This window comes from Ochlerotatus camptorhynchus, unplaced genomic scaffold (genome assembly GCF_037179485.1).
Source record: "Ochlerotatus camptorhynchus isolate MF236.1 unplaced genomic scaffold, CSIRO-AGI_Acam_v1.1 ptg000094l, whole genome shotgun sequence".
NCBI classification, from domain to species: Eukaryota; Metazoa; Arthropoda; class Insecta; order Diptera; family Culicidae; genus Ochlerotatus; species Ochlerotatus camptorhynchus.
Window position 1 is genome coordinate 6642400 of NW_027040584.1, and position 127780 is coordinate 6770179.

Genomic DNA, 127780 nt, shown 5'->3' on the forward strand with positions numbered 1-127780 from the left:
ATCAAATTTTCAGGGATTGAGAAATAACTATTAAACTTCATTTTACCATTTTACTCGTATTTTATTTACAGTCCATACGCAAATGCCCGCACCTTGGCCTAAACCCCGGCCATAAGATTCTGCACAACCTGTGAATCAACCGTTTTTTGCATGTAAACCCATACTTTCTTCAGTTCCTCGACTGTCTTCACTACCTTAGGTCGTTTAAGAAGGTGCTGCTTCATAATCGCCCAGTACTTCTCGATGGGGCGGAGCTCCGGAGTGTTGGGAGGGTTGAACATTTTCGGCACGAAATTGACCTTATTGTCCGCATAAAAACTTCAGCACGTCCTTGGAGTAGTGGCATGAGGCCAAATCCGGCCAGAAGATTGTTGGGACGTTGTGGGCCTTCAGGAGAGGAAGCAGCCGCTTCTGGAGGCACTCTTTTATGTACACCTGTCCGTTCATCGTGTCCTGGGTCACGAAAGGTGCAATCCGCTTCCCGCACGTGCAGATGGCTTGCCAAACCAGGAATTTCTTCGCAAATTTGGACATCTTCTGAGTGCGGACATGCTCCGGAACGCTGAACTTATCCTTGGCCGTGAAAAACAGGTTGCCGGGGATCTGTTTGAAGTCGGCCTTCACATATGTTTCGTCATCCATGATGCAGCATTCAACTTTCGTCAGCATGTTGAGGTACAACTTCCTGGCACGGGTTTTGGCGGACTTGTTCTGCTTCTCGTCGCGATTAGGGGCCTTTTGTACCTTGAACGTTCGAAGCCCAGCCTTAGTTTTGGCCTTCTGGACAAAACTTCGGCTTAGGTGCAGCTTCTTAGCCACATCCCTAACGGAGGCGTTCGGATTTCGGTTGAAGGCCCCAACTACGCGGTTGTGATTTTTGGTGTTGTACGGAATACTTTTTCCTTCACTTCTGGACTTCCGATCGGTGGTCAACCGTTCCTCGAACCGCTTAATCACTCGCGACACCTTGGAATTCGCGATTCCCAACGTTTTAGCGATGGAACGATGCGAGAGATCCTTGTTCTCGTGATGAATGCGCAAGATTTTATCACGCACGAGCTGTTCTTTTGACTCCATTTCCGCGAGTTTTGATCACAGGACTTTAAAACTTGCAGGATGTAAATAATGCACTATGAACTAAATCCACCCAAATTTTCATTAAATTCTACCCAACGGTTAAAAAGTTAGAGCAATTTCATAGTGTGGCAATTTCATCGTGGACACCCTTTAGTATTCTGAGAGAGAGCTCCCAGAAACGGGTCTGGAGGGGTGTTACTCCTGCCAGAACCTCGAGACTCATGTTATGCGTTGAGTGCATACAGCCTAGAGCAATACGCAGACAACGATATTGAATTCGTTCCTATTTTATTAGGTGACTTTTTCTTGCCGAGAGAAAGCAGAAAGAGCCGTACTCTAGAACAGAGAGAATAGTTGTTTTATAAAGCGTTATGAGGTCTCCCGGATGAGCACCCCACCATGTACCGCAAATTGAACGGAGAAAGTTGATCCTCTGCTGACATTTTTGCTTCAAATACGTAATATGGGCATTCCAAGTGCACTTTGAATGAAACCAGACCCCAAGGTACGTGAAAGACAATGATTGGGTAATGTTTCTGCCCAAAAGATTAAGCTGCATTTGGGCTGGGTACCGCTTTCGAGTAAACACTACCAGTTCAGTTTTCTGCGGCGAGAATTCGATCCCTAGATTCATAGCCCAAGAAAACAAGTTATCTAAGGAATTTTGCAATGGTCCTTGCAAGTCCACGGCATGTGGACCTCTTACGGAAACCACACCGTCATCTGCAAGTTGTCTTAGCATTGTTCATTGTTCGTGCATTGTTCTGCCAAACAGTTGTCGATATCTTTGACATAAAAGTTATAAAGAAGAGGGCTGAGACATGAGCCTTGGGGCAGGCCCATGTAACTAATTCTGGAAGTTGTCAGTTTTCCAAGAGAAAAGTTCATTTGCTTTTCTGACAACAAATTGTACAAGAAATTATTTAAAATTCCGGAAAGTCCACATCTGTGCAGATTGTCTGACAGAATTTCAATGGAAACTGAATCAAAAGCCCCCTTAATGTCCAAGAATACTGAAGCCAATTGCTCCTTGTGCGCAAAGGCCAATTGAATATCTGTGGAAAGCAGCGCTAGACAATCGTTTGTTCCTTTGCTCTTGCGGAACCCAAACTGTGTATTTGATAGCAAGTTATTTGTTTCGACCCAGTGATCGAGTCTCCGAAGGATCATTTTCTCCAACAATTTCCTAATGCACGAAAGCATAGCAATCGGACGGTATGAGTTATGGTCAGACGCTGATTTGCCAGGTTTTTTAATGGCTATTACTTTGACCTGTCTCCATTCAGGCGGTACAATGTTGTTTTCTAGCAAGGAACGGTGATAATTTTGACCACCATTGCAACAGTTGGACATTTGTGTAATTTTCGATAGTGACCTACTAAAAATTAATAAAGTGTTTATTTGAGCAGATTCGTAGAAAAATTACCAATCGGTTGGCTTGTTTAGAATTAAAATCCATCCGCTATTGACAGAGTTATGAGTGGTCGAAACCTGACCAGTTTTCGCAACGTGGTCGATTCTGGTTTTTTTTTAATTGCACCCCCAATATGTTGCCGAAAAACGTAATCTGACGTAAAAAAAAAATCCCAAGTAAAGTCTAACGGACTTAGTTCCTTTAGCAAATTGTAAACCTACCTACATACATACACCTACGGAATTTTCAGTCAGTGCTTCCCATACAACCTGTTGCTAGCAAACCATGCTGAGAAAAGGGTCATTTTTTGTCCAACAATGCAAATAATAGCACTTGATTAGGCAGTAGCTCTGCTCTTTCTTCCTGCATCCTCAAGGAGCCAATTTTGACAAAAATGTATTCCACTGGAAGGGGACCTGACCCATCAAAATGTGAGCAATATATTTCTACAACGGATCAGGACCCAAATTCAATCCACAAAATCAAATGGAATTTCAATATGGAGAAGTCAATCTGAAGTGAGTTTGAATATGGTTCGGTAGTACCTGGCATGGAAAGGGAACCATATATGTTTCGTACCGTAATTACATCAATTTTGAAGATGTAGGTAGTTTGTTTATTGTCAATTTGAAGAGAATCATAACGACAATAAAATCACACACACACACACACACACACACACACACACACACACACACACACACACACACACACACACACACACACACACACACACACACACACACACACACACACACACACACACACACACACACACACACACACACACACACTTTTTGAACAATCTACTCTACGGAAGAAAACGGATCTATCTTTCTAAATCGTGAAATTAATCCATTCTATGAAGGAAAAGAGAATTTACGATTCACACTTTCACGCCCATGGTTACTTTGGAGCACCTTTTTTGCCACTAACTTTTATAAATCACAACCAATTTTTTTAAAATATTATAACATAGTCTGTACTAGTTCTTCTATTATCTAAAATCTAGGCCAATATCTCAAGACACTCCAGAGATACTGGTTTTTAAAATTGATTATGCCAAAACGGGAAATGGTTAATATATATAATGGTCACATTACAGCCTATATCACGTTATATATATATAGACTGTCTTGCAATGAGCAGTCAAACATAGGATTTCCAGTGAAAACTAGATGTATGAGTGCTCATTGCAAGACAGCGTATATCACGTGATATACGCTGTAATGTAAACGGGGTATAAATGATAACATTTCAGCAGATTGTAAACTTCAACCTGACATGTGCAAAGTTATTGTCAAACAAAATGTTATTACAACAAATTTGCACATGTGTGGCTCACATTTGCACCTAATCCCAAAAAACAGAGGGCCACATAAAATCGGAGGGTGACTACCAACGGCAATAAAACGCGGTTGATAGAGCTTCCAATTTCGACTTGTAATAGACTCTTCCGCCCGTTCTTGTCTTACAAAATCTGTTAAATCCAAAAAGGAAGGCATGGGACAAGTCTTTCAACTTCAATAAAACTGAGATTAGGTGAAGGCAAACGGCTTTGCATTTTCCGACTGAATGTGAAAACTTTCCCGCTAAACTCACCTTTCACAGTGGGTGGAGAATCAAATTCTGATCCTTATGAAGCTAAAATGTCTGCTCAAAACGGTTTGGGTGAATGAAGACAAAGTGTCATTTTCCATCCTTTTGAACTTTTTGTTTTGGTATTTTTATAATAAGGTTTTCGTCGACCCAATTACCTAATCCGAACAGTTGAAATTACATCTGATAGGATTGTGTTTTAAAATAACAAGAAAACAGTATATAATTAAATCTTTTGCAAACAAAATATCAGACACCGATGGACGAACACAAATCGCTAATAGGAAAAAGTCAATTTTCGATTATTGACTACCTGAATCCCGACAACGGACTGGTTAGATACAGAATCCGTTGGAAAATGAACTTCTGATCTCAAGCTGGAGAAAAAAATGCTGAGGTCAAAGTAATTGTAATTGTAATTGTTGTAATTGGTCAGTGCATAGGAAGTGCCAGTGCATAGGTATCGTGTCCGTCCAGGTTCTGGTACATTAACTTATATCAATGCATGGTAATTATACTTTACAACTCACCTTTTATAAATGTCGATAATGCTGAAACTATATGAATGTTAGTGATCATTATTAGGTGTGTGCTGCAATGGAGTAGTAATTGAAGGAAATGGGGTTCTCATGTGGCTTATAGGTAATTTTAAAATAGGTAAATCATGCAAGCACACACCTTTTACAATTCTTATCCTACTTACCAGTTCCGTCCAATATAAATTGATGCGTATTGTGAATGTCGTGTAGTTCTTACGTTAGCACAAAACATAAAAAAATAAGATAAATTGGCGGTTTCCAAATAGCCTAATCCTTTCTGACTGCTTACTCTCTTATGTTTTCTCGCTTTTTTTCCTTCTTCCTATTGAAAATCTGGTTGTGTTCCCAATTGTTCACAGGTAGGTAATATTGGAGTGTACCCCATTAGGCATAAATACGCTAGGCATACGGACGTTAGGCATACGGACGTTAGGCATAATGGACGTTAGGCATAAAATACCTTGCTGCTGTGCAACTCTAGAAACCTGCTTAACCTGTAAACCTGTAAACAATGCTTAAATTAGGCTTAGCGTTGAATAAAAAATGATACAAGTTAAACAAACATAGTTTATTTAATAAGCACAGTTTGGAATCCATTATTTATCATATCATAAGTGACGTATCTACATATTTACTTAAATCCATGATTAGTAGCGATAGTGGTTAAGTAATCTTACAATAAAAACTCAGCTTAGTTTTGAACTATATCTTGAAATAAATTGTATCTAGAAATAAAAAAAATCACACATTTGTTGTAATATATTCTTACACACATATTGCAAAAGTCAAAGAAGAAAAAGTTTTCCTCAAAGAACAGCTCATGAAATAAAGAATGGTGAATTCTGTGATTTTTCATTCAATAACAAAAAAACAGCCAAGGTTGAATAAAATATGATGCCAAAGAACAGCTCATGAAATCAAGAATGGTTAATTCTGTGGTTTTTCATTCAATAACAAAAAAACATACCTGCTGCTTCCAGGATTTCCTGCCATACTTTTCGATACAACGATTCTGATTTTGTTGTCATCAGAATGAAAACTAGCGGAACCGTCTGCTGATGTGAGGGAGCGATACTTCCATGAACAGTGACGAGTTGCCGAAACAAACAAGGAACTGTGGCAAACGTACCATCTGTAACCCAATACTTTGCCTGTCCAAGACGTCGTTCATGAGTTCCAAAAATTAAGGTTCTTTCATTATTGTCACCGAAGTCAGCAATCAATAGACGGTCTCCATTATCATCCTTCTGGAATTCATCCGGTAGATTATGCCTAACGTCCATTATGCCTAACGTCCTTTATGCCCAACGTCCATTATGCCTATCGTACATTATGCCTAACGTACGTATGCCTAACGTACGTATGCCTAACGTCCGTATGCCTAACGACCGTATGCCTAACGACCGTATGCCTAACGTCGTGCACCCGTAATATTGGTACATGAGGGGAAGAAAGAAATAGAACAAGTTAAGTGTGAGCCGCATACGTTGGTTAGTCGTTTGGGTCATGGTGTTGTGTTCCCTATTTTATTTGCCTCTATTCAGCTCTCAGATCGCCCCCTCCCCCCAAACTATTGTGGATGAGAAAAAGAACCCATATTTGGTAACCTCTCGTGAGCTACAATGCATAAGATATGAATAACAAACAAATCTAGAACGGGGCTTAAACATATAACATTTTCTAAGACTGATCATGATTAATATAGTATGAATAATGTTGCCGTTACGTAGCTCTAGCATCTCCTGATTTCCTCTATAAATTTATCAATTTCGACCAATTTGGCGCTAGTATCGATAAATTATCTGCTGAAAATTGTCACTTGGCGCTACCAGCACTTAGTGTCTAGTGTAAGTTTTGCAACGCCAGCGCCATCATGTTGTCAGGGTTTTAAGTGGGGAAGTCGCCGTTAGTGGCGCTTAAGTCGAATAAGAATCTTTACATAAGTTTTTAGATAAATTTTCGAGCTTCAACGTCTGTTCTCTGTGGCTATCTTATATCGAGCTCTTTTCAATAATTGCAACATGTGAATAATGCAGAACAAGTTTAAAATTGTAGAGCCAAATTGGTTTTGAAGGAAGGTCAGCAGCTCAGCCGCTCTGAACCCTATGAAAATTATGCTTTCCCAATATGGTACATTCTCTCACTATAAACCTGTCATTTCTAGCCTATCTAAGCTATTTAATAAATGGAAACCATACCATGGGTTACGCTCCTCCTAAACGGGCCCTCCGCATCCTATCTCTGTCTTATCTCAAATGCCAATGGTTTTAATGTATCAATATATACATTGGAAATGTCCTTCAATCAAATAAACCCATGCCCCACTAACTTGGCCAGGCTTCAGAATCGTCCAGTGGGCAGTGCACTCTACACTCCAAGTTCCCTTTCTTTCAAATTTACCCCAAATTTTATATTTTACCCCTTTGAGTGTTGATTAATCACAATGAAACATTGTGACAGAGCACGGACTTGAGGTCACTAGAGGATTAAATAATCTAGGTCCTATTTAGGATTACATCTGAAAAATCCAAATTTGAACAAACAAAAAAAAAATGCTTAGGTCAAAGTAACATCGTAAAATCATAGACAGAAAGTAATAAACAAAACCATTGATTTTCCATATAAACTTGTGTGCTACATCAGTTTCTAACAAAATAACACTATTCTTCATCAGCAACAGCAGCAGCGAACGCTCGAAGGGTGTCGTCAGATCGTCGGCATAGGCAGCAAAGAGCAGTGGTACGTACCGAAGAAAACAGTTAATTTTACCCACACCCACAAACAGAACAATGAACTGCAGTTAGCTAACCCAATCCCACCAATATACCAATTAGCTAAATAAAAACCCTTGTTTCTCGCCAAAGTAATGCATAAAAGGGGCACTCCACCAATCACCAGCTAGTGAGGGTGATGAATAACATCCGAAGTAACAAAGCTGTATCCAAGTCCACAGCCATGGCCTTGTTAGACGTTCAGAAAGCGTTTGATAATGTCTGGCACAATGGGCTTGTATACAAGCTTTGTAACTTCAACTTTCCATTACATCTGGTTAAAATCACCCGTAGCTACCTTCAGTAAAGGTCGTTTAAGGTATCGTTGAATGGTTGTCTTTCCGACACGCTTTCCATCCCAGCAGGAGTCCCGCAAGGCAGTCTGCTGGGCCCCTTGCTTTACAGCATTTACACTTCCGACATTCCTCCTCTTGGAGACGGTTGCGTGTTTTTCCTGTTCGCAGATGATACCGCAATAGCCGTCAAAGGAAGGATGCCTCGCGAAATAACGAACAAACTTCAACGATGCCTTAACGCCTTTGCTGATTACGCCACCACGTGGAAAATCAAAATCAATGCTTCCAAAACACAAACAATCATGTTCCTCCATCGGCAATCTCCCAAACTAAAACCGGCTCCCTCTTGTACTGTAATCATGGATGGCACAAGGGTTGAGTGGTCCGCCGAAGTAACCTATCTCGGGATGTTGTTTGACGAAAAGCTTCTATTCCGCTCGCATGTGGAGAAAACCGTAGTCAAGTGTTCCGCCTTGGTTAGGTGTCTGTATCCGCTGATTTGCCGCAGATCCCACCTCTCAAGGGTGAACAAACTGGCCGTCTACAAACAAATCGTAGCACCTGCGATACTCTACGCAACTCCGGTGTGGGAATCATGTGCACAGACTCACAGGAACAAAATTCAGGTCGCTCAGAATAGAGTGCTGAGGATGGTACTTGATCGTCCTTTCGACACTAGAATAACAAATTTACACGAAGAGGCAGGCATTGCCAAAATAGATTCAAGAATTAACGAAATTAAAACTAAATTTGCTCAAAAATGTAATTTATCAGAACATGCTTTGATAAGCAATTTGTATATAGTAGATTAGGTGTATATAGTAGCTGTAGGTTAGTTGTAGTTGTAAATAGTAGTTATAAGTAGTCTCCTTTTTCCAATTCAAATCAAACTAATCCCACTAAGGTGGTCATACTTTAAAAACATGCCTGATAGGACTAGGAACTGTAAATAATAATTAAAATCTCAAATGCACTAAAGTTGAAAAGACGCATCTGTGTCACTTGAAAATTCATACATGTAAACCACACAAACACAAGAAATAAAGATCATTTAAAGTAAAAAAAGTCCAAATTAATTCATTCAATTCACACTACACAATAGCTCTACTCTGGTGCCGTACGCTGCACATCTTGTCCGCAAAGCTCCTCGTGATGTAGTAATAAGCTGACCCTGACACCCAGCTCGAAGGGTCTCTTACTACTGAATTTGCCGGGACAAATGAACAGTTATCTGAAAGGTAAGTTAATATTGGCATTTGAACTTAGCTACACATTAAAATTAGACAATCAATTCCTATATGAAAAGCAATTAAAAGACTATTCCTACACTGCTACGCCTACTATTCGCATGACATACACATAGCTGGACTGGACGTGGCAATCCAACGATAGATATAGCTGTTATACACGTAATTAAACTTTAATTATCTGCTTTCAGCCATGAAGCTATTTGCTCACTGGACATTACGGTCAATTAATGACTAACTGATGGTTACTATCATCCTGGTGCTGGGAATAAACCTACCACGTTATGCAGGGATTAAGAGAATCACTATTATTCCAATTGCTTCCTACGTGAAAATATGAACATGTTAGATAGAGGACATATCCAATAATTTCTTCCAGGTTATTACGCCCCAACTGGAACATTATGCCTACCATCACAATGCCCAGCGAAGTCGATAAAAAAAATTAAGGCCAGAACTATGGTAAACTGGACCGTAAATCGAGCCCGCCGCCTTCGCCATAATTTACCCTATCTTAGCTAACCAGGTTGTCGAAAGGAGGCCCCATCTTATGATTAATATCATTATGCTGGATATATTAATAGAACAAGTTGAGTATCGCCATAGTGGTAACTTTGAAAATGATTATTAAATAGAGCACAGTTTACGCAGCGAAAGAAAACTGTGGAAGTTAAAAGTCCTTGCTGCAATAAACTCCAGCTATTGGGATAATTATCCCTACCAAACTCATTTCAAACTCTGACAGTATTCTATCCCCGCGGTCATTTTTGTTCGCATCTCCGGTCGACCAGTTTAACAATGACTAAACTTTAATAATGTCACAGGAAAGCAACTGCGACTAGTAGTTACGTATCAAACACTCTGTGATTAATACAGAATTTATCACAGTGTGTGACTATCATCAACGTCCTGGCAGAGCTGTGATGATGGCGACGGATGGTCAATTGTCAAACATCAGTGATGTTAGGACTCTAGTTTTTCATGCGCAAGACTGTAGATGTACCTATAATCAAATTAGTAGGTACATCGCCTTTGAAAACTCCATTCATCGAACGTTTCACAGCTTATCAAAATCAAATTACACGCAGAGATTTGCCCCTCTCTTCATAGATACCACGGATCCGTTTTAATCTTGCAAATTTATAGGGAGCCATATAAAAGTAATCAGGTATAAATTGCTCTTGTATGATGCTCCAAGAGGCAAACTCATTTTATCTTACGTGTAATTGAATTACTTTGTGAATTGTCGCTGTTCTTGCATCCTCCCGATTGTATCTCCTTCGGTACTGTTCAGGCAAATAATTGAATAAAGCATATTCGACCGAGTAGTTTGTGAAACTCGGTAAGGGAGCAATTTGTTTTCGGTTGATAGAGGCAGTTGGAAAAAAATTAACACTAGGCAATCGGTAAATTTGAAATCACTTATGTACGTTTTAGTTTCTACTCGCATGTTGACAGTCACCGTCTTTTGTTTTTCATTCTTCAGGTTATGTTACTCATATAAACATATAAAGAGACAAATTTATATTCCTTAGAGAGCATTAGAAGGAAGAAAAATAGAATTTCCACAATCCCTGAGGAATGGATCACATCATTCGAGCAGTTTGACATAATGTTTTTTACCACTCAAACTTGGCCGTGGAACAATATTTTGACAGAAATTCTAGAAGAGAAAATATTCACTTATATTTTTGTTTTCGTTCGAACCGTATTTTCCATACAAAAAAAAGTTTTTTGTATGGAAAATACGGTTTGAAAGAAAACAAGAATATGTGGGATTGTCTTGTTTATACTTAGCTAGAAAAATCTGGAATTTATTGCTTCACTTTCCTAAAATCACGGGTAGAAGGTCGTCTCAAAACTGTTGTCTGAAGATCACGCACTACGATATTTTAAATGATTCTGAAACTTGAGAAAACAAAATTAAGAATCTGATCAACTGACGCGATTGGTCAAGCCGGCAATGGATCGAGTGATGTGCGTTGTTCGAGTATCGGGGACACTCTCAAGTCCCTGAAGGTTGAAGCTAGACGGATTGGACTTTCCGTCAACGCATCTAAGACAAAATACATGAAAGCAAGAGGTTCTAGGGAAGACTATTGTAGCCTTCCACCCCGAGTTCAGATTGACGCTGATGAAATCGAGGTGGTCGATGAACATTTAGGCTCACTGGTGACCGCCGAAAATGATACCAGCAGAGAAATTCAAAGACGCATTATGGCAGGGAATCGTGGCTACTTTGGACTCCAGAGGACGCTCCGGTCGAATAAAATTCGCCGCCGCACGAAGTTGACTATCTACAAGACACTGATTAGACCGGTGGTCCTCTACGACCACGAGATCTGGGCTATGCTCGTGGAGGACCAACGCGCCCTTGGTGTTTTCAAACGGTGGAGTACAGATGAATGACGGAACGTGGAGGAGGCAAATGAACCACGGAATGCACCAGCTGCTGGGAGAACCATCCATCCATCGTAAAAATTGGGCGGCTACGGTGGGCTGGGCACGTCGTTAGAATGCCACACGACGTGCCAGTGAAAATGGTTCTCGAAAGCGACTCAACAGGAACAAGAAGAAGAGGCTCGCAGCGGGCAAGATGGATCGACCAAGTCGAAGGCGACCTGCGGACCCTTCGCAGACTACGAGGCTGGCGAAGTGTGGCCATGGATCGAGTAGCGTGGAGACGACTTCTTCGGACAGCAGAGGACAACAAGGCCTTAGCGGGGGAGGTAGCTCATCGATTCTTCCGGTTCGCCTCCTAGCATCGTGCTATAAGGTATCAGGCGATAACCAGGGTAGTTGATCGATAGCTCGATGACGTCATTTCGTTGGCGTCTGCTATGGGAAATTCTCATAGCAGGCGTTGACGATGGGACGTTGTCGAGTTGTTGAATAGCAACTATCGTGCTAACTCACCGATTACCTGTCGATCTGCCAAATTTGGAAAGACGTCTGCATTGAATTGTCTCATATAATAATATTCCGCCCACTATAGCACACGAAATTGCGAGTAGTTGAGTGGAATGGAGATAAGTTAAGCATTGGGTACAGGACCAAGTCTCCCCTGGGTGGTGCCAGAAGATGAGCGCAATAGAATCATCAAGTTGCCATAAGGCACGGAATGAGACTATTGCATGGCTGGGTAGTCAAAGTCTTCCATTCGTTAGTCATTTCAGGTGGATTAGAACAGGTTTAGGTTTAGGGTGGGCGTTGGCCAGATTTGGATTTTTCAGATATAATCCTAAATAGGACCTAGATTATTTAATACACTAGTAACCTCAACTTCTGTCACAATGTTTCATTGTGACTAATCAACACTCAATGGGTAAAATATCAAATTTGCGGTAAATTTGAAAAAAAGGGAACTTGGAGTGTAGAGTGCACTGCCCACTGGACGATTCTGAAGCCTGACCAAGTGAGTGGGTTACGGGTTTATTTGATTGTACGTCATTTCCAAGTTATATATAGATACATTCATACCATTGGCATTTTGTATTTGAGATAAGACAGAGACAGGATGCGGAGGGCCCGCTTAGGGGGAGCGTAACCCATGTTATGGCTTCCATTTATTAAATAGTTCAGATAGGCTGGAAATGATAGGTTCATGGTGAGAAAATGTACCATATGGTGCCCGTTCACTGATCAAAATTAGATTCAAATCGTCAGGCCCTGCCCTGGAATAAGGGAATTGACGATGATTTGTCAAGTTTCATTTTGCATTTGCATATAATTGTAAGTTTAGGTTTGCTTTTGTAATTGTAAGATAGATAGTTTGCCTCAATTGAAACATTGAGTTAAACATGACGAATCATACCTCTAAAATAGTAGTAGTTACAGTGCCGCATTATCTAACTTTTGTTTTGTTTGTTTACATATAACTAATACTAATACCTCCTTGTTTTCTCTCTAATTTGTCTACTATGTCCCACCATCACGATGAGAGATGAGCTACCGTACATGGTACACGCACATATACACTCCCAAAATAGTATGCCGCAAGTAAGTATATCACAGAGGCAACTAAAGATCCTGAAACAAAAACCGAAAACGCTTTACGGCAGATTGGTTTACAGTGGTCGACCAGGGTGTGTGCGGATAAATTACAAAATTACAATTAGGGTAGATGTACCAGTTATGGCTGTGCGTTCCTGTTGTGGTGTGTTCCAATCATGGCCTATGGAAATCCTATATGCCATGATTGGAACACATCATAATAGGAGCGTATAGCCATAACTGGTACATCTACCCTACATCATTATTCCATACATCAGCTTGAATTACGTTGATCGATATTACATTTTTTTTGCTGTGCACTACACCACCGGAGCCAGCAAAGTTCAACAATCCATCGTTGCTTATGCCTTTGTTGTCGTTTGGAACCAGTTTTGCGAGGTAGGTGACGATTGTGCGTATTTCTCGCGTAAATTTTGAAAAGGGCCTAGCCTGAACAATACGTAAAGAGCAAATTGAAACATTGTACGTCGCGTGAATGTGGAACTTAATGAAGGCCTAAGTACTTTTTCGTAGTTTTTAGTTTTCGGATTTGAAAGATCGTCGGTTACAGTGGCCTGCTTACTGAGCAGAAAAACGCGGTCCCAGGTTCTTACATATCAAAGAGATTTATAGTAAAATCGCTTGTGTATCGTGTATTTTGCGAAACTCGTTGTTGTCGTTGGTTCCGGGTTTGAATGGATACAAAAATTTGAGCAACGGTATTATGTGATATGAGGGGCTCGGTGGCCTTAGGGCAACCGTTTTTGCTTACTGAGCAGAACATCATGAGTCTAATCTCAGGCCCATCCACAATCAAGATTCGTCAATCGTTTTATTTGTTAATATGACTACATGGTAATAACAGCAACTCGGTGATTAAAAAGGTGCTCGTCTGCCTAGTGGCAAACGTTTTTGCTTACTGAGCAGAAGACCGTGGGTTTAGTCCCAAGCTCCTTCGCGTTATATGATCGTTAGGACATTAATTCAGCTTATCGTTTACCAAAACGAACCCTGCTGCAAACCCAACCCTCTTATCCAACATCCCAGTGATTCCTCGTGGAAGTGCAGAGGTGTTCTCGGCTTCCATCAAAGCGAGTGTCATGTCAACACAATCCTTCCCATTCCTTTCTTGACCTGTGTTCGGGCGCGGCCGGCGCTGGTATTGCCTAATTCAAGATCACCAGTTTTTACACATTGAGGATGATTGCTAGTCCCAAGCATCGTCTATTGGTTCTCTGTGTAATTACAGCTGATCTGGCAATAACAGAGTAGCAACCGTGGGCGGTCAATCAAGCTCAAGCTCAAGCTCAAGCAGAGGACAACAAGGCCTTAGCCTGATTGGTAAATAAGTTAGGAAATCTACATTGTCTGAATCCTGGAAAACAACAATCTAGATCGTAACGCGCAGGTTACATGTTATGTAGTTTTGTAGCCGTTTTTTTCACGGCCGTATGTATTATCGATCAACGTAATTCAAGCTGATGTATGAACCCAACCAAAAGATGGTGTTAGTTTGCGTTTTGCTGAAGTTTTGTTCGCAATAGCTCATGTGCTCTTACCTGTTGTTGGTCGTGATTTGCTCGATTTGTTCCGCTATTTGACAGCTCAATTGGTTCCCACGATTGTATCCGCCAGACTATTAGCGAATTCGTTTATTATCGGGGTTGGAACCAGTTCCAACCCAGTGCGAAACCGAACTTTTTGTCAGTGCGAACCTCAACCTAAGCTAGGTTTTAAAAACAAATGAGCAAACTGACGTTCGTCAGAAAACAAGCAGTCCCAATCTTGATACCCGATCCAGGTTGGAACTTTTTTTTTTTTTTTTTTCTTTATTTAAGAGATTTTTAGCCTTAGGCTAGTTCATCTCTATTGCCAGGTTGGAACTGAATAATAAACGAATTCACTATATGAATATAACGACAATACTTCGCAGTACCCAGGAAAATACTATCCGACGCAGCGCTTGAAATCGGTTTCAATTCGCGTTTCCCGACTGTCGCAACCGCCGAAATTCGCGTCAAATGTTTTTCGTTTCGCTCACGAACCGAACATATAAAGTCTTTTCATCCATTTAATTCCACTACCTTATTTGCTTATCCTTGACAGATACGCGTATTTCGTCTACAATGTGCAGACTTCGACTAGTCGAGTATTAGTACAAGACACTGAAGAAGTCTGCACATTGCAGACGAAATACGCGTATCTGTCAAGGATAAGCAAAAAAGGTAGTGGAATTAAATGGAAATTACTAATCTTTCTCTCTCTCTCTCTCTCTTTATACAGGTATTCCACTAAGACGCCCACATTCATCAGGATTCTTTTCATCCACTAATCCGACATCCGACACGATCAGGACCAAAATGTTCTTCGAAGAAAAAGGAGAAAAGCAAGTGGAATGTAATTTAACCTTTATTTTCAATGAACTGAAAAACGCATCCTCACCGCACGAGAACTCTTACTTGTATGATTATTTTCCTCTTCCTAGTATCCTTTCTGTTTCCGCTCAAACTCTCCACAACTCCTAACAAAACTATCGTCTACACTGAAATTATACATTTATCGCGTCACCTTTTATATAGACCAATCTACATTGATCGATTCTCTTCATCGACTCTCTCTTTCGCTGCATTCATATTTCAGACTAATTTTTCTTCATAGTCTGTTAAAAGAAAGTATTGTTAAGCGTATTGGTGGATAAGAACAGCTGAACATGTTTTTGGAGTCTGGTTTTTAACGAAAGAGAGAGTCGATCAATGTAGATTGGTCTATTTGAAAAGTGACGCGAGATTTGTCGTTTCTTTTAGGGAAGGTCCATTAATTATGTCACGCAAATTTGGCCCCCTCCCCCCTTTGTCACATTTTTTGTATGCACCTTAAATTTTTTTGTATGGCTCGTCACAGTTTCCAAAACCCCCACTCCCCCCTAAAAGTGTGACATAATTAATGGACGATCCCTTAGTGTAACAAACATATTTCATCAAAAGTAGGGCAAGATGGGTCATCTACTAGATTTATTTATTGTTTGATTATTGTCAACATCATCAATAGCCTCAATGCTGAATTGAAAAAAGCAAACCATCATTATGATTGCATTGAATCTATTGATTTTGACGAACAAATAATTTAATAAATGTACTAGCTGACCCATCTTGCCCCAAATTACCCTAATATCTAATAAAAGTTTGGGGTTTTAAGGTGCAAGTATGTATACAAATTTATATACGTATTGCAATTGATCCAGAAAATTGGACTTTTTTACAAAAGTGAGCTGTACGTTGTGCATGATGGTATATTAAGACCGTATCTTTTCAATCCTATATTAAATACACGAAAAGTATGCCATACCAACGACCGAAATGCACGCCGGCAATTGCTTTACTTCGGTGCAATTTCCTTCATCGTTTCTTCCAGATAGTTGGCAATCAACGGATACACCACATCGTATTGGGATACGTTCTTCTGCCGAACAACAGTGCGATATTTCTGCAAAGCACCCGTTATTAATTCCAACCGATCGCGCTCGGACGAGTGGGATTCCAGCCATTGAATCAGCTTCTCATTGGACCAACCGGCGGTAGCGTGAGGACTGGCTAGCTCTGGTCCAGCGAAACCAAACAAGATGAATAGCACAATATAAGGCGGCACAACTCCTCCCGTTCCAGATGTATGCTGCACCAATTCCTCGGCCGAAACTGTTAGAAGTGACGATATTGCTCTCAGTAGTCGAAAACTTTTGCCCAATACTGCTAAATCCGGGACGATAGGCTTCAGTGCCAGCTCCAAGTGATGACAGTCGGCCTTGAGTCTCTGCCGACCGGTATTGGAAATTGGTCTCAGTATTGATACATTCTGCACAAAGAGTTCAATACATCGGGCAGCCAAGTGCTGGCCGCTTTCTTCAATGATAGGTTTGTCTGCAAATGGTGCAATATGCGAGTTCCACGACCGCACAAGAAAATCTTGTAGCTCCTTCATATAGAACGACGGACCAGCTGTCGAAATTGTAGCTGTATTTAAACCAGGCTCGCGGTGCATGCTCAGCAGAATTATATTTACAGCCGAGTGAATCGAGGCAATAAGTTGTTGCATTATTGCAAGGGTGATGGTGCGACCATCGTTGAGGCTCTTTTTCAACTTGGCCGCCGCTTCGGTGTTGGAAAATTTGGTCCCTAAATTTTGAATCAGCCGGCATATGGCCTCATGGTGGTAGTGCACAATATTCGCCAGTGTAATATTTTGTGATTGCGAAGCATTCGGATTGTCTGCAATATTCAAAAAAAAATTGGATACAAAGTCGCTTGTGAATAATTATAACGACTTACCTAACACCTGCTGTGTATCGCCACCTAGTTTCACATTCCGTTCGATTCTGTTCCACAAGTCCTGATTGGATACACAAATCACTTCCGTCACCTGCCGTGTCAATCGGTCGTCAACAACAGCCGCATTCAACTCCGTAGAAGCTACACGCACAACACTATCGATGACCTCTTGATTGGGGAAATCTATGTCGATTAGCACGGCTTTCAAATTGTTAGCACATTTTTCCAAATACCCTGCTTCCAATGCGATGAAGGTTTCGTCTCCAAAAACGAAAGCATTGTCGATTTTCTTTTCCAAGGCACGTGCTACGGAAAGCAACTTAGGAAGTCCCTGTTGAAGCGCCTGGTAAACATGTGGTTGGGCACCGATGAAAGATTCGATCAGTTGCTTTTCCAACTTATTCCAAAAGTCGTTGGTTATCATTTTGGCCATTGTGAGACAATCCTCCGCCAGAGGTAAGCCCAACAAACAACGTTGAAGAAATGCAATCTGTTGGCAGTAGCTGTAGAACTCATCCAGGAAAAGCCATTCTAATGCTTGCCACAACTTGGTTCGGAAATGAGTGGAACTGGTCAGTACGGGAGCCTTTCCGGGGCCTTTGGATTGAACGCGATCTAATTTTTCCCTGTTATTACTAACAACTGTATCCTGCACGCGCAATTTGCCCACATCTGATGCCGCATAGCATTCTTTAATGGAATCTAAAAAGTTACAAGAAAGAAAAAGAACCATAATTGTTATTCTCGTCCAGTTAGCTCCAAGTAAATGGTTTACCTCTAATATAGCGCTGATAAGTTTCAGAAATATTATCCAGACATTTTGCTAGTGTTTTCAGATTTAGAAAAATTCTCAAACAGTTCTTCGTTTCATCTTCCTTTGCATTTTGTATGCTTTGAAATAAATCCCTATTTGCAACCTGTAAAAAACGAATATTGATAAATTCTCAACTGTTCAACCAATTTACATTTTAGGTACTATTAGTAATAACCTTTATAAGGCGTGTCTTAACGGAGCTCATCGTGGAAATTTCCTCTTTCAGAAACTCTATTTGACTCAGATCAACATCCTCCATTACGCTTTCAAGTTCAAAAACAATCCGTGCTTGCTCCGGTAGCTCCGTAGCTTTATCCAGTGCTTTATAAATTTGAAGAAACCGTCCACTCTGCCGGAGCACATGGGAAGCCTCATGCAGTCGTCCAAGAATTTTAGTTTGCGTTTCCAGTTGCTCAAACGGTACGTTAATTTGCTTTTTCAACCTATCGGCGCTGTGCTGAAGCGAATCGATGTGACCAGAAATGGAACTGATGGCAGTGTTGAGCCGGCCTGCATGGTTCGCCTGTGACAACAGAGCTCCGTACTGGCCGCGAACCTGCGTTTGCAGGTGTGAGGAAACCTGCTCCAATCCATCCGACAATTTTGCAATTTGCTCCGTGATGGTCATAGTGGTGGAAAGATCCGTTTTCGCATCCTGTCTATCCTCCAAGAAAATGCGGAAAAATTCTGGAAAACAACAATAACATCACCACTGTATTAATATTTAAATTTAACTCACCATCATTCTGCAGGTCATCACAAATATCAGTTTCGATGTTTTCCATGATTCGGAGATGCTATTGTTAGTTGAATGATCTGTAAATTGCAAATATTGATGATAAAACACAAATTTTACAAAATTTAATGCCACGAAAAGAAAATAACACATACTGAACTGATGATTGGTAATGATGACGTTCGATTTTTTTCAGTTCTCTTCGTTCTCTTTAATCAATGCATTCACAACAGAAACAAAGATAAGCCATTGTTGAACTGTTGCACCTTCCATCGTATTGGACACTGTTCACGGTAACCGCAAAAACCCCAATAATGACTACAAAGTAAGCATTTTCGAGGGAAACTGGGACTACCCATTAAATTAGGAAAAATTTACCCATTTATGAGTAATTACAACTACAAAAACAAGTAGTAAGTATTCATTTTTGAATAACAAATACTCATAAATGGATAATATTTTTACTCATTAGTCTCCGTCGAAAATGCTTACTTTGTAGTCATTATTGGATATTTAGCGGCTACCGTGTTGGACAGAGTTTTGTTTGTTTTCACGCCAGTTCAAACTCCCAAATTTGGGTAAAGTCCACCCAGAACGGTAAAAACTGAACCTAACCAAAAATTGGTACACTTGGTTGGGAGAGACAAGTTGACAAATATAGACTACACTGACATGAATCCGATCGACGTTGTTCATTTGGCAACTTGTCACTCCCAACATAATTTACCCATTTTTGGGTTAGTTCAGTTTTTACCGATCCGCGTGGATTCGACCCAAATAAGGGTTGTTTTGAAATAGCGTGTTGAATGATTTTATAAGCATGTGTGCTTTTGACACTCTTTCAGCTCTGTCTGACTGTCAAATTGTGTTGTTGCATCATGTCGCTGTACGGACGTATTTTTCGTCGCTGGAATCATTTTGTAACGCTAAAACAGTACGAAAATGTTCAAGTGGCCAAAGGAAACCCGCAAAACCTGGTACAGAAAGTTACACCAGCATTAGGGGGGAAATTATTCGTGGCCTGGCACCCGGAACCAAAGTTTCCCTACAAGTATTCGAAGCCAATAGAAAGAACCCCAGTAGAGTCTGGTCCGTCACTAGTTCGCGATGAGCTGGTCCTTACCGGAGCCAAAAATCTGAAGGCCAAACATCCAGATATGGTGCGTCAGGAGCTTTCTAAGGTTACATTTACGACCAAGCACCGTTGGTTCCCCCGGGCACGTGATAAGAAAGCAAAGAAGACCCCCATGGATCGCGAGTATCTGTAGGTGTTTAGTTTTTATTATTTAGAATAAAGCACACAAATAGTGAATAAAGTTTTTCATTTTCCCTGACTCTTCCTTACTGATGCTAAGAGCTTCCATCAAAACAATAAAGCAAGCCCTTATCCCAGGATAATTATCTACCATGTTCATTCTGCTCTTCGCTTCTTCACCAACGAACCCAATAGATCCGAAATGGTTGGCATTGTGGCCTGGTCGAATGTTGTCTTGGCAGATGACGATGGTTGAACTTCTGTCGTTTCTTTAGCACTGTTCTTCAAATCCCGATGATGCGGAAAGGTAGGCATGAGCTTTGGATCGCACGGAAGTGGGGCTTCCTTAAAGTAACTGCTTTGAAGACACTCTTCGGCTGTAGCACGCTTCTTCGGGTCGTACATGAATAGAAAATTGAGCAACCGAAGTCCAGCTGAAGAAAGCCAGGCAAACTTCGGTTTAAGATTGTTGTACGGCTGAGATTTGAGTGTAAAATTCTGAACAGCTGGTAGAGATGAAAAGTCGGGCCAAATGGTTTCCGAAGGAGTTCCCAGCAAATCAATTATGAGCTCAATCTGAGAAATTTCGCTTAGTCCAGGCATGAGAGGCTTATGAGCAAGTAATTCTCCCAAAATGCATCCGGTTGCCCACATGTCTACTGCAGTTGTTTGTACCTTCGATCCAAACAGTAGCTCAGGAGGACGATACCAAAGAGTTACCAAACCAGGAGTCATTGGTTTATCTGAATCGCTCATATACCGAGCCAAACCAAAGTCTGCAATCTTCAAACAGCCTTTGTCTGTTAGTAGTAAATTTGAAACTTTTAAATCTCTATGGATAATGTAGTTTGCATGGAGGTACTTGAGTCCTTTCAGCAGCTGAATGACAATGCATTTGACTTGAGACTCGGAAAAAGGCGTCTCCATGTTATCCAAGAGAGAAGCCAAATCCTGCTCGCAAAATTCCATTACCAGAAATATGCTTTCCAAACTGTTGCCTACAACAACTTCCTTAAGTTTGACCACATTTTCGTGATTACAATTTTTCAAAATTTGAATCTCGCGCAATCCACTCACAGGGAATCCATCTTTGAACATTTCCTGGTCGATTCGTACCTTTTTGAGCGCTACAATCTCATTACACTTCGTATCCCTAGCACGAACTGGAAGAAAAGATTAGTTAATACATGGTTGTTGTTTTTGTTGTTGTTTGTATCTCTCACAAACGATTCCGTAAGTTCCTTCACCGACTCGGTTACATTTCTGGAAAGCCGAAACATACCGGCATCTGCCGAACTAAAATGGCATCCCTTTATTAAAATATCACTTGAAAACTATTCAAACTAAATTTTACGTACGACATCTTTAGTTGGAATTTCTATCAACTTTTTGGTGCGGAATGACATCAACGCTCCCTTCCGAACGATCGGTCCGACCGGGTCATTGCCGCCAACTCCTGTAATTCCTTTATCATGTTTACCATCATCTTCGGCTTTACGTTTTTCTGCAAAGCAAAGCATAACTATGATTAAAAATTGCCCTTAACGATGACGCTTCGCTCGAACAAACCTTTCGTCATTTTGCACTGAATTTTCTGCTATAATCGCAAAAACTGAACTGCAAATGAAATTATTTACTCCAGTCTAACAATGAAGGCGTGTGATTATTGTGATGACGATGAACGATGATGATGATGATGATGTTGCACGGAGATGAAAAACTACCCAAAATTAAGTAATTTGTAAATCGCGTACACAGCAAAAAAAAATGTGATATCGATCAACGTAATTCAAGCTGATGTATGAAATAATGATGTAATAGCAAAAAGCAGATACAATTTTACATCAATAGATGTAATTTTGTTCGAAAATTGATGTAAATCGTACAACGTAATATTACACAACCGGCGGAATAACCTCTGTGCAGCTGTTTGGATGTAATATTCAACAACTTTTTTTCTGTGCACAGAAAAAAAAGTTGTTGAATATTACATCCATACTGCTGCAACCAGACTTGGACACCGCTCGGTGCGGCTCGGTGGCAACCTACTCATGTATGCACAGCACTGGGTTTCTTCGATAAAGCACCCGGTGTCGGTGCAACATGTTGGCACGCCACCGAACCAAAAGAGAAACCCAAACGCAGTGCTACGGGCTTCGGCTCGGAGCCAACGTTGTTGGTGATGCGCTATACTCGGTCCCATTTGCGTTTTTGTCAAAACTGAGTTTTTCAATGGAAGTGGTAGCAAGTAGCTCATAGTTTAATTATACTCGATGAACTCAAGAAATTTGTTCTCAAATAGTTTAGAAAAATGGGCTAGTAGGTTTTCCCTTTACATAAGAATCCATGGTGCGAAGATAACTTAAAACGCGTTCTTAATTGCGTCCGTCATTTCTCTCGACAGGAACAGGGTCCGTTCGGATACGGATGTGTTGGCCATTTTCGAAATGTTGAAAATTATGAATAACCGGGTGAAGCAAAATGTCTAGATCAACCATAGAAAAGGGCCCATCAGCATTTGTAAACAAATTGTTCTAAAGCCTTTTCCTAACACAGCAAAGGCCGCCTACGCAAACCAACACCATCATCGGATTAGGGAAAGTTTCCCCTACATGATATGGCGTTGGTTTGCGTGGGTGGCCTTCGCTTAGTGAGGAAAGGTCTTTAGAACGGTTTGTTTACAAATGCTGAAGGGCCCTTTTCTATTGTTAATACAGAACTTCTTTGGTGCTCTGGTGCTAATTTTACCACTCATCATTCTCGTCTACGATTATGTTTGGTACATGTTGTGCCGCGCTGCGTAAACTACAGAAAGTTTTCTAAATAAGAGGTCAATCAGAAAAGGAACGAAAAAAATTAGCTGCAGGTAGACTGCGATAATGGAAACAAAGAAGAAGAAGCACGGTATTCTGTCTGGCACCGGACCCTGGCACGGAGCCACACGGAGCGCACCGAATAATCATAGCACGGCACCAAGCCGAATAAAACGGCTCCGCGTTCAGGTTTCTTGTTCGTATCGGTGGCGAGCCGACAAGAGGTACCGAAACCAAGTGCGTGTGAGCTTTGAACGGGGAGCAATATTATTGCACGGCTCGGAGTGCCGGTGGGTGTTTTTCCAAGTTTGGCTGCAACCAGGTCAATCCATCGGTTGTGTAATATAACGTTGTACGATGTACATCGATTTTGCGAACAAAATTACATCCATTGATATAATATTGTATCTGCTTTTTGCTATTACATCATTATTTCATACATCAGCTTGAATTACGTTGATCGATATTACATTTTTTTTGCTGTGTGGTTTATCCCAGAAACGATTTCCACGCTCCCAGATTTGTTTTCGAAAATCCACGAGCGCCTCATTTTATCTGTCAAACTTTCATGGGGAATCAAAAAAATTATAGTGTAGTACTGGAATTTAGAATGGACCTTACTGACTACCATAACCATTACCATTAAAGTTCTCAAACCATAAGTTAAAAGGTTCTAATATAGTTCTCTTTCCGAAAATGTATGGAGAAAACAAGAATTTGGAACGGTAATGGTTCTTAACAACCCATTATTTGTAAGGTTCAGTTCCACAAAACCATAATACATAAGGTTGAAACTTTATCATTAAACGTTCATGTAAAGTTCCATAACCATTTCAGTTAAAGTTTAGCAGGGATTATAAACAATTTTTAACCATTTTAGGTAAGGTCAATTTATGGTTCTCTTTTATGGGGAGCCTCAATAGAGATTAGTGACGTTTAACGCACGCGCACGTGCGAGTGCATCGCCGTGTAAAGCTATTTATTATTTTCCTTTGGGTAACCTAAAATATGTATGAAATTAGATCTGTCATAATGACAGTGATTTGTTGTGTATTTTCCGTATTTTCCTCGGATTTTCACTAACACGCTCATACATATAGCACCAATAATATTATAACCGGACGTGAAAATCTCATTGATTAATTTGATTTATTTTTGAGTGTACGTGCACTCGACGGTGCATTTCCCTTAATACTTATCCAAGCACCCCTCGTTTTGCTTGTAAACAAACGACACAAACACGTCGCCCACACGTAAAACGAGTCAAACAAAACTAGTAGTAATTGTTTTCCTAGCTTCCCTTATTTTTAATTGAAAATTTCAGTGAAAATGGAAGGCATAAACCTCTACAACCAGGCCTACACTGACGTGAGTATTGTTCGGAATCGTTTCTGCTAGGTATTTTATATTATACAGCTTTTCTTTCAATAGGCACTGATTAATAATGAACTGGAAACTGATCGGTGGAAATCATACCGCGCGGAACATGAGCAAGTTAAAGAAAATCTCCAAATGTATAGAAAACAACTGAAAGTTGATATTCTAATTCCGGTGGGATCCAAAGCTTTCATACCGGGTCAGTTGTATCACACTGGTGAAGTCATGGCTAGCCACGGTTGCGGTTACTTCTCAGACTGTTCAGCGGAGCAAGCGAATCAAATAATCGATCATCGCATATCTGCTGCGAATGAAGTGTTGCGGAAGTATGAAAAAGAGAAAGAAATGTTAACAAATAAGATGGAAGTTCCATTCGCGGAAGATGCTTTTGGTGGTAAAGAAATCATTGAAGAATATGATGAAGTTCGGGAAGAAATCTGGCGCAAAGAACACCGGATTCGAACCAGGCAATTAAAGTTACATGAGGCCGATGAACGCCGGAAGTACCGCGTATCGGAGTCAGATCAAGACATTCTAGATCGACTGAAAGATCTAGAGTTGATGGAAGAACTTGAACAAGAAATTGACAATTTGGAGATATCTGTCGGAACCGACGAACAGTTGCGTAAATTAATGAGTGGAGAACTAAAGTTGCCCGAAAAAACAAGAGTAGCTCATAATATAGGTGTAAAAGTTGGTGAAACTGTGTCAATGGTGAACATTGACGAAGAAGCTGAAAGTGGTCAGTTTGAAGTCGAAACAACCGACGAAGATAGTTCGGAGGATTCAGATGATTCTGATGCAGATGTAACGGCCGAATTCCTTAAGCTATTGCAAGACACAAAATCGATGAACAAGAAAGATAAAATTCAAGCATTTAAAAACAAGCTGAATGAAACTAGTTCCCGGCTCCGGAATGATGCCATTTCCGTAGGAGAAAAAGTAGATTTGTGTGGTTTGCGATATGAAGTTGAAGAAGCACTCGACTTTCTGAATCCTGCTTGGGAAAACACAACTGTGGAAGCAAAGAAAAGTGATGTTTCTAAGAAAACCAAATCTATTAAATTTGCCGATGCTGACATTATCAAGATTATCGATGATCACGAAGATGATGCAAAAGTCAGTGCAAATTATGTGGAAGATTCTAATAAAACATTGGAACTGAAAATTATTCACTCACCGGAATCTCCCGTGGCACAACATTCGACTAACGGCGATGATGTCGGAAGTCCTGCCGATATTTACCGTTTGTTTGAACATTGTTTGTACAAAAATGAGCCTGTAGTAACACCGGTGGAGAAAAAGTCAATCCTTAAGAATCGAGATATGGTACTAGCGGAAACTCACCTCATCGAAACTCAGCCAGTATTGAGAAAACCACGTCAGAAACCGGACGTTATGCCCATAGATGTAAGTATTGCTTATCTTTTAGCTAGCTTCACCACCTAAGCTGTATCGTTTTCTGTAGATTGTTGGTGATGTCGTGGAACACAAAACCGAAAGTGATTCGAAAACCTCTGCGATCATATCAATCAAACCAGGACAAAAGAAGGTCAGTCGATTCCGACAACAGAGGCAGTGAGGATCTATGAAATCCTGGTAAGTGGATTTTAATCTGTAATTATAAATAAAATTGTTATTTGATAGAAACATCGGCTCGTGAAAATGTTCCGAAATTCCATTGTACAGTTACAATTAATGGGGGTTTGAATAACGAGTGTAATCTGTTGGCGTTGATCAACTAGATATCATTAGTTTCAAATACCCTTTCAAGTTATTTGAACGTTATGAATTAACTGTGGTAGAACACACGGTGTATTCAATTAATTCGAGCCCAAGTCGTTCATTTCCAGTTTATGACGAAGTTCCAGATCCAATCTCAATCATTAACGTGCTACATGTTACAATTTGTAACATTAGTACGGTGTGATTTACATTCGAATACTTTTTTTTTAGAGTGAGATAGGCATGACGATTCATGTAATATAACCCAAGCGTTTACGTTCGCTGTTCTGAGTGTGAGCAAAAGTAAAAGAATAACTCGACCGGAAAGGATATTGTAGAACAATGAAACCAGGTGCATTAACATTCAGTTATGCAGATGCCTATTTGGGTCTACTCCGTTTGGCGTAATACTTGAAAAATCCGTAACTTTACGATATTTAAAATACTGTGTGACACATTATATGAATAAACTGATTTAAAATTAGTTCAATATTCTGATAAACAAGGGAATATTTCTTTTTTTAAGTTCTTTAAGGCTGTGAACCATTTGGCGAGTTAATTTTAACTCGTGGTTAAAAGTGACATTTCGAAAGTTATTCTCTATGTTCGAAAATCCCTGTGCTGTCGATCGACCGGTTTTTGAGAAGAACTTAGCCACGGTTATCAAAATTTAACTGTATGTCTGTTAGAAATAACCACGCTCGGATAGCAGGGTTAGTCGATAACTTTCCATCTGTCAAATTTTAGCCAATAGTATTAAAAAAAAATCACCAAATGGTTCAGAGCCTAAGTAGTTTAATAATGAAGAGAACATTTCGTATTTAACTATAGTAGGGAATATTTCTTTCTTTTGATACTTTTATAAAGAGAATGTTTCCATCTTTGAATACTTTAATTAAATCAATAAATAATGGGACATGAAGAATATTGGCGAAAATAGCAAATATTAATATTGAGATAACAAAAATAGGTGAAATTTACTGTTATTGTTGTACAATACTAAAATCGAGACAAAAATAATACTTTTTTACGGCATTATGCCAAACGGGATAGACCCACCTATTTAGCCTATAGCTATACCGTTTGCCATCACTTCAAAATGCTCAAGAAAGCAGTCAGTCGATTCAAAAATAAAGTGACGTGAGGAATTTGTTTGTACCGATGCTTTTGTTGTGTGCAAATTATGTCATCAGTGACGTAAGGATTTACATGAATTGGGTTCTTTAATGTAAAAAAAATATATGCATAGTTTTCCCCTCCCTCTTTCGGATTGAACATGAGACCAGTCACCCTGTATTAGTTGTTCGAAGTTCTGTAAACCATTACCGTAGTCGTTTACAAGGAGATGTCCGTACACATTCTTAGAGTTTAAATTACCTGCTTTCCCCTGTTTAGGCAATCGTTTATTCCTCTTGCTAGATGAATGCAAAACACCGCCAGGCTAAAGTTTCTACGTTCATGGATAGCCTCAAAGTCGAAGGCATGATAATACACTGGGTAATAAAGTTAAGTTCGGATGATAATAAGAGTTACATTTCGAAGCACAATAGTTTAGCGTTTATTCAACGTTTTGCGGAACAGTTGGTAATGCATAATTTATGCATTCTCCTTACGGATCAACTCTGACGTCGCTGGTCTACTCAATTCATCAGGTTACAGTATAGTCATTTTTATTCAAATAGCATTTTCAATAATGTTTGTTTTCTTTAGTTACTGAAAAAAAACGAAACATACTTTTTTTTTATTGTTTTGCGATTACTTGCAATGCATTTATATTTAAAAAAATAATAACTAATGTATATGAAGAAAAACATAAATAGAAATTATTATCACATGTCATTAGCTCAATGCGGACCAGACTCGCTGTCCCAGTTCTGTTTTTTTTTCACCTAATAAATAATTCATCATTCACTAGTGCATGATAAACTATCAAATACATCTTAATACGACCATTACTAGCGGTGTTGACCCTCTCATGCCGAAACAGCAGCATTTCTGATTACGACCACTGCAGCTTTTTTGTTTTAAATTCAAACTGCTGTGCAATGCCTACACTATCGTTATTTTTCCATGGAAAAACGTCTTATCAGGAAAGGGTTCTAAATCGTGTTTCTGTAATGCAAAATATACATACTTCTTTCAAATAATTATTAAAGACAAAAGGAAAGAGAGACATGACAACTTAAAATTAATACCAAGTCCTGCCATTTCAAGCTAAATTCTACGGTTGCGTTTGTGTAGTTTGTAATGTTTAATTTGATTTGTTATTTTGTTTCCAATCAATGATTAATGGGCTTTAGCATATATCAGCATGAAAAGCTAGAAGTATATCTTTGATAACATTTATTCTTACCCACGTGATTTTTGATAGATACCAATACGAGGTTAAAAGTATTCTTCTCTTTGGGAAAAATAAGAGAGGATCTAATTTTCCGGAATAGTTGGCAGGACCTGCTGTACCAATGTGCTAGTAGGAGTCACTTTTTCCGATAAAAGCGTAACCGGTGTAGAACTGCCGCTTCCGCTTTGTGGGCTGCTAGACAGATCGAAGCTCAAGTCAATGTCCGGTACTGGATCCCGCCAGTAGTTGAAACTGGTGAACTCGCTATCTTCTTCTTCGATGTGTTTGATGGGCGGAAATAGTTGGTCCACTATGTATGCCATATTTGCGTAACTGCAACAAATGCAAAATAAAAATATTGTAATTAACATTGTGTAAATGTCAATTATAAGCAAATGAGCAATGATAAGCGATTGACAGAATATAATGCAAACCAATTGCGCTAATAACTAGCTTTTGTAATGATGCCAATGTGTCACGCTATTTTTGGAAACGTTATGCCAAATATACAGACTAGCTTAAATTTTCCATACAAATAACCAATGTAGTACTGATTGAATTTCAATGATGTTGTTATTCAATGAACATGATAGAAGGTTTTGTTATATAACTGATGCATGAAAACCATATTACGCGAACCCAGTGAAGTTTACAAACGTGTTAATAAAGTACGACCGTTGATAATGATGAAAAACTAGATTCAATATATTTGCTTACCCGCAGCAAATTGACGACAGAAACAATAATAGAAAAGCTAATATAAACCCATATACAAGCTTAGAATTGCTAAGCATTATACCAATCTTGTTGACTAGCGTTATGGTGTATATGTTGGACATTGGCATCCAATGAAGGATACCGATTAGCCAATGCTACGGTTGTTTAAAATTGCAATTTCATCTACTGCCTTAAAATCAGTCTTTTCACTTTGGCCTTATCCGTTGCCCGTGGTGATCTAGTACTCAATATCACATCGAAACTGCAATTCCACTTGGTCACACTCATTGCAGTGACCACTTGAACGACGCCTGAATTTAGGTTTTTTACTAATGCAGCGTTGCCTGGGACAGGTACGATCAAAATCGCCTTCATCAAAGCAGCTATCCGCTTCGTCGTCAGATTGACCGTAGTCTGAGTGCTCAGACTCTGATGAGAACTCTATGGGCGGAAATATATCATTGACTACCAATGATTGCCCGGCATAGCTGTGTAGGTTGCATTTTTACAATAGTTTCGTTTGTTGAAGCATTTCAGTAGTTTAAAAACGGAAAATAATAAGAAAAACGGAAACAAATTAGAACTAAGTAAACACTTACAAACTAAATAGGTTGATGGATTAGTAACCGTTCATTTATGGGTTTGTACAAAATGTGCTGGTGAAGTGTTGTACCGTGAAATAGACGACAGTTTTCTTTGTTACAAATGTAAACCCGTATGACAGAGGAAGCTGCGAGGCATTTAAACACACTGGTAACGTTCCACACTGACGTCACACACCATTACAGTGTTACTGTGTTGTATTCTGTGTACCAAATGAGTTGCTCACGATACTTACGTAGATTGGAATGTTTGCGTCAATTCATGCTTCAGTTCGCCCTTTGTGTTGATGGTGAAAATGCGAGAGATGGGTATTCCAACCGCACGATATGCCCAGACATCCTGTGAAATATGGAGGAAACATGATAGTAACTACTACTTACTACGAGCAGGGGTAAATTAAGCACTGCGCGAACTTACGTTTATTCTATTACCGTACCCGGCGTAGAAGGGATTCTTATCCGGGAACAGTGCCTGTATGTCGCTTAGGCAAGCAATTTTAAACTGTTCCGGTTTCTTCTCGATTACCTCCCGATGGAAGGCGGACATTAACGAGGTGGGATTAAGCAGTAGCGGACCGTCGGGTAATTTTACATCACCCTGCCGAATCGATTGCAGATAATCTCTGGTGGTCTACGGGTTACAAGAAAAAACGGCGTATACTATCGTTATACTATCTTTATTAAAACATTTACCTTACCTTTGCTTGACCAATGGCTCGTGCAGAGAGATAGAGCATTTTGTAACCATTTTCTTCAATTTTCGAAAACAACTGGGCAACGCCTATCTGCTCCCAATTTTTACCAACCATGGGCAGAATGTGACCAAGGACATCAGACCTGCGAATCAAATTATGGTTAGTTATTTTCGAAGATTTGAGACGAGAAACAGGATAACTTACTTTGTAATGGTTCCATCGATATCGGAGATTACGACTTTGTCGCTGTATTTCCACTTAAACAAGTAGCACTTGCAACGGGTGGTTCCTTGATATGCAGTAGTTACGCTGAATACAATTTCATTCATTCCATTGTTAAGATTCAAACTTTCGATTTGTTCGGACGACAGACGTAACGTTTTTCGATATTTTTCCACAAAGCTGTCTGATTTGTTTAGTACGAGCTCATGGCGAATGGACTGATCTGTTGGAAGTTCAGAGTCTTCTGAACTCTGGGAACCATTATAACCGTCTTCTTTGGTTTTACTGAGGCTTTCCGTCATTGTGCCCACATCATCCGGTGTATTGGAACGAGAAGTCTGAGTTGCTATTACGGAGGTTTTCGATTGCTGTTCAGGTTCGTTGTCAGTTTTCATAGTTGATTTGTCATTTGACCTGCGCCAATACCACCAGCGGCCTCCGCGATTGACCTCAGATGTTTGCTGAACCTGTTGCTTGTTGGATTGTGTGTCTATTTCGACGGAACCTTCCGTAGCCATGTCCATTAATTTAGCCTTTGGAGCTTCGACCTGTTCACTGGGTAGAGTTTTTTGGAATGCTAACATGGTCATGACTTGAGGGCAAGCAACTTGCCATGAACAATATTTATCATTGATGCGTACTACCAAATCCGGCGAAGCGAATATGGCCGGATTGTTACACACATCTGAATAGTTGAGGCGATGTTTTTCAAAATCTTCGTAGGAAGGTGTTCCATTATTGGAAAAACCACCACATAGTGAAAGGCCGATTAAATCCAACGAAAGTTTGTCCTTGTTGTCGTCAAAGTCAGAATCGAGGCTTTTGATACCCTCCAACGATGTTGGACTATGTGGTAGAGATGTTCCATTGCCGCTTTCTCTGTCCTCTTCAGTTTGTGCTTGCTGTGCTTTCGAAGAAACAGGTGGAAAATAGAGGGCAGCAACCTCTGGATCAAGGGATTCATCCAAATCCGAAAGGTACAAACCATCAGGAACATTTTTCCGTAGTTTCTTATTATTATATTTCATAAAACTCATCAAACCACTGAGCATCGAGTTACGCTGAGCCTGTTTACCCTGAGAAGTACTCAGATCTTCATTTTCTTCCGGTTTGGTTGGAAGTTCTCCCCATTTCCATGAAGCGGACATGTTATCGGCTTCAATATTCTCACGTTGGGAAAACTCAAACTCAGTGTCACTTTGAACCGGAGTTGATGGCCGAGACTGGCGTGGACTAGTTCCTGTGGTGATTTCTGTGTCGCTGAAGAAATGAATATCCAGCTCATGACTGCGAGCTGATGGTTCTGAGATCCCCTTTGGAATATTTTCCACTGCTGTTTGGGTTTCGGGCACACTGTCCTTAGGAGATCCACTCGCTGACGATGCAGTAAGCTGAGAAGCTGTAATACTATCCGTTTCAACTCCATCGTTTTGATCCGAATGATTCGACCCAGCAGAACTGCTGGACGAATTCTTCCGTTGCGAGTTCTTCTTCTTCATTATAGACTTCTTCCTGCGCTTCTTTTTCGATTTAGAATCTACATTGGCCTTGTCTTCCAATGACGGGGCTTGTTGGTCTTCTTGCGCAATTGGCTCCGAAAAAGTTGGTTTCGATTCCGTAGAGGTAGGGGCAGCTTCGATGGGTTTGAAATGTGTTTCCTGATCATTGTTTATTGGAAGTAGTGTGCTGTTTTGCCAATTGGAACCTGGGCTGTCTATGCCTTCCATTTGGAAGATTTGTTCCTGTTCTGCTTCTGCCCACTCTTGACGAATCTTTTGCGTAGTATATTCTTTCTTTGTTAGGCTCAAATTTGGCCTACCTGTAGTATTATCTGTGTGCCTGCGATGACTGAAATCCGATTTTTGGTTTTCAAATTTGGACATTTCTGACTCTGTATTTTCCTTTGATAAATCGATCGAATTACGCCTGGGCCTTGGAATATTTTCGTCGTCTAATGGTTTGCCAACGGTCATAATAGAATTTTCATAATTAGCGTTAAACGAACTAGTGGGAATTGGTGACGTGGCCATATGAGCTGGAACTTCGCCATCATCTTCGAGACATCCTTCGACGAAAAATGCTTCACCCGATTCACCAAGTTTCATATGGATGTCAACTGGTTCCCCGTTGATTTCAATGTCGACAATCTTCTCGCGACTTCGTAGCACTCCAAGCTTACCGAAGCGCACGTGAAACGGTGAACACATAAACGATCCATCTGGCTGCTCTACTATAATTACATCTATAGCCCCTGTCAGCGTAGCACCATTGATTTCACTATAAAATTCACGGAAATTGCTAAACACTCGCACAATGCTATTCATGTTGGATTTAATGTCTTGTAGACTATATCACACGGGTCTTTATTCTGAATAACTACGTTGATCAATGTCACTTAAACGAGTTCAATTGAGGTGTTTAGTGCACTGTGAGCCTGAAATTTAGAGAGAGAAAAACGAGGAGAAAAAAATTAATGCTGGAAATTTTGCCTGTATATAAACAGTACTTTAAATCAATTGCACTTTCAGAAATGTTATAGCAAGTGTGTGGTAGAACGGCTCTGTACGATATACTTTAGTTTACGGCACATGTTTGCTGTTGAACGCTGATGAGGAATAATTTCCACAAGCTCCCTACTCACGTTATCATGCACTGCCTGGTTCTGGTGTGTAGACAGTCGCATAAACAATACCAGTATAGATTAGTAGAACATGACTGTGCAAATCATTCACTCAAACCACTCGTATATCACTTCTCCCAGCGATAATGCATTAAGATGTTAAAATGTTTACATAACACACCAGTATGTTTGTCTTGGAGTTTGACCTTTGATAAAAGAACGAAATCAGAAGCATACAATTTGATAAAAGTTATCTCTCCATGACGTGGGTAATTGATTTAAACTTACATATGCACGATAAATGAAACGTCGTCCAACGAACGAAATAAACCAGCAAAATCATTCACACAGAATAACGTGAATAACGTCTGTAGCACACTACCGTTCCTTACATTATTATTATTATTTATCGCAGGAAGCAGTCATCTAATAGGGGAGCACTTTAGTTCTTCTTTAACCGGTATGTGTTGCGCGCGGTTAAGGAAACAAATAAAAAAGAAAGAAATCACGAAAATGTTGCTCACTGTATTCTTCCGCTAGTGCTGACAATTTTTGTTGTTTAGCATTCTGTGTAACGGTGGTCCGGGTCTTTTTTTTTTGTTACTTTTCACCTTTTAATTTTTTAAAAATCAATATATGCTTATTTTAATTCCGTAGTTGATTGAATCAATCCTCAATAGGATCTCACAAACCGTACGAAGCGTAGTTTACCAAAATTGTCAATAGAGTAGATGAGGAGATGTTGGCAAAAGTCAACGTGTTTTTGAAATCTATAAATAGGTTGATTTGAAAATGTGTTCTCAAAAAATATCACGTGCATCGTTTTGACTCATTAAACCATTTTTAGTTTTTTTTTCAACTCGTTTATAATTAAGTAGCTTTATACGTACACACGAATTGTCTCTTTTTTGCATTTCTTCTTGTGCCTTGTTGCTTAGACGTGCTAAAATTGAAGGTAGACTACTACAAGTTCGGTTTCTGTTCACTTCGCGCTACCGTCTCAATTCACTTGCGTTCCGTAAGACGTTTACCGGCTAACTGAGCCTAGGCAAACCATCTTCTAGCAGCGCGATTGCAATGAGTATAAATTATTATTAAACCACTGTTCATATGTATGTGTATGATGAAGGAAGAAAATTTCCGAATGTAGGTACCGTAATACGGGGTCAAATTGATCATTATGGGTTGGGTTTTTAGTTGTTACGTAGAACATTTTCGGTGATAGATAACTGACTGACATAACTGCCGTTCAATATGAGCATACAATCAAATGGTCATAGGGTTTGAACGATTGTTGTCATTGACTTGAAAGTGATATATAACATTAAACTAAGTGTCAATTAATTTGAATTATTTAAAAAGAATAAAAAAAATATTGAGAATTTAATGAGACATTGCCTACATTTAGGCGCACTATGAAATTTAAGACATCTTTTTCGTAATTTCTACAGAAAATACACTTTTTACAAGGATTATTGCATCTGATCCACCCAGGGAACCCACATTTAATAAGAACACATATACATTTACTTAAAAAATATCCAACAAATGAAACAAAAGAACACTCAATATGATAAGTAATCATGCAGAACAATGAAGACCCCGTAGCTGCTGCATTATTTTGTCAATATTGTTTAATGTAGAATTTTATATATATATTTACATTATACAGTGATCAATTTGCTCCCGGATTACGGTACGAGGTACATACAACGAGCACCATCTCTTCCGACAACTTACGCCGACATTCGACGATTAGTATGCTACGCAGGCCACTTTCAATCGTTTATTCGTATGTTTTTGCAAACAGAATAAAAACAACAGTCGAGAGAAACGGAAGGAACGTTAAACTTTAAAAATAAATCTGCGCGCCTAATGCGATCCTCAAGGTGATTTTTGTTATCTGTATTCGCAAAATTATCTATTATAATGAATATTACTTATGTACCTACCGTCCGAAAAGTTCAACCTATCTTAATCAATTTTAAATTACCATTGAACAAACGGCAATATCTGATTAGATAGTACATACTGTTGTTGTTCGGAATAACGGGAACGAAACGTTAGTAAACAACATCTCATCTGCAGGTCCAACACATATCCATTTCACGTTCCCACAATGTGCGAGACAGTAGACCTTGAGCGTGTTGCTCTTTCTACGGTGTGAATGCTTATTATCTAAATCTACTACGCAGAATTCATACGAATGCTGCAAAGGAAGAGATGAATAAGCAAAAGCAGCGTAAGGGGCTTGTTTTGATCAGACACACTGAATTAGATATTCAATGTTCGCTTTGGGCTGTCTACTTTTTCGCATCATTACCATAGAGAGCCGAAGACTGGTTCGTCTCCCCTGGGTAATTTTCTCTATTTACCGGTTGTTCTGTTTCAAGTAATTGTTAGAAGGGTACAAAGCCCAGTTTTTATAACAATGGTTTTCCGTTTATATATTGAATACCGTTATCTTCAAATAATTTCATATACAAATTAGGCATGACATAAAAATTCATTGTATCTATTTTAAGATGGAACAAATCATAAATGTTATTTTCATAGCTTTAACACAATTTTCTTCAAAATTGTCTTCTGCATTTTCTTGGACATTTTATCCGAATACGTTTGCAAATATCCTTTTAATAGCATGCTAGGATTTCCCTAGAGATCATTTCAGAGGGTTTTTCTTAGGTTCATTATTTTGTAGAACACTCAACAAAACTTATCAATAAAAAAAAAAACAAAAATTGGAATTTATATAACATATTTTTCTTTTCATTTTCGAGGAATATTCATTAGAGTTTCATGCTAAATGCTTTAAATGTATCTTGGATATATTCGAATTTTCTAGAAATTAACCTTGGAAAATGTTAACTACGTCTTTTACCCCTTCTGCAACCCTTCCGGATTTTTATCAGCAACATTAAAATGTTCAAACACTAATTTCTTTTTATTACGAACCAACACATTTTTTTTCTTTATTAAAGAGATTTTTAGCCATAGGCTAGTTCATCTCTTAGAACTAACACATGTCAAACAGCACGCACAGCCAAGTCACGTTTATCGTATTTGAAATCAATTGGCATTGATACTTTGTTAATTGGAAAACATATAAATTATTCAATCGGAGATGAACTAGCCATAGGCTAAAAATCTCCTTAATAAAGAAATTAAAAAAAATATGTATATATATATATATATATATATATAATATATCTAAATTGTCCCATTGTAGATCACGATTATTATTTTTATTAGTAGTTTCAAAATTCTCCTTGCATTTGAAACAATTGAAGCATACCTAATCAAAAACAACTAAAATTAAAAGCATTTCATGCAAGTTCCCTTAAAAATATTCTTGCACATATTTCCATAATCTTGATATCTCGATTTTTAAATCATGTTCCGAAAATTTTCATTTACTTAGGAAAATTTCCATACAAAACATAATTTTACACCTTGCTAGAAATTATATGGAGAGTTAGTATATTCAGAAAAGTTGTAGAAAATATTATCAGAAGCAACTTTACCCGGGACGCTATCTATCATTATATCTATTTGCAAAGGTATACTCACAAGAAGTTGTTTAATTTCTCTCCAAATATTGTGTACAAAATACGCTATGGAAATCTGCAAGTTCCTAAGAATTGACATGGAATTCACTCAAAAATTGTTCTGAAATCTTACTCAGAATTGTCTTGGAAATCTACTAAAATTTCCCTAGAGGTTCTGCCAAGGGGCGTTTCAAATATGACATCCACATGTTTATCGAATTTCGTAACCCCCTCTGTGTCACGCTTTTCTCAAACCTGTACTGTCACAAATTCTAGGACGCCTCCACCCCCTCAAGAGTGGACGTCATAATTGAATCGCCCTCAACATTACCTTCGAATATGTGATTAAAGATTTTCTGGAACACTCTTCCCTATATATGAAGTTAACGATTTACATAGTTGAAGATGCTAATTGATACCCCTCACCATCCCTCTCCAACGGCGGAGTTTGGTAAAGAGAGATGATCAAACCGTTTTGTACCTTCCTAAAATGTTGTCCTTACTCGCTTTCTACTCTCTATATACAATTTTCACACTGCCGTACTCTAACGGAACTATCAACTCTATACTTTCATCTCCTCATCTATTGTATACAAATTACCACTTTAGTCTGTTATATGAAATTAGCATCTTCAACAAATTTTTAACCATTTTCGGTAAGGTCCAGTTATCTTTCGTGTTTATGCGGGTACTCCTGTACCATTTTCGCATTAGTATTATTGCGTGGCAAGTACAATCATATCATACTGTTCAAAAACTCGGTAAAATTTTACGGACTTCGGTGATCTGAATTCAGTGTGTAGGCTTAGAAAAATAGTTACTCACATGGAAGTGCTGAAAAAACATTAATTTGTTGAAGCCAGCAAATTTAAAAAGTTTGAATGACTGTCGACGAGAGGGATCTAATAAAAGAATGTAAACGCAATCTCTACTTTTTGTGCCAGCAAAAGCAGTATATAAGTTGTTTACTTCATCTAGCCAGACTAAGGATGGAAATCTAGGTATATACCCTAGACAAAAACAACTTGCAACAAGATCTAGGCACGACGAGTTGCAACACCGAAACTGAAAACAAATCTATTCGTACGTGTATGTACGTGCCTCCACCAAACTAGCCAATCAGAAACCACATAAAATCGCGCCATCACCATCGTCGTCATAGCACAACGCAGTGGCGCTGGTGACTAGTGATGGTAAGCAGACAACATTTCTCGTTTATTCAGTACCTCCTTTGGTTCGCTTCCGCATAAATAAATGATACGACGCAGTATAAAGCATGCGTTTTTCAATCGATTAACCATACGGCTATGACGTCAATAAGGGGATTGCTAGAAGCCTATTTATGTCAGTACTACGAATAGTACACAATGAAATATTTCTATATGAAAATATCCGAAACCCATTGCTTGACATGCATCTGGGTTTTCAGATATTTATTTATTTATTTATTTATTTATTTCCTGCATCCTAAACAATCTGGACTCCTTAGAGCGGGGAGGTGTTTGGCACGTGTCTACGGCGCTTAAAAAAAGTATGAACCATTGTCTAAGCTGGAGGAGGGGGAATTTAAAACCCCAAAAACTTTAAAATATCTTTCTTACCTCTTATTCGAGGATTTGTTAAGGAACATTGCTAGTTTAATGTCTCAACCACCAATGCTGAATGATAAATCCACGTACGTTATGAATACAAGGACTACATAAAATCAAATATATTAAATTAACAATATGATCCATTCATGCCTTTTCCATACATTTTAATTGCGACCCGAAACATATTGCTTCACACACCATCTAGCGTTGAAAAAGGTCAGCAACAATCATCGAATTATAATCGAGGGGCACGAATATAGGCATTTATTACATAAATTCAAGTTAAATTATTTTCATTATTTACATTGTGTATATTACATTAAAATTTGTCTGACGTGTCACTAATGTCATACATTTAAAACCTATATATAGGGGAAATGGATGTAATATCGGCCTAAATGTCCCTAATTTGGGCCCATACAGAAATTCAGCAATCGACAAAATGTTCAATAGCGACCAAAAATATCAATTTGTACCGTCCCAATGACGCGTTCATCTAGATAAAATTGATAAATTGCAGATTTTTAGCGATGGGCAAAAATCTTAGATCCATAGGCCAACATTAGAGCCATTTCCCATATAAAAATTAATTTTTGTCTTAATGTCCCTTATAGACTCGGAAACGACTGAACCGATTGGCGTGAAAATTTGTATACATGGTTTTTGGGGCCGGGAAATGTTCTTATGATGGAGACCCCTCCCCTCTCTGTAAGGGGTGGCTTCTATACAAATGAAACATAAATTTATTTCTGCATAACTCGAGAACTAATCAAGCAAATGGAACCAAATTTGGCATGTGGAGGTATATGGAGATGGTCATAGGTAGCCCCTTAGATAAGAGGGGAGGGGGGGGGGGCTACGTACAATATAGATTTTTTTTTAATCAGCGCATAAACTCAAGCTAATATTGAATCCGGGCACACTCAGCTAGTTACCAATAAAAGTTGATTGATTAGCATGTAGATTTATTTTATACAAGTAGATACTTAGACGTTCAGTCTGCACGACTACAACAAGAGCGAACTTTTTAATTACAAAATAGTTTTCATTCAGATCCGATGACTTTGGGATCTTCCTAACCGTTCAGAATATGGTGCTTGCAAGGTAGTTCGATGAAAAATAATAAATGATAAATTCATAAAATTATGTTTTCATGCTATGTGCTGCTTATATGCGATCACAACCATACAGGGTGTGACAATCTGTACTTCGGTCAGCGAACGTGACTTCAAGACAGGTTGTACACATGTGTGGACTTATGGCAACACCCGGCATTTGCCTTGGTCAATTTAGCAATTTTCTGTTTACCTTCGCCTCTTTGCGTGTAAAATAGTGTGACCTCCTCACCTAGGCACTTTCAAAACATTGAAAAGTTCTCAGGTCTACTCTTTATGCGGTATGTACGCCCAGACATCGTACGATTTAGCGTCCGAATCACCTGTTCGGCTGTTTCACTCACACAGACTCATCTAGTGCATCAAACATAGGCTGTTTTGCTGCTGTTCACACATCTAGCTAGTAGGCAAGATTACAATTCAAATAAACTAATCGGTAGAACTCATTTTGAGCAAAAATCAAGCTAAAAAAACCTCAATTGTAAAGGTAACAAATATAAAAACTATTATTTGTAACCGTACGTCAGAAGTCATTATAAGGTTAAAAGTTACTGCGGAAAATATCAAATATAAGGTTTAAAAATCGATTTACAGGCCTTCTTGTGAGGGCAATGCCCACAAGATGGTTGTCACTTGGTGAATCGAATTAATTTTCTTAGCTATAGGTATATAAGTACTAATAATTCTACACCAGAAACACTCCCTGATAAAACTTTGCTATTTCTTTTGGCAGGAAGAAACGATAGTTCTTATTTTAGCAGAGTACAGTAAAATTATTAGACAGATCATTGCAGACTGCCGAATTTATCGATTTTTCAGTAGAACTTCCCTTCGTGTGGATAGATTTGTAATACATACCTATGACGTTATGAATATGTTGCGCGCTGTTGTTTTCAACTACTAGGTTCAAATAAAAGTGTTTCAATGGTTTTTGTACGCAAAAAGTATAAAATTCTTAAATTTCACACTTTTCTTTTTGTTCCATTCAACTTGTGACGACAGACTGAACTTTGAACGGGACAAACGATGACAGCTGACTGACTAATCGATTCGTTTTGCGACTGTACGACGGCAAATGTGACGGAGAGATGAACACAGCTGGTCTTGAAAAGCAGCGAACGTGTTCAGTGAATCGTTTATTTTGACTGGTCAGGATGAACGTGCGATTCATGAAAAAATGTAGCAATGCCGTAGCAAGGTAGGATGCTGAACGCTGCCGAATGAATGCGATAAACTCGCGTATTATTGTCGTTAAAGCACAAATCCGAAGTTCGCTATTTGGTCGATTCTCAAGTTTAGAATTGGTTTTTGATATTAAATGTGTGCAGAACTTCTGTCTGAACTGTTTGTATTGATTTAACATGAATAATGGTCAACATAAAGTTTTGGAATTTTTGCTTTTGAATTTCGAATACTTCAACATTTATTGTTCAATTGTTGTACCGGAGAAGAAATCCCTTTCGATTTTTAACGATACAATTCTCAATCAATGAAAATTAATGAAAAAAGAAGCTTTTATCTTGCATCTTTTATTTTTTATTTTTAAAATAGCAATTTTTAGCCGAAGGCTAGTTCATCTCTATATTATCTAGCATCTGATAAGACAAACACAACAAGAAACAGTTATGTGCTCAAGTTATTAACGAAAGAGATAGTTGAGGAAGAGAATCGAGCAATTTTACTTAGGACCTAATGCAATGTTCAGCTTGAATTAATATTAAAATCTCTAGCTAATATATTTAATTTACTAGAATCAAGGAACCGATCCAGTTCTCTAAAACTTCAACAAAACGCTGGTCACAACAAAAGTTGAATTGAACTGTTTTTTTTTTTTTTTAAATATGTGTCTAGAATGCGATAAAAAGCAGCAAATTTATATCATGGAATTGATTCACATTACTGTACACACTTAATTTAGCTCGGTAAAATCTCCATCAGCCGATTACCTCGGCATTTACTTTTGCTGATATATCTGCACAGTATCTGTTTGTTGGCTGATATCTCAGCAAAATGATATTTGTTAGCTGAGTCTCGGCAATTGTTTCACTGAATCTCAGCAAAATAAATTGCAGAACTACTCGGCTGTTGGAACCTCGGCAAAAAATTTTAAGTGTGTAACTTGCCTGTTATTTATTGAAACGCAAGCTGCTTTTCTTCTGATCAAAAAGTCTTTTATAGACTAAATATTTAGAACTAAATGTGGCATGGTTGACGTCACAGTTCATTTTACGTTCTTTATTCATTTCCAAACAATTGTTTTTTTTTTTAATTTTGAAACATATATCGGTTACTGTACATCATCTGAAGGGTTTCGTTTTCTGAGCGCAACGATATAATTTTCGATACCATAGACTTCCATCTCGATTTTTAAATCAAGATTTAAAGCAAAATAATAACTTCACTGTTTAAAACTAAACTAACCCCTTTTAAAACTTCGTCCCCTTAAAAACTCCCAGTGGGTCCCAAGGGGTGCTAAGATGGTGTTTTTTTTTAATGTAATCGAATGTAATCAAATAGTTCCAGTCTACCAAAATTGATGAAATTTTGGATTTCGATTCCATTTTTAATGCAGATTTCGAATATGCATTTACCTCAGTACCGAGCTCAATACCCCTAAAGAACCCAATTAACACATTTCAATACAATTGACGCACACTCCGATGTATTGTGTTATTGGCTGCATCTAGAGCATCTCTCTCAATTTTTGCAATTCATACTTTTGTGCACAAATTCTCCACATTTGAAACATATCAAAACATTGATCGCGGGAACTATCGAGCACAGATCAAACCATTCATTTACTTTTTTCGCACATAACAAACATTTATACGTATCTACATCGACTTCAATCACAACACTAAACTTGTTGTAAGTGAAGCGAAATTTTTCAAATAATTGACAACTTTCACATCTATGTTATGTCTATGATATGTCTTCATTTCTAATTAATGATGTAATAACTATAGGTTTCTTTCAAACAATAATATTGTGCCATGTGAAAGTAACTATTAGCATTGTTGCCTTAACTTATTTGTTACTATACATCATCCGAAAAGGCTTCGTCTTCTGAGCAGAACTATATTTTTTTACGATCTCATTTACTTCGCGGTGGAGTCGACACAAATTTGACTTAAAACGAAGACAACAAATCAATTCGTCTGAGGACTGAGGATGTTATCTTTGCTATCAAATTCGTTCGAAGGATTTACCTTTGAGTGGCAGATGACGCGATTGTACCTGTCTCATAGCGTTCGCATGAAAAAATGGAAGAGTTGCCAGTCTTCTTGATTTGTTGTCTTCGCTTAAAACCAAACTCTGTCCTCGGTGAAATGTATTGCCGTAGTCGTTCAGTAAACTGAAAATTTGCCAGAATTTCGGTAAAAATACAAAAGAGATTTTTTCAGCAAAATTTCGGTGATAACAATCATTTACCAAGATTCGTCAAAGGTAATCAGTGATATAGTTTGATAAGTATAATACTGCCGAAGTCTGAAAAAGAAATTGCCTAACTCTACGGCATTCTCATTTTATTTTGCCGAAAGTACTTGAAATACAATTCAGGAACCGCTACATTATTTTTTTTTCAATCGCCAAGGATACGGAAAATTGCTGTCAGATCGAAACGAACTGTTTTCAGGTTCGTAATAAAATTGCAAGCTGCTAAAAGAAATGTAGGAAGTACATCGCCACCTGAAGTGGCGGAAGATAGTGTTAAAAATTCGGGTGGTGCAAACCCTGCGTAGGATTTTTTTAGTTTCTTTTCAGACAAATTCAAGACTATAAACAGTATGATTTGCTTCTTTTGCAAGCAGGTTCCAGGCTGCTTCCGAATGTTGATTTTCAACAAGAAACTATTGAAAAACTGGTAAATGTCCAGCATTGTCCAAAAGCGTCGAATTAACTAACAAATCCACCAATTACCTACATGCATATGCTGCTTCCCCAGCACAGTCGTCAGAGAGTAGACGAAACAAGTCGAAGTGGCATTCGCCTCCGGCCTCGGGCGCGTGCGAATAGGGAGGATGGAATTGCGTAATATTTTGCACACTCATCGCCATATTCAGAACCAAACGCAAATTCTTCAAGATAACCACCATCCGTCGTCTGGCTCGCCGTGGCGGTGTCTGACGTATCTCCGGTCTGATTTACGAGATGTGCTGAAGGTGTTCCTGAAAAATGAGATCCGTGATGCTATCACCTACACTAAACACGCCAAGCGTAAGCGGTCATGGATGTCATCTACGTTTTGAAGTGACAGAGACGCACTCTGTTTGGTTTCGGAGGGTTAAATCATCACCAACTTTGGCAACAAAACGGATCTTTTCAAGGCCACCAAGCTTATTACAGTATAGAGTAGGAATAGAATTCATCTGCCTGTTTGTCCATATTCAGAACTAACGACCACACAAAATGCTCATGTAATCAAACTGGAGGCAGGGGTACAAATTATTTTGATCAACCTTGATCAACTTTGAATCGCGACGGCCGGATATTTTCGATGGAAGAAGCAACAATCTAGCATCTAATTCGACGAAGACGGCAGGAAACATTTGTGAAGCCGAGTTATTTACGAAAGAGATTGTCGATAATCGATCAATGTAGATAGGACCTATTGAAAAGTTGTTTTCCATACTGAGCTCCAATGCTACCGACGCCAGGGAGGCAGCTCCCACACCTGGACCCTACCAATCGACCCATCAACTCAACCGGGAACCAACGGCTTTACTTCCCGAAGGAAGGCGTGATCAGAGATGTTATGCCTTAGAACATGCCGGTGGCGTCGGCTGAGATTGGACCCAGGCCTGCTGGGGTGAGAAGTAATCACGCTAATCTTTCGAGGTGATATCACGGCGAATGAGAACGACCCAAATTTAAGTTTGGTTATCTCATAAATAAGAAATAAAGTGCAGGAACTCAGCGATGAGTAAATTTGCCTCATGTTTTCCCAGGTTTTTCCAGGATTTTCCAGGGGAAAATTCCCGAATTTAAGATAAGTAAAGATTGGATTCCTCAGTCTATTGGTACTACTTCGAGACTGAATACAATTTTCGTCAATTTCCTCATTTTCTGGCAGATTTTTTAGGTTTTCCACAGGAAACCATGAGACAAATTTATTTTTAGTCGCTACTTGATAGCAAACTAATTAATTAATTTAGCTTTATTTAGGAGGCTTTCAGCCTTAGGCTGGTTCGCCTCCGATTGATAGCAAACTACTCATAATGGGAGGAGTCTTTGTAGCTTTTATTTTTATTTTTTTTTAATGCTCTCCAGAGGTGTAATTTTGTAACCAAACTTGGAAGCAGGGGTGCAAGTGATTTTGATTGATTCTCTTAATCAACTTTCTCTTTGAAAAAAAAAATTACTACAAATTTGGTACGCCTGCAATTCACAAACGGAAAGAGTTGATATAATAGATAATTGATCAATTAAAAGAACTAAATGCTCTTCACCTTTATTCCTTCCACTAGCGGTTCTACGTCAAGCTTCCGTTCGTGCCCCTAGGCACAGACCCTTCTACTTTTTTTTAAATATTAAGTGGTTGTGCCAGAGACACCGTGATAAAGTAAATACTACTCCACAAATGGTTTCCAATTATTATGATTAGAATCGTACATCATCTGGAATATTGGATGCAACCGGAATGGCTATTTGTGGCTTCGTATCACGTGCCGAGTTTCCTGATGTGGACCCGTTCAGCGATCCAAACACCAACCCATCATTTTGCCTGTAAATAGAAAATTAGTTATTATAAGTTTCACCTGCATATTATAATAAAGGCTATACACATTTTTATTGACGAATTTCCATGTGAAATTCCACATGATTTTCATGTGACTACACATAAACAGAATCCACCCAGAAGCACACATGAAATTTATGAGTCAAATACATAGTATGTGTGGTTACACATGGCTTTTATGTGTACACATATTAAGTATGTGTCCGACACATACATATCGTTTGTTGATCACATTGCAAAAATTCATGTGTGAGACACATAAAAACAATCTTTGAAATTTTATCAGTGTCGATACTATCCAGCTTTCTATGCTCGGTAATGGTGGCCTGTTTGTATGAATAAATGTATCCTTCACTGTGCTTAAAAATATATATGTTCATTATACAAAAATATAAATAGTTCAAAATAAATTGAAAACACATTTTCAACAAAAATATGTATGTTTGAATTTAATTCAAAAGCATGAAATAAACAATAAATAATCATGGTAAACAATTTTCAGCGTGTCATTTTTTTCTTTGTTAACAACACACTCTGCCGATTTCCATTTATTTGCTTTCCATTTTAAATATTTTGTTTTATCCCGTATTCCAATACTAAAATAATTTCAAAACATGAAGTAATGAAATTGGGTTGTTAGCGGAATGCTTAAATAAAACAGCCAAAAAAGGTTATCCTCCATTTAATTCCACTTAATTAATTTTGGTATCCATGACAGATACGTATTTCGACTACAATGTGCAGTCTTCATCAGTGTCATTCCCACTAAAGAACTTATCAAAATATAACCCCCTTAAGTACTCATCCCCTAGGTATAAAAGTCAAGATCATAGGTATAAAAATGAAACTACAATGTGTTGACCTTCCTAACTAATAAAAACCAAAGATTTAAGTAAACTAAAGGAGAAAAATCTATTCAACTCTCTAATAAGGAAAATCCCAAAGGCTTGGTAGCCATCATAATGAAGTAATGAAATTGGGTTGTTAGCGGAATGCTTAAATAAAACAGCAAAAAAAGGTTATCTACCAAGCCTTTGGGATTTTCCTGATGATGACGGAACACTCGTCTAAAATAGGTCGCGGGACAACATCAAGTGCATCACGGAGAAGACGGCAACGCACATCCATTTCCCAGACTCAAACCGATCGAATTTGACGGATAAGAACCATGTAGCATGGAAGTTACGACAAGCAGGTGGAAAAGAAATTAAGGTCATTTTACACTCGGCCCAAGTTTTACTCGTTGCTGCTGCTGGTCAAGGATTCGAAGAAGAAAAAGCTAATGGTGAAGGAAGACACCCGCCGGCTGATGGAGTTTCTGTGCGAGAATATTGTGAATCAAATTCCCGTCCAAATACAGCTGGGAATATTAACCGGAACCTAGTGATCCATCGCCACCACCCGTTCCTCCTACTGTGCAGTTTCAACCTACTTGGGCTGTGAACCATTTACCGAGTTAAATTTAACTCGTGGTTAAAAGTGACATTTCGAAAGTTATTTCTTATGTTCGAAAATCCCCGTGCTGTCGATCGACCGGTTTCCGAGCCACGGTCGTCAAAATTTAACTTCTTGTCTGTCAGAAGTAACCACGCTCGGATAGCAGGGTTAATCGATAACTTTTCATCTGTCAAATTTTAACCATAAGTTAAAATAATCCACCAAATGGTTCAGAGCCTTGGTACGGAACCGTTTTCTGCACTTGAGCTGTGATCTTTGGTTAACATTGTTGGGCGGTGTCCATTAATTATGTTACGCTAAAAATCAATATTTCGACCCCCCACCCCTTTGGAACAAAACGTAACTCTGAAAATGATCCCCCTCTATTTATTACGTAACGCTCTAAAATACACCCCCCATCCGCCCGTCTCTTTTAATTTATTTTTGATTCCGGTATGTCTTTTATTTCTAGGTAATTGTATTATTAATATTCAAAATAAAAACAAAAGATCAGCGTACCATCGAGTACCTGCTTTTCAAAAGTTTTAGCATAGAAAAATCTCAAGACATAAAATTAAAACATATCCATTTTGCAAACAAGATTTAGTGATAACATTTTTTGACCTGTATTTTCAAACTTTACATCAAGAAACAAAAAAAAAAACTAAATGTCCTCGTTTTTACGTAACGGAAAGCTCCTCCTCCCCTATGTAATAATTTGTAACGATATATAAGCGTCACGTAATTTACGGACGCTGTGCAACAGATTTTTCATCTTTTTACACCTATCCTCTTCGCGTTCGGACTTGTATCCCTCTGAAACTTTTTAACACCTCTCACATCACATTCATTCCCTGAGATATCCCATCTATTTTTTTCTATCCGTGCTCTATTTTCGTCAACACGACACACTCAAAAAAATCCCATCAATTATGTTTTTCCCCGAAAATCCCAAGTAATTACTAGACTGAAAAAATACATCCAAATGAATGTCGTTCCCCCTGGCAGACGTGTGGTTTACATCTCAGTGCAGTCTGAAAAGTTATCGATAAAATCTATCCAAGAAAAATCGACTAAGTCCACGTAAATAGTACCACTAAGCTGTCATCTGATTGAGGTTAACTTCCGGCGGTGCAAAACCTTATTGCAGTATTAAGGTTATTCCCTGTAGCGTTCTTTTTCGTGTTACACTTCGCAATTTCACATTTTAAAATAATAATGTTTCTGTAAATACACGTTGCTGAAACTACTACTTGTTGTTTGCTGCGGAGAAGCAAGCAATCTCTGAAATTTGCAGATGTATAAACCTCGTAGATCTTGAGTTGTGTGTTCTTGAAATCTCGCTTGAATTTGCGAGATGTGATAGAAAAAGGACTCTACAAGGAATCAACTTACCCATTTTGAGGCAAAGCACTCAGATATGTATAGAGTACGAATAATATCACCAGCGTTCGAATGATTGAGCGGAACCACATCATTGTTGCTTAACTTGTTCTAATGTTTTCGACTGAATGGTTATTTGATAGTCATGAACCAGACCATCTAACATTAAAAGCCCAATATAATCAAAATTCGTGTGATGCAGCGTACCATGTCGAACACATTGATGATAGTTTTTGTGGTAGCTCTCGATAAACCTAGGTGTTTACAGCACCTTTATGATTATTGGCAAATGGAACATTCTGAATTGAATAATTTATAATTTTTGTCTGTGCTAATATTGTGGCTGGGATTGAAAATTAAAAAAAGAAAAAAAAACTGGGAAAACTAGTAGTAAAACTCTACTTATTAGACATCACTTGTTGCGATTAGTTGTTATTTACTTTTTCCATGATTTGTTTTCCATCGATCTTGTTTTCCGTGCTGAGCGCCAATGTTACCGACGCCAGGGAGGCAGCTCCCACACCTGGATCCTACCTATCGACCCATCAACTCATGAACCGGGAACCAACGGCTTACTTCCCTTACGAAGGAAGGCGTGATTAGAGATGTTATGCTTTTGAACATCCTGGTGGAAGATCATGTGTCAAATGAAATGCATAAATGGTCACACTTATCGTTTATGCATTCTTATAGGACCTATGTGGTTTGTCTTATGAAATGTATAAGGTTGATGTTTTGGCAGAAAAGTATGAGTGAAACACATGAATAAAATAATTAATTTTCGTTTCGTAGATACATATTTAGGCTGTGAACCATTTGCCGAGTTAAATTTACCTCGTGGTTAAAAGTGACATTTCGAAAGTTATTTTCTATGTTCGAAAATCCCCGTACTGTCGATCGACCGGTTTTCGAGCCACGGTTGTCAAAATTTAACTTCTTGTCTGTCAGAAATAACCATGCTCGGATAGCAGGGTTAATCGATAACTTCCCGAAAAAAAATAACAACAAAAATACAATAAAAAACAATGTAACAATAAGACGAAAATTATTGTCTTAACAATGATTTATATTGTTACGTCTACAATAAATTTACCTTGATTTATGTTGTACAAAACAGTAAATTTCATGGTAAATGGAAAATTTACAATAAAAAAGGGGGGTTGTTAAGTATCTTAACAATGAAATTTTCGTGATTTCCCCATATAATTTTTTTTCAATAACATTATATATTATTGTTATTTTACTGTTGGTTGGCGAATTTATTGATTAAAAAAAATAACAGTGTACTTTAGAGTGTATGTGTTGGCTTGACAGATCTACTTTATCGACTTTAAAAATAAATCGAAAAAATAAAACATCGCCCCGGGGAGGGAAGGGGGTGGTAATGTCTGTTACGGGTGAGTCCTTTTTTTACTGGTTATGGATTGAGATTCGATCCGGAACTTGTGAGAAATGGAAGCCAACTCCCCTGCACTCGATCTCTCTAGGTCACGTCTCCTTGGTGGTTGAACGTCGTTGATAAGTTAATGCATTCTACTGGAGAGAATCGCCCATGAAAATATGCTTCCACCTGAGAGTGATTTCCTGACATCTTCAAGTGGTGGATTTTTTTATTATTATTGTATGATTAGTGACTGCACGGAAAAGGTCTGCATTAAGCGGGATTTAGATGAGGCAGGAGAGTTGAGTTCAACTCAAACCGATCTGGTCGTAGGCGTTCAATTGACTTGGCAACGAATAGAGCCAAACGAACTGTCAAAGCAAGAGCCATACGAGCAGCACCTATCTTGATTACATTGGCAGTGTTGCTGACCCTCTCATAGTCTGCATGCTTCAATCAGATTTATTTTTATTGTTCGTAAAGTAACCCACAATGAAAACACACCAATATTTAATGTAACAACATTTTTTATTGTAATAGAATTGTTCATTATTGTTCGTGATCGAATCATGTTAACAATAAAATAAATGAAAAATACAATAAAAATCATTGTAACAACATTTTATTATGTACATTCATTGTACAGCTAGGTAACAGTTTTGCCGTTTTCGGAAGGGTACAACATTATAACAATCATTTTTATTGTCGACAATAAATATTAATGTTAGAGCATTGTTTCCACTGAAAATTTCACTGTAATTTTTTTTTCGGGTTTTCATCTGTCAAATTTTAACCAAAAGTTAAAATAATCCACCCAATGGTTCAGAGCCTTAGCTGCCCGGCTCAGAGACAGTCGTCAATACCAATTCATTTTATCAAATTTTATTGGTAGTACTGTACTGTGTGGTCAACTGCGTAAAATGAAGCCACCGTTCATTTGAAAATGAACATAAACCCAAAGTGACAGTTTAGTAAAACATATGAAAAGAGCGAAAGTACCAAATGTACACTTTATCTTCAAATGCGGATTTCCTGCGAATCATAACTTTCGCTTCCGTCAATCAGATGTTATAGCGGTAAACTTTCCTATAGGACACTCTTGTGCTGAAATTAGTTTGCGTGTGTCAGTTTTGATCCGCTATAAATTAAATTTGAAATTTGAGAGTATGATGACTGTTCCGCCTGTTTGAAATGTTAATGTAGAGTTAAATGCGTTATTATTTCAGTCATCGTCCCGTGAATCCGTGCCTCTGTATTTTGTTATCATTTTTATATTTGATAAGCGTAAATTCTGTAAATTGTTCTGGAATCTGAATTGTTTTTTTGTTTGACATACGTTAAGTGTTTATTCAATTATGGTAGGTAACATATTCAATACTTATAGTTGAGCTAAATTTTATTTCCAACTTTTCTACAGAGCTATCAAGATGAAGAGGAGCAAATCGGTTATCAGGTGGGATCTTTTCCTAAGGATTTCGGTTACGGGAACTTTGACCATGAGGACAGCAATTCTCGATTAGCTGAAGATAAGCCCCGAATTCTTCTGATGGGATTACGCAGATCAGGAAAAAGCTCTATCCAAAAAGTGGTATTCCACAAAATGTCACCGAACGAAACATTATTTCTAGAGTCAACTAATAAGATTGTCAAGGATGACATCAATAATAGCAGCTTTGTGCAATTCCAAATTTGGGACTTTCCGGGACAAATTGACTTTTTTGATCCTACCTTTGATTCAGACATGATTTTCGGTGGTTGTGGAGCTTTGGTCTTTGTTATTGATGCTCAAGATGATTACATTGAAGCATTGGCTAAACTCAACCAAACTGTAACAAAAGCTCACAAGGTGAATCCGAGAATAAAGTTTGAAGTTTTTATCCATAAAGTGGATGGAGTAAGCGATGATTTCAAAATGGAATCGCAAAGAGATATCCATTCTCGAGCTACCGACGACCTGGCCGATGCCGGATTAGAAGGAGTTCATCTAAGCTTTCATCTAACATCGATTTATGATCATTCGATTTTCGAGGCATTCTCCAAAGTAGTCCAGAAGCTTATTCCGCAGTTGCCAACACTAGAAAATCTTCTCAATATTTTCATTTCGGTAAATATGTTAATAGTTCGTTTTTTCATATATTCATCATAAAATATTTACTTTCAGAACTCTGGAATTGAAAAAGCTTTTCTATTTGACGTGGTATCTAAGATTTACATTGCCACAGATTGCTCTCCAGTAGATATGCAAAGTTACGAACTATGCTGTGACATGATCGATGTTGTAATAGATCTGTCGTGCATCTATGGGTTAGTAAATCATCGACTATGATATAACATAATGTACTATTTTTCACTAATTTACAGATCCAAAGATGATCCCGATGTTGCTGCCTTTGATAACCAAAGTTCCAGTCTTATCAAAATGAACAACAGTACAGTACTATACCTTCGAGAAGTTAACAAATTTCTAGCACTTGTTTGCATTATTCGGGAAGAGAACTTTTCTCGCCAAGGAGTGATAGATTATAACTTTTTGTGTTTCCGGGAAGCGATCACCCAAGTTTTCGAACTCAGACTCAAAAATCAAAAGCTGGAAGCAGTCGAACACAGCCAAGATCATGAAAGCGACTATCAAGGCTCAATTCCATCGAATGGCGGCACTTCGCAAACGTTGGATCAACATATGAATAAAACAGCTGTGGCTTAATAATGCATGATTGTTTTAGCTTTGACTTAGTTTCCGTAATCAATGTAGGCGTATAATATATATTTTTTTACATATGTTGAATATTCTGAATAAAGTTATATCGGTTATCAATCACTTTAAACATTACTTTTCATATTAATGATGATGGTTTGCTTTTCAAACCAACATTGGGGCCACATTAAGCCTGTTAACAATGATGACTGTCTACGTACTTTATGAACGGCCCCTAAATTGTTGCAGCTTTCGCCACATACTATGTACATATATGCATTTTTAATAGAAACTAAGCGATTGATTCAACCTCTGGTGGTGAATAGGAGAACGTCAAAAAGAGTGTTGTGAGCAGAAATTAGTCGTGAGGCATGGGAAGCGAAACACTTTCACTTTTCCTGATAAATTTATTCATCTGAGATGCTCCAAAACTTGATCTACAGTTGAACAATTTAATGCTGTATTGTTTTTGCAAGGATCTTGCTGGTGTTCTTGAATATTTTTGTTGAGAAATATGGAAAATTATAATAGTGCCTTAGTGGTTATGATGATCTTCCGGATTTCTTGTGTGTGAATAGTTTAAGTGCAAATCAGATCAGATCTGTGGAAAATCGTACAATAAAACCACAGACAAACAGACGTAACTCTTTGAAAAAGTTTTTCTTGAAAACATAGTATCTCAAAACATAGGACCTCAGTAATGACATCTCTCGGCCTTCTCGCGGAAAACAAGCTTGCTCGCTAACTCGCAAACAATATTGCATAAAAGTTCTATAGAATGTATAGAAACGTCAAAGTGATTCGATGCCAGCGCTGCGACGAGTAGTTCGCGGAACTGATAATATTAAAATCAACCGTTAAATGCGTGAACGAAGATACACAATGAAGTGTTACGTCTGTTTGTCTGTGATAAAACAATTCCGATGTAAATTGGCAAGATGTTCAATGAAAAATGCTTTAACTTGCGTTGTGAAAAATCCTTATTTTGATGTAAACAAACGGTTTGGTTGATGTTTCATCTGGTGCTCGCGTGCCGCATTCTACGTTAGTGGTTCATTAAAAAGGCCTCTACCTGCATCCTTCAAATTGTGTTTTGGCAAAATGAAAATTATTTACCTACTATAAATGAACCAGTCTCCGCTATACCGCTTACTTTTGTAAAAAAGGGCTATTTTTCGGATCAATTGCAATAGGTATATCATTTGTATACGTACTTACACGTTAAACAACCTTAAATTTCATTGGTTACTATTACTTTTGCTGAAATATGTCTTATTACTGAGAAAAACGTCTTTTTCAGTTGCATGTTCGACAAAAATGTCAGACGTCACGAGTTTTTTTTTTTTTTTTTTAACCTTTATTAAGGAGATTTTTAGCCTTTTGGCTAGTTCATCTCCAAACGAAAACGTCACGAGTTGTTATTCTTTTGTTTAAGGTGTCGGTTTAAAAAATTTAATTTAAATCTACGTTGTTTTTGTGTTTTATTTTGGCTAAAATCAGCACAGATGGGTAAATTTGAATCCTAAATTGTTTCTTGAGAACCACAGTGTTTTTATGTGTTTCTAAATCAAAATTTATTGAGCAGTTTTGGTACACTGCAAATTCAATGATTACCAGTAAGTAAGTGCTGCCAGCAGATGAATCAAGAGGTATTCGAAACTAAATTGGTAAGAAATGTCCATTCAAATCGATTTAATACAGTTGAACAAATTTCAAAACTATATACGTGCCAGATTTGAAAATAATATTTTTTTAAATCTTGTTAAATCTGTAAGTGTGTTTATGATACCATTATCCATTTGATAAAGGTAGAGTGAACATGCGGGGCTTATTGTAAGTAAAAGTGACCTCGGAGTGGTCGTGAATTACCAGGCATTCTGAAATGGGTCACTGGAGCTGCAATAGAGCTAACACCTTCTAACTCCCGGACTAAACCTGCTTTAATTTAAGGGTAATAAAAAGCAGTTTTCTTCCATAATAACACTGCCGGACAGTGGGAGTTAAATTGTACACACACACACACACACTGCAAATTCAATGATTACCAATTCCCGCTCATTACAACATCCTTTAATCCGTTTGTACTATAGTCGCTATATTATAGTTTGTACTAGTTAGATGCAAGAAGAGGTTGAAAGGCAAGTGTTTGACACATAAAACCAGCCAAATTCGGGTTCAGAGTGTCAAAATCAGCGATTTTATGATTCGTGAGCGTTCACTCAGCGTGAGCGTTCATAGATATATTAACAAAAATAAATTTCAAAAAAATCAAGGTTGCCAATTTTTCCGGAAAACCTTAGTTAAAGTTTTCCGATTTTCTCGGACACCATGCGTACGCGGAGAAAGAACAATTTGATTTTTTTTAAGAAGAACGCTAGACCGGTCATCAGTTTTTCGGGCATATCTCAAAAACGGTATGAAATACCATCTTGAAATTTTCACCGAAAAAGGCTTATACATTTTAGTGTATTTATAGTTCAATTCAGGGTTTATTTTTCCGGGAATGGTTTCATCACAGACAAACAGACGTAACTCTTTGAAAAAGTTTTTCTTGAAAACATAGTATCTCAAAACATAGGACCTCAGTAATGACATCTCTCGGCCTTCTCGCGGAAAACAAGCTTGCTCGCTAACTCGCAAACAATATTGCATAAAAGTTCTATAGAATGTATAGAAACGTCAAAGTGATTCGATGCCAGCGCTGCGACGAGTAGTTCGCGGAACTGATAATATTAAAATCAACCGTTAAATGCGTGAACGAAGATACACAATGAAGTGTTACGTCTGTTTGTCTGTGGTTTCATGGTTGATTAATAGAAATTAATTCCCATGATACCCCTGGTATTTCAATTTTTTAATCAAATAATTTTTACAAACCACCCCTGGCAGCGCTACTAAAGGCCGAATTCTATGTAAACTTTTTATCATACGACATATATATTGTTCCAGTTTAACTAAAGGAATGAACAGAAAAAAAGGATGCAACATTGTTGATGCGTAATTCATCCAAGATGTAAAATGAGTGGGTAGAAGGAAAGTAGCTTTGCTCGATTTCTCATAATCGAATTTTGTCATTCGATAACCACGGCTTTACAACAAGGTTTAGCGCTATTTCTGCCACATAGTGGGAAAAAGAAGGATCTGCTCTTGTTTCAGAGAAAAAAAGTTCTGTTAGGTATGAAAAATCTTAAAATATACGGCCAAGGAACGGCTTCGGCAAGAGGAGAATCCTGTTCCAAGCACGGGATTGTTATGAAAAAAATTAATCGGAACCCATCCAAAGATTTAACTTGTGGGAAACGGTTAGCTGAAGCACTTTGTTTTCATTGCACCATATGCCAAGGAATGGGATGGATGAGCAGAGAACAGGTTTACTATACTTAAGAATACGACCATTTTTTAACCTTTTTTTTATGAAGGGATCATCGATTTAACTCTAAGGTGATATTTTTGTTGATGTTCAGCTATTACATTATTATTTCTTTATTCAATTTGAGAGGATGAATTCTTTCGGATAAGGTATGGAAATCGTGTATAATTTGTTTCTGATTGAATGTATTAAAACGAAAATTGTTTTGCTCCACAACTGTTATTGTTTTCTCAATGGTAGAATGAAATGGAACATGAGCACAATGAAGAAATCGGATAATTTTTAGTACTACAATATGAGCTTCATTTCCTAATGATATATTGTTTTCGAATTCCAGCAAGCCTATTAGGAAACTCGCGTTTCGCAAATGTAAAACAAAAATAATCACCAATGCACTAAATTATGAGAGTAAATAATACAATGTCAATTTTGATTTCAAAACATCAAAATAATAATAATATGTTTCAAGCAGATAGTAATATTTTGAAATGCTAAAAATTTTTTATGCGTATTTCACAAATTTAATATTTTCTTTTATAAAAAGAATCTTCTTCAATTACTCATAAGTTGATCTTTTTCGATGTTTTTTTTTTTTTGTTATAAACTACATACTACTGCTGCCGATAGTTTATGGTGGGTTTTAATAAGTGTATTTATTTATTTTTTTTGTTTATTTGAGTAAGAAACACACTTAATACATGTTGTTATCGCATATTTGACGATACCATTTTCATTCTAGGCAGTTTTTACAAAACTTGCACTGTCGAATTAAACTAGGCACTTGTCTTAGTTTGTATCACAATCACGTAATGCACATAAGGTATTCAAAGATCTTCTGTAAAACACCCTGCTTGTTCGTACTCATCAAGAGCTACATTCAATATGCATAATAGTCCTATCTCATTATGTATCCCTAAAGTCTTGAGAGTATAAGTACAAATAAGCATTAGTACAATCATAGTTGGACGTATTTTTGTGCCTCGCAACAACGCATAGCGCAGTAGCAAAAAATAAGTGAAATCTAAAGGAATTCTTAAAAATATAGCTTGAGGATATCTTCGATTGAACTTTTAGACCCAAATACTAGGGCAATTATGCCAAAAAAGCAAACTATTACATTTTTCCATATAACCCAGTTGAATTTTCCGAATCCTTGGTCCCAATAAGTAACGGTTTCAATCAAAATGGGAATGAGTAAACCAAGAATCGAGAAACAGAAAGCTCCAATTAATCCAATGAATGGTCCAATAGTTGGCACAGCAACGGCAAGTAGCACAGTTGCTGTAACGAGGATGGTTCTGAAAAGATTTCATATATGATTATAAAAAAGAATTATTTTTTTTTATTTATTCAATACATACCTCATTGTATAGTTGACTAACGTAGGCCTCTTCTTAAATTTGTCTTTAATACCAATCCATGCAATATCCAGACAGACGTAGAATTGAAGTCCAAACGTGCAATATACAGCAAGGGCAATGAGAATCTTTACGGCTTGTGCTGGACTGTATATGATAAAAAAAAAAGTTATTATTACTTCATATTGATTTTTTTGTAATGAAAGTTGACTCACATTTCTTCTACGGGTAGATTGAGAGTTATGCTGCCTAGTGCTGCATCTCCATATCGTACGTATCCAAGGAATCCCAATAAAATATAAACTAAGGTAACACCAGCCATGCCTTGGTTGAGTACTCCGCACAGACCGATAAAGTTTTGAGGAGTTTTCATTTGATTTTCCAAAGGCATAACAACGCCGATAGCTTCCATAGCAAAAATGACAATCGCGAAGAATGAAGGCCAATTTAACACAGAAACATACATCGGCCGCTCGGACAAAGCTGGCATGTCAGTCACCAAATAATAGAACGTTATTCCCAATCCGGCACACATAAAGACGTTGGCAATCATCGAGACTGGTGCAAGGTATTTCAAATTTGGAATCCATGACAGTAGAATCAATGGAACCAGCAGAAGTGCAATCATGACGCGCAAGCTCATATCAGTGCCGGTGTAATGCTCTATGACTTGTTCAAAATTTGTGGCGATAATGACGGTGTACACTGAACATGTTCCAAAGTATGTTATGAAAAGGCCATAAGTGATACAATAACGAATGAATGGTGCGAACTTCCGGCCCCATTGAGGTCCATTTTCCAGTGCAACTACTGCTACTTCCGAAAATGTCATAGCTGTCTTTCTCGTTCTCTGATATAGCGTATGTGCGCATTTCACCTAAACATTAAATGATTACATTAATCAAACATCATATTACATGATACCAAAATGTGCTTACCAGAACATAAGCACAGTGGGTGCAAACTATCGCGGTCATAATCGTAGCCAGAATACCTCCCACAAGACCAGCATAGCTAAAAGCGATTGGCATTGCCAAAATTCCAGTACCCAGCGATGCTTTCAACAAATGTGTTAACGTTTCTCCATCACTGAAAAATATTAATAAGGAATGTTTTGTTACGACCTGTTTCAGAATTATTGATATACTTTAGTTTTCGCAAAAGGGGACTTCTTTTGGTGACTCATGAAAAAAATGGGCATTATTTTTAAATTTTTGATAATGTCTTGATAATAAGCATGCCTGTTTCATTGTGATACGGTTAGTAATATCAGAAAGTATGTAATGTAATATCATGTTTGAAAAGGAATGAAATAGATTGTCAACTATCTTGAGAATACTACTGTTTCTAGTTGTTTATTTTTTATTAATAATAATTGATAATTAATTATTAGGTATATGAGAAAGTTTCCAATTTAAACCAAAGATATACTCACGTTGTAGGATGTTCACACTTTCTCTCTTTAAACGGGTCAAAAGCTATAATGGCTGTTTCCGCATCGGATTTCGCCGGAGTGATCTTGTATCTGTAAATATATTGTCGCATTTTATTTGTATTTGTTTAAAAATGACTTTATTCTAATATTTTATATTAATTAATTCTCTATGCCACGTTTTCTAACTATATAAAATATTCAGCATTTTGTCTGAAAGGCTTTGCTATATAAAAGTATAATAGTTTTGGAGAGTTTAGCAGTCTCGGTATAATTCTATGTTTGGAATGATACATCTCCTGTACACTGAGAGCATGGATAGGTACCTATTGTTTAATTATTTTTTTGTTCATCTTTACAGTTTATCGGGAGCAGAGCTATGGGTTGAAGCTGAAAGCTAGTTACCATCCCAATGATTAACAGGGCTTGCTTGCAGATAAAATAGTTCAGTTTGTAGCAATTGCTTAGATTAGGACAGTATCTCAAACATGATTTTTGAATGATGACGAGCTAGCTGCTATGCATACGTTGGTGTGCAAATATATATCCGCATGATGGTCACCAATCGTTCAGATGAAAGATGTTTCAACACATTAGCTTTGATTGAAATCAAATTGAAGACATCGATGAAAGACATGTTTCCCGAACATAGAAAGTGGTATTATTAAAAATAATTGAAAATAATCTTCATGTAGAAGATAATTATTGGTGTAGATGTGCATGAACAACCGTTTAAAACCTCTAAAATGTCTAAACTTTTAGTGTTTTTTATATTGAAATTTAGAGAATATTTTGTAATTCATATTTCAAAACCAACTAATATGGGGTCATCCTGGATCCAAAATTTGGCACTGGTTGTGATATTGATACTTAAACTGGCAAAATTTAAAATATTTTATAGAGGCATCTTTTTCCATTCAGCACTGTTCTGGTTGCTTGGGCGCTCACTCTTATCCTGTACACTAAATATAGATCCCATAACCGCATGGACCGGGACTATAGGAAGACATTGCCTAAGATTTTTCGCCTTAGAAACTCCTTACGACCTTGCTTGGGCCCAGTAGGGTGAGAGTGTGAGAGGCAGTCACGCTGACCACCGTCAACATAAATACAAAAGTGGTATATGAGCTTTTTTAGCTTCAGGTTTATAAAGTTAATTGTTATTTTTTGCAATGTGTGCCGATTTGACTATTTGTTTTTTATTACATTTTTGAAGATGGCTATACGCAGTTTTTTAATCGAAATTTGTTTATCGTGTAAACATTTAATATCCACTTGTTCGTACAGATGTGAGGTGATGATGTCTTCAGGAGTTTCGTCTCAGACGCAGATACAGTCAGATTTCGCTCGTTGGGTTACGTTTTAGTTTGGCTCCCATTAGTTGGGCTGTAGCCCATCCAAATCAAAGTCAAACGTCATTTCTGACAGTTCTTCTTCTTCTTCTTCTTCTTCTTCTTCTTCTTCTTCTTCGCATTTCAAGCTTATTGCATATCGCATATTAGCTTATTGCGTGCTCTCAACTTAGTGTTCTAGATGCACTTCCACAGTTATTAATTGAGAGCTTTCGATGCCTGTACTATTTTTGCATTGATATAATTGTGTGGCAAAGTCCGATCATACTTCCATGCCCAGGGAAGTCGAGAAATTTTCCAACCCGAAAAATTCCTAGACCGGACCGGGAATCGAACCCAGCCACCTCCAGCATGGTCTTGCTTTGTAGCTGCGCCTCTACCGACTGAGCTAAGGGAGGCCCCCATTTCTGACAGTGCTGATTCCTTTTAGACATTTCTAGCGACTTCATGCTAACACTAGCAAACGAGGGGTGAAGCTAATTTCTGACTTTATCAAGAAATCCACCGAGACCCAGATCAACAGCAATATTTGCTTCAGGTGATCGAACAGCATTGAAAAGAGTACCCTGAGAAATCGTAGAATATATTAAACTAAATTATAATCATTACAATCCAATGGCATTTCTGTTAATACGTCTGACATTGTATATTACAATGTATATTACACCAAAAGAGTATGAAAGGGGGTGGGGGTAATCACTTTCAAACTGCTCTTATGAGATTGAACAAATGTTTTTGAATAACCCATCTGAACAATTCGAGAGAATGGGAAACTCCGACGTTATTTCATTCTTTATCTTTAATTTAATTGGTATAATTGAGGGGGCGGAAGGGATACAGTAAGCACACCCCATATCCAACTACGCCTATTAAATGGAGAAATGGTTTTTGAATTCATCTGAACATACCAACTTGACAAAATCAGAAACACCGAAGTTATTTCAGTTTGAAGCTTCAATTTCATTTATAAGAGTGAGGAGGGCGGGGGTATAGATAGGCCTCCCTATCTGAATAGCTCGTGACCATATTGCAGTCGCTATTAATCAATGGAGACCCATGGTTGTCTTGCCGCATAGGAGTATTGAGCAAAAACCCAAAACTTGATAACTTCTACAAAATATAACTTAAACCGAAAAAAAAACGCATCGGAAAAATATAAAAACATATTGCGCCTTCTGTCTACAAACCATGAAAACCATAACAAAAATACAATCAACGTTTTCAATACAAAATCCCAATTTTTGAATCATTATATTTTTTCTAAAAAGAAGTTCAAAAGATTTGAATTTTTGAAAAAAAGTCTTTTTTGGACCACCCAAACATGGAAATGGTCACCTTGATGACAAAAAGAAAATACGGGTCTGAATTCCACTCGCTAACTGGGTTGACTTGTCAAACGTAAAAAATACACTGAAGTTCCCCAAATGGATTGTTTAATTGACGTTAAAAACTGTAATGTGCATTGAATTGAAACAGTGTAGACTTTGTTATTATTAGTTTAACAGCATTCTATTTCTCGAGCTTAGAAAAGCTTAATGCTTTCGCTAAAAACGCTTTGAAGTCCTGATTTCAGTGTGAAATTAATATAATTACAAATTTATTTATATTAACACTTAATATTCCATTCGAATGCACTTCACCTTCAATTGTTATACTGACATGCAGGTTTAAAAAAACCTGTTTAAAATACTGAATTGCCAAGACAGGAACAATGTAAAAACACTTAGATATATATCATAACAATTAAGGCTGGTAAGTTACTGTAGTAACTGGAGCACCTAGGTTTAAAATGAAATGTAATTTATTTTGAATTTGAAACAAATAAAGAGTTAAAAAAAAAAATGCACTTCACCAATTTTGACAACGAAATTTCAAACTAAATGTGACGTCTATTTTGACATATAGCTGCTTTTTAACTGGGCTTAGAACGCTTAGTTAGAGAACAAGTATGTAGACGCTAACTTGAAAGTACCCATTCATGAGTAAAAAATACAAATTTTTGAAGAAAAGTGGCTTAACTTATTGATGAGTAAATTGTTTTTTCCATTAATGAGTATATGTCATTCATTAATGAGTAACTGTTACTCATTAACTGGGTAACTGTTTCTCATTAATGGGTAACAGACGCCCGAGCAAAGCTGGAGATCAAATTTAAATCAAAATTTGCTGTTATGATGCACTTTATTTTGAATACCCCAGTATTTTGGTTGACTTAACGGTTAACACACCAAAAATGAGAGCAAAATTTAACACTGTTGAATCAAACGGAAAACTAATCCTGCTTTCAATGATGCAGGACGTTAACAGACGTTAACAGCAGTACTTCAAGATAAGTTACTTTCATTTAAAAAGTCTTGACTGTATAATGAAAGCACAATATGATATCAGACTTATGTCGCGACAATTGAAATCAAAATGAGTTTTCATTATAGAAGCTGCAAGCTTAAATATTGATTTACTTTCGTTTTGTTAACCGACTTTACCCGGGAAGGGGTGCTAAATCACTTAAAAACTGTCCACGTGGACAGTTCCTTATCATGTTTTAACTTTTTCTAAAAATTCTAATAAAGCTGGAATGAGGCCGTAACAGCTTTTGTAAACAATGACTTCTCTCGATGATTTCTAGAAAGTCAAGTCTCGCCCACGAAAATCTACATCACCATCGGGTAGAAGAAGACTTCCCCTACCCGATGGTTATGTTGGTTTGCGTGGACGTGCCTTGAATTCCTAGAAATCATCGAGAGAAGCCATTGTTTCCAAAAGCTTTTACGCCCTTATTCCAGCTCTATCTAGAATTGACAAAAATGCAGACGGGACAGGCTTGCGATTGTAGACAGTTAAATTCCTCGAAAAACATAACACAGATCTGGAGCCTTATTATGAAAGTCGAACGAAGCGAATTTCGTATGAACTACTTTTATGAAAAAGTCATTTCGATCGTCGTACATCATGTGACCCCTGCTTTTTCAAATCCGCATTTTTCTCTGACCAACTACAACATATGGTTTGGAGATTTTCGGGAATTATTGCTTTAGACTTTTTCACACATTTTCCGGTAAAACTGACTTAATAATAATAACTACTATCTTCTCAATGTTCTTCTTACAGATGAGACTGGCTTGCAATTATCGACTGTATATGGCTCAACATTAGGTAAATATTTTTCACGAGTTCAATTAATTTTTTTATTTTAATTATATACTGTGCCTTGAAATGCTATGATTTCGCGTGGCGTCTTACTCCGCTTATTTTGCCAATAGTTTGTAGTGTATTGTGATATTTTACTAATTTCAATTTTTCTCAAACATCTGCTCAATTTTTAAATATCCACATAAAAGAGACAAACCAGCTAAGAGTTGAAAATCTCTACAATAATGCAATAGAAGAAGAAGAATAAATATCCACATTACACATTATTTTAGGATTTTTCAAAACCACGTGAAATTTGGGATTTAGGTGCGTATACGGTATGCATTTTTATATATTAGCCTTTCAATCTGGCCTGCCTATTTCCAAACAAAAGTTCTAAGTCGTAAATCTCAATTTACCTCTGATCACATTTCTCGGAATTATTATTGTTAAATTGGAGATCACTGGCCATCGTTTCTCGCTTGTTCTGAACACTGGAGCCACTATTGAATTGAGACCAACCGATCGCTTTGCGCGTTGATAACAGACTAAATCATGTTGCAATTCATCGCATTTATCTTACCACGTACGAAAAAATGCACAGCAACATTGAAGAAGAAAATTTTCTTGTTTTCTCATTCTTTTCACATGCTGAGCTACATTTACTAGTCCGTTCAACTTATGTTGCAATTTTTACTCGTTATACATTTTTATTCTTATCCTATTGACACATATTTGTTGATGTGATCATGAACTAGATCAAAAAGTGCCCAGTGGTTGCATCAGATTTCTTGTATATCCCTGGCGTATCGTAACGAATTCTATACGCAAAGCTCAATTCGCTCCAATAAGTTCGAAAATGGTCAAGCGCAAGGGATAATTGCCAATAATAAGTACACTTGGTTTGCTGGATAATTTAATAACCTACACGTCCTTCAAAGAAGGACCGCTGCATGGCGAGTGGCGTGGTTGCTGAGTGTGGCAATCCTGTCATAATTTGAATTTATTCCCTATAGGTATCGCATATCGCAATTTTCAATATATGAGGTTTTCTCCACTGATCTTCTCTCTTGCATGCTATATCCGCCTTGTAAGATGACATGTATGGCATCAATTTTTGACCAAGTGAAATACCAATTTATTGAAGATTGTTCGTTGTTCGAAAAAGCAGGTTTTGTTCGGCTCAACATTTTTTTTTTCATTTTTACAGCAAAGGAAATATTTTGTTAAGCGGGCACCGCGGGGAAACCGGTCAAAGAAAATTGAACGAAAACGATTTTGTTTTCGTTTTGCTTTGTGCTGTTAATTTTTTTTAGATTTCTTGGAAAACAGCATCTTCTTCAGTAATGTTTAGTGCTCTTCGCTTATGCATTAACCAGTATGCAGTTGCAATCAAAATGCTATCATGTTAAATGTTGTATATACTCATTGACATTTTTGAAAAAAATGGAGCCACTATTGTTTTCAATAAGCTTTTTAATATTCCCCTGCATATTTTTCTTCTTCTCTGTGATCAACAGCGTTTCGTTTTATTAGATACCAGAATTTGACACTTATAGCTTTTAAATTTCATATAGTTTTAAAATGCAAGTCATTTGTGGCTTCCGGAATATGGAATGTACATTTGTTATTTTTAGGATATAATTCGTGGATAAATGCTCGCCCATATTGCATCAGAAAATACACTAGATGAAGATTGTTTAACTGCAACCAGGTCCCAGGGTTTGTCTGTATCTTTAAATTTTGAAAGATGCACACTAGTTATGCCAGTTGTGATGTAGTGGACCAAAAGTTTAGTAATTGTGTAGTTTAAAAATATGATTTTAACTTTGAATTGGTTTTCTAAATAATTGAGCCTAATGGCTGCAAAATAAATGTTTATTAGATTCAAAACTGTTGGAATGCGACATCACACAGTTACTACCTTTGAATTTGGCTTGATCGCGTGGCGATTTTCTTTTCTATAGATCAAGACGATGAAGTTTTGAAGAAGACAACGATATTAAAACAGAACTATCATAACATATTATCTGGAAAGCCCTATAGATAGATAGATACATAGTCCGATGGAAAATCAGCGCAAGGCAGGATGTAGAAAGAAGCGATCGATCGGCGGAATTCTTGGCAATTGATGGCTAATAACATAAGCGAGTTTAAAACAGTCACGACTAGATTGTTCACTGAAACGGTGGAATCAAAATACAAAGACTTGGAAAATACTCTCAGTGATACAAGTAGCAATGATCAACTGAACTTCCTGGATTTCAGAGGTTTCTCTGACGACGAGGATTATGCTTTCCCAGGATTCGTCTAATCAGCCTCATAACAATATGCCATCACGCATATGCCAAACTCTGTGATGATAGTCCGAAAAATCAACTAACAACTTCCCTTATTTGTCACCAATCTCGATCATTAGGTAAATAGGGGGAGAGGTAGCTCATCGATTCTTCCGGTTCGCCTCCTAGCATCGTGCTATAAGGTACCAGGCGATAACCAGGGTAGTTGATCGATAGCTCGATGACGTCATTTCGTTGACGTCTGCAATGGGAAATTCTCATAGCAGGCGTTGACGATGGGACGTTGTCGAGTTGTTGAATAGCAACTATCGTGGTAACTCACCGATTACCTGTCGATCTGCCAAATTTGGAAAGACGTCTGCATTGAATTGTCTCATATAATAATATTCCGCCCACTATATCACAAGAAATTGCGAGTAGCTGAGTGGAATGGAGATAAGTTAAGCATTGGGTACAGGACCAAGTCTCCCCTGGGTGGTGCCAGAAGATGAGCGCAATAGAATCATCAAGTTGCCATAAGGCACGGAATGAGACTATTGCATGGCTGGGTAGTCAAAGTCTTCCATTCGTTAGTCATTTCAGGTGGATTAGAACAGGTTTAGGTGGGCGTTGGCCAGATTTGGATTTTTCAGATGTAATCCTGGATAGGACCCTGGATAGGAACGTCGCGTGAAAGTGGAACTTAATGAAGGCGTAAGTACTTTTTCGTAGTTTTTATTTTTCGGATTTTAAAGATCATCGGTTACAGTGGCCTGCTTACTGAGCAGAAAAACGCGGTCCCAGGTCCTTACATATCAAAGAGATTTATGGTAAAATCGCTTGTGTATCGTGTATTTTGCGAAACTCGTTGTTGTCGTTGGTTCCGGGTTTGAATGGATACACAAATTTGAGCAACGGTATTATGTGATATGAGGGGCTCGGTGGCCTTAGAGCAACCGTTTTTGCTTACTGAGCAGAACATCATGAGTCTAATCTCAGGCCCATCCACATTCAAGATTCGTCAATCGTTTTATTTGTTAATATGACTACATGGTAATAACAGCAACTCGGTGATTAAAAAGGTGCTCGTCTGCCTAGTGGCAAACGTTTTTGCTTACTGAGCAGAAGACCGTGCGTTTAGTCCCAAGCTCCTTCGCGTTAAATGATCGTTAGGACAGCTTATCGTTTACCAAAACGAACCCTGCTGCAAACCCAACTCTCTTATCCAACATCCCAGTGATTTCTCGTGGAAGTGCAGAGGTGTTCTGAGCTTCCATCAAAGCGAGTGTCATGTCAACACAATCCTTCCCATTCCTTTCTTGACCTGTGTTCGGGCGCGGCCGGCGCTGGTATTGCCTAATTTAAGATCACCAGTTTACACATTGAGGATGATTGCTAGTCCCAAGCATCGTCTATTGTGTAACCGTTTGGTCACAAATTCATAGATTTTTGTCATTTATGTTATATATTCAGAACCTTCACGTTTCTTGTGCAAGAACAGCAGTATACCACAGAAGTGATAGGGTTCTGTACCGCTGTGAAAATGTTGTGCCGTTACGTTATTTCCACAATAGAACTACAAACAACCATAGAAAACTAGGATGACGGGATGAAGGAAAATTGGGAGAAAGAACGGCCATTGCCCAAAATCGGCCTCTTTTAATATCAGGCGTCCGTGTGCTAAGACGCAATTGTATTAGCTAAGTGCAGTGGTTGGTGTTTTAGAACGTGAACCAGGACTCCCCCCCTAGCAACAGCTAGTGTGCGCTAGGGAAATTTAACGTTCAGGTAACTAAATACCCTGCACCAAAAATCGTAAATTAATTACGTATTCGTCCGATAGGACCTCTTTTTTATATTGAACCTTAAAAAGGTTATCCGTCAGCTCACGGCCGGCTCATAAACTTGGAAACAGGTTCCGAGCCCAATTGTCAAGGGCCAAACATTATTATCTGGCCAAACGTAGGCCATAATCGTAAAGGAGTTTTCCCTTCTCGGCTTGACCAAGGTGGCCTTGCCACGGTCGGCCGATCGTGCCAACGAAGGACGACGCCTGCCATCCCACCGTCCAGCAACGCCCGCTGGCCTTTCATCCGCTCGCTTCGCCAATCTGGCGAGAGTTCCGGCCACACAGTAGGACAGGAGTCACTGTGTCGGCCATCCCGATTCATCATCAACGGCAGCAGCGGTATGTACCGGTACAGTAAACAACGCGATTAGGCTACACGACACATATTACACGAAATTATGAACACAGAACAACACGCACACAACACAGAAACTGGCAAATAAACGCATTTAAAGAAAAGTGAAAGTTCTTCGTTTTTGTATCGCGAAACCCTCTGATTACCCGGTAGCTAGCCGACCCTGGGTGTTCCAGAGTTTGCTCTTGTCGCCTGAGTCGACCGGGTGCTGTATGTTTGATCTCCGAGTAGGTAGTTGGTGAGTGCTGAGTTCTTACATCAGTTATACTTGGCACCCAACGTGGGTTCTCTGTGTAATTACAGCTGATCTGGCAGTAACAGAGTAGCAACCGTGGGCGGTCAATCAAGCTCAAGCTCAAGCTCAATCTCGATCATTAGGTAAATATTAATTTTATTCGATTACTATATTATACTATCATTACTGTTCATACTATCATTGCAACAAATTCATTTAGGCAATTGAATATGCCTGCATGGTTATTATTTTACATGAAATTATATGAGGAACCACGATTCAGCATGGAGAGTGTATGGGAGCCGTTGTAGAAGTTGTTTGGGGCATTTGGTTCATTATAGTTTGATGTGAATACCATGTTCCACTCATGTTCTAAAATGTGACCTTGAGACTTGGCCTGCATAAGACCCCTTTCTGTCTCGCAAAATCAAAAAATCAAATGTACTAAGCTAAAATTAAATTTGTTTGGAGTTACTCTTAAATTAACATTAATTAACGTGTAATCCCGCCTCAACGAAATCTGGATTTTTTTTTCTTAAACTGATCAGAATTAAATTAAAGAAAAATTGTATAGACATGCTATTTAAAACACGGCTATCTGTATAACCTGGTATGGTTAATGCAGTTAATGGTAAAAGCTGTAGTAGAACTTGTAAAAGATAATACCCAGAAAATCAATTCATAATTATTGTTCACAAATTTGTTTTTTTTTTACTTTTTCATAACAATGTTTGTAGTTTAAGATTACACACAAACATACACATGCATAGTTACGCTACTTACTTTGATGTCCCATTTTTAGCATCTTTGGGTAAGAATGTTTCGAGCTCTTGGGCAGGTGGCCCGGTGTATTCCTGTGAGAAAAATAATACACATTACATATCTGCTAAATGTTGATCAGTGTTGCTAACTTACGTTAACCATTTTAAATTTGTCTGGCCTATTGCTTCTGTTGATCTATGCGTTAGAGTATCTGTTAGGAAAAAAAGAAAGAAAAAATGTTATTGATATTTTGACAGTCAATTATATGGGTACTAGACGACATGGATCTCAATTGATCAAGCTAATTAAGCTTGTTTGTTGAAGTATCGATTTTTATTCGCCTATCAAACGAAATTGATAGAGCTATACTTCTTCTTTATGTGAATCAACTAATTGATCCGCCATTCCACTCGAACTGGATAGTAACCATCATAATGCAACCTCTCGGTTGGTTTGAACTTTTGTTTGCCCCTATAATAAAAAGTGTCTAGACATTGATGCAAGTGATCGTTTCACAATTTTAATAAAAAATCATTTTCACCAAAAAAAAAACATAATATATTCTTCTTTGAGTAGCAAAGAACTATTCGGCTTTGATACAACTTTCATGGTTATTGGTTTCGCATGAATCAACTACTAAGTGTAAAGTTCCGCTATTTATACCCTTTGCCGATATTTTACTTCAAAGGCTCCCCTCTATTTTCGATCAGAGCAACAAAAACAAGCTATGGTACTGATTATTGAACACGCATTGGAACCCTTTGGTAGCTTATTTGCTCGCTTGTTTGTCTTCATGAAAACTGGGAGAACATGAGATGTGCCTGAATCGTCATCAAACTGTATGAAAAAGCAAACTCCCAAACAGGTAAAAACGTTACACCTGGATTTGTTGTATACAGTAATTCTGTTATTCAGTACCGATCTATCTAGCTCTCAACAAGGACACATTTTACGTCAATATTGCAAAGTAGAAAAACAATCTTAGTCACGTGTTTTGAAAAGACTACAGTGTTCAATCTTACACATGTCGATTTTCATAAAAATATCCATAGCTTGAAAATGTCGGACAGAAAAAAGCGTCAAAAAATTTATCTCGTCGTGGTGCTTTTCTTCTATTTTCAGACTAATTCGTTAGTAATGTGTTGAGCTTGTCAGTCACACTTTTCCAACTGTCGACGATGCGATCGTCATTTGGCTGCGCCATAGAAAATTTTGGTAATGTTCTTCAACCGATCGTGTGTAGTGATCTACCGATTTTTGTTTTTCAAATGGGCTTAACTTCAAGTGCCTTTTTGTGAATCAACATTCAGCGGCATGAATCGATATTGATCGAGGTGTAGAAGTATATTTTCACTTCCTCATGGTGTTTCCTTTGCTTTATTTGTTTTTTTAAACAAACAATTAAAAATGGTCTTTTGAAAATATCGTGCGGTAATCGTTTCGCAAATAACTCAGCAACTGGTAAAAATTTAAACACATCTTATCAGCTTTGGTCCACTCCACTATGCTTATCAAGCCTGTACCGAAGTACAACTTGCTGATAACGAAGTTATTTGTTTGAACTCTTAATTGTTGTCCAAAACGACGCCTTCAACAACACGTGTGATTTCAATCACGGATGTTGTTTTTCTTCGTACATTTGCCACGTAAAATGTTTAACGATTAATGATGATATCTTTAGTTTCCCTATCCATCTTGGTTTGGGGTACTGTATGTTAATAATTCGTATAAACCACACTATTTATTATTATTTTCTCTATGCTAGATACAACCACTTACCACTCCGTAATTTACAAGCGCAAGTAATTGGTTCAGCAGCTATGATGAAAGCTTATAGTTCAACAACACACACTTTATACCAACAGCAAAGTAACGTTAAAGGTTTGATCAGCAGAAATATGATATTGATAATTGCGCCTCGTTCATGACAGAGTCATAATAACTGATAGAACCACTAGTAAGCTTGAATCGGTGTGCACTCTAACGCTTGTTGCACAAAACTGAGGACACGCTTAATGGTTTGTAATATATTATACTAAAACACATATCGTGCTATCGCTGTTTTCAAACGTCATATACGGTCAAGTTAAAGTTATCAATACAGAGAGATTTGTATATGTGTACATAGATTAGACATAATGACATCATTCTGCCCTGAATCGTAAAGAAATCGTCAGAAGTAACGATGACGAATCAAAAAATATTCACATGCTTTCGATTTCTTAACCACATATCATCATCACACAGCTTTTCATATCTATGGTGTGTCCCAACGGTTCATGAATATAATAACTGAGAGAATGTTAGAACTAGCAGAAGAGTATGTTAGAATTAGCAGAATTTATTATTTCTGTATAACCGCGAAGTGCCATAATTTCGTGCACCAAATCTTTAATCAAGATATTGTGAATTAAGATAGAAATTTTAATAGATATTATTGACTAGTGTTTGGGAAAAATACTAAATTAGAAAATATTTCAATACACTGCAAATTGTTGAACAAAATGCGCGGACTTAGGCGACGCGTGAAATTATGGCACTCACGGTATGGCAATTTATGTTTTAAAACAGTTTTCGTAAATCGGTTTGTTGTGCCATTTGTTTATACATTATCAAGCCATTCATGATGTGAATAAATCATTTAATTTATGTTTTTCGTTATTATTTTGACAGGTTGGTGAATATTTTAGGAAGTTTGCCACCGTGAATGGGTAATTATGAAAGCATAAACTTATGTTATAATCGTATTTGAACTGGAATTGATTTTCATTCATTAAATCAATAAGATTATTTAATATGAATACATAACCAGTTGTGTTATACTCCTATTTTAGACCCTATTGCCAAAACTTTTAATTGTAGCGACAATTTGCAATGCAGTAAGATCCTTTTGCGTAGATATTTCAGGCTGATGTTTATTTAAGCCCAAAATAGGAGCATATTAAGACCTATGTATTCCTATTAGTGATCTTATTAGAAACAATATTTTGTTCACAATTTTAAAAAGAGATATCGTTGTTTGCGGATGCCGGTACTCATTTTTTTCCCAATTCATAGCTGCCTGATATTTGGTAGAAATAATTCTGACTGCAAATGGTATCTATATTACCAAAAGCCAGGAAGCCTCATTGGGGAAGTCGCACGAATTGTTTTGCGTATGAACGATTGTATGACAAACTCTTTTCGTCTTGGTTGCATAATGTGGCCCCAGGTATCAAGGAATTAAAAAAAAAAAAATACCGGATAAAATTCCATCCGCAAACAACGGTACTTCTCTGTAGCTCCGCATTTCAACTAAAAGATTTTGTTTAAAAGATGATGATTATGATTTTCATACACTTTGATTCCAGCAAAGGTGTCAGTGCGTATGTGTTCGAAATCCAGCAAATATTGTGTGAATTTATATTTTCACAACCAACTATCAGCATGACACAGCACCTTTTGCTGCGTATGGTATAACATTGCATCATTTTTTATTTGTTGTGCCAAAACATTCACACGATGTGATTGAAGAGTTTTTCATCTCTTAAAATAACAGAACCACAAAAGGCTTGCTTCGAACGCACATTCTATCTACTTTCACTTTTTTTGGGCATGTTTGTTGGCCTTCAAAGTGCATCGACACCTTTGTTTAAATTTAGAAAACTATATATAACAAAATTTAGTGTTATCTACCGCATCAGGTTTTCTACCCCATGAACCGCACATATTAAACATTTTATTCATGACACGTTAGAAAATCGGATAAGTTCTCAAAGAAATTCTCGACTATGTTGCAGTCAATGGTAAAAATTGCATCATTGCAATTTATACCATGATGTGCGCCATGGAAAAAGTGTTCATCAGCACCTTAATTGAACCCGTGGACATTGTGTGAGGATTAGTTCCATACATCGCCTGGAATCACTTACTAAACTGCAACATGTGCCTATGCTTGATATGTATACATGAAAAGAAAATGAATTTCAATTATGAGTTTGAACCATAGCGGAATAAAAGATATATGGTAAAATCAGGGCTTCAGTCCAAAATTGAGGCATGCGATTCGCTGTCACTACATTTTTGCAATAGTGTGCAACACTTTTTCGGGCTTTGTTCCCAGTATTGGTGTATGCTGATTCTGTTCAATACGCTTACAATTCAGTAGACAATTGCCTCACGTTAAGCAAAGAAACACGTGGCCGTTTGTATCTACGTAGAATAAAGATGCACCGGTTGATGGCTGTCTCAGTGAAAGATAGTTACAGAATGGCGGTACATTCATTAAAGGTATTATGCTGTCTTAACAGGACTTTTATCACTTTCATCAGCGGCCATAAACAGAAACCTTGAAAAATACTCACATATACAAATATTGCTTTTCTTTCGGCAATGAATGTCCGACTGACGTAACAAGTCGGAGTGTTTCACGAATCGCAATTTGGATATGTAACTTGATAGGGTGATTAGAATAGGATCATAGAACTGAATATGTACTTTTTAATGGCAACAGAAGAAAGCGGCTTTCTCTCTTTTCAATGGGCTAACCCAATTAGTGGCTGGGGAAATGTATTGACTCACAAAGAAGACAATGAGGTCCCCTACGCAACTTAACTGGGCAGCAACCGTCTGATGCAAGAGTAAAAGTAAGACTGGTACCACAATTCACACCAAAGTTTTCGGTGAGAACACCTATAGGCTAGACTTGATGCTATTTAGTTCCGTAGTAATAGAGAATAAACTCTTATGTGTAAGAAGGGTAAAAAATACGCATGCGGTTTGGGAAAGAGACGGATATCACTCCGGTTCTTGGGATAAAACAGTGTATGTGTGCGTTATTGCCTATCTCCAATGGGCCAAATACCATTAGTTATGGTTTTTGTTGTTGTTGAGAATTTGTGGTCCATAAAACGATTTTTGAAGATAGAATTGGTAGTCATCCATAGCTTTGCACACTAACTTCTAATATATTCATTTTTTGTCAGTTGGTAGCATTTGAACGTTAGATCTAAACATGTTAGTTCACACCATGAAAGTCCAAGATGAGTAGGGATCATTTCTTACTTAATTTTTTGCGATGAAAATTGAGAAAACCTTTCGCCTAAATACAAATATACTATTTCGTACGAAGAAAAAGTTACGGTTCAATTCAAATATTTCTAAACATAAAGCATTCGGAATTCATTATTAGATCGATTATTCTAAAAAAAAAAACAAATGAGCTTGCAACTAAAACCATCTATTATCTATTGATTCGCTTGTGTTCCATATCTGCAAAGCTAGTACAAATGTGTTAATTTTTCATCTCAAAATAACCTTTGCCCTATAAATTTCCAAAAGCTTCGCAAATTATTAATTTTGTTTAGTGAATTTTTGTCTCTATACGACCGTTTAAGCAACTGTTGAAACATTGGATTTCACTTAGCAGCATCTAAAATCTCCAAATAAACTGGCTATCATTAGGGTAATAGCTATTTCCGACTTGGACCGTTTTCAAGGTTTCTCTATGAACTAAAGATCCATCACGGGTGCCTCTGGTAGAACATCACGTTTTTTAAGGTTTTCTTTCAGTGACACCCGCTACTATAAAGAATTACCACTTATTTGGACGTATTTTCCCGAGCGATTAAAGTTTATTGGTTTTGGAATGAAAACATGCATTCCACAACGAAATCAATATAAAATCATCAGCTTTTAAACATTTAGTAAATTTCCTATTGCTCCAAAAGCATGTTCCATTTCTTAATCTTAGTATTAACGAAACGACAAAAATTTAGTGGATATGTTAACAGCAAGCTTGCATTCATAATAGGGTATATGATTGTAATAAACACAGGAAATAAGAAAAACACTATTTTATTACAGTTTTACCGTTTATCTTTAATATTTCATATCGCTCAATGGATTTTACTTAATATATTCCTCTAAAATTTCAATGCTACCTCGACCAAAAATTTCATCAATCAATTCTGCTTTAAACATAAAAACTATTGTAAGAACTATGACAACAAGAGCAGCCAGTAGAAAATACCTGACTATTCCCATGCCTGAAGTTTTTCTATCATTTTCCGTGTTACAGATTCCTTTTATTTCCTTTTGGGTGACCTTATTATTAGTAGCAACATCATCCATTTGGTTGTTTACTGGTTGTGAGCTGTCGACCTTGGATTTTTTGTTTTTATTTTTCTTTTTCTTATCTGGATTGGCTTTATCGGATTGCTTAGCTTCCTGAAGAGCTTTACCCTGCTCTCGCTGTAGTTCTAATTCTTTTTGTTCCTTTTCCTTGCGGCGCTCCTCCAGAACCTATAACGAAACAATCCATAAGAAAATTTAATAATATTCCAGTTAATAAAAGTATCGATCACACTGTAGGATACCTGTTGCTCAATGTCAACCATAAATGTAACCGCTTTTCTAGCTGCTTCAATGCAATCCTTCTGGTCTGTGCATGTTCCTACTATTTTCGAAAACACCGGATTAAGGCGGTTATTTTTCAGGTCAAGATATTTAAGCTTTTTCAGGCGACCGAAACTCAATGGAAGTCGTTCAATTTGATTATTGTAGAGATCCAGATGACGAAGATTAACGAGATTTCCAAAGTCATCTGTTATCAACCTGATTTTATTGTTACTAAGATCCAATTTTGTTAACTGAACTAGTGTAGTAAACTCTGTCTGAAATCGTACTTGTTGATTTAGTAATTAGTTGGTTGATAACATATAAAATAGTATTCTTACATTTATAGCTGTGATGACGTTGTTTGATAAATCTAGAACTGTGGCACGCTTCAAAGGTTTCTGGAAGAAAAACAGTAGTGTTAGATATTTAGTTCAAAGTCAATAAAGCGCACTTACGATTTCGGCTACTGGAACTACCGAAATATTCATTAGACTCAAGTCTAACACGTTATCGGTTAACCTTTCTCGTACGTTAATTTTTTCCCGTTCATCTTGTTTTGTTGGAATTCTTTTAGACATTGCGGCGTTATTTTATTCAACTAAAATATCAACTATGTAATTTAATATTGCTCGGTAGCAATCGGTACCGGTGGTTGTGACGTGTAGACTGCTTAACGTTTGACATACTCAAGAAGGTTGAAAGTGGAGGTAGTATCATAATGTCGAGTTGATGCATATACATATACAATATACATACTGTAGGTGTATACAGCTAGGAGAGATCTGTCAATTTTGGCTGCTGATTTTTATAGTTTGGTTGAAATATTATCTGCTGTTGTGCTTTTGATGAGTTCATAACTATCATTAACATTTACGAAATAGGTCGGAATTTTTCCTCTTCCTTTAACGAATATTTGGCCTCTATATTCACATTGAAATCCGTAACTCTGAAGAATTTCTGCGCTTTCCTTAGTCACTTGGATTCGCCCAGGAACTCCTGTAGAATCCATCCTGGATGCCATGTTCACGGCATTTCCCCATATATCGTATAGAGGTTTACTTGAGCCAACAACTCCAGCCATTACTTTCCCATTCGAAATACCAACTCTCAACAAGCCAGGATTCGTTTGCTTAAAATTTTCAATGCTAAAGTCGCGCAAAACCTTCATCAGTTCTAGCGCAAATTCAGTCATAACAATTGTTACGTTGTTGCTGTGCCTCGTACTGGAATTATTTCTACGAGGAAGCTGTGGGGATATATCTGATGTTCTAGGATTTAAACTTCTTCTACCATTGGTCATCAGAGATGTGCGTGTGATACCGGAAACTGAACGATATGGTCCTAGTGAAGATGATGAGTCACATCGACCAGGATCAAGCCCACATGCTGCCATATATGTCCACCCTGCAACTTTTATTTTCTCCACTTTCAAATAGCCATCAAAGTATTGTAACTTTTCATCAAAGTCACAAATGATCTCGTTCAATACTTTCAAGACACTTTTCTCGTTTTCTACCGCGATATCCGTGTTTATTTCCATGTTTGTAATTGTTGCAAACATAACTGCAACATTTTTATACTCCTCATTGTAGAATTCATTTTTCAGTTGACGATTGATGTAAATTTCAGCTGCAATATTGACTTACGTGTGTACAGTTTACATAAACAGATAAAAATTATCAGTCTTACCAACATGTGTAGGTAGAATGTTTTCTACAAGGATTTTATTAGTTTGCTTGGTGACTTCTGCTTCTTCTTTTTGTTTTAATAGTTGCCTTTTCCAGCTAGAAAAATGCACAGAAATATCAATAGTTGCGTATTTTAAGCATTATCGAATCAATACTTATAGTCAACTCGAGCAATGTATTCCGATTGTCGGTCAATCCAATGAAAAATTATTACAGTAAAGACTACTAATAGTAGATGTGCCACTTTGGGATTCATTCCTGGGTTCATGCTGGCGCTATTGTCGTAAATATAGTATAGCTCGTCAAATATAGCCCATGAATAGAACAGAAGGATTGCTAATCCACACACTACTTTGAGAAGATAGTGAACTCGTAGGAACAAGAATGCCATCCCAATGGCAAGTGTGAGACACTGGCTAACAGACTTTAAATAAGAAAATTAAGTTAAGCATATTTTTCAATCCAAAATCGATATCATACCCATGAGTTCGAGCAGAATGCTTTTTCGACGAGTGATTCTTTGTACATAGTTTCGTTGTAATTTTCCTGCACACCTCTGTCAATGATATCATAGTTGCATTCAATCTAGAAAAAATATTGGAATAATTTTAATTATACATAAATGCCAACCATTACTTACCAAATAAACTAAAGAACAGGTAACTAAAATTACGATTGTTACGAGATAAATAATTGTTCGAAATGCAAAACTTCCCATTACACTGTTTGAAAAATCGTACATCTTTCGCAGAACCAGGTTTCTTGGTTTTCGAATGCGGAGCAAATCCTCCGATGAATATGGCGTGTATATATCCCAGAGTTTTTTAAACCATGTAATCGGTATGAAACAAAACAACACTAATCCAGTAAACAGCATTATCATCCAAAAATAGAATCCAGACCTGAAATTTATGTGCTTTCATCATACTATAATAGCAGTTAATAAAATTGAAAAGATGAATACTCACGCATTGTCAAAAACCTGTATTAAAAAAATGCAGACAAAAACTATAAAGCTCATAAGCACACTGTACTTAAGCATAAGATCTGGCTCTTTCATGTATAGCCACTCCCAGCGTTTATTTTCGAAGCACATGAAAAAAGTAGATATATTATCCAAACGACTATCGCTGATCGTGTCGCTATTAGTATATGCATTCGAGTAGTGTGCTGTCGTTGATGCTTGCTGCTGCGTTGTATGGCGGCTGGTTGAAAATATTTTGTTGAATCTGCAATATAAGCAAAGCATTTGATACTCTGTCCATCTTCTATGCTTACGGAATCACTCACTGAAATTTTCCTATTGGCATACGATCTAATTCCTTTGCCATTTCGACGTTGGTTTGTTTCATTATTTCTCGGAATTGTTCCATTGAGTTTTGCATGAAGTTTCGAGTTACTTGACTTCGATCTTTCTATATGTATGAAGTGGAGCATTAGAGCTGAGTTTGTCGTTGAATTATGGACCGCATACTAATTACGTATCACAAACATGAATTTCAAAATCCTAGGATATAATCTGTTACATGTGCTACTGTAATTAGTCTACGATCCCTTCCACTAATAAATATTATGATTGGAGTTTTTGACTGTTGGATTGAAAAGAGCTGTGGGTTTTCGGCCATGCAGTCTTGCAAAGACAAATTATAATGAAATTGTTACAACTCGTGCCTACGTTGCGACGTTGGTTAAAGCCTTCTGCAGGGAAAATCTTGTGGTATTTGTTCTTCGTCTATTATTTTTTTTTTCTAGATCCAATGACTGATTGGAAGAATAAGCTATAACCGGTCTACACAACAAGCGGGAAAAAAGAGCATGCTCTACTTATTGTAGGTTTATCACAATAATAGCCTTGTAAACTGCATATCCAGAAAATCCCAGCCTAATAGATACCTTGATTTGGATAGTTTTTCGTTTGACTCCGACCGACAATCGGCTACTTGTTGCAGAATCCGACAATGCGAAATACTAAAATTTTTATGTTGATTTAAAGCTTATCTCGTAGAAAGAGTTTTTACTTACATTATTATCATCTGAAAATTGAGGTACTATGAGGAACGTTTGTATGTTGTGCTTCACTAGAATTGGGTCGGACTTAGCTTTATCCGTACCGTCTTCGTAAATGTATTCCCCGTCCAACAATTCCAATGTTTGCATTGTAACGTGCACTTTACTGGAAAAAGGTAGCATGTTTCAGTATCATGAATAATTTGTTTTTATTTTTTTATTACCCAGCTTCTCCAGTTGATTCCATCTTATTTGCTATGATTACATCTCTGGACCAAATATCGTACTGCCATTTGCATGCTCCTATCACGCCAGAAATAATGCTTCCGGAGTGTATGCCGATTCGCATATCTATGTTAAGATCTCTTGACATTCTTACATCTCGAATATCCTTAATCATGCGTAGTCCTAGATCAACACAGCTTTTTGCATGGTATTTATTCTTGATGGGCACGCCCGAAACGCAGTAATAACAATCACCCAAAAATTTTATCCTCAACACATTAAACTCTTTTGCCGCTTCATCGAATTTGACAAATAGTTCATGGAGAACATCAACCAGAGCTTTAACCGGTAACTGAGTGGTAATATATGTATAGTTGACCACATCCGCATATAGAATTGTTACATTTGTATGCTTTTGCACGTATAGTTTGCTGTAATATTAAATTGTATACAGTGCTGCTCGGAATGATAGCATCGCGACCGGTTTTCATACAAATTGCCCAGCTTTGATATGTTCTGATGTTCTAATGTTTTATGGACATTATTTGAACTGTCAGTAATAGTAAATTCATATATAATTACCATTTTTTTTTTTTTCAATCAGCCAAAACAGGAATGTTTTTAAACAGTTATTATTTTGAACTAATTCACCTATTTTGGCTGTCCCTTTGATTAAATTAAAATTATATATTTTGTCCCAAAATTTCAGCTCATTTGTGTTCACAACTGTCTGAATTTGTTAGCTTGTATGAAAAAAGGCCTGCTCTGCTATTATGCTATTATGTATACCTACGTATTATATATATATATAATAGCCATTCCATAGCAAAACAATATAGTGGTTCTCCGAATTTCGTAGAAAAAGGTAGTTTTGTACCTTATCGCAAAGTTTTGGACAAAGTTTTGAAAAACATTGATTGTATTTGTTTTTTTATAGTTTTCATGGTTTGTAGACAGAGGGCGCAATATGTTTTTATAGTTTTCGTTACAAATGAAGGCTTTTTTACACAACATATAAATATAAATATAAATATAAATATAAATAAATCCATACCTTATATTTTATTGAAGCTATCAAGTCTTGGGTTTTCGCTCAATACTCCAAAATTTAAATAAATGTCGCTTCAAATCAATGGAGATGCATGGTAGTCTAGTATTGAACAATAAATTCAAAAAATATAAATCAAAATGGAAAAAAACACATCGCTGGTTTTTTTTTTATGTGTAAAAAAGCCTAAAATTTCAGGAAATAATTAAAAAAATATTGCGCCCTCTGTCTACAAACCATGAAGTCCATAAAAAAAACAAATACAATCAATATTTTCAATACAAAATTCCAATTTTTGATTATCGTTATATTTTTTCTAAAAACCATTTTTAATTACCTTGAATTTGATATTATTATCTCAAAAACCAGCTCAGTGGTTCAAAAGTTATGAACCTTTGAAGAAAGTCATAAAAAAACGATTTTACTTTACTCAAATATTTGGTTGCTTTAGTTAGGTAGGCTCCGATCTACACATTGTACTGTACTTTTGATCTTGAAATTTTTACCTAGGGGATGAGTACTTAAGGGGGTTAGATTTTGGATAAGTATTTAGTGGGAATGACACTGATGAAGACTGCACATTGTAGTCGGAATGTGTATCTGTCATATATACCAAAATTAATTAAGTGGAATTAAATGGAAGATAACCTTTTTTGCTGTTTTATTCAAGCATTCCGCTAATAATCCAATTTCATTACAACTTCATGAAAACTATATAGGGGAAATGGCTCTAATGTTGGCCTATGGATCTAAGATTGGACCCATCGCTAAAAATCTGCTATGTATCAATTTTATCTAGATTAACGCGTCATTGGGACGGTACTAAAGGATATTTTTGTTCGCTAACATGGAAACGGTCACTCTAATGACAAAATAAAAAAAAATACGGGTCTAATATTTTGCGATAAGGAACAAAACTACCAATTTTTACGAAATGTGAATGGAATGGCTGTATATATATATATATATACACTGTCCACAAAAACATAACTGTTCCAGATAAATAGAAAACTAAGTCAAGATGGCACAGCTATGCTTTTATGGGCAGTACATGTGTGTGAAGATGAATTACATTATTTGAATTTTCATAAAAATATTATGGTGTTTCCTTGCATATTCCTGTAGTCTTTAATTTAAAGTTTTATCTAATGTGTAGTCATAAACTTCAGGCAATACAAAACTTTTGAACAATAAATATGAAAAGCAATAACATGTTGTTGAAAATTAATTTGAACCCATGAAACGTAGCAAGTAAACACGGTAAACGAATAAAAAAATAACATTTATCGATGTAAAAATTACTTTATAGATCGCCATTGAGTCCCAGTTCTGAAAAAGCTGTAATTGTTATTTTAGTTTTATTTATTTTTTACCAGAAAATTCATGAATACTTTTGCATGTTGATATTGTTGTTATGACCACTGCGCATTTTTTCAATCATGACTCTTATGTCTTTTTCCATTAATTCAGCTGTGTGTTCCGGTAGAATACTCAACAACAGTTCTTTCTGTAAATAATGAGTGATCTATATTATGTATTCTCGTATGTATAACTGTATCAGTGCCTACCTCTTGATTTCTTGCAAATTTCAAAAGAAGATTCCCTTCAACTAACTCCCTGCGGTCCAGAAATGTGCGTCGAATGGCCACTTCGTTTATTAGGCGAAAATATAATCCAAATAAATTAAGACATAAAAAGTAAATCAGCTCTGTTACTACTTTGATGAGCATATCTTGTTCCAGACGATATGAAATCAAAGCCATTATTATTAAATAACATATGGTAGTAGCACCACCTAAAATGATTACATGAATATTTTCGCTAAGTGGTAGAAAGATGTAAATTGCGAATATTATATGACTGGCATATGACGGCCGTAGGGGAGGGTTCATGAAAGATACTACAGCATGATAGAGTGGTATCATTATATCTGCAAGACATAAAATTTGACTTTGAGAATGTGACAATTACGAAATATATCAATGAGCTTACCGGTCACTATGAGCGTGAAAATCGCTGCACATGATGTTACATACGGTACCCATGGATGTGCTTTGATGAGCCTTTCTTTAAATGCAGCAAACAATGAAACCCAGACAATCAAGCTTCCAAACGTGTAGCAAATCAAATCTGGGTGTATGGCAGCAGTGGGGTGCTAAAATTGTATACTTTTGCTAAAAAAATTCCTTGCCATCAATGTGTGATTTCATACTTGTTCTCCTGTTACTATTACCACTACGTGAGCTATACTTATGAAAGTCTGTAGTACCACGAATATTGATAAGTAGCTTCGCTGTACTCTTGCCATGTACTTGTTGTAGAATGCCTCTAGGCCTAAATTCACACATTCTCTCTGTTTAGAATACACCAAATTTAACTTTTATCATTTTAATGTTGCACTTGCACATACCCTTAAAAACCCTAGCTCCCATTTCTTTAAGGCATAGTAATCTGCTTCAGTTTCTTGGCCTATTTCAACCTCACTAATTGGATCATTTATCTCTTGTTTCACGTCATCGACGTTCTTATTCTCAGCCATTTTCACTGTGTTATAACATTTTCATTGGGTTTTTAAATGGCAGTGTCGAGGTATCTATATAATCGAATAACGAAAACTCCATTTAATTTTCAATATGCTGAGGACGGAACTGATTGAACGATTTAATGTACCTGAAGTCAAATGACAACTAATCGTTAAAGAGAAATGATAAGCTTTCCTAGTGTCGTACAATGGCCACTTAAAACATTGTGTTTGATAACGGTGATGCTTGTTTACCTATCATCATGATAAAATTGATCAGTGAGGAAACACCATTCACCAGTTTTCTGCATTAAAGTGTATCATACCACACAAGCTGTTACATAAGATTTCGAGGTAAATAAAGTTGAATTATTGAAAAAAAACTCTACCTCGATATTGAAGGCACCATCGACCTAGAAAGCTATGGATGTAAATTTGGAAATCTGATGTGGGAAAAATGGTCAATGTAGACTGTATTTCTCTTACATTGAATGTATTGTTGGATTTATAACATCCTCTGCATATGTTTCATACAACATATTTAAATACAATGCTATATATCATTCAATTGAGTGTAACCTACACATAAACAGAGCTCTGGTCGACATTCCGGCGAAAAAGCTAAGCCAACCCGACACCAACCTGACTTCTTACAAACCCCAACCCGATGTTTACCCGACATTGACCCGACATAAACCCAAAATTGACCCGACAACAACACGACATTGGGTCGACATCGACCTTAAATTATACTTACATTGATCCGAAATCGGGTCGACTTGTCTGTTCGGGACCATCTTGCTGGATTTCTTCCATACTTCACTGTCGTATATCAAATGATAGTGATTGACTCAATTGACAGTGACAATGAGCTTCGAATGAGAAAGGGGCTCTTCAAATTATGGTCATGTGAGACTTCGTTTACACAGAATTGATTGAATGGTTGTATTGGTTCATCTTCAATCGAATGATATTAAAATTTACAGCACTGGGCAGAATGCTGTCAAAATCTGATATGCCAGTGCCAGTTGCCAGTTGCCAGTTTTGGGAATATATATATAAAAAAATCAAATCTTACTAATGACCATGATCACGCTAAAATTCCGTAGATAAAAATCAACATACAAAAGATCTGCGGATGATACTACTACACGCCCGTTCAATCTCACTCAGAGAGAGTGTAATTTCTACTAAGATGAAAGAGAAATTTTGTGAAAAGCTACTAGCTCAGGGCTATTCCCTCAGGGTCGGTCAGCTACTTGCTTAGGGAGGACTAACGACCAATCCAATAGTGGCATACAATTCCAATAAAGTTTAGCTTATCCATATTTTTTTATTTAAAGACAATTACATCGAACAAACCGGGGGGGGGGGGGGTAGCTGTACGTGCGGCGAGAGAGAGTGAAATAATAAACGATAACACAATATCTGCGATGTGCGCTCAGCAGATCAGCATCCTTCCTCGGGGTATCTTTTTCGGAGATTGTTGTTGGAGGAGAAAAAGGTGCAGAGGTCAGCGTAACATCGGATAAGCGTCCTTGTGCCTGTCTAAGGAAGTCTCTCCGATTTTGTAAATCCCATCTCGCAACGGGGTGGTACCACATTGGCTAGAAAATCAATAGGTGTGGTGAACCCTCCGGTCCTTACTGGGTTTTAACCTCAGAAACTAGGGTTACCACTTACCCGATGGGGTGTTCGTTGACGATACTCTTCCAGCAATCTGGATGGGAGTTCTTGACTGTACTCAAATCTGGCGCGGATGAAGATATCGACACTAATCAGTGGAAGCCGTAGGCTGGCGTGTGGCACAGAAGGGTGCCTAGTGACATAGCCATGTGGTCCTTAGTAGTTGGTCATCGATGATGAAGGTATTCCTCTGATGGTTAAGCAAGGGGGTGTTTGTTCCGACGTTCGTGATAATTAATTTTGTGTATCGAGCATTTTATGAGACGTTTCTGATCAGCGAACTTTACAACTCATGAATGAGCTTTGTCAGGAGGCAGCTACCTAAAAGCTGTAGAAAGCAACATCAATAACATATAAATCAGCCTGGCAAACAAGATCCTGGGCCTTATTACGGGTGTGACTACACGGTGATAAGGAAGTGATACTCAGTATAAGAGCCGTGTATAAAGAACTAGAAAATGTGGCAAAAGTGGCAAACGATTAAGACCTAACTCCTTCACATCAAGAAACATATATGTTGTTGTATTTGGTATTCCAGTGAAAAATGTCTAGCATGTTATGATCAAATAAATGATATTATCAATTTAACAGATGTTCCGTGTCCTCCAGTGGATCACCCAGTAAACACTCAGAGTCTATGACCATCCTTTGTTGTATTTGATATCGTTCTAGAGAAAATTCCATAGATTACCTACATATGATGCAATTTGTTTTACGGATGTTTAAGATCTACCGGAGGATCCCTCAGAGTCTATGACAATCCTATTTCTTTAATGCACTGTTTTTACATTGAATATTGTTGCAGAGTAAAATTACTTCATTATTCAGCCAAATATACAAAGCAATTAATATTATGGATGTTCATGATTTTATGAAAAACTTTGAGGTGACAACCTTGAGTTTATTATAAGCATTTATATAACAAATCACAATTTTGTTATATTCCTTATGGCTGCAGTGAAATAATTATTAGTCAAAAAATTCAATGTGGCATTGAAATACTTTTAATCGCGTTAAATTTAAATGTTCCCTCATTTTACATGAAGGAACCATTCTAAACGGCCACATGACAATGGGGTATGATCGGTAAGAAAATTCCCAGCGATGGGGATTGTCTATTTTCCACGCTGGTGTTATAGTTGTATACACTGAGATAATTATTCCTACAAATTTCATAAACTACATCGTATGAACGTATGCAAATACGAGCCTGAATCAATTTCATAATTATCTTATGTTTTCATACTCCATCTATAGTATTCATAGTTTGATACAACAAAAGGTATACGAAAAACATTAAAATTTCATAAACACATCGTATGAATTAATTTGGTTCAGCTTACGGCAAAAAATCATACGATGATCGTATGAAATTTATTCAAACAGTGCAAATCAAAACAACAACAAAACACAAGATGGCGGATCCAGCTTCAAGACGTGGCGCAAGGCTCCATAAACCTTTAAGTAAATTTAATTCGTATTGTTTCATTGTAGTTTACAACTTTATTTACATTTGTAGACAGTTAAGCAAGCTGCTGCGGACGGGTTAGTGTCAGCTATATGTTTTGTTTTTGTGTTGATAATTTAATACAACAGTAAATTTTTTTCAACAGGAATCGGACACGAGTACAAACAAAACTACTCGCAATATCGTAAGTATAAAGTTCTCAGTTGGCTCGTTATTTTTTACAGTACTGAAGGTAATCCAGTCCCGAGCTAAAAGCCTCCCTAATAAAGAAAACCTAACCTAACTTTACAATTTTTGTTTAAAGAAATTGGAACCACCATCATTATCCAAATCAGCTTTTCTTCCTGCCACAGCTTCAATAATTCAACTGGGATCTTCTATTCCAGCTGTGTTCAACGCAACAGGGTTGACAGAAAATTACGCTAAAGTGCTGCAGAAAAGAAAGACACTGAAGTCCTTGGAAAATGTAGGGCAAAACAAACAACAAAATTTCTTAAAAAATTAAAACTAATCGGTTTCGTTTTCAATCCTCAGCTACCACAAATTGACGAAGTCGAAAACCGTTTAAAGCTGCTACTCCAGCTAGCAAAACTGTATCTATTGCTGCAGCTCCACCTTTCCCAATAGCATCAGGGTCGACGACAGTTACCACAGTTACAGAAAACACGAGCTGCCTCGGAGTCTCAATTTAATATATATAATATAATAAATATAATAAGTAATTGCTTGGTTTAACGGCTTTCTCAGTCTTAATATCACTCTAAAGACTACGATTTAATCTGCCCGACGCTTCAGTCATAGGTTTTAGTTCATGGTCTATGGCCGAAACGTCGGGCAGATTAAATCGTTGTCGTTAGAGTGAAATTAAGACTTAGAAAGCCGTTAAACTAAGCAAATCACTCAAATACTAGTCGTCACCATCACTAATAAAGTAATTAATTAACTCAAACTATATTTTTCATTCATATCCTTTATAAGTTTCATACGAAATGACAAATAAAATTGTTCGTAATGTCCTATGATAGCTATCGTTCGTTTAAATTGAGATTCATAGTTATATGCATGAAAAATCATACGATGGCTGATTGACAAAAAACTGACAGTTCTTCATAGTTCGGTCGTATGAAATTCAACATAAAATCTTGTCGCAAAAAATCATACGATATTTCTATGAAATTCGTTTGATTAATAATCTCAGTGTATGAATATTACAGTTATATATAACAAGGAACTCAAGATCATCACACAAAAATAATAGATTTACGTCGAAATGTCGTGGAACACATCAGAAATAACATGGAAGACTTTCGGGAGACTAGCAGTGATTCTGAGTGTGGAGACTAGCAGTGGAGAAATACGAAGCATTAGAGAGAGAAAGTACGAGGGATTCCAAAAGAAGCAATCAACGGCGGTGGTGAGCGGTGGTGAGAGCTGTCCAATTATTTCTTATAAATTTTAATATCAAAATTACGTGCCAGGATAGAAAAGAATATTTCCGAACCTGGAAATGTGTATATAATTTTTACCAACAATTTATATAACAAAAATCACAATTTACTACATTTCATATAGCTTCAGAGTCATGATCTACTTAGATAAAATTTACATAGCAATCAATTTTACTTATGTTCTGGAACATCTGGATGGTTATCTGGTGACCACTAAGAGCCAATGACCAAATAATGTATAGAAAAATCACCAATTCACAAGTATCAGACTAAATTTAAGCATACTTTGATCAAATTTACGTAGCAATAAATTTTACTGATGTTTCGGATCTTCCGGTAGCCCATTTGATGACCAATTAGATCCAATGACCAGCTAATATATCAAAAATCCCAATTTCACTACATTTCGTATAGTTTCAGATAAAAATGATAAAATTCACGAAGAATGACCACCTGACATTAAAAATCACCATTTCATATAGTTGCAGACAAAAATCAAGGCATACTTTGATCAAATTTACACAATAATCTTCCGGCAGATCATCTGGTGACCACTCGGAGCCAATGATCAGCTTATATGTTTCCACATTGCATATAAATGCAGAGAAAAATCAAGGCCTACTTTAATCAAATTTACGAAGCAATACATTTTAGAGGTCGTCCATTAATTATGTCACACATTTAGGGGGGTTTTGAAAACTGTGACGAGCCATACAAAAAAAAAATTAAGGTTCATACAAAAAATGTGACAAAGGGGGGAGGGGGGGTTGAAAATGGACCAAATTTGCGTGACATAATTAATGGACCATCCCTTACGGATGTTCCAGATATTCCGTCGGACCATCTGGTGGCCTCATTACACCAATGACTGGCTAATCACAGACTAACAGACATAAATCTTGCATGTTTTTCATCGAACACAGTCAATTTAAATGTTTGTTAGTTGGTAGTGTCACCGGCTGTGACGCGCATAGTCAATTTCCTTGCGTTTGACGTTTACATACTACCACCATCTGTTCAGCGTAGTACCCATTACAGTGTATTCAACAGATGGCGGTAGTGTTTTAGTGACGATGTTTTACAGTGAAAAGTACACAATGCGTTATGTCTGCTTGTGGGCTAATTATCAAAATTCACTATTTTACTACATCCCATATAGTTGCAGATAAAAATAAAGGCCTACTTTGATCAAATTAACGAAGCAATTACGCCGCAATTTTACGAATGTTCCCGAACTTACGGCGGGCCATATGATCACCACTTAGATCCAATGACCAGTTAATATATCAAAATTCACAATTTTTCTACATTTCTACATTATTGCAGATAAAAATCATTGCCTACTTTGATCAAATGTACGAAGCAATAAATTTTTCGGATGTTTCGGTGCTTCCGGTGGACTATCTGGTACCATATGGGGTCAATGTCAGCTAATATATAAAATAACACAACAATTATACATTCGATATAGTTGCAGAAAAAAATCAAGGCCTATTTTGAACAAATTTACGCAGCAATCAATTTTACGGATGTTTCAGATCTTCCGGTAAGTCATCTGGTACCTTTCGGAGCCAATGACCAGCTAACATATCAGTAAACACCATTTTCCCACATTGCATATAAATGCAGAAAAAAGCAAGGCCTACTTTAATCAAATTTACACAGCGATAAATTTTAAATTCATATAGATGTTCCGAATCTTTCGGCGGGTCATCTGATGACCACTCTTAGCCAATGAACAGCCAATTATATAAAAAAAATCACTATTTTACCAGTTGCAGAGAAGAATCAAGGCAAACTTTGATCAAAAATATATAACAATCAAGATTAAGGTTAATTCGAGTCACCAAATGGCCTTCCGGTGGACACTCACTATTTCGAACCAGGTTGTGGGTTGGTTTTGTTGAAATATTAATCAGCACTACCCATAGATGCCTGTTGCTGTGGATTTCCAGCATCCCCTTGTTCTAGACGGCTGGTACCTTTTCTCCATCCCGATGGGCTCTCGGAAACCGGGAATAAAACTAGAACCACTTGGCCAATCTGTAATCCAATTTCCAGTAGACCATAATTTCGAACATTTTTTCACTTACTGTGAATTTTATGGTGAAACAAAAAAGTTATACCCATGCAAACAATGCTATTCGTATGCCTGTTCGTAAAAATAAAAACCGCACAAAGTGCGTTAGGCCCTCCCCAAAAGTAAGGCAGGTGGTGTTCATTTCAAACGCTAATAACTTTTCGGAGTTAACTCGGATTCACATCCGGTCTTGAACCAAGACGTTTCCAATACTTTAAAGGTTGTACATTTTGTACATGAAGAAAATCAACCAACTACAGCGCCACCTAGAGCCCCGAATGTGAAAGTGGCTCGCTCCCCCATACATTTTGTCGATTTTCCCCATACAAACTTTAAGCCGTTTGAGCGAGGGGTTTCCGTGAACCAAATAACTTCAAATTTTGGCCCCCAACTACCATTCTAGGGATAGCGCTTGAAATTCCAGATTTTGACTTTTTCCATTTAACGGTGAATCACGCTAAGCCACATATTAAATTGTATACCGTTTGGACAACTAGAACTAAAGTTAGAGCGATATTTTTTTTGAACAGACTGTTATTTTTGGGTTATGGAGGATGGCCTATAAGATTGTGAATCCTTTTTTCAAAATTAAACAAATGTAAGAAGGGTAAAAGCCGATTCTTATTATTTTTAAACTGTGCTTTGCTATCCCAGAATTTCGAAGACTTTTGACATAAAAGACAGTTTGATGTTATTGTAAGGCACATTTTGTTTTTAGGTTGTTTCTAGTTTATGTTATATTTATAATTTTACTGTTTAATTTTGAATTTCACCTATTAAGTAACAGAATGGATTAGCGTACCGATTGTGTTCAAATTCGATTAATGCAGTTTTAAAACATAATCTTGGGAAAACCTAAAGCTTTTTGACTCCAGATTAAGAAATGTCAATTGAACAAGTGTAGTTGAGCTTTACTTCAAGCTCGATTGTGTATCCTAAAATGTATGACTTAAATAATATTGTTCATAATTGGCACATTGTCTATCAGATATGAACATGAATGATTTTTCTTAACATAGTCATAGGGATTTCGAGGTGTGTTTAACATGTAGACTGCTAATTTCAGAGCATCGTCTATACCGTTGAGGATGCGGAATTTTCAGATGAATATAAGAGCTTATGTATAATTGGTTCCATAAATTTAAATTCTGTTGGCTCAAGATTTATGGTTCAAGGCGTGTCCTTTTGTAACAGTTTTCTGGAAGAGAATCTGCTATCATCTTAATGTTTGTTACTTCACTTTCCAGTTCGGCTAGTTCACGTTGATAACTTTTAATGTTCTGTGTTTGGAGATTTTTAGATTCATTTAGAACATGTAGCTTATTCGTTAGCTGCGCGTCATCTAATTCCTTCTCAGCAGCCGACAGACGTTCATCTATAATTTAAAAAAAAATATTGCAAAAAAAATCATTATTTATTCTCTTATGATCGCTATTGATGCTGTATTTACCTAGTGCGTCCAGACTCTTGATGTCGATATCTCGTAAATCAGCTAACTCATCAATTATAGCTTTAATGTCCTTCATAGCTTTTTCAACTTGCGATTTTGCTTCGTTTGAATTGAGTTGTGCTTGACCAACCTTTTCCTTAGCTTCCTTGGTAAGGTTGAAATCCTTTCGAATGTTCGTTTCTCGTTCGGACAAACTATTTTCTGTTTTAGCCAATCTACCGTTCAGTTGATCAGCTTCGTGTCTCAAATCACGAGCAGTATTTTTAGTTGCGTTGGCTCTTTTTTTTATGTTGTCGGCGAGCTAAATAAAAAGGGTATTGAGGATTTGTCTTTTTATATCTTATAGTTGTCAAAACTGTCAAATATCTTAAGTGCAATTATCGATTCTCTTCGTCGTTTTTATATTTTCTTCCACGTTGCATTTTCTTGTGTAAGCTAATAGAACCTTTTACAGAACTGTATTGGAAACAAATTCTGAAAATGGATCACTTAACTGTAGTAATCACTTCAAAGAGAAATCGATCATCGCAGTTAGGCCCTTGTGATTCTGAATGCTAGATATATTAGCAATATTGATAATGGTATCATGCAAGATAGAGAAAAAATAATCTCACCTTTGATGCTTCTTCAGCATATTTTTTCTGTGCCGTTTGCGCATTATTACGAGCTTCGGCTGCATTATGATTAGCGCTCCTCAGTGCCTGAAATGTGTTTTATCAGTAAGGGTTTAGATATGTATAATTGTTTATTTGACTTACAGCTTCTGAGTTAGCGATTAATTCAATGACATTTTCAATTTGTCGCTTGATACTCGGAACAGATTCAAGAGCATCCGCAGCTTTTTGTTTGGATTCTTCAACTTGATTTTTGAAACCCGATAAAGTGTGATAAGTAAAGTTTGCTTTTTTTAATGTCCCATCCCCTTCGGCTACTGCCTTTTCAGCCAATTCTCTTGCATATTCTAGCTCCTCAACAGCCCTAATGGCATCGTCCTTCTGAGATTCAGCCCTGGAAATATGGTTATGTATAATTTATCTTATTTCAATCAATATTTTTCACTTACCTTTCAAGAAGTGTATTAGCCAGTTCTATATTTTCGTTTACATCGGTGAGCAGAGTGCTGTGATCTTCGATAGTTTTATCCAAGTCTTCATTGATTTTGTCCGCTTCCTTGTTGTATTTATTAGATTCTTTTTTAATGTGGTCAATATCAATGCTAGGTGGAGACAAACTGTTCACAGTTACGAAAAGTGAAAGTGCGTCATCGTAAACTTCATTTGCTTTGGTTAAAGCCTGTTCTGTTAACTTTGAAACAGTATTTAACTTATCTTTAGCCTGTTGGACTTCGCCTGAAATGTTTGTTCGGAATTCTTCGCTTATGTTGGCTTGTAAATTGATGGTGTTTTTGGCCATATTATGTGCTTTGGTAGCCTTTTCAACAGCCTCTTCAGCTTGCTTTTTGTTTTCATCGGCCTCTTTTTTGAATTGGTCTGCGTATTGGCGTGCTTCTCGAGAAATTCCACTTATTTGATTAGTTTGATTTCCGAGGCGCCCGGATATATCTCGTGCCCTGGTAAGTGCGGCATTCCCATCTGTTTGTAACAAATCAATAGCATTTTCGAGCTCACGCCGAGCTTCTTGGATCTGGTTATTGGCTATTGTGGCGTTACTAGTCCCCTTATTTATTTTAAAATCGGTGGTCTTTTGAGACTGATCGGCCTTATTTAGCAAATCTTGTACGGCTTCCAACCTTTTTTCTAAATCTTGTAACATCTCATTGAGCGTTTTTTCTCCACCTCCGGATCCACTTTTTGCGTCTTCTACTAAGATATCAATTTTATCCTGTACTGCTCTAAGTTTTGAAACAAATTCGTTGTCATCTATGACGATCGGTTTCGATTGGATGTCTTGCAAAATTTTATTCAGATTTGCCAACTTGACGCGATGTTCATTTGCAACTTCCTGCACTAAATTATAACACGCGGGACAATCAAGACAACCTTGATGGCGATCATATTTATTTTCTTTGCATCGATCACAGCGTCTTCCTTCAACATTATCATTGCATGGGCACTGTCCGTATTGGTCACATTGTGATCCCTTAGATCCACTTGGATCGCATTCACAAGAGTTGCAACCATCTGGTGAAAATCCATAATGCGCAACGGCACATTTATCGCACTTTTTACCGACAACACCTGGCTTACAGTAACATTCACCCGTGTACGTATCACAGGACGAGTTAAAACTTCCAGTTGGATCACAATTGCAATTTTCACAGCCATTTCCAGAAATTATGTTCCAGTAGCCATTCTTGCACTCGTTACAGGTTCGACCGATGACGTTGGGTTTGCACTGACAGTTTCCTAAAATTAGTTTATTATTATTTCTGAATTCGGAAATGGATATATGGACTACTACCATTGTTGGGATCACAAATGGAAATTCCCTTGTCGGTTTGCTCGGTTCCTCTTGGGTAGCAACTGCACTGTTCACAATTTCCATGGGGTAGGGCTAGGGGATCTCCGAAATGGCCTTCAAAATAAAAATAATTAATATTATTTAAATATAAAAAAATTTAAACTAATTAACCGGAGCAAAAAAGGAATTCGCAGTTTGCAAAAGCGAATGTACAAATGGAAAAATAATAAATGAACGACACAACTGGTGACATTTTTGTAATTTGATCGCATAAACCAGAAAGACTTATCTTATCTTTTGACTTCAATATTGACAGCGTTATTATTACGCACCTGGAAGGCATTGGTCGCAGTGAACACCCGCTGTATTATGAATACACTTCAAACACTCGCCAGTAGTGCGGTTACAATTGCCGACTGCGTTAGGATCAACATTTCCATTGCAATCGCACGGTTGACACATTCGAATGGCACCATACACACCGGTGGGATCTCCGTAATAACCATCGGAGCAAAGTTCGCATCGGGGCCCTAAAAATATAGTGAACTTGTTAAAGTAATTTTCATTCAGGCTAAAGCAATGTATACCCACGGTGTCTCTGACAGCAAACATTATTTAACCCTCCAGCGCACATTATCACCTATTATTTTGGCTGTAAAAATCCAATTCTTATCCGATTTTGATGAAACTAATTGTACATGAAAGCTACTTTCATTTGTTTTTTATGTGGAGCGGTTGGACCTGAGGAGCAAACTTAAGTCACTTCGGTTTTTTTTTCAACCTCCCAAATAGCAAACTATAATTAGAAATAAGTTTACTTAAACGGTTCCGGAAGGTTAAGTTCTTCTCTTGCACCGTCATTATGTTTTCGCCTTTTTGTCTACGATATGAGGCTAGTATCTAATTGTTCTATCGGAGGGTGCAATTTTATTTTTCCTTTATTTTAGTGTAAAATCGCGTTGGATAATTTGTTGCGATGCCTTGTGAAATTAGTCTCTGATATTGTGTTTAGATTAGGGAGTTGTAACATACTATAAAAGGTTCTCGTGACATAAGACCAATTTAACACAATTTTAGAAAGAGCTGGAATTAGGGCGTAACAGCTTTTGTAAACAATGACTTCTCTTGATGATTTCTAGACAGTCAAGGCTCGTCTACGCAAATCAACATACCCATTGGGTAGGGAATTACTTCCTAGAAAACTTCGAAAGAAGTCATTGTTTACAAAAGCTGTTACGCCATAATTCCAGCTCTATCTAGCATTGTTCTTGTATCACGAAAATCACTTTATAGCATGGCGTCGTATGATGGATTTTTTTTAACAATGTTGCTCAGCCAGTGACACCGTGATACCTACCAAAGTATCCAACAGGACATTCCAAACATATTACGGAGTCATCTGCCATTTGCATACAGGCTCCGTTATTTGGACAGGGACAACGTTTGCAATCATATGGTGTTCCTCCTAATGCGTTTCCATAATATCCCTTTGCACATTGATCACATGTATCGCCTGCAGTGTTGTGTTGACAAATACAACGTCCGGTTTCAGAATCACATATTTCAGCATGCTTATTACAATCGCACGGAATACAAGGCATGAATGGTCCTCCCAATGCTGGGTTGTGTCTATAGCCTGGTGCACAAGATTCACAAAATTGTCCCAAATACCCTTCAGGACATGTGCACTGTTCAATCCATGTTGCCGGACGACCAGCCGCTCCTCGGTGGGCGGTTTGCAATTCAACATCGTCCAAAAATGCTTCACCATAGTCAGAATAAATAGCTCTTATTTTAATGGCTGTTAGGTTACTCAAAATAGACATGAAACCTCTTGCGGACATTGATGGTTGCCATGAATATTCAGGATGTTCATGTAGTCTGAATGAAAATTCTTTTAGCTCATCATCAGGCATTTGTTGGTCTTGTGCAAAAATTGGCAGCGAAATACTGCTGTTTGATCCTTGTAGTATAACATCAAAAGTACTTATATCTGGTCTTGGTTGTCCGACGAGTTGTAGGCGGAACTTTAAAATCCTATTGTATGAAGCTCTTTGATCTCCGAGGAATCGATCTGGAGCTAAAAAGTATATTGGTTCGTATCCTTGAGCACTGACTCCAATAGTTTGACCTTTGGAATTGTATTTAATATCTACAGTAGTTCCACTGCTAGTGGCAGCCGTCCACTTTTCCTTGTGTTTATTAAAGTTGGACGTTGTCGATACTATAGAGTAGCCTGTAGCACTTGTACACTCGCTGGTATGCCCGTAACAGAAGCACGGAGTACATCCAAATTTGTTTTCCAAATCTAAATTGAAATATCCCGGACGGCATTCGCGACAGTGACGACCTTCTACATTTTCTTTGCAAAGACAAATACCGTTAACCGGGTCGCAGGATGGTGCATTATCGTAAGAACCTCTTACGTCACAATTACATGGTTGACATCCATGGGGCCCAAAATTATAAAAGTTGTTTTCACAACGGTCGCACTTTTCTCCTGTCACTCCAGGTTTACATTGGCATTTTCCTTCAGCATTACATTGTAACGACCTAGAACCGGTTGCATCACAGCCGCAGTTAATGCAGTAGCCATCTTCACGCATATAAAAGTTTTCTTTGCAACGCTCACAATTTGGTCCATCACGGTTAGCACCACAGTCAATACAATGACCTCCATGACCAGTTAGATTGTATAGTTGACGGTCGAAGAAACATTTGGTTGAATAACCATTACAGTTACATGCTGAAATGGATAATATATGGTTATTTGTAGGCATGCGAATTGAAATACAATGTTGTACAGTTTATGAAATACCACGGTACGGACAAAATATTTTTCTTGTTCTTATAAGACTGATAGTAAGACTCTGTTTCATTGCACAGCAGTGATAGTATTATACAAAATACTATAATATTATCCATATTGGTTTGGAGTGATCGATAGATATTCGACTTGGCGTCAAGACTAAGCAAAGAGAAATGACCAGCAACAGTAATGATGAGAAAAGCGTTGAAAAGGATAGAAGAAAACGCTACATTTGGACATACTATCACTGGTGACAAGTTTTCTTAAATGGAAACTGACATTTCAGGTTCATGTTTCGATAAACGCTAAGATGTCTTTCATCGCAGAAAACATAAACTCGTGCGTACTTTACGGTTAGTTGTTACTTACGTTTGCACTCGTGAACGTTCTTCGATGTGGCTCGTCCCCACGGAGCGTCATTGTAAAAAGGCAAGCATTTGTCACAATCTGGTCCATCGGTATAGTGTTGACATTTGCATACACGTCCTCGCTGTCCACTGGAACTAGTACTTGTGATACACTCACTGGCATGACCATTGCATTTACATCTAGCGCCTACTGCAATATCGGCTATAGCGTAAAAATATGACTTTAGAACTTGCGCGTCGCCGAATACTTCATCTCCGAAGGTGTTCAAGCGATCTAATGTTATTCGGATGTCAGTTGATGTGACCCATTGCTGAGAAGAGTGACTGAGTGATAATGTATGCGGTCATTGAGGAGACATACTTGTAACTTACCTGTAATTCGAGACTGTGCTCAAAGTTTATTGCACTTGGTCTTCCTTCCAGTGACGAGAAAGCTATGTTTCCATCTCGTAAAGGAGAAATATCACTATATTCGCTAGTACACAGTGCACGAGATTCATCTTCACCCTTCATTACAGAAAGAGAGTCCGGCAGACCATAGGTATCACGGCAAGTGGCACTGTAGTATTGATACGGAGTCCAAGGGCCATTTGGTGTTACTCGTTTGTAAATTGCGAATGATTCAGGACGTGGGGAGTAGAACACAATGCGAATGTACGTGATATCAAACGATTTTCCGAGCTTCAGCGTAAGATTGACTTGATTGGGATATTGGATTCCTTCAAACATAGTTTCCGATTGCCACCACGTTGGATTGGTTGGATCATGTAGATCGGTCAAAAAATGTGGTGCATGTTGGTTTTCCCGGCAATCATCGCAACTTTTTCGATTAGAATATCCAGTCTGGACACAGAAATTTGTTACTCCATCCTCACCGCAAGTGTTTGTAGCTTCAATTTCAACCTGATATGCAGCATTCTCAAACTCGGGTATACAGCGCTGAAACGATGAAGATGACAATTATTATATTCATTTGCATGCCATCGTAATCACTTGGGTCTAAATTAAAAAATGTGTATGCCGTCTCATTGTATCACTAAGCCGCTGTGTGTAACTTGTCGCCTCCTTATCAAAATTGTAACGTACGAAATAGCTGATATTTTGCTTCCGGAGTAGGGTAGGTATACCAGTTATGGCTATACGTTCCTATTATGGTGTGTTCCAATTATGACCTATAGAAATCCGATATGCTATTAGTGGAACACACCATAATAGGAACATATAGCCAGGACTAGTATATCTACCCTATAATACATTAATTCTGAGTACTTTGTATAACCATTGCTTTCTTTTAAACTATATTGTGCGGCAGTGTAATAGCAAGTGATTGAAACAGTGGAAATAAGTATTTTTCAACCGTCATTCTTACTTTTTGCAATCTTGTTCCAATCTTTTACATTCACAAATGTCATATTTTTTAATATATTTTAATTCTCATAGCAAAATCTCATGATTATATTTCGATTGTTTACCGCAGGTTTGTAACTTTTAATTGTCTAATGATCTCAAAATTCATTTAATAATAACCAATTGACAGTGGTAATAAATTAACTTACCTGTGGCCTCCCGTAGGGATCGTAACATTCCAACGGCGGTAGATAGTGTGTATTTTCTCCAGCCGTAATGACGGATGTCCTTAAAATTGCCAGTACTAATAAGTAGTAAATGGTTGTCTTTGGCATGCGGTTTGTCATCTTCATCACGTTAAATTTTCTCGAACAGCTTTTCTTGATAGAATCAGATCATTGGATTTATTCAGTTCTGCCTGCTGCGCTAATTTGTACCCTCAACAAAAAGTTGCATTTTATTAACACCGAATGTTTGAATAATAGCCTGAAATTTAAGTTTCAATATTCAATATTCTTTTTTTTTAATTCTTTATTTTAGAGATTTTTAGCCGTAGGCTAGTTCATCTCTTTATTCAATATTCGAATTTCTCTTTAAACTGGGTGGAGTTGAACGTGAATTTTCTACACCAACACTATAAATCAGACTGATCAGACATGGAGAAACGGACTAAAATAAACATTTGTATGCTGACTTTGCTCATGTATTCCATCGTGTTATATTCCTCAATTTTCAACTTTTTGTGTTGCTCAGCACATCTGGTAATTAAAACAAACTATATGAAACTTGAAATAAGCAATGATATCATAGATTGTCGGCTTGAATAAGAGTTGTTTAGTTTTGGATTGCGTCATCACTTTTATGCTATTTTACAATTATAATTCACAATGAAGTTAGCTTCTCCTCTAGAGCGGAGTAGAGCAATCGTAAATTTCGTCACATATTAGAACCAAGAACCGAGCAGAATAATGAAGCACGTTATCTCGAAGCGAGATAATGTAAGGTTCACGTTAAGGCGACTATTTTAATGAATGATTTTCTGTAGCATGGTTTTAAATTCCACATTTTGTTCCGGCATGTTAATTTTCAATCAATTATGGCATTTTCGACACGATTTCAATCTATAGTGTCAATTGATTCCGGCAGCATTAAACACACTACTCTCCGTATCTTGGTAAAATATTCACTTTCAATCTATTTTAGAACTAAGATGGAGCACTCCATGCACAGCAACATACTTTTCTTCTACTCCCAAGCCTCAATACTGTACGAAATCTTAAGTGCAACTGAATGTTGTTTTCAGATGTATGCTCTCTTGAGTTCTCGTCATTTTCCGCCTTACTCTGTAAATCTTAACACACAGACAATATACAACAGAGAGATTAACCTACACATTCATTTGAATAAATCCAGCGCGGTATGCACCACACAGTTGGACTATGATCATATGATCATGTACAACATATTTTACAGAAAAAACATGTGCGCATGACAATACCGATGTGTTTGTGAGTTGTGTTGGGACAGTTCTTTAGAGAATCGATCGTATATAAGACTTATTTTTCGATCTCTCATAGAAAGGGAAATGTGCTGCCAGATTATTGTTGTGTCATTGGGATATTCTTCTTATTATATTCAGTCATCAATAATTTCTGATTAATTAAGTAAGTGTGTTGTTTTAATTATTCACACCTATATATTTAATAATAAAACAGCATTTATATTGTGAATATTCACTTGATAATGGGGGCTGTCGATAAACCAGGCGGTCAGTTCTCCGGAGTGCGTATTCGTGTTGTGATTTTACTCAAATGCTGGTTTTATATATTATTTTAGTAAACTTAGTTCTATAATAATAATTTATTTTAACCAAGCAGCTCACTCAGAATACACATACATTTAAAATTAATTTATTGGAGTATGTCATACTAATTGTAAACAAATTGTTTTTTTCTGTCATATTGTTATATTGTGATAGCTTTTCTCGTTTACTCGCAGTGTTTGGGAAATCATTTTCAAATCTAATTCATTGAGAACTCCTGAGCAAGTAAACTCACCAACGAATTTGAAAACAAATCTCACGATTTAAGTTCTCATGTATTTTCACGCATTCACACTCACAACGCCAAAAAAATCATTCCATCTTTAAACTCATAAAATTCGGTCAAACCTCAATTGGTGGCATGGAGATGAATTTTTTGTCAGTTTTCCAACAATGAATAACGTCAAAATATAAAGAAAGTATTTTTTAAACTGATAAATTCACCGGTGATTTTTGCGTAGCTGAAAAACAAAGCAAAACTCATAGGCAAATATTCTCACGCATAAGATTTGAGTTTTGGAGTTTTTTTTTCCGAACACTGTTCACTCCACTGTTTAGCCAATGTTTGATTTGCAAAATACACGGACTGTTGGGTCTAAAATTTACACAAAAGCTTTAAACCATCTGGGATTGATTTAAAATGTTAAAAGAAAGACAGAAGAATATGTAGGTTACTCTTTTTTAGTTTTTGTTTGTCTTGTCTCCTCCTCTCGATGAGTCTCATCGTCGCCTACTGGTCAGCATAGCCGGTCGAACTCCAAACGATTCTAGAACCGCACTACCTTTCATACTGGCGACAACACTCTGATGAGACAACGAAACCCCACCCCCAAATTCCTCCCCTGATCCTATCTTTGACAATGTACTCCTTTAACCTCGGGTAAGCCGCGAGTATTCGGCCCAACTCCTGCTAGGCATAGAATTAAGTGAATTTTGGTAAAAACAAAGAACCATAAATTATCGGCTCCGTAAAGCTAACGCGATTGAGCCTTCCAACTAGATAAAAATATATGTAGGTAGTTAGCATTTCGATGTACATACTACTTTATTATCCTACTTATTTACCCTGGACATAATATTTGCTTATCCTAGACATTTCAAGTAGCACATTTATATATTTATTTCTATAACCGATTTGTGCCAAGTATGCTACTGAGGATATACGTGTGAGTTAACAAATGCAATCTGTAATCGTGCAGTTACAATGTCGATGATTTTAATTTGTGCATTTTGTTTTATGAAATTGTAATGTTAGATAGATAAAGAGTTTGTTTATTGTGAACAGTTGTTGGTAAATCATAAAAAATATATAAATAAATAAGATCAGCAGTCAGAAAAGTGCAACTATTGTAAGATATGGGTGGTTATAGTTACTTATTAAGACGTAGCTAAATCTGTTTGTGTACCAACATTTTTCCTTGCTTATTCTGTAAAACTTATTAAAATTAAGTGGTATGTTTCTTGTTTTCTATTAGAATAAATTGAAACTAGAATAAACATAGTACATCACATGGAGGTCCAATAAATTGCATATAATAATAGAGGTTGAAATAATAATTTTAAGAACATGGTAAAAATTACAACATCATCAGATAAAAATAATATGCTACGCATAGTTGAAACATCAATATATGTGTTAGTTTAAAATACACTTTATAATTTGCAATGAAATCAAAAACTAGGTGCGTTGCATTCAATTTAACCATCCATCCATTACGCTTGATCCATCGGTGAATGACTCAGAAACATTGTCATTAAAAATGATACTATTTATTTTCAGATGATATATATTTCACTGCAAAATTGTTTTGCATAAAACTTGTGTGGTTGTGTTTGAAGTTGTTCGTGTGACCAATTTTATTTCGACTGACAGATTAATGCTCTGATTTTTAAAAATTGTCTGAAAAAACGTTGAAGTTTTTTTTTACACTTCACTGTAGAACAATTTTTGGTGTTCACTGTAAGGCTGTTCCTATTTCATCACAATCTTCTACATCTGAATCAATAACACATTCATCGCTAGAAGTTTTGCTAATTGTGATGACAGGAATTTTTTCTACCCATTTTGAGGTCTTCTGTTCGCTAATTGTTTTAAATGATATACGAGGTAAAGGTGCATTATCATTTTGATTAGGCTTGTTCTTATTTGTTCTTCTGTTATCCTGTGCACACTCGGTAGCAAATGGTACAATGATTGTATCTTCTGAAATGAGCCTATCATTAAGATTAGATGAATCCTTGTTGGCTTTACAGGGTTCTGTTACTGTTTGTTGTTTAACTAGAGCTTTTTTCATCATTCTCTGCAGCAGTTGGCGATTTTTGCTTCCGGCAGTGTCACTATAATTATCATCACCAGAAATTGAATGGATTCTTTGTTGTGTAGAGTCCAACACTTTATGCCATGAATCTGACAGTCCATTTATGCCTTCATTTTGCTGACAATGTTGATTCGTTGCCATTTTGAACATTTTTCGTCTTTCTTCGGTTCTCTCTTTCCGTAACTGTATCTTCAAGTCTTGATTTGCTTCTCTCAGTGATCCAGTTAACGATATGAGATAGTAAATAATTAGAATTAACAGTAACAACAATGGTATGATTGCTGCCGGGGATACAATGTATTTAGTAATAGCATCAGGAATAATATTTTCTGTGGCATTTGTGAGAAGATGATAAATTCGGTTGGATTGTGAGAATGGCCCACAATGCCAGGATGGCTCTAAGAAAACTATCGCGTAACTTACAGGAAGCACACAAAGAAACAACATAGTCAACAGCAGTGCAAAATAAAAATTGTTCGATCGCGATGCTCTGTAAATAAAACAAATTAGAAGCATATTGTAGATCATCATTGAGTTAGAATTTGTTACCGAAATACTACTTCATGTGGCACATTGCAAGTAAGAACTGTCCATGATCGGAGATACATAATGATGATAAGCTTGAAAATATTGATCACCGCAAGGCCTGGAGAAAAGAACATGCCCATCCATACCATTCCTTGGTTGTTGACTAGATGTAGTATGTTTTCTGCTATCTTGAAATCTCCATACTGAAATGTACAATTTTAAAATATGAGTCGTTATGATAGAAATGGTACGGTACCTTTGGAAACACTTTTTCCAGATCCCAACACCAAATATTATTCATATACCGAACGAATAACGCCCTTATGAAATCAAGCGTCATCGTAGAAAAAATAGTCACTAGCTGAAATTGAAAAACAAAACAATAGAATTAACCGAGCTCTTCTCACAACAAAATCTAAAGATTTACTGGAAGATCTAAAGATTTACTGGAAAATCTAGCTAGGAGTAGATCCTATGCCCGCCTATGATTTATTTATTTATCGATTTGATTTGTTCACGGTGAATTCATTGATACGTTTGATGTTTTCTTCTAGATAGGACCAAGCATGGGAAAAATCGTTTCATTTTTCTTTTACTACTCGCTCACACGCATACAATATCAGAAACGAGCAGCGGCTTGTACGAGCCACACTGATTTCGTTCGTTTTCACTTTGCTTCGATTTTCTTCGTTGAACGTAGAATGACCAGCAGCTGAATCCAGGCATACATACCCAATATGTACACGGTAAGAAAAAAGTACCCAAAAGTAAGTTCTTTTCACTCATCTACCCAAAAGAAGGTAAAGTGGATCAAAGTATGAAGAGCTTTGAGTGTGCTGGTTTATTTCCTTTAAATTCCGTTATAATTGCTTATAACGCATATTTCGTCTACTACTTGCAGTCTTCATCAGTGCCAAGTGCCAAGTTAGTAGTACCCGAAAGTAGGTAAATATGATTATACTTAACGTAGGTAAATATGATTATACTGTTGGGTGGTTTTGCTCCTCGGTTTTTGACAACATTAGAAGAAAAAAAGGAAACAAACTAGTCAAAAGTAGGTAAAAGTGAACTTGGGTACTTTTTTCTTACCGTGTAGAACTTTCTTTCTCTTTGATGAAATTTGTGCCCGGAATTCAACGCATTGATTTTCGCAACAGGTGTCGATAGTAAAAAAAAAAAGTTAGGGCGTTTTATTTTTTATGCAGAAAACCAGAAAATTGTTTATTTAGTCATTTAGTTACCGGCTATATCAAAATGCATTGTTAAATTGTAAGCGTAGTATAAACCCTATGGTTAACAATCAATTTAATTGACATTTATAATACTGTGAAACTTTTGAAAACGGTGTAACGTCGATTCATTTTAGAGCAGGGTTGCTTCCACTCACTTGCTATAAAAAAAATATTTTTCGGAATTATGCAATCATTAGATGTTTTAATGGTATGTTGTACTTTTAAGTAACAGGAAGAGGGTGTAAAGTATGTGTCAATTTCGCTTTCAGAGCGTCACAATCAGCGATCTTATGATTCGTGAGCGTTCACTCTGAGTGAGCGCTCACGAGTCGTAAAATCGCTGATTGTGACGCACTGAAAGCAATATTAGTAGATTTTATGTGTCAAACATAAGCTTCATGACCTCTTCTTGTAACTTACAAGTACTAATTAGCAATATACTATTTCATGATTTCATAATTTCGAAAAACATCAAGTGAGTGGAAGTAACCCTGTTTTAGAGTACCAGTTATATAAATTCATATTATAGTGTGTTCCAATTATGACTTATGGAATTCCCACCACACTCTACACCTATACAAATAATTTGTTGAAGCGAATAAGAAACTTAACTTATAAAATAAATAAACAATAAGATTAATGGCTATGTTTCAATACAATAAAACTCCTCAATAAAGAGGGTCCTCTTCGAACTCTCTCTAGCTAATAAATTATTGCACTAAAGCTTCCTATTGATATTAGTATAGTATTTTCTCCCAGCTCTGATTATTTTTAGGTTTGGAATAAATCGCTGAAATATTTCTCCAGTACAAAAAATGTACAATAGAACGAATATTGTTTTTGTATAGTGAAGATTCCTAACAATCCATTGAATTTATTGTAAAAATCCACTTTACCATAAATTTTATGGTCGATAACCATATGTTTTATTTTATTTGAGTTAGACAGTTAAACAGTAAAATGTATGAGCATTTCATTGTTATCTTTTTTTAAATCTTTATTTTAGAGATTTTTAGCCGAAGTTCATCTCTTGTTCCATTATTATCTGTATAATTGCAATAGTAAGCTTTATAGTATTTAACAATATTTTTAATTCGGGTTACCTCTTCGAGCACAAATCCTACATCATATTTTTCACTATTTTTTAAGTCTACTTTTTAAGGTTATATCACATGGTGGTGGGTACGATCGTAATCCATTTTCTTTTTTAAATTCAATTTATGCGGAATCGGTAGACATGCCGTTCTGACAAGTCTGACTGATTGATTTCTGCTTTCAAAGTTTTCCCTGAATGATAAAAAATATCGAATATGATGGTAGTTTTATCAATATATTGAAAAAAAAGTTGAGCAATGGTATAAAAACATTAGGAAACGCATAAGTAGAATCCGAGATACATCAGTTTGGGAAAAGCGGCAACTTATTTTTAGTGTGGTGCTTGAAGAGTTAATAACAGCATTATATTGATGGCAAATATTGGCTTTTTAAAATTGGTTATAGAATTGGTCCCTTAACGTCATCAAAGCCACATAGTTTAACAAACGATAAGACCAGGTTGAAGATCGTTTAGTACTTCTAATTCGCGGAATACATACTCACCAAATCCATGATTGTTAGCTTGGCTAGTTCTTGGCCGAACATAGTTTCCCAGCATAAAGTCCGTATATCTGCATTTTTGAATTTGGTTTCTCTAGGACTCTTAAGTTCCTTATCCGCTGTTACGGTGGTCTGTGTGGCTTGCGTTACGTCTTCGGTTGAATAATCATGCGTGTTGGCATCTTCGAGCAGTACACTGCTTGGGGGAAATTCGCTTGTTGGTTCGGTAGTATTTTTGCAAACCCATTGATAACACATATTTTCTTCTTTATTGTCATCTTCATCTGAGTAATAGTATGATTCCAGAAATTCATCGTATTTTTCGGTAACATACGTGTAAAGTTCAGTATAGGTCATAGTTAGAAAATCACTACTGTCAGTTGTTTCTAGGTCGTTGTGAATTACTTGTGTTACCAACTCGACAAACTCATTCGTAGTCATTGATTGAGCTGTAGATTGGATAGATAGATTAAATTGATCATATAATGAACTTATGTTAATGTCTCGCTTATTGATTGGAATATCTTCGAATTGGTCATTTGGTAAATTTCTCATTCTTTGTGCTAAATAATCTTCATAATCAAATTCCTCATCAGCTATATTATGGCTGTACTCGTCATAACTGTATGTCGATGTACTACTCTCAGTAATTACACTAGAGTTGATGTCATCGCTCGTAACATACGGGGGCGTTATAAAGTTCGAATCCAATAGATCAATGTTGGGAGCATCGGATGATGGATGCATTAAACTCGATATATTTGCAAATAACATTGTAAAAATAGCTGCGTTGATGGTGGTCTGTGTAGGACATTTAATAAAAAATTTATAACAATTGTTCGACGTATCTGAAGAATCTTGTGACAAGGAAAGTGACATCGGTTTCAAAATATGATCTGTATAAAAAGCCATTGCCAATATGCTATAATTGTTATATGTTTGGTTTTTATCCAAATTCAAGCATTGGCCATCGCTTGTAATATCCGATGGCTTCATTCTTCGCAATTCTTCGGTCATATGACTAATCTTGTCGAATAAAGCAAAAATGAGCGAATACAAATTAAGCAGGTTTAAAACCATAATCCGTGCCAGTTGTATCCTTAGCTGTTTTCGTGGGTGATAGTATTCCAGTAATCCCAGTGCTTCAAAAATCATGGGAAAAAAGAAAGTTATCAATGACATTGCTATAGTTATTTCATTTCGAGTCCACCACGAGTCGGTCTCCTTTATGTCCATCGATCGTTTTACAACGTGTACAACAGCAAACGCAGATACTGCTAGTAATCCAAGTATTATGAAATTAACGGTTATTCTCAGCAATATTATTCGCCAGCTACAACATAAAATAATATCATTGGTCATCATGTCGAATTTATTGTATAATTTGTTACTTACTTTCTTGTGTCTTTTTTCTTCTCAGCTTCCTCAAGCAGCGCCTCTTTAAAGCCTAGAATTATAGAAGCCATTCTGTTTTGTGACGTTTCAGTGTGACCAATCATATAATCCCAGCCAGTGAATAATTTCCAAGCAAACACATATTCATCGTCTTTTGACGAAAGCTTAGACATTCGAGAATTTTTCGCCATTCTATAAAAATAATGATTTTATAATACGTTAAAAACAAACTTTTGGAGGTGGTTGAATCTTTCGAACTCGTTGTAATTGTTCATCATTTCACAGATATGCGTAGTTCCTCAAACTTCCACAGTGCCATGAAGTTAAACACAACTGAAGGTGTTTTGTTTTGAGTACTTGAATTTGACGAAGTCTAAACATAATAAACGAGCTTTGAGTGTGTTGGTTTATTTCCTTTTAATTCCGTTATAATTGATTATCTTTTGACAGATACGCGTTTTTCTTCTACTATTTGCAGACTTCATCAGTGCCAAGTGGTGTTGAGTACTTGTCTGCAAGTAGTAGACGAAATACGCGTATCTTTCAAAAGATAATCAATTATAACGGAATTAAAAGGAATTAAACCAACACACTCAAAGCTATTCATAAAGGGATTCCGTTAAGAGGTTCGACGAACTTAAAAGATTGATAATAAACTATTATAATGAAGTTGAAAGTAAATTACTCAACCCACTTCAAATGCTTTTCGTAGGGGGATTCCATAAAGAGGATTGAATTAATTATAGGAATTTACTTTTTCAAAGTTGCCACGAAACTGTAGATGTATACTACTAAGCCAGTTAGGAAATATGCAAGTGGTAAGTTGTATCCCCATGTGATTGCACCAGAAAATGTTGAATAATAGCTGTAAGATATACACATTTGTTATTAGTACAATACTTGCATACAGTTCTGGTGAATTTTATTACCCGTAGAATAATGCTGAGTATTTCAACCTTCCTTCAAACTCCCAAATAGTACTAAAGTTTGACGATATTGCTAGCTCCTGATGGGACATGGTTTTTCTAATATCACACTTAACGCGATCTGGGTTGACATAGATTTCTTCTGGCATCATTACGAAGAGAACTAGTAAAAACGATATGACTATGTTTACCCAGAACAGCCATCTAAGAAACGTAAAATAAGATGCCACCACAGAACCAAAATGTGATTCTATTTCCTTTATCCTGGATTCCCATGGAATCAAATAAGTTGAAAGGTTTGTAACTTCGCGCAGTATTTGTCTCCATTTCTGTAAATTATTATGTCAGTTATACTTAGAAATCATACCATAAAAAATATCAATCTAATTTACCGTGGCAAGAAATATGTTGAATTGAGTTAACAAACTTTTGGCCGTTCGTGATGTAAAGTGTTCTTGCAATACACCTTCATGCTGTACAACGTAGCTTTTAGCCTAAATTCATGTTTGAAAACATATAGAAATATTTTTTTTTTATATAACGTACATACTTGTTTGACGAGTTTAAGTTTCCGTTTCATACTCCATGGTTCCATTTTGACTGATTGCAAGACTTCTTTATGTAGACGGATATTTTCAAATATTCTATCCTGAGTTGAATCATCCTTTCCATCATCCAATGTTACTGCAGTTCTTCAAAACAACAAAACATGGAAAAACATTACTTCTTATTCGTAAATCTATAAGGTATACTAGAGAAAGTGAGACTTGGGTGTAAGTTAGATCATTGGCTTGAGTGGCTAAAATTTTATGAATTTTATCTGATTTCCACTAGAATGTGAATGTTTGTGTTGCTATTTATCCCAGTGCTGTCCTCGCTGTCGACACAGGCAGCTGTGTGTTTTTTCGATCTGGGTCACGCATTGCATGTTATTCGATAGCAATTATTATTGTGGTGCTTGCTCATTGAGTGAAGTAATTGTGCGTTGTTGTTGTTCGCTTTTGTTGGAAGCAAACAAATAGAAATCTCGTTGGAAATAAAACTGACTGTTAGATACAGCTTCACAGCTAGATGTAAAAAACCGCCGGTGTATGAAATTGCGAGGTACGCATGTCGCCTCCGGGGGGCACCGTACGTGAGAGTTTACAACCTACCACAAGAAGTCCCGGATAGCCCTGCGCTTTGGTCAGAGAGCGTATAGGGAGGGCGTCGTTGTGCCAATTTGGTCCTGGCACATTTGTTTGAGAGAGTGATTACAGTTAGATCAAAAGTGCATAAGATATTTATATTACCCGAAGTTGAGATAGTGAAGATATGATCACAGACAAGCAGTCATTACACTCTAAAAATCTTCATCGAAATCGCTTTTAACGGTAAATTTAAATGTTACAAATAAAAGTTAAGAGTCTCATACGAATCAAATGATTCCAAATGCTACGGATGCATAGAAATTAAGTTTAAGTAGATAAAAGTAGAAAAAAGGAACAATCTTACCAAATTAGTCCATGTGAATCCTTTACAAGTAGCTCTGTCACGTTTGGTGTAGCAGTCACCCGAGCCATAACAGCAATTTATAAAATAACGAACATTTAGAATGGATCGAGTGACACTTGCCTTTGATAAAAAAAACACGTCTACTGAGGATTCATGAAAAAATCATATATCAATGAAACAGTCATCGGTCGTCATTGAAAAGCAATGCAACTATGTTCTGTCAATCTAATTGAACTTTTATTGGCTCTGTTGTCTTGTGAATTTTAACTATAACGGCCTCTTTTCTGATTTTTATCTCTCAATCTATGAAATATACACGAAAACTATGTTTGAATGAAATTTCTAGAACAACATGAGGAACATTATGGCGTAAACTACACATTATTATATTGTATGGGTGGACAATTCATGGAACATCGATCATAGAAGGATCCCATGACATGTGATCATCAAAACATGTGTTCCCACTTACTCCATATTCAGAAGAAAGTTGAAAAATTGGCCACTTTTCACATTGCAAATCAATGTAAAATATTTCAAAATTTTCTTGTTTTTTTCAACTCACTAATCACTAAACAAACCATTTTAATCATATCACAACATTTAAATCTGATAAACACATTTTTGTTTTAGCGAGATTTAAGGGGAAGTTCACCGCTCCAATTCAATGATTTTTCTAAAAATATTGGAAAAAAATTAAAAAATCTAGGCAAATCACATTTTTTTATAATTTTCTGAAGAAAATTCACGTGCAAAAACATTTTTTGTAAGTCACCATAGCATAAAGATGGACTCAATAAACCACAAAACATTGACCTTTCGGTTTTGCTGAGGTTTAATTTTTTTTCATGATGTGATAAAAAAATATTTTTACGTGTTAATTTTCTCAGGAACCTGTTTTTTTTTTTGATAATGCTTTTCAATATTTAAAAATGGAAACGCACCGATTTTTTTTTTAATTTTTGGTGCGGTAAACTTCTCCTGTTGATAAGTGTTGATTTTTTAGGTCTCACTTCCTCCAGTGTAGCTTAATCATTTGGCTAGGAACATAGTTTGTTCCCACAACGCGGTTTCCATGAAAGCTACTTTCGAGCTACTCTATTACGAAATAACAAGGAGCAACTTACTCTCCTGAACTAGTTGTGTATACGCTTGAACGCCTTCTGTCACCACTGCTTGATCCCATATTAATTTGGCTTACTGGACTTGAAGCTCTACGATTTCGTTTCGATCCTCGTTTCTTTTTGATACTTGCTTTTCTTTTGATAATTGCATTTAAGCTTGCTGAATAATCCTCGTCTACCGACTCTTGACTCCTGCTGGTAGTGTGAACATGTGTTTTTGATTTATTTATTTTTAATGTTGTGTGCATTACCTTGATGAATGGCATTCAGGAGTTTTCATCTCTATCAGTTTGTCCTCGCCGAAAAATGCGTCATTAATTAGATTGACTCGATCTGCCTTTTCATTATCACTGCTGCTTGCATGCACTTGAGATGCCCATGTTACTGACAGTTGTGGAGAAACAGATGATGGGGGTGAATACTGTTGGGAAAATAGAATTATTGTTTTTATCGTGACATGTACTATTTAGTCTTTAGATTACATCACGCTCATATAATTACTATGAAATAAATGAAATTACATTGTTGAAATTGATGATAGCATCAGATTGCGGGTTGATTGTTCATTAACTCTTGACCGCTTGTAATACTTATGAATATTTTAGGCGGACAAAAACGTAACGAAAAAATCTCCGGATTTTGGATCCCCTCCCCCCTGTGTCACAATAAGTAACGCTTGACAAGGCTCCCCCTCCCTAAGTCACAAAAAGTAACGCTTGACAAATTACGTAACGCTATCAACATTTATCATTAGACTGGCCCACATTTATCGGGGGAATTTATTTTTTAATTTTTTTTTTCCAACGGGCCAACCCCTACACTTCACTTGTGCCATTAGATGAGAAAACCACTCTTTGAAAATTTCAGCTTATTCGGATGTAATTTTTTTTAGTTACTTTAACGCTATTAGGTAATTGTTGACTTATCCGGGAATGAGATTTGAACTCGTGACTTTGGCGTGAGAGGTATGGATGCAAACCCCTACGCCGGGGTCGCCCCTGGATGTAACATGAGCTGGTGCTTTTGATTTTAAATTTATTTGTGGATATTGGTGAAATATATGGAGAAATAATATTGGTTCACTCTTTCGTGCATAGAACTGGTTTAGAAAACTCGATTAAGCTCAGAATTTCAGCATACGTAGCTTTTTTTTCCTCGGTTCGGAACCTAACATCACTGCGACCAGTAATTTGATATATTGTAGTATATCCCGTGTCCTTAGTTTAGTGCATGTCTTATTAATTCATCACTATTGAGAAATGATTAAGTATTAGATTTTTTTACAGTTGTCTTTCTTGCATTTATCGCAAGGATCGGACTCTAATTGAAAGGTCCCGCTATTTATACCCTTCGGAGTGTTGAAACACCCACCACCATCATCATCATCATCATCATCATCATCATCATCAACGATACAATATTTGTTATGTACCTGGAGACATTCGACAGAGAATTTATACATAAATATATTGTGCTTCAGATAGTGATAACTCACGGTATTACTGTGGTCGATTCTCGGTCCCGCTCTTGAAAGCCTTTCGGGCTGTAAATTTTCTTGACTACTGAATAAAGTATCGTTAAACTTGCCACACAATATACATATTCATGTGTTCTTAGAGCCCTTCAACAATTATTAATTAATAGCTTTCTATGTCACCCAATGTATAAAGAGGTACCGTGCGGGACCGAAATCCGTACAGCACCGAAATCCGTACACCCTGTTGAATTTGTTTATTTATATGCATCATAACAATGTAAATATTATACATGAATACATATTCATGTTCATTCATGCATCAGCTTGATGTTTACTTCAACAATTAAGTAGTATAACATGCAATTAAAATAAGAAAAATAAAAACCTTATCACGTGTCGGGCATTTCTGTCAATCGGTTGTGTTCTTAACGATTTTCTAAGAAAATGTCTCGGATTTACTTCCAGTTGTTAAGCGTATTTAAGTGATTTTTGCAAGTAGTTTCCTGAAGGTCGATCGGAAAGGTAAGTGTTTATCGTTTTATATCTCAATTCTAAGCAATGGATCGTTCATATGGTATTTATTTATCAAAATTAGTACTGTACGGATTTCGATCCATATATAACAGCTGATTCTAAATCCGTACACTTGTGCATCACTAATGACGATTCTACTTTATCCAATGCTTTTCAGCAGATCATGGAAACTAAATACACGCAGGAGGATTTGGAGAAGACTGTGGCAATGATGCGTGCGGAGAAATCTTACCGAGAAGCATCCAGGGATTTTGCCGTTCAATTCACCACCATAATCCAGAACAGTTACCTTCTTAAATAAAAAGAATTCAGTTACCTCTCCTTTGAATCGATTGGAGCATCAATTAATGTAACGCTGATATCATTAGTTAAAAAAGTAAAAGTAAAAAAATGAACCTTTGAAGAATGATTCTTATGTAAAATCGTACACTGAATTCAACAATGTAGTCGAAAAAAATGTCAGTAGGATAGTATTTGAGATACAGCTAAAAATTAAAATTCACTTTAAACAAGTTTGATTACTATAATAAAAATATCTCCGGTTGTAATGAGATTATATCAATTATTTTAACGCTAAATTAGAGGTAAGAAATTTTTTCGTTCGATCAATTGAACATCAATTGTCAGTGAGATTGATGGTATTGTTGTTAGTTAATAGTTTGTTTTTTAAGTTTTCCTAAGAAAAATTGAATTTCTGCTAAGTTTTTAAGCAATTTTAATTAAAATGTTTATGGTGGTTCTACCATTACTCTCACGGAAAAATAGTGTTATAACGATCGAAATAAAATTTTATCACGTTTAATTTGGCGGTAAAATAATTAATATCACTTCATTGCAGCCAGAGATATTTGTGTTTTAGTTTTTTTTAACGTGAGATTTCATTTTTTAGCTAGGGGAAGGAGGGGCATAGTGAACAGGCGGGGCATAGTGAGCATCCCGTACTTTGGCTCTGGATCTCCAACTGCATGAAACAAATCAACTGGTAGTAGGATCAATATCATTAAGATATTGATCCTACAGCCAACAAATTTGTTCTGAACGGCCGGAAGTCCAAGCTGGAGCACGCGTGATGCTCACTATGCCCCACCTGTTCACTATGCCTCTCTTACCCCTATATCTCCAAAACTATCCTACCGAGATTTTTTTTTTACTATATTTTTGGCTTCAGCGCACGATTTTACATGGGAAATGACCATCAGCGTACTAAGTTCAAATATGCTAGTGTATTTAAACGAATATAGCTGTTTTGGACTCTTAGCCAAGCAACTACAAAAAAAAACTTTATTCAACACGTTTTTTTTTTTCATTGATTTGGATCGATTTACATTCATGTACGGATTTTGATTCATGACTGTACGGATTTTGATTCATCCTCAACACAGTGTACGGATTTCGATTCAAAACTGTACGGATTTTGATTCAATCGTAAAACGCTGTACGGATTTTGATTCAAGATATGTGCAATCTAAATCCTTTTTTCTAATAATTGAAGGTAATTTTAAGACCTGGTGTTTGCAAATATTGGAAAAATAAAGATAAATGTAAAGGAAAAAGATGTGATACAGAGCATAATGTGATAGCATTATTTAGTATTGACCGTTAATGATTCTCTCGTGCTTAGGTGTACGGATTTCGGTCCCGCACGGTATATTATGTGCATTTAATTGGCATTTTATATTAAAAAAATGTGATTTTTTTGAATTTTTTTTAATAATAGCGTATGTAAAAAAATCTATAAGCCTTTTATATTTTGGCCTGTTCAAAAATGCTTCTCAATTCTGCAGCTCCCTGTTCGTATTCCTGATTTGCATTTTTGTTAAATAATCATTAGTTTTCTGGCTAGCCCATTCTTATAACTCTACTGCATTTGTAGTTGGATGTTCATGTTCTACAGCTACACTTGCATTTCTTGCCATTCATTTCAATGTGCCACGAATTACGTCACATGGTCCCTTGTCATGCGAAGTTGCTAAAAAAAATGCCATTCAGCATCAATATTGTTCTTCGTTTAAAATTTACAAAAGCCTTGCAAAAAAATTACAATTTTTATATTGGGATGCAGCTTCATCAGACATAAACGTTGCTTTTTTACTTATATTTTTTTTTGCAAAAAGTTCAGTCATTTTGAAATAAATACTTGTACCGCAATTGTATCGTTTTTGAAGTTACGATAAAACTTAAATTTTTAAGTGTATCAGGTGAAAAATAAATGCAAAACGGATGAAAAATAGCTAACTATTACAACATTGCCATTTTTTAGAGTATTTTTTGCAACTCTTTAGAAACTAATCTACTGAGTTTTAATATAATCATGGGATACCAATTTTCCAATTTTTCACAAATATATGATACGAATTCATCTACTACATCAAACTACATCAATCAGTGAAACCAATTGTTCAAAACATATTTCAGATAAAGATTTTTTTCTGAATAGCTTCTGCTTTGTAGCTGCGCCTTTCCGACCGTCATAGGGAGATGTTCGACCGTCATAGTCGTTTTACAGTTGTCGCATTTTGTTAAATCTTTATTAGCGAGATTTGTAGCTCGTTGGCTAGATCATCTCGTAAGACAGTAGTCGCATCTTTTGCTAAAGGAGGATGCTCTACCCATATTGTGAGTTGCGTGTCACCAGTTTTCAACATCCACTCAGCTGTTTCTTTCACCCTTCAACGGCGCCATTCTGGTGGCACATTTCTGGGGCTACATGGTCCATGAATGATAGATTTAACAAACTTTTTAACATCCGGTCCCACTGTGGCCATCTGGTTATAGCAGCTTGTAGCTGCTAGGTCGTCGATTTTGTTGTTACCATGAATATCGCAGTATTCAGGGATCCATGGAGGAGCCCCCTTTTGGATACCCTGGATCCATGGCTGTATTATCACTATAAGATGAATGACAGTACAATATTGATTTTGACAAAATTTTAGAAATAGTCATGCTACATTTGTCAAACTTTCATAGCGAATCAAAACAAACATAGTGTAGTACTAGAATTTCAACTAGAAATTGGTACGTTAATGCTTGGGATCAATAGGCTAGTCAAGTAGTGAGCCAATTAAATATCGTTAGTTTCCACCGGCCACATAGAATGAAATAACACACTTGGGTGTATTTATTCATAATGTGACGTAATTTGAAAACTCAATTGGGACAGCTCGAACAAGATTTCGATTGTGGTATGGTTTCAACTTATCTATGTGTTGCTAAATTCGAATCACACTAAACCATGAGCGGCAGAACAGATCATTTTTAGTAATTTTCAATAAATTTGACTTAAAGAACTTAGAGATTGTGTAAGAAATACATACTTACGTTTACAATATTTGTTTGGGTTGGATCTTTATCTTATTTATGGCTTATGACGTTCAAACTGAAGTTTATGCCTGCTCTGAACTTTGTATTATTTTAATTTGTCTTCAGATTTATATTAACCCGTTTTACATGGGTAACACTTTCATATACCAACATAATGAGATCTGTTAAGCATATACTAAATAAATGACTTCCGTTTGATTCCTTATGTAATCCATTAAGACAGACTTGCTTCCACTTACTTGATACATAAAACCTGTCAAATTGGCTTTCAGATTGTCACAAAAAGCGATCTTACGACTCACTCTGAGTGAACGCTCACGAATCATAAAATTACTCATTGTAACACTCTGGAAGCGAAATTGACAGGTTTTATGTGTCAAACACTTGCCTTTCAACCTCTTTTTGTTTCTAACAAGTAGAAAATAGCATTATAACTTCTAATGATTTCAAAATTCAGAATATCATTTTTTATAGCAAGTGAGTGGAAGAAACCCTGTTCTAAAGAGTAAAATATGTGCTATAAAAATATTAAAGTATTTTTTTCTGATCTACAATTATTTCTCGACCTTTTTTGTAGCAATATGAATCTAAAAAAATATTTTTAAGTTTACTATTTTGATTCATAAACATTTCCATACGGTAAGCTTTTGTGACGGTTGTATTATATGACTGATTGCTTAAAAGTTAATTATAACTTCAGGGCCGTGACCCATTAACACGCATACATTTATTAAACTCTGTATTCCTCGTCCAGCAAAGCACTTAATTCCACTTAATCAAACAAAAATCCTGTGAGCTATCCACATAATAAAGGACGATTTTTGAACACCAACATATTAATATTTCTCAACAACAAAAACAAAAACTGTAATATTCAGAGATAACACTAGTCCATACGCTTGTATTCCTTGAATGGCAATCTAAAACTAAAAGATATCTGGCTCATGATTATTGCTAACGTAGGAGGGCCTCCCAACGTGCGAAAGCATTTTACGGTCCGAGCGAAAAATTAATTTTTATACTTTCTTCGTGGGAGCCCGGATGGTGGTGGCACGATAGCGAAAGAAAACACAATTAATAAACTCCAGTTCACACTTACATTCGTTTTCGAAGCTGGAGCTTACCATAAGTCAAAAAGAATGGTCCTACCCATTCGCCACGAAGAAATGTTTATGTGCATATATTTCTTTTTCACTTTTCATTCTTCCAGTCGAGGATTCCTCGTGAATAGATTTGCGTTGATGATAACATTTAAGTGATAGGCGTTTTCCTAATGTTCTATCATTTATATTTATAATAAAGAGTCACGCGAACTATCTTTGTCTATGACTGCCGCAGATTCATATTAATGAATATGGTTTATGGTGAATATAGGAGGATTCACCGAGTATTATCTTGCTTATCATAATACTTACCTCGTCGTCTAATGTTTTTGACGATTTAAGATCTATTGATAGTCCCGAAGGTTTACGATTTTTTATTGGGTCCGATTTTAAAATTCCGGAAGGCTTCCGTTTCATTGGAGATTTTCGATCGATATCATCCATTCTACACTTATATCTGATGCTTGCAAATATCAGAGGCGTAACTTCACTCCACCAATGAAAAATGAATAATGATAGTAGCAATGAAGGAACACCCTCTACTAACTGTGAATTTCTTTCACACAACATGTAAACATTTACATTTCATGTTTGATTTTTTTTATACGCCACCCAGGCTAATCTCCCAAAAGTGCGATTCAACCCATACAATAGACACACTGTGGAGGATAAGGTAGCCGTTGAGAATAATAATACTTTTTTTTAGGGATAAATATTAAAATTTATAAATTTTCCATATTTAAGTACTTTTATTGGAATGGGAAAAGTGTCGTGGGTTTATGCAAAATAACACAAAAAATGGAAATGGCATGACAAGAAGATTATTAAAAAAAATACTATGTGGGCACATTTGTAATATTTTTTTGATATGCATTGTTTTAATAGTGAAGAATCGTACAATTCTGAATAGGATGCAGTACTAATTCCCAATTCTTCAATTCGCTTCAACATAACTCTTATTTATTTTTCGTAATTTAACTAGTCTCGCATAAATTATAGATGTTGCTGTTTGTATTAAATGTGTTGGATTACTGAGATAAACTAAACTATGGCTAATAATAAAGATTGGCGTTGATAAACATTTAAAAAATAAAAATTAATTTGTTGGACGCGTATTGCACATCATGAAGTAGTGCTACACCATGCTACATCAAAGTATATTTTTTCTTCATTTCAATCTCACAATGACCTAGATAATCAAAATGATAAAACATGTGTCTAGCTGCAATATTAACTTTAACGCATGTAAAACAGCGTGTTAAATTGTGATTTTAAATTATCAATAGGTATTTCTTGTGAACATAACCACAACACCAACTTGTTGAGCACTAGACTTTCTGGAATGCCTGAAAGAAAAAAACATAAACTAGAAATTAAGGTGGGAGCGATTGCATATTTTTTCACCTACCTTTGTAATAAAGACACACGCAAAGGTGTTAAAGTTGAAGTCGAAAGCTTCAGCTTTTGTAAGCTATATTAAAGTAAGTTACCTCTTTCTCGTATTTAATACATGTGAGGAACATAATACAATAAGGGTGCGATTTTGGCAACACACAATGTTTGCCTTCTTTGTTATTCACAAATTAAATTAATTAAAAACCAGATTATTTGATCTCGCCCAATGCTTCATCTAGAAAGTATAAGAAAAATATTAAATTGGTTTTTTTTAAAGTGCAGAGAATATGCTAATTAAAGACATCGGAAACGTGTTGCCCCACACTGTACTGTATTGTCGTTGGAAATTTTCGCCAAGTTGAATGACAATGTGTGTGTCTGATTTATTTTTTATTTTTTTTTTTCAAATAGTAAGCTTTAGGATAGCTTCAAGAAGCCTGGCCTGTAGTGAAGTTGGCACGGTGTGGTATCCACTAGTGCCTAGTGCAGCTCCACTAAAACCCATTCCTTACTCTCTTCTTTGCCTGGATCCCCCAGGGACCACGGTGAAGCGACTACTTCGGGGGGTGGCTGTGCTCATGCACTTGTCATACTCTCAGCTCCACTCTCACAACTTTCCGTACTCTTCCGGCTTTTTTCCGCCTGTAGCACTCGCTGTCCTCCGCCAGGGTGGTGCCGATAGGGATCATTCCGGCGATAACGCATACTGCTAGTGACGAGATGGTTCTGTACGCACTCATGATTCGTATGGCCATGATCCGGAACGTACTGCTCAGTTTCCTTTGGTTCTGCTTCGTGTCCTGTGCTGCAGCCCAGGCTGGACCTCCATACCTCAATATCGACGACGACAGACTGGCCAGAAGACGCTTTTTGCTACTGCTTTTACAGGCATAGTTTAGTTTAAATGATCTTTATTTTAGTTTAACTTGGGCGATTTCCATATAAATTTTTACTAAGTGATTTAATTGCTTTCTTCATCTTTAGGTATGGGCAAAATTCAAAATTTGTTTTACAGAATTAGTCCTAGACTTAGTACACGGTCGACCACCTTGGTGGGATTGGTTTGTTTTGTTTTTAGAATTTGAAGAGAAACTACTTAATACTACTATTTACAGCTTAAAACTAACCTACTCTACTATATACACTTAACCTACTATGTACAAATTGCTTATTAAAGCATGTTCAGAAAGATTGCATTTTTGAATAAATTTAGTTGTCATATCATCAATTTTGGAATCTACTTTGGGAATTTCTGCCTCTTGATGGAGGTCTGCTATTCTTGTGTCGAATGGACGATCTAGGATCATCCTCAACACTCTATTCTGTGCAACCTGGATTTTGTTCCTGTGGGTCTGAGCGCACGATTCCCACACCGGGGCGGCATAGAAGATCGCGGGGGCTATGATCTGTTTGTAAACAGCCAGTTTGTTTTGCCTTGAGAGGCGGGATCTGCGGCAAATGAGCGGATACAAACACCTAACCAAGGCGGAGCACTTAACTAGGGTTTTCTCTATGTGCGAGCGGAACAGGAGCTTCTCATCGAACAACATCCCGAGATAAGTAACATCAGTGGACCACTCGACCCTTGTACCATCCATTATTACGGTACAGGAGGGAGACGGTTTAAGTTTTAATGATTGTCTGTGAAGGAACATGATCGCTTGGGTTTTCGAGGCGTTGATTTTGATTTTCCACGTGGTGGCATAATCAGTAAAGGTGTCAAGGCATCGTTGGAGCTTGTTCGTAATTTCACGAGGCATCCTACCCTTGACGGCTATCGCGGTGTCATCTGCAAACAGAAAGAACACGCAACCGTCTCCTAGAGTAGGGATGTCCGACGTGTAGATGCTGTAAAGCAGTGGTCCCAGCAGACTCCCTTGCGGAACACCTGCTGGGATCGGAAATTGTCCCGAAAGGGAACTATTCAACGACACCCTGAACGACCTTTGCTGGAGATAGTTACGGGTGATTTTCACAAGGTATGGTGGAAAGTTGGAGTTACAAAGCTTGTATATAAGTCCGTCGTGCCAGACATTGTCAAACGCCTTTTCGACGTCTAACAAGGCCATGGCTGTGGACTTGGATACAGCTTTGTTACTCCGGATGTTATTCATCACCCGCACTAGCTGATGATTGGTGGAATGCCCCTTACGGAACCCGAACTGTTCCGGAAGAAGAATGTCATGTTCCTCCACAAACTTGTTTAGTCGGCTGAGGATCAATTTTTCGAACAACTGCTCAGCGCTGAGAGCAGGCTAATCGGTCTGTAGCTTGACGGTAGTGAAGGGTCTTTCCCAGGTTTGCGGATCGGGATGATTTTTGCCACCTTCCAGATGCTTGGAAAGTAGTGCAGCTCCAAGCATCTGTTGAAGGTGGCAGCTAGCAGCGAGTGCACCCTCGGGCTGAGATTTTTCAACGCTAGGTTGAATATTCCGTCAAACCCGGGAGCCTTCATGTTCTTACTGTATTTCAGCGCTGAGCAAATTTGTTCCTCTGTAATCCGTTCTTCTGGAGGGACGGCACAAGGGGAGGCATCTAACGTCAGGACGCACTGCGCAACCTGGTTCTCGAGTGGACTTGGGATTTTAGAGCCAAGCAAATGCGACTGGGCAATGTGCTCCCCAATCGCATTGGCCTTCTCTTCGTTGGTGATAAGCCGTTCGTCATTGACTCTAAGTGGTGGAATGGGCTTGGGGTGAGACTTCAGCACCTTGGCAACCTTCCAGAATGGTCTGGAACGGTCGTCCAGGTTCTGAACGAGCCGCCCGAAACTCTCGTTCCGGATTGAGACCATTCTGGAAGCGATCTGCCGATTCAGATCGACCATTTCGTATTTACGCTGCAGATCCCCAGTCCGCTGAAACTGGCGTCTACGAACATTTCTGAGCCGAATCAAGAGTTTGGTGTGGGAATCAATTGCTTGAAACTTACCCCTCACAGGAACTCGTCGAACGCACTCTTCGTCAGCCACGGATATGGCTTGATGGAGACCCTCCAGGGCCCGGTCGATGTCATCCACTGTGTCGAGCGGTGTGTTGTCGTCGATGTGGCGGTCGACCACGCGTCGAAACTGGACCCAGTTGACTCGATGGTAGTCCTTCCGCTGGCACGGTGCAGGGGCCACGTTGTAGCCCAGCTCGGTCAGCACCGGTTGGTGGTCCGAACTCAGGTCGTTGACGGCAACCGGCTTGGCTAATCTGGTGTTTGCCAAGAACAGGTCCAGCGTCGATGGGTTGCCCGTCGGTGATGTGAAGGTTGGTTCGTCCGGAAACCAGACGGAATAGAGACCATGCTGGGAATGGTCGAATAGCAGGCGGCCGTTCTGGTTCTGCTGGTAGTTCCGCCAGGCCTCGTGCCGGGCGTTCAGGTCCCCTCCGATTACAAAGCGGGCATTGGTGTGGGTTATGATGGCAAGGTCGTTCTTGAACTGCTGTGCTGTACCATTGCTAACGGTACATTGCCGGGGGCAGTAGACGGCGATGAACCGGACGTTTCCGGTCGATGTTTCCACCTCAACGCCGACGGCCTCGATGATGGAAGTGCGGTAGTGGGGTAGGGTGCAGTACTTGATGCCTTTCTTGATGATGACCGCGACACCGCCCCCCCTGGAGCTGGTGCGATCAAGCCGGACAATGCTGTGGTCGGGCAGCCAGAAGCTGTCACCGGTCTTGAGGTGAGTCTCGGTGAGAAGGCCCACGTCGATGTCGTGCTTGCGGAGGAAGTCTGCAAGCTCAATGTTTTTCGCCCCTACGGAGCGAGCGTTCCAGTTGGCGATCTTTATGGGTTCACGGTCCATAATTAGCGACAAAGGAGATGATAGCTTGGAGCTGTTGTGTTCTTGTTGCGCAGGTGCGCTTGATGATGATGGCCTGGGCCAACAGTGTGACGATCTCATCCGTTGACAGCGGAGAATCGTCTGTAGCTTCACCGGTTGTACCGGCCAATCCCGGAGCAGGGGGATCCGTCGATGGCCCGGAGGCTTGACCGGGAACTGCAGCGGCAGCCAACTGTTGGTTGAGCGGGAGCGGCGGCAACACTGGAATTGGCCGTGATTGGACCGGTGATAACGGAGGAAAGTTCTGCGCGTTGTTTTCTGGAACCTTCTTGCGACCGGGCTGGCTGTTGGACGAGGCCTTCTTCAGGATCTCGGCGTATTCGGCCCGCTTCGGACAGGCCTTACTTGTGGCCTTGTGGGCGGCACCGCAGTTGGCGCATGTGGGAGTGGCTTCCTCGATGCTGTCGCAGTTGTCGATCTTGTGGTTTTTGCCGCATTTGATGCAGCGGCTGGCCATGCGGCAATTCCTGGTGCCGTGCCCGAACAATAGGCAGTTCGAGCACTGAGTGACGCCACGGTGGGTGGGTTTATACCGCTCCCACTTCACTACGATGTGGAACAGTGTGCGTGTCGTCTGGAGATCCTTCACGGTTGTGGAGTTCTTCTCCAGATGGACCAGGTAGAGCTGGTCACGATACTTGATGGCCTTGCTGCGGGTCATCTTGTGGACTTCGACCGGCTTGAGGCCGTTCGCCTTAATCTCGTCCATTAAGGTGGTGGTGTCCATGTCGTGGAGCCCGCGCAGCACCACTTTCAGCGGCTTGGTGGCCTCGATGTCGTGGGAGAAGTACTCCAGCTTCATCCTGTCCAAGAGGGCCTGGACTGCGTTGTAGTGATTTTCGGCCGAGACCATCAGTTTGTAGCCTTCCGTGCACCGTTGAATGGTGCAGCGAAGGCCCTGCTTAATGTAGAAATCCAGCTGCTCCCATAGCCCGGGAGGGAAGCCCTTCACATAGAAGGGTGGCAACTTAACTTTTTTAGGCACCGTCTCAGGGTCCGACTGCGGCTGGGCTCCGTTCTGCAGGGCGGAGAACGGATTGTTGCTCAGCAGCTTTTTTGCTGCCGATGCGGTGGCGCTGATGTCTTCAGGTCTGGGTCGTTTAGTTCCGGGAGGCCCCGGCTGCGGGTCCGCAACGCCTGTCGGGATGGGCAATGGGGTTTTCTTCTGCTTCTTCTGAGCTGGCTCGGTGGTCGCGCCGTCTCCTGGGAGAGTCTGTTTTCCCGGTAAGCCGGCACTCGCGTTACCGCGCGATTTCTTACCCATGGCTGGGTCAGCGAGAGCGTCACTATACAACGCGGAGCTAATTCGACTTGCGAACGAACGAACGAAACTAGAGAGAATTCAAATCGACTGAACTGCTCAACAGTCTGGCAGCGAATGTTGGTGTTTTACAGGCATATTCGACGTGGCTGTTGAAGTTTAGCCGGTCATCGATAATCACTCCCAGGTATTTCAACACACGCTTCGAGGCTATGGCGTGCTGCCCGACGGTGATTTTTGCCCGCTGTACCGCTTTACAGTTACGACGTCAAGAATGCGTTCAATAGCGCCAGCTGGGAGGCTATCGCCGAGGCGCTGAGAATGAGGGTCCCTGACTATCTGTGCAGGATCCTAAAGAGTTATTTCCAGAACCGGGTTCTGGTCTATGAGACAGACATGGGACAGAGATCGATTAGGATCACAGCGGGAGCTCCACAAGGCTCCATCCTTGGGCCAACGGGATGTACAACGGCGTGCTAACGCTGAAGCTGCCCAAAGGAGTTGAGATCGTTAGCTTTGCGGACGACGTCGTCTTGATGGTAACAGTGGCAGTGTTGGAAGTGTTGGCAACCGAGGCGATCGACATGATTGGCAACTGGATGCAATGAACGAAGCTGCAGATAGCCCACCACAAAACGGAAGTGCTATTGGTTAGTAATTGTAAATCGGGGCAGACATCACCGTCGAGGAGCACGCCATAGCCTCGAAGCGCGTGTTGAAATACCTGGAAGTGATGATCGATGACCAGCTAAACTTCAACAGCCACGTCGAATATGCCTGTGAGAAGGTTCAAAGGCCATCAACGCGATAGCTAGAATCATGCTGAACAACGCTGGTCCCAGCAGTAACAAGAGGCGTCTTCTGGCCAGTGTGTCGTCGTCGATACTGAGGTATGAAGGTCCAGCCTGGGTTTCGAAGCAGAACAAAAAAAAAAAAACTGAGCAGTACGTTCCGGCTCATGGCCATACGAGTCGTGAGTGCGTACAGAACCATCTCGTCGGAAGCAGTATGCGTTATCGTCGGTATGATCCCCATCGGCATCACCCTGGCGAATGACAGCGAGTGCTACAGACGGAGAGAAGCCAGACGAGTACGGAAAGTTGTGAGAGTGGAGTCGTTGGTTAAGTGGCAACAGGAGTGGAACACGGCAGAGTACGGTAGATGGACACATAGACTAATACCGATTGTTTCGTCCTGGGTGAACAGAAAACACGAAGAAGTCAACTTCTACCTAACGCAGTTCCTGTCTGGCAACGTCTAATTCAGGAAGTACATACATCGGTTCGGACACGCAGCGGCATACCGAACAATTCTGGTCCAAGCAGCAGCAAGAGGCGTCTTCTGGCTAGTGTGTCCTCATCGATACTAAGGTACGGAGGTGCAGCCTGGATTGAAGCGCTGAAAACGAAGCAGAACCAAAGGAAATTGAGCAGTACGTTCCAGCTCATGGCTATGCGAGTCGTGAGTGCATACAGAACCATTTCGATGGAGGCAGTATGCGTTATCGCCGGTATGATCCCAATCGGCATCACCTTGGCGGAGGACTACGAGTGCTAAATTTTTTGTTTTTTTTTTTATCGTTATTAAGGAGATTTTTAGCCATTGGCTAGTTCATCTCCAAACGAGTGCTATATGACGAGAGAAACCAGAGGAGTACGAAAAATTGGCTATGGCTAAGTGGCAGCAGGAGTGAGATGCAGCAGAGAACGGTAGATGGACACTAGAGTGATGCAAAATTTGAAATTTTTGCTCCACAATACTTAAACGATTCCAAATCGGATCCTGACTAACCTCTCAAAATTTGAACCCATTTGGTGAGAAACTGAGATCGCACAAACCATTTGAAGTTTGTATGGGAATTACTATGGTAAAACCAAGAGTTTTGTTCATGTCTATCTAATAATTCACCATATCGGTCTGCTTCAAAAGTTTTCAACTGTACTTGTAGGAAACTTTCCCAGCTACAACTTTGCTGAAAATCACTTTTTGATTAAATGCAAGGATCGAAAGTTATCAATGGTTCAATGCGCTGATGTCTTCTGATCATGCTCAATCAACTGCTCAGCAGGCAACATTGGTGTTTCTGGAGCGTTGAATAGGACACAAAAATCATGGCTACTATGTCACACTGCAAAATACAGTGTTGCCTACAGAGCAGCTGCTTGATCATGTCATAAGTTTACCAATCTCTTAAATAATTAATAACTTTTTCCTGTCTCGTTTTACATAGAAAAAAATTTCAGCAAAGTTGAAGCTGAGAAAATTTTCTATAAGAATGGCTATCAAACTGTTTTTCAGCTCAATATGGAAAAAGACTAGAAGGCAATGAACAAAAAGTTGAGATTTCCCATAGTAATTTTCATGCAAACTTCAAATGGCTTGTGCGAAGTCTGTTTCTAACCAAATGAGTTGTAACTTTGGGAGGCTAATCAGGACCCAATTTGAAACCATTTAAGCACTGTGGAGCAAAAAAGTCAAATTTTGCATCAGTCCATTGGACACACAGGCTAATACCGATTCTTTCGACCTGGGTGAACAGGAAGCATGGAGAAGTCAACTTCCACTTGACGCAGTTCCTGTCTGGTCGTGGCTGCTTCAGGAAGTACCTGCATCGGTTCGGACACACACCGTCACCCTTCTGTCTGGAGTGAATCACCAAAGCACGTGGCCTTCGAAAGTCCTAGATTTGATGCCGTGCGAGAGGATATGCTCGTTCTTAGCGCGGAGAACGTCGTCGAAGAAATGTGTCGAGAGGAGGGCACCTTTAACGCCGTCAGCAGAGCAGTAACGCATCATGTCAGCGCTGCAGTGAAGTGAAAGCCGAAGCCGGGAGAACTCTCCGTCAGAGTACGCTGAATCCACCACCGGGGTTAACCGAGTAGAACGCGACGCTAAGAGCTAAATGGCTCACAAATTGGAGAGACGATCAGCGAAATGGAAGCGCCAATTAGCTGAGGTGAAGTGCGGTGCGTAATGCACGGCCACCTCCGAAGTAATACGACAAGTGGTCCGGGGGAAAAGGGCAAGGCGTCCAAGGAGGTTTTAATGCGGTAAGAATCCCACACACCGTGTCACCGCGACTGTGCGCCCAGTCATCAAGCGGTGGCACGATGGCCTTTTGAAGGTTTCCTCCTTGCCAAAAAACACACACACAAACACACACAAACACACACATACACACACACTCACACACCAACCCACTGGCAAATTAGGATCGACGCCAGTAAGATCCTAATTACGGCATACTGGACACAGCATGGAATAATGAACACGACACGGCACAATGGGTTGAATACCACGCTACAGGACTGACAGTCGTGCTATTCTGCTCCCTGAGTAAAGAAGATGGACACTAGACTGATGCAAAATTTGAAATTTTCGCTCCACAGTGTTCAAACGGTTTCAAATCGGGTCCTGATTAGCCTCCGAAAGTTTAAACTCATTTGATAAGAAACTGACTTGGCACAAACCATTTAAAGTTTATATGGAAATTACAATGGGGAATCCAAACTTTTTGTTCATTGTCTTCTTACCTTTTTCCATATTGCACTGTTCAAAAATTCAAAAGCTATACTTATGGAAAATTTTCTCAACTACAACTTAGCAGAATATAGTTGTTGAGCCAAACGTCAAATGAAATAGTTATTAATTGTTTAAGAGATTGATAATCTTATGGCAAGATTAAGCAACTGTATTGTGGGCAACACTGTATTCTGCAGTGTGACATAGTAGCCATGATTTTTGTCCTCTATTCTACGCGCCATAAACACCAATGTTGCCTGCTGAACAGTTGATGGAGCATAATCATAAGACATCAGTGACTTGAATCATTAATAATTTTTGTTCTTTACATTTGATCGAAAAGTGATTTTCAACAAACTTGTAGTTGAGAAAATTTTCAACAAGTTCAATTATCATTTTCTAAAGTAGAGTGAAGTGGTGAATTTTGAGATTGATATGAACAGAAATTATGGTTTCTCCATAGTAATTCCCATATAAACTTCAAAAGGTTTGTGCCAAATCAGTTTCTCACTACTCTCAACTTTTGGGAGGCTAATCAGGGGCCAATTTGGAACCGTTTGAGCACTGTTGAGCGAAAATTTCAAATTTTGCATCAGTCTAATGGACACCTTCTTGAAATGGCGAGTGGGCTAATAGTGCGGCTGCCCCGTCCCGGTAAAACCTTGGACGCTGAGGACGAGATCCGTGACTGCCAAAAGGGCACTGATCGAGGCCAAGGAGAAAGCAGTAGCTGAAATACAGGAGACGCCGAAGGAACATCGAAATCCACGCTCGGTGATGAGGAAAAGGGAAACGCCAGAAGAGGAAGAGGAGTTGAAAAAAGTCAAAAACGACAAGCAAGACAACAAGGAGGATGGCGTACCGTCGAAGTCAAAGGAGAAGTGGAAATAACGGAAGGAAAAAGAAGTGAAGAAGAACAGAAGAAGGAGATACCCAGGACTCGTCGGGAGCGAAGTAAGGGCGATACTCTGATCGTCGAAGCAAAAGACAAAACGTCGTATGCAACACTCCTCCGGAAGGTTTGAGAGGATCCAGAGTTGAATCAACTAGGAGAGAACGTGGTGAAAACCAGGCGCACACAGAAGGGCGAGATGCTCTTTGAGCTGTAGAAGGATCCTGTGATCAAGAGCTCAGCCCTCAAGGAGCTCGTCGAAAAGTCTCTTGGCGAAGGGGCGAGCGTAAGAGCTCTAACCCAGGAGACAGTGGTCGAGTACAGGGACCTGGACGAAATCACCACAGAAGACGAGCTAAGAAGTGCGTTCAGAGTGCACTGCGATCTGGGAGATGTCCCGATGTCAATCCGGATGAGGAAGGCTTACGGCGGCATGTAAACGGCGGTGATACGGCTTTCGACAGTTTCAGCGAATGAGCTGTTGGAGATGGGCAAGGTCAAGGTTGGCTGGTGAGTGTGCTCGCTGAAATCCACTCCGCCTGGTTTCGGTCACCAGGCGAGGAACTGAAATGACCCTGACAGATCTGATCTGAACAGGAAATGCGGAGAGAAAAGCCATATTGCAAGAAGCTGAGGTGTATGCTCTGCAAAAAAGAGGACGGTAACGATCATACGAAGGGAGGCTTCAAATCCCTAGCATACAAAAAGGCGATGGCAGGCCAACAAGAATGGAGGTAACCCAAATAAACCTCAATCATTAAGACATTACTCAGCAACTGTTGTGGCAGTCGACAACAGAAACAAAGTGCGACGTTGCAATCATTGCGGAACCGTATCGAGTACCTCCCGATAACAATAACTGGGTGGCGGATAT

General features: G+C 37.8%; 10 protein-coding genes across 15 annotated transcripts; 2 read left to right on the plus strand and 8 right to left on the minus strand.

The window, feature by feature from the left end:
- Window positions 1–15806: 15806 nt before the first annotated feature.
- On the minus strand, window positions 15807–18982 carry fws (four way stop). Of its 2 annotated transcripts, XM_065218787.1 has the most exons (6): window positions 18964–18982; window positions 18812–18888; window positions 18248–18759; window positions 18034–18175; window positions 17259–17960; window positions 15807–17198 (listed from the first exon to the last, which is right to left on the minus strand). In XM_065218787.1, the coding sequence occupies exons 2-6, from the start codon at window positions 18855–18857 to the stop codon at window positions 16312–16314; spliced, it is 2289 nt and encodes a 762-aa protein (XP_065074859.1). In that variant the 5' UTR covers window positions 18858–18888; window positions 18964–18982; the 3' UTR covers window positions 15807–16311. The 2 variants fall into 2 exon arrangements, with proteins under 2 accessions (XP_065074859.1, XP_065074858.1); XM_065218786.1 differs by lacking the exon at window positions 18964–18982 and having other exon boundaries at window positions 18812–18920.
- A 1094-nt stretch (window positions 18983–20076) lies between these two features.
- Window positions 20077–21717, minus strand: Cdc10 (cyclin-dependent kinase 10). The gene is made up of 4 exons (XM_065218789.1): window positions 21633–21717; window positions 21422–21567; window positions 21287–21359; window positions 20077–21226 (listed from the first exon to the last, which is right to left on the minus strand). The coding sequence occupies exons 1-4, from the start codon at window positions 21640–21642 to the stop codon at window positions 20220–20222; spliced, it is 1236 nt and encodes a 411-aa protein (XP_065074861.1). The 5' UTR covers window positions 21643–21717; the 3' UTR covers window positions 20077–20219.
- A 2449-nt stretch (window positions 21718–24166) lies between these two features.
- Window positions 24167–35960, plus strand: uri (unconventional prefoldin RPB5 interactor). The gene is made up of 4 exons (XM_065218812.1): window positions 24167–24244; window positions 24308–25663; window positions 25722–25852; window positions 34848–35960. The coding sequence occupies exons 1-3, from the start codon at window positions 24206–24208 to the stop codon at window positions 25833–25835; spliced, it is 1509 nt and encodes a 502-aa protein (XP_065074884.1). The 5' UTR covers window positions 24167–24205; the 3' UTR covers window positions 25836–25852; window positions 34848–35960.
- Window positions 27760–40477, minus strand: Lpin (phosphatidate phosphatase LPIN). Of its 3 annotated transcripts, XR_010517498.1 has the most exons (7): window positions 34066–34222; window positions 30538–32989; window positions 30337–30475; window positions 30057–30269; window positions 29875–29978; window positions 29037–29524; window positions 28518–28652 (listed from the first exon to the last, which is right to left on the minus strand). XR_010517498.1 is itself a non-coding variant. In XM_065218811.1 (6 exons), exons 2-6 carry the CDS (start codon window positions 32877–32879, stop codon window positions 28403–28405), a joined length of 3048 nt encoding a protein of 1015 aa, XP_065074883.1. In that variant the 5' UTR covers window positions 32880–32989; window positions 40289–40477; the 3' UTR covers window positions 27760–28402. The 3 variants fall into 3 exon arrangements, 2 of the variants coding, with proteins under 2 accessions (XP_065074883.1, XP_065074881.1); XM_065218811.1 differs by lacking the exons at window positions 29037–29524; window positions 34066–34222 and adding an exon at window positions 40289–40477 and having other exon boundaries at window positions 27760–28652; XM_065218809.1 differs by lacking the exon at window positions 29037–29524 and having other exon boundaries at window positions 27760–28652; window positions 34066–34218.
- A 10111-nt stretch (window positions 40478–50588) lies between these two features.
- Window positions 50589–52181, plus strand: RagC-D (Ras-related GTP binding C/D). Its single transcript, XM_065218790.1, has 4 exons — window positions 50589–50729; window positions 50789–51475; window positions 51533–51675; window positions 51733–52181. The coding sequence occupies exons 1-4, from the start codon at window positions 50727–50729 to the stop codon at window positions 52073–52075; spliced, it is 1176 nt and encodes a 391-aa protein (XP_065074862.1). The 5' UTR covers window positions 50589–50726; the 3' UTR covers window positions 52076–52181.
- A 3879-nt stretch (window positions 52182–56060) lies between these two features.
- On the minus strand, window positions 56061–72823 carry path (pathetic). Of its 3 annotated transcripts, none has more exons than XM_065218814.1 (8): window positions 72531–72823; window positions 68341–68398; window positions 68209–68279; window positions 58230–58319; window positions 57733–57883; window positions 57010–57671; window positions 56798–56941; window positions 56061–56734 (listed from the first exon to the last, which is right to left on the minus strand). In XM_065218814.1, exons 2-8 carry the CDS (start codon window positions 68347–68349, stop codon window positions 56470–56472), a joined length of 1392 nt encoding a protein of 463 aa, XP_065074886.1. In that variant the 5' UTR covers window positions 68350–68398; window positions 72531–72823; the 3' UTR covers window positions 56061–56469. The 3 variants fall into 3 exon arrangements, with proteins under 3 accessions (XP_065074886.1, XP_065074885.1, XP_065074887.1); XM_065218813.1 differs by lacking the exon at window positions 72531–72823 and adding an exon at window positions 69967–70203; XM_065218815.1 differs by lacking the exons at window positions 68209–68279; window positions 68341–68398; window positions 72531–72823 and adding an exon at window positions 63127–63260.
- Window positions 72824–74026: 1203 nt separating this feature from the next.
- On the minus strand, window positions 74027–75143 carry LOC135698730 (leucine-rich repeat-containing protein 59). The gene is made up of 4 exons (XM_065218817.1): window positions 75021–75143; window positions 74904–74963; window positions 74544–74840; window positions 74027–74469 (listed from the first exon to the last, which is right to left on the minus strand). The coding sequence occupies exons 1-4, from the start codon at window positions 75141–75143 to the stop codon at window positions 74074–74076; spliced, it is 876 nt and encodes a 291-aa protein (XP_065074889.1). The 3' UTR covers window positions 74027–74073.
- Window positions 75144–75360: 217 nt separating this feature from the next.
- Window positions 75361–82254, minus strand: ACXD (Adenylyl cyclase X D). The gene is made up of 16 exons (XM_065218816.1): window positions 81944–82254; window positions 81746–81886; window positions 81526–81688; window positions 81102–81463; window positions 80925–81040; window positions 80836–80871; window positions 78485–78916; window positions 78276–78426; window positions 78147–78221; window positions 77544–77668; window positions 77222–77482; window positions 76894–77155; window positions 76734–76838; window positions 76409–76677; window positions 76255–76349; window positions 75361–76194 (listed from the first exon to the last, which is right to left on the minus strand). The coding sequence occupies exons 1-16, from the start codon at window positions 82070–82072 to the stop codon at window positions 75371–75373; spliced, it is 3546 nt and encodes a 1181-aa protein (XP_065074888.1). The 5' UTR covers window positions 82073–82254; the 3' UTR covers window positions 75361–75370.
- A 7194-nt stretch (window positions 82255–89448) lies between these two features.
- LanB2 (laminin subunit gamma-1) lies at window positions 89449–97617 on the minus strand. The gene is made up of 11 exons (XM_065218819.1): window positions 97341–97617; window positions 96157–96723; window positions 95786–96095; window positions 93965–95353; window positions 92940–93137; window positions 92608–92721; window positions 91250–92552; window positions 90945–91194; window positions 90801–90887; window positions 90187–90487; window positions 89449–90111 (listed from the first exon to the last, which is right to left on the minus strand). Exons 1-11 carry the CDS (start codon window positions 97482–97484, stop codon window positions 89900–89902), a joined length of 4875 nt encoding a protein of 1624 aa, XP_065074891.1. The 5' UTR covers window positions 97485–97617; the 3' UTR covers window positions 89449–89899.
- Window positions 97618–100816: 3199 nt separating this feature from the next.
- LOC135698710 (transmembrane channel-like protein) lies at window positions 100817–116418 on the minus strand. The gene is made up of 12 exons (XM_065218791.1): window positions 116314–116418; window positions 109818–109987; window positions 109570–109761; window positions 107499–107640; window positions 107341–107442; window positions 106952–107277; window positions 106777–106887; window positions 106023–106214; window positions 104631–105960; window positions 102056–102160; window positions 101821–102002; window positions 100817–101761 (listed from the first exon to the last, which is right to left on the minus strand). The coding sequence occupies exons 1-12, from the start codon at window positions 116416–116418 to the stop codon at window positions 100909–100911; spliced, it is 3810 nt and encodes a 1269-aa protein (XP_065074863.1). The 3' UTR covers window positions 100817–100908.
- Window positions 116419–127780: the final 11362 nt, after the last annotated feature.

Excerpts from the sequence above, each read along its gene's own strand:
- fws (XM_065218787.1), bottom strand. The coding sequence starts at position 18,857 with ATGGAAAACATCGAAACTGATATTTGTGATGACCTGCAGAATGATG. Across the intron at positions 18,760-18,811 it reads TGATGACCTGCAGAATGATG|AATTTTTCCGCATTTTCTTG; the intron begins GTGAGTTAAATT and ends GTTGTTTTCCAG. Across the intron at positions 18,176-18,247 it reads TTAAGACACGCCTTATAAAG|GTTGCAAATAGGGATTTATT; the intron begins GTTATTACTAAT and ends CGTTTTTTACAG.
- Cdc10 (XM_065218789.1), bottom strand. Across the intron at positions 21,360-21,421 it reads AAATTCCAACTAAAGATGTC|TTCGGCAGATGCCGGTATGT; the intron begins GTACGTAAAATT and ends ATGCCATTTTAG. Across the intron at positions 21,227-21,286 it reads AGGAACTTACGGAATCGTTT|TTCGTGCTAGGGATACGAAG; the intron begins GTGAGAGATACA and ends CTTTTCTTCCAG.
- uri (XM_065218812.1), top strand. The coding sequence starts at position 24,206 with ATGGAAGGCATAAACCTCTACAACCAGGCCTACACTGAC. Across the intron at positions 24,245-24,307 it reads ACAACCAGGCCTACACTGAC|GCACTGATTAATAATGAACT; the intron begins GTGAGTATTGTT and ends TTCTTTCAATAG. Across the intron at positions 25,664-25,721 it reads CGGACGTTATGCCCATAGAT|ATTGTTGGTGATGTCGTGGA; the intron begins GTAAGTATTGCT and ends CGTTTTCTGTAG.
- Lpin (XM_065218811.1), bottom strand. The coding sequence starts at position 32,879 with ATGAATAGCATTGTGCGAGTGTTTAGCAATTTCCGTGAATTTTATAGT. Across the intron at positions 29,979-30,056 it reads GGTACGGTAATAGAATAAAC|GATGTCTGGGCATATCGTGC; the intron begins GTAAGTTCGCGC and ends CATATTTCACAG. Across the intron at positions 28,653-29,874 it reads ACGCAAACATTCCAATCTAC|TTACGCAAATATGGCATACA; the intron begins GTAAGTATCGTG and ends CATTTGTTGCAG.
- RagC-D (XM_065218790.1), top strand. Across the intron at positions 51,476-51,532 it reads TTCTCAATATTTTCATTTCG|AACTCTGGAATTGAAAAAGC; the intron begins GTAAATATGTTA and ends ATTTACTTTCAG. Across the intron at positions 51,676-51,732 it reads GATCTGTCGTGCATCTATGG|ATCCAAAGATGATCCCGATG; the intron begins GTTAGTAAATCA and ends ACTAATTTACAG.
- path (XM_065218814.1), bottom strand. Across the intron at positions 57,884-58,229 it reads AAGTGTGAACATCCTACAAC|TGATGGAGAAACGTTAACAC; the intron begins GTGAGTATATCT and ends AATATTTTTCAG. Across the intron at positions 57,672-57,732 it reads CCCACTGTGCTTATGTTCTG|GTGAAATGCGCACATACGCT; the intron begins GTAAGCACATTT and ends TTTAATGTTTAG.
- LOC135698730 (XM_065218817.1), bottom strand. The coding sequence starts at position 75,143 with ATGTCTAAAAGAATTCCAACAAAACAAGATGAACGGGAAAAAATTAAC. Across the intron at positions 74,841-74,903 it reads ACGTCATCACAGCTATAAAT|ACAGAGTTTACTACACTAGT; the intron begins GTAAGAATACTA and ends GTACGATTTCAG. Across the intron at positions 74,470-74,543 it reads TGGTTGACATTGAGCAACAG|GTTCTGGAGGAGCGCCGCAA; the intron begins GTATCCTACAGT and ends GTTTCGTTATAG.
- ACXD (XM_065218816.1), bottom strand. The coding sequence starts at position 82,072 with ATGGCTGAGAATAAGAACGTCGATGACGTGAAACAAGAGATAAATGAT. Across the intron at positions 78,222-78,275 it reads AATTTTCAGATGATAATAAT|TATTTCGCATTGTCGGATTC; the intron begins GTAAGTAAAAAC and ends TAAAAATTTTAG. Across the intron at positions 76,350-76,408 it reads ATTGCTCGAGTTGACTATAA|CTGGAAAAGGCAACTATTAA; the intron begins GTATTGATTCGA and ends GCATTTTTCTAG.
- LanB2 (XM_065218819.1), bottom strand. The coding sequence starts at position 97,484 with ATGAAGATGACAAACCGCATGCCAAAGACAACCATTTACTACTTATTA. Across the intron at positions 91,195-91,249 it reads GCTAATACACTTCTTGAAAG|GGCTGAATCTCAGAAGGACG; the intron begins GTAAGTGAAAAA and ends CCATATTTCCAG. Across the intron at positions 90,112-90,186 it reads CAAGAGTCTGGACGCACTAG|ATGAACGTCTGTCGGCTGCT; the intron begins GTAAATACAGCA and ends TTTAAATTATAG.
- LOC135698710 (XM_065218791.1), bottom strand. The coding sequence starts at position 116,418 with ATGAAACGGAAGCCTTCCGGAATTTTAAAATCGGACCCAATAAAAAAT. Across the intron at positions 109,762-109,817 it reads CCTGAATGCCATTCATCAAG|CAGGAGTCAAGAGTCGGTAG; the intron begins GTAATGCACACA and ends TCACACTACCAG. Across the intron at positions 101,762-101,820 it reads CCACATGAAGTAGTATTTCG|AGCATCGCGATCGAACAATT; the intron begins GTAACAAATTCT and ends TTTTATTTACAG.